The sequence below is a fragment of the Pseudophryne corroboree genome, chromosome 2, assembly GCF_028390025.1.
Source record: "Pseudophryne corroboree isolate aPseCor3 chromosome 2, aPseCor3.hap2, whole genome shotgun sequence".
Lineage (NCBI taxonomy): Eukaryota > Metazoa > Chordata > Amphibia > Anura > Myobatrachidae > Pseudophryne > Pseudophryne corroboree.
This window is the reverse complement of record NC_086445.1, coordinates 684,296,758-684,440,936: the sequence shown is the minus strand read 5'-3', so window position 1 is coordinate 684,440,936 and position 144,179 is coordinate 684,296,758. Positions and strand designations below refer to the sequence as shown.

Below are 144,179 nucleotides of genomic sequence, written 5' to 3'. Positions count from 1 at the left end.
AATGAAAAGAAAATATTTTAAACATATTCTTTGTATTTTTCATATACTTTATGCAGTCAAAACTCTGGCACAAATGTTAGTATGACAGGAAAGGCTCTGCCTCACCTGCCTCACCCCACCGCACGTCACTTAGATAGACAGACAGACAGACAGACAGACAGACAGACAGACAGATAGATAGATAGATAGATAGATAGATAGATAGATAGATAGATAGAGTATATACTGTATGAAACTGCACTAGTGCATGTTACCTTATGTAATTTTTTTAATTATAAGGGGTCATACTTTTATATATCTATCTTTGTGTCATTGTTGCTCCCCCACCCCCATCCTCATATTTATCAACTATTCTATACATTTATATTAATCTTATCTAATACTGTATGTACTACATCAATATAATCAAGCTTAAGACCTAGCTGAAACGAAAATATTCCATATATATATATATATATATATATATATATATATATATATATAAAATGACTTTACTGCATAGAGTATAAATTAGTCAGTTATGCAAAATCAAGTGGCAAGTAAATACTTTTTCATATTTTCTCTATTTCAAATCTCTGTGTGTATCATCCAGACAAGTGTTACTTAATATTTTCTAGTATCTTGTGTCAAACAAAATGCAGACATAATAGAACTGCTTGTCATGTGCTTTTGAGTTAGGGATCATTGACATGACCTTAGATGTGCTTCCTATGGTATACAGGCATGTTGTTTTGTGTGCCTGGCTAGTGCCTCCATTGCAGCATCAGCTGTTCTCTTGTAAGGCAGGATTAAAGTACCTTTGCTGAGCTATACAAAACTCTGGGAGAGCCAGCCTAATGAGCAGCTCCCTAGCTACTATGATGGTTTGTTCTCTTATATGAACTTTTATGCTTTCTTGAACACAGAAGTATTCGGGTTAAAATAAAAACTCAGAATGAGTAATATATTTCTGCATGTTGGTAGTTATGAGGTAATATTACCAAATACATTTGCGCTCAATTTTCTAAAATTGTTTGTAAAGAAAGTTAACCTCTGATGAATTGATTTACACCATCTTTGTTCTGTGCAAAAATGTCTTTAATTGCTTTCTAGGGCCTGCTCACATTTATCAAATTGACAGAAAACTGAGTGAGTGTAAAGGTCCATAAACACGGAGCGATATACGTGAGCGATTTTGACTATATAGTCAAAATCGCTCAGAAAGTTAGTGCATATCGCTCTGTGTGTACACAGCCAGCGATAGCGATGCGCGGCCCCGTCAGGTTACTATCGCTGCTAAAAAGCGCCTTGAGTCCTGTTGGAGAAAGAGCACTATATAAATAAAATTATTATTATTATTATTATTATTATTATTATTATTATTATTATTATAATAAAAATAGACTGCGCAGGCAAGTAAATTTTGGCTAGGTCGCTGGAAAAGAAAAGCATCCCCTTGCTTAAATGAGTTAGCCAAAATCGCCCATAGCCAAAATCGCTGGTAAAGTTAGTCAAAATAGCTGGAAAAGTTAGTCAAAATCTCCTACTGCCAGTTCAAGGGAAAACGCTCAGTCAAATTCTCTCATAGTTAAAATCTCTCCGTGTGTATGCACCTTTAGTGCGTTTTTAATCTGCCTAGAAGTAGGCAAATTCAGATGTATATTAGAGATGTGCGTGACCATTTTTGCTGGTTTTGGTTCTAATTCACCGTCCGGTTTTGGCTTTGCAAAAATGCTGTGACTGGTTTTTGTTTTGTATTATTTTCAAATAATTTGGGCCTTTTTTGTTCATATAGTATTATTAACCTCAATAACATTAATTTGTAGTAATTTCCAATCAATTTGACCATCTCACAGTTTACAATATTGTTTTCATTTAGTTTAGGCCAAATGCTGAAGTGAGTTGGCTGGTTGCTAAGAGACAGAGCACTGGCACAAACACACGGCAGTTTATACAGTAGCACATCTATGAAACGTTGCCACACAGAAGTGGCAGAAATAAAAAGTAGTGCAAAATGGAATTGTCCTTGGGCCCTCCTGCACTCCCAACCACCTTTATATTAAAAAGGATATGCACACAGAAGTGGCAGAAATAAAAAGTAGTGCAAAATGGAATTGTCCTTGGGCCCTCCTGCACTCCCAACCACCCTTATATTAAAAAGGATATGCACACAGAAGTGGCAGAAATAAAAAGTAGTGCAAAATGGAATTGTCCTTGGGCCCTCCTGCACTCCCAACCACCCTTATATTAAAAAAGATATGCACAGTTTAACAAACCAAGCACTTCAACAACAAGGACTGCCACTTTTGTGGCTGAAGTGCTTGGTTTGAAAGAGCCCCCACAAAACAAGCTTTTGGCAGCTACGCTAACAGCTCTGCAGTGGCAAGATGTCATTGACACTACCATCCACATCCACATCCTCACCCTAATCCATGTGTACATCCTCCTCACACAATCACAATTCATCCCCGCTGGAATCCACTATTACAGAAGTCTCTGTACTTTTAGGGAATTGTAGCTGCGGTGGCTTTTTGATGTTCCTCCATCTGCTGAAGCATGTCAATTTGGAATTACACCTTGCCACTACCTCCTGCTTAAGTTGGTGGCAGGGCAAATGAACTTTTCTTGGAGCCGCTCCTGTATAGAGCTGCTGAATGTCCCCAAATTTTTTGGGCCACAGACACCATCTCCTACATGCCCCTGTCATTTAAAAAAAATCTTTGACCATCAGTTGATTAGTGAGCAAAACATTGGACATGTTGGAATTTACCCAACTGTATTGCTTTCACAATATTTGTGGCATTATCAGAAAACACATATCCTGAGGTGAGTCCAAGTGGGTTAAGCCATTTTGCTATGACATCTCTTCATTTTTCTAAGAGGTTGTCAGTGGTATGCCTCTTAATGGAGATACACAGAGTAGCCTGCCTCTGAATGAGCTGGTGTTGTTTGTTAGATACTGCTGCTGAAGCTGATTCACCCACCCAGTGGGCTGTCAGTCACGTAAACCCACTGCATTAATGGCAGATATTGGCCGCAGATCTAATACCAGCATAGCCATCAACGCGTGAGTGATCCGCTGTGCAACTTGGTGAAAGCTGTCATACTTGCTTCCACTTTCAAAGTATTGTTTAACAGTAAAAAAAAAATTAATAATAGTCTTCTTGATCCCTTTCTGGGATGAACACCCATTCCCAGTGCAGCAGGTCAATTGCTGAAGGATTCTTAAGAGAAATCCTAGATAGGGGAGGAGTCATCTAGCCTTATCAAATTTGAGGTAGGACTACCTCCGATCATAACTGAGGATATTGAGGATGAAGGTGTTGGTGGTGGTGATTGCAGGTGCTTGGCTCTAGTTGAAAGAAGAGAGCTGGCTGATACAGGATTGCTTGTTTGTATTTTTTTAGCAGGTTTCTGACGTTGACAAAATCTTTTCATGAGCTCACTGCAAATTATGTCACAAGGAAGAGGCTAGATTGTTAATGTCCCTACCTCTTCTTACTGTGGTTTTACACATGCTACAGATGGCTTTACAATTGTTGCCAGGATTTTGATAAAAGTAAATTTACACATAAGAGGTCGATTTTTTGGTCCTATGTTTAAGTATGACAATGGCCTTTTTCTTATCAAGAACTGCTTCCACTGGTGCCTAACTTACCCAAACAACTTCCTCATCCTCAACATCCTCATTAGCGCCGACGTCAGCTACACAAATATACCCCTCATCCTCATCAGCTATACTTCTGCTGTTCATCCCCACAGTTGCAGTGGGAGCAGAAATGGTGGCAGGCAGCTTCTCTACGAGTACAGCATCAGAAAGGTCAGGGTCACACATAGGACTCATGGACACACTTAGAATCCTAAGGGATTGGTTATATTTTTGTTTCTGAACACACAGTATGTCCTACTGCCTTAGTGGCTTCCATTGTTTTCACACCTATTCTAGACTCGAAGTGAAAAGGTCTTGCATCGTCATAAGAGGCAGAAGAAGATACCTCATGACAGTTTCAGAATCACGACTCATAAATAAAGGCCAAGGCCTGAGCCTTTCCTTGTCACTGCATGGGATGAATGGCATGTTGCCAATTTAATGTTTTTCTCCACTAAACTTTAAACCTTTATTAGAGGTGTTTTTTCTTTACCACTGTATTTTTAATTTTCAGTTTAGATGCCCTGACTTAAACCCTCTATGCCCTTCAGCATTGGCTTTAGTAAGGACTAGTATTGTCATCATGACTGGTGGCAGCAGCTGCAGCGATAGTATTTGGTTGCTTTTCTCTAAATTGATCTTTATCCATTTTTTTAATGTGCAGATCACTGCAGTGATTTAAAGGGCTTTTACCTTTTATATGTACATGAATAATAAACGCACAGGGTTAACAATAGGAAAAATAGGATTTTAATTACCTACCGGTAAATCCTTTTCTCGTAGTCCATAGGGGATACTGGGAATCCATTTAGTACCATGGTGGTATAGACAGGTCCACTAGGAGCCATGGGCACTAAAGAAGTTTGATTACATGTGCTGGTTCCTCCCTCTATGCCCCTCCTACCAGACTCAGTCTAGGAAACTGTGCCTGAGGAGACAGACATACTTTGAGAGAAGGATATAGAAAAGTGAAGTGGTGAGATTTCGAACCAGCACAACCAGGACAAGAGGAAAGCCATGCTAACCAAACTTGCAACAGGGACAGCAACAGCTGAACCAAACAACATTACTGAACCAAGTAACGGTGCAGGAAGAAGGAAGCACCGGGCGGGCACCCAGTATTCCCTACGGACTACGAGAAAAGGATTTACCAGTAGGTAATTAAAATCCTATTTTCTCTTATGTCCTAGGGGATACTGGGAATCCATTTAGTACCATGGGGAAGTACCAAAGCTCCCAAACCGGGTGGGAGAGTGCTAAAGTTCCTGCAGAACCGACTGACCAAACTGAAAGTCCTCAGAGGCCAAGGTATTGAACATGTAAAAATTGGCAAACGTGTTCAAACCCGACCAAGTAGCTGCTCAGCAGAGCTGTAAAGCCGAGACACCCCGGGCAGCCGCCCAAGAGGAACCCACCGACCTAGTAGAGTGGGCTTGTACAGATTTTGGAATCGACAAACCCGCCGTGGAATAAGCATGCGGGATAGTGAGCCTGATCCAGCGTGCAATTGACTGCTTCGAACCAGGACACCCAATCTCATTGGGATCATAAAAAACGAACAGTGAGTCCGTTTTCCTGTGACGAGCTGTTCTCTTTACATAGACCTTCAAAGCCCTCACAACATTCAAAGACTTTGAAGTAGCAGCGGTGTCCATAACAACCGGGACCACAATAGGTTGGTTGATGTGAAAAGCGGACACCACCTTAAGAAGAAATTGCTGACGAGTCCTGAGTACAGCTCTGTCCTCATTGAAATACAAGTAGGGGCTCTTGTAAGAGAACGCCCTCAGCTCCGACACACATCTTGCTGAAGCCAAGGCCAATAGTGTGACGGTCTTCCACATAAGGTACTTTACGTCCACCTCCAGTAATGGTTCAAACCAGTCCTATTGGAGGAAGTTCAGCACCAAATTGAGATCCCAAGGTGACGTGGAAGGCACAAAGGGAAGTTGGATGTGAGGAACACCTTTCAAGAACGTCTGGACCTCAGGGAGAGAAGCCAATTGTTTCTGAAAGAAAATAGACAAGGCCAAAATCTGAACTTTAATGGAGCCTAGGTGTAGGCCCAAATCTATTCCCGACTGCAGAAAAAGCAGGAAACGTCCCAGATGAAACTCCACCACAGAATATTGTCTGCTCTCATACCAAGAGACATATTTCTTCCAGATACGATGGTAATGTTTAGACGTTACCCCGTTTCTGGCTTGGATCATAGTCAGGATGACCTTGTCAGGAATCCCTCTCCTGGCTAGAATCAGCGGTTCAACTTCGATGCCGTTAAACGTAGCTGTGGTAAGTCTTGATAGACGAATGGTCCCTGTTGTAGAAGAACCTCTCGAAGAGGCAGAGGCCACGGATATTCGATTAGCATCTCTAGAAGATCCACATACCAGGCCCTTCGCGGCCAGTCTGGAGCAATGAGGATTGCTTGAACCTTTTCCCTTTATATTCTTTTTAGAATTCTTGGGATCAGAGGAATGGGAGGAGACAAGTACACCAGCTGGTAGACCCATGGAGTTGTCAGGGTGTCTACCGCTACTGCCTGTGTGTCCCTCGACCTGTAACAATACTGCTTGAGCTTCTTGTTGAATCGAGAGGCCATCATGTCGATTTGTGAATACCCCCACCGACGTGTTAACCACCGGACCACCTCCAGGTGGAGGCCCCATTCCCCTGGATGCAGGTCATGTCTGCTGAGAAAGTCTGCTTCCCAGTTGTCTACACCCAGAATGAAAGTTCGCCGACAACGCCACATCATGTTTTTCTGCCCAGAGGAGAATTCTTGACACCTCTGACAAAGCGGCTCTACTTTTCATTCCGCCCTGTCGGTTTATGTACGTTACTGCTGTCACATTGTCCAACTGGACCTAAATGCCCTGATTCTTGTCGAAGTTGAAAATATTACAGCCATACACAGCACGTGCAAACACCACACAGATTGCCTCCGTGCGCGTACTCGTTCTGCCGTGCGTGTGCATACTCGCAGGTTGTGTATAACCGCTCACGCGGTAGTGCATATTAGCGCGTGGTATGAGTAATTACGGTAGCACTTGTAATCGTATGGAAAAGCCACAAAGACATATTTCATATTTATTCCACATAGTGCACAATTTACACATAGCCTGCATGCACCACACCAGCGAGTTACACTTGCTTAAAGGGTACTACAACTAAGGGATTCACCTTTACAGGATATGAGGGGACAGTATTAGGTTAGGAGGTGGTGTTTGGTATCCAGCTGTAAGGTATTTTAAGAACAATATTCCGGTAGCAGTTTGCAGAAGATAGCACACTCCTGCGCATATCTATACGCAGGAGCAGAATATGAATATTAACTGTATTTACTGTACTCCTGATATTCGGCGGGAACCCAGTGGTTACCAACTGCAAGTGCACCTGGACCAGGCATTGCCCACCTATTCAAACCAACCTATGACCCCTCCTGTACTGTAAATGACCAGCCCTTTGACCTATGGGTGAAGGGATTACAGTTTCTATTGTATTATGTTTTGACCAAATGTATAAAAGTCAAGCTGCCTAGCCAGTCATTCATTCTCACTCTGAAGGTCATCTTGCTTGATTGACTGAGCACCGGGACCGTGTGGCGCTGGCGAAACAAAATGTATGTACCATTGATTGTAGCCTCTATTCTCTTATTGTGATTGTATATCTGTTGTAACCCCCTTTTAGCAAATATATGTTGGTGGGTCGGATCCCAGCATTTTAAATACAATTGGTGTCGTGTCTCTTTCCTGCTAAGGTTAAAGTGTATTTCAGCCACACGTGTAGCTGCATTGTGCTCACAGCGTGTCGGTGTGTGTGTATGCACAGCGTGTACTTTGTACGTCCGTTGAGGCGGGTGTACGCAAAGTGCGTATACGGTACGGGCCTTTGTATGCTAATTGAGTAAACAGTACGTAGGTTGAGGATTACATACAGCGGCCGCAGCGGCCTGAATTTTAATGTATAAGGTATTGCTTTGTAGTCCTGTAAGTTAATCAGCATTAACATTCTGAAGAAGAAATGAGGCCTGCAGAAGGGCATTGAAGATAGCCCTGAGTTCCAGGATATTTATTGGAAGGATGACTTCCTGAATTGACCATCTTCCCTGAAACTGTACCCCCTGAGTGACCGCGCCTCAACCTCTGAGGCTTGCGTCTGTAGTTCGCAGAATCCAACTCTGAACCTCGAACCTCCGACCCTCGACTAGGTGAGAAGTCTGTAGCCTCCACAGAAGGGAGATCCTGGCTTTTGGCGACAGACGAATCCTCTGGTGCATGTGAAGATGCGATCCGGACCATTTGTCCCAACAGATGCAGCTGGAAGGGAGATCCATTTGTCAACTTCATCTCCAAATAAGGCCTCACCTGTGAAAGGCAGGCCTTCCACGCCTTTCCTGAAGTCTGCAAAAGCAGTCCCCTGCATGCAGACAGTGCCATAGTTGTAGTACGTGCATTAAGCAAAGCTATCTACTTTATGGCTTCCACCATACAATTTGCAGAGTCTTGTATATGTTGCAGGAACAAAACAATTTCCTCTTAAGGTAAGGTGTCTAACCCCTGAATTAAATTACCTGACCATTTAGCAATGGTTTCTTGTAATCCACCCAAATGCTTTAGTGGGTCTCTGGGCCACCCCAGCAGCTGTGTACAAAGGTTTGAGTGTAGTCTCAATCTTGGGATCAGCCGCATCTTTTAGGGAGGCTGCACCAGGGACAGGCAATACAATTTTACGTGAGAGCCTGGAGACTGATGCATCCACTATTGGTGGATTTTCCCATCTTTTCCTATCCTCAGGAGGAAAAGGAAAGATGATAACAACCATCTATGAATTTGAAATTTCTTATCTGGATTAACCCACGGTTCTTCAAACAGGGTATTTAGTTCCTTAGACACAGACAAAGTGGCTGAGGATTTTTTCTTTAAAGTAAGATTCCTCACTCTCCTCTGTCACCTTATCAGGGATATTTAGAATTTCTCTGATAGCATTTATTAGAGCCTCTACACCCTGCGACAGAGTACCCTCCCCTACCTCTATGTCCACCTCATCTTCCTCCTTTTCTGACCCTTCATTATCAGAGTCAGAACACAGGATATGGGCCAAGATACGTTTTTGCAGACAAATGGTAGAGGACTGAGACGCTGGTCTGGGTACTGAGTCCTTTTTCATAAACTCAGCCATAGACTGCCTTAAGTATTGCATCTCTTTCTCGTTACAAGATAATTTTATAGAAATGGTGGAGATCATTCCCTTAATGGAGTCCAGCCATACTGGTTCTGCCCCATTAGCCTGGGAAGGGATACTACACTAAGTACACACTAGTGAACCCCTTGGAGAAGAGGAACACTGTGTCTTACATGAAATACACTCATTGCCTGACATACTGCAGCAGTGACAGCACACACACAGGAAAAGGTTAAATGCACAATTAACTCACACAGCACCCTTATCGCTATTGCCAAGCTTTGCTGGGTCGCAGACTAAGTACCTAGATTAGGTACTTAGTACACTAGAAATCGCTACCCCCTGCTATGACCCCCTGGTACCGTTGAGGTAAACTGGAGGCTTTCCGGAGGAGCTGCGCTTCCCTGTCAGTCAGCATCTGTGTCAGCTGCAGTAGGGAATATGGCGCTTGTGAGCTGCTGGATCCACTCATAGTGAAACCCCACCCCTTCAATGGCGTGCGGTCTTCCCGCTCTTCATTATACTGGCTTTATGTGTCTGTGTGCATAAAATATAGTAAGCCCCCTTTTATGGCTGTATTGCCAGTCTGGGTACTGTGTACACTATAGTGTACTTAGTCAGGAGACTCAGTCCGACCCGTTTAGAAGCAGCATCTCTGTACTCTCATGCCGCCATAATAGCCAGGGACCGGCTAACCGAGACGCTGGCTTAGTACTCACCACTCTTCATTCTTCTGGCTCTGTTAGGGATGGCGGCGTGCTGCGGGAATGTACGCTCGCCATGGTGGCACTTGCAAATATTTCCCTCAGGAGCTAGCATCCTGTCAGCGGTGAATGGGGCCATTAACCCTTAGTGGGGTTGGCCCATTTTCCCCCCTAAGTCCCACGAAGCAGGCAGGCTGGTGCCATCCAGCCCTGCCTGAAAATAACAAACTTTTTAAATAAATGTAGAAAACTCTTCAGGAACTTCCAGAGACGTGGCCAGCTCCTCCAGCATTTTCTAAACTGAGTCTGGTAGGAGGGGCATAGAGGGAGGAGCCAGCACACGTAATCAAACTTCTATAGTGCCCATGGCTCCTAGTGGACCCGTCTATACCCCCATGGTACTAATATATTTATTTTTAACTTTATATATATTTATTTTTTACTTTGCAGCTCAACTCACACTGCGGGAATTCACAGGGCTTTTATATGTACATGCATAAGAAATGCACAGGGGTACAGTGTACCAGAACAGTACAAACAATAGAAAATATAATTTTTATATTTATTTTTGTACTCTCAGTTCGGCTCACACTGCTTGGAGTCAAACTGCTTTTATATGCATGTGAATGAATGCACTGGGGTACAGCACACACAGGTTGTATAAAATTATACATTTTCTAATTTTTTTTATTATTTTGAAACTTATTTTTGTTAAACATTTTTCGCAACTGACAATGCACTTGGTAGTGCATATATTTGACTGCAGTGGTGGGGTATGGTCTGCAGAGACAGTGCAGCACTGCTTGTGACGGAATAGACTGGGGACTGGACACAGCTTGTGGATGGACACAGCACAGTGCTTGTGGATGGACCCAGCACAGCAACTTGTATGGAGTCTGAACACAGCACAGCCACTTGTCTGGATTCTGGACATAGCACAGCCACTTGAACCAGCAAAGCACAGTGCAGCACACAGCAGCAAGATTGATGGTGCCCTTATAGAATACAAAACCTGCGAGAATCTGACGCGAAAAGAGGATAATGTTTTGCCTTGATTTGGAATCCGAGTCTGCCTGGAAAACCCTAACTGCATCGCGGATTTACTCAGATCACAGAAGTTCAGTCAGTTTCGGATTTCCTAAAATCCGAACCGCTCATCTCTAATGGATGTGCACATATAAGTGAATGAGTTTTGAGTGTTCATTTATAGATGATACATTGCTATAAATAAGAAATGCTAACCACTGTGCCATCTGATATGAACATTTAATATAATTTTATTGACAGACATCTAGTAGCTTCTATAAAAATAGGTTTCTAAACTTGTTTTTAGCATTTACCATTCTCCAGGAAGGCACTGTTTTAATCACGAGAGCATCCAGCATCAATAGGAATACAGAAAAGCCCCTAAGTTTACTTATCCAATTGTACAGCCTAAAACAGCATTATGTATATCATAAAATGTCACACATAGTAGGTACAGTGAGGTAGAGGAATTAGTTGCAGTAAGTGTCGAAGTCAGAAAATATTACAGTACACACATCACGTACAAACACCACATAGATGGCCTCCGTGTGCGTACTTATTCGGCCGTGCGTGCACATATTTGCAATTTGCGTATGGTCGCTCCCGCAGTCCTGCGTATTAGCGCGTGGTATGAGTAACTACTGTGGAATTTGTACTCGCATGGAAAAGCCACAAAGACATATCATATATCTAAATCCATATATTGCATAAATCACCCACTGTCTGCTTTCTCTTCTAATAGCATGAAGATGGGTCGCACATAAATTATACTCCCAGAGACTCAAATACAATGGCCTTATTTACACAAAGCTTTGAAATCCTATGAAGAAGGCAAATACCTTTGTTTACCACTATTATTCTAGAGTAGCCCAGTATCTGTCGAAGACAATAAATACTGGATTGTCATTGTCTTATCTGAAGACAAGACAAACAAGAAAGACAATATCCAGGAACCTAGGTTGACTGAAGAGAAACTCAATTAGCAATAGCCAACAAAATTACAAACCAGACATTTAGAAATCTGAGGTAATAACATTCACAGTCTAAACTCTTGGAGATATATATAATATGATATATATATATATATATATATATATATATATATATGATTTCTAACAAATTATTATAGCAGGAGCGTGTATGTGTATACATGTATATATATATATATATATATATACATGTGTATATATATATATATATATATATATATATGTGTGTGTGTATATATATATATATATATATATATGGATATATGGATATCTTGAGGATGGAAATAGATAATCATATCATGTGTGGGATCATATTGTTCAGAGTCACGTAAACATAAACTGGTGGGAATAAGAATATTATCATATATTACAGCATTAAGTTATTAATAATACCAGATTTATGTATGATTAATGTGATGGGTTTAACTGGTCATGGGGCGGGAACTCAGATGCAAACAACAGAAATCACATCTCAATTCTTAGCCATCACCCGCCTCTTGAGCTGACCAATGATCCCCGGTGCACAGGATATGCCCCACCCCCGAACCAATGGAAGAAGACCACACAGTGTCTATTGTATTGTGTTTTGATCCACTGTATAAAAAGCCAGCTGCATGCCAGGTCACTATCACAGGCTCTGAAGGTCATCTACCTTGATGACTGAGGACCAGACTGGGAAGCGCAGGCGAAACTAAAACGTATGTACCATTGACTGTAGCCATTTTTCTATTGTATTGCATTGTATTGTTTATATTGTAACCCCCTGCAAGTAAAGAACCGTTGGTGGGTTAGACCCCAACATAGTTTTGAATTACAATTGGTGTCGAGTCCCATTTCCTTGCTAAGGTTAAAAGTGTATTTACAGCCACTTGGGCTGCTGCATTGTGCTAACAGCGTATAGGCCGGTGTACGCAAACTGTGTAGTCACTACGCCCTTTCGACGTACATACGCAGAGTGCGTACACTGTACGATCTTGTGTACATAAGGTTTGTGAACAAAATAAGGGTGAAAGGTTAATTACAGCGGCCACAGCGGCTCAATATTAAAGTGTATTAAGTGTGTTTAAAGTATAGCTTTTAGTCCTGTATGTAAACCAACATTTACAATTGGGGGCTCCTCCGGTTTTTTCACATGCTCACAGCCTAGCAGGTCATAGCAGACTTAATCTATCAGCAAAGGGTGGAAAGTTATCTTACGTAACCTTTTCCTGGTTGGTGGATGTTCTAAAAACCCTATTTGTGTGTTGTTAGATTGCGTGTGCTCTGTCTGGGCTGCAGAGGTGCTGATAGAACCCATAAACAGGAAAAAAGCTATTTAAAAATCTGTGAATTTTTTGGGGGGCCGCCAAAAGCGTACACAAAGGGCACACTATACTTTGCATACCCTCTCACATTGTTGCCGCAAGGTTTAGATTGCTAGATTTGTTTAGATCTGTGTGAAATCGGATGAATTTGTTGCTATATAGGTAAATTTGAAATAAAAGTATTCAAGGAAGTAAGTGTAAAGACACACGCAGATCTGGCCCAGTCATAAAGGGTTACACAGAACACGTTGTGTCTAGTGGGCAATAGTAGTTAGTATTGCTCATATTTATAGAGTTGTGTGATTTGTTTTATTGCATACGCACATTGGTACACATGGTACAGAACGTGAAGACAGCATACAAAAACATGCACGGGGCGCAAGGCCGCACACGTGGCATAGGGGTACGCACAGTTGCGTAATTACGCAAGCTTGCATAGGGTTGTGTGCGCATAATAAAACCACATGATAGTTGTTCAATTAATGTGGAATAGTAGCCATGCTACAATAGCACATAACTATCCGGTTTCAAAAGCAGATTAGTAGAAAACTTTTGTTTACACTGTATTGCCTCTGGGGGTAAAGCTGCCGACCAGAACGAGTGGAAATTTTCTGTACAGAAAAACAAAGTGTATTTGAGTGAGTGAAAGTAGGAGTGAATGTATTGAACCCCGGGAATTCGGGATCCCGTCATTGATACACCAAGTGAGTGGAGGCTTGGCGGCGTGAGGTGGCTGACTCACGTTAGTATAGATTGGAATACGTAAGTCGTGAGGAGACTTACACAGGAGCGTGGTAGGGAATTGTGTTGTGACCCATATAGTTTTTTATATGCTCCGGTTGAGGTTTCGAAGCTTGTGATTCGATTCCAGTGGCCGTAGGGCGGATAGGTAACAAGTACCTATACGCTGTGCGATTGGAGCGCATGTTTGTGGGTGCGATACATAGCGCAACTTGATACCCCTTTACGATCTTTTGCTTAAAATCGAGGTATCATTATCGCTGTATAGAGCATACGCAAGCGTGATTTGTGTACAAGTGCATAAAGGGAGTTTTCGCTGGTCTGTCTCAGGAAATCTCCAACGACAGATATTTACTGGAAAAGGTAAGTCACTCCTAAAAACTTCCAGTAAATATAGGTCAAAGTAGGGGCCCTAAGTTGGGTACATCACCTTCGCTATCGACAGTGTATCGCAGTACTGGCCAATGTGGGCGGGAGTGGGTGAAAGCACTCTAAGAACTTTCACCGTCTGCTTATATTGAGTATTTTGGTGTTTGTGGGAAAAGGCCCATAATTATGGGAGCCAGTTGCTCAACTAAGAGACGTATGGTAGCCAGGGTTCAGGCAGAAGAGTCACGACCCAAGGGGTCCACGAGGTTTATAATGTGTGAGGAATATGGTCCACACGCTGAAGTTTATTGTGACGAATGGGTACGTATGACTGACAACGATAGGGTATCATTCCCTAGGGTGGGCAGCTTTGAACCAGAGGTACTGCAGAATGTAGGCAGTAAAATATGTCAGATTAAATCCAAAAAACAAAGGATTAGACATAACGAGTGTTTAAACCTGTGGCAACAAGAGGGGGAGGTGCAAAGGGAACAAACTCGCAAAGCAAGTTCCAAACTTAGCAGGAATGAGGGCAAGGACACACCATTATCGGCACAGGTCGAAAGGGAAGAGATGGCTACAGTCAATGGTATATCTGTAAATGATAGTAGAATGCAAGAGAAATGTATTAACCCTAATTTTTCCACGTTTGTATCCTGTTTTGAAGTCTCTCCAAGGTTATAGGTCACAGGAAGATGAAGGACCCAGCCAAATCGCAGCTCTCATTCAAGCAGTCACCTTGCAGGAAACTCAGGTGGGGCCTGTCCAACCAGTAAGAGCAGTAACAGTATTCCCCACTGAAAGAACTGGTGAGGTCACAGCTACTGGTAAGTGTGAGACGGGTCATTGCACAGAGACAACAACACCTTACAGCAAACAGATTAGGAATGGAATGGTAGGATTACATCCTGTCTTGGAAATAGTAACTCCCAATGGGGGAACCGATAGGGAGAAATCCTCACTAGGAATAATGCAATGTATTGCCCGTGGTCCAGAGCTGAGCTGCGGTCAATCATTTCAGAATTCCCCGATCCCCGGAAGCATTTAGCCAGATGTCAGAAGTTTATCAGAGATCTGGGTAATGCTCATGAACCAGCTAACAAAGATTGGCGGATACTTTTGAAAGCGTGCCTACCCCCTAATATTGACACCACAAAATTCATAACAGATTGTAAATTAGATGCAGAGGTACCTCTCACTGATGAATACAATCAGGAGAATGTATGGCAAATCAATCTGCAATTAGGAGTATATTTCCCTACTGTTGTCAAATGGATTAAAATCTTCTCCATAAGACAAAAGGAAGGTGAAACGGCATCCGAATATTTCCGGATATAGGGAACGATGCGAATTACAGGGAAGTGGCTGTCTCTGTGCTAATGGACGGGCTCAATAAGACAGTAAGGGACAGAGTACAAACATCTTTGCCTAATTGGAGAGGGGTCACAGTAGCTTGTCTTAGAGAGTGCGCAATTAAACAGCACAAGAATATTGCTAGGCGCAGGGAACAACAGGAGGATAAACTGATGACAATAAGTATACAGGCTCTTACAGCAAAGCCCCATCAGCCAAAACCCCAGACCCCTGGTGGTACATCACGAACAAGAATATGTTACATTTGTAGACATAAAGGACATTTTGCCAAAGATTGTAAGAGTAGTAGAACACATAGTCAATACAGACCCCTAGACAGAGAAAACAAGCCACATTATTAAACACATAGACGGGATCAAGGGACATATAGTAAGGAATCACGAGCCATATAGAAAACACAGATTCGGTTAATGGGAAGAACGGAACAAATGCAACTTTACCCTTTTGACAAAACTTGCGGGGGTTAAGATGAGGCCTCTAAACTTTTGCTTCTTTCTCTAGCAGAAATGCTAAACACAACACAAGGATGAGTATCTACTGCGCCCACAGATAGCTGCAGCGAGGGCGTCCAAGGAGATGTCACTCTATCTCCGAAAAATAGTCACAAACAATACAAGAACCAACTCCAGAACCAAGGAAGAACAGCTACCAACAGTTCAGATAATTCAGGGAAAGTGGTGTACGGAAATCTGAAAAGACGATAGTTGATAGATGTGAAATGTAAGCGTATAGTTGGAGGACTCCTTATAGGTACGCACTGTACTCACATGTAGACTGTGCGCAAAGTGTTCATAAAGGTATCTTTCTCCTCCATATGTGTAGTGGGTTCCCTCAATCTTCTTCCCCTTTTTAGTCACCACTCATAGAACAGAGAAGAGCAGAAGGGTATAGAGACCCCAATAGTGTAATACGTTCGATATGTGGTTATCAGAAAGGTATATGAGAAATGAGGAGGCGACGTTAATCAGGAACGTACCAAACTTACATAAATATAGATAAAATACTCCTATAAAGGTATCTTTCAAACGTACTAATAATAAAGGGGTGGTGCGTACCCCAAACTCACGTTCTGCAGATGTTATATAGGCTCATCAAGGTTTCTTTAATGGATCACTTCCTGTTCCCCCTCTTCCAAGCTCTCGCCGATACCACAGGATACATAAACCCTCACAAAGGAGAAGGTTTTATGATAATGTGTCCATTTATTGCAAAATTATTTTAAAATCTTAAAAAATTCATATAAAAATTTCTAAACATGAGTCACCATACATACAATGGAGAGAAACATCCCAATACTGGGAGGTAGTTGTGAAAAAACACAGACCTGGGGTGCGGTAAATCTGGACTCCCACACTCCTAAGGGCTGATCTCCTGGGTATCGGGGTGCACCTCCTTAAGCAGAAATGGCACCTGATTAACTTAACAGGAGATTTGTTAGATATGTTACACATATAGCGTGCACCCGCCCAGGAAGTACAAAGTATGTTAGTCACCCACAAAGACTAATGTTGCATTTCACTGTTCTAGATGCATGTCCATCACAGGTAGAGAAAATTATCTCACAGATAGTCCCAGTAGAGATACGACACACATAGACATTTTTTAAGGGTATAGACCTACTAGAGAATCACCTACCCGTAGTGCCCAAAATCCTTTTTGCCGCTACAAACTTATCTGTTACTAACCTCTATGTGTTTTTTCTTCAAAGTTTCCTCCTCATCTCTTATGTTCACCAACAGGAGGGTACAATACATGGACCCGATTACAGTTCAAATGCCACATGCCTACTTGGTCCTTCAGAGTTCTGCCCAAATTCAGTATATCTCACCAGCATAAGGAAACCAGTATTAATGCAGTGTGTCTGGTCATGCACAAAGGGTGGAGAATGAGAATACTGGTGAAGGGAGACTGTATACAGACACCGATATGCATGATCGTGTGACAGCCTGTTGGTGAATGCCAAACCTGACATTTTCTTTTTTATTTACTATTTTTCCCCTCTCTCCTCTCACCCAGAGACGGTTTACTTCACACAACTGATAACACACGATAGTAAATTAAAATGCAAAATTTGTGTTCCCTACAGGAAAAGGCAGTCTGGAGGTCAAAGGGGTATGGCCAGGAGTCCTCAGGACTTTGGACAGGTGGACACGGTAAGCCGGTGGCCCCCAGAGCATATCTTCCAAGTCTAGCTGAGGCGGCACATGGTCTGACTCATCTGGGCAAAGAGGGTATGTGCAAGTTGGTAAGAGCCTACTGGTGTGCGCCAGGATTCTCATCTCATGCAGGTAAGAGAGCAATGACATGTCTTATTTGCTTGAGGAAGAATATTGGTAAGACAATTCCAACAGAGCCATCCCATATCCCTCCGACAGATGGACCTTTTCAGGTAATACAAATCGACTTCATACAGTTACCACCCTGTAGGAATTTGAAATATGTGTTAGTATGTATTGATGTATTTTCCAACTGGGTAGAAGCGTTCCCTGCTGCCACAAATACTGCTACGTTCACTGCAAAGAAAATTGTGCAGGAATTTGTGTGTAGATATGGTATCCCTAGAATGACTGAAAGTGATAGGGGTACCCAGGACCGGCTCCAGGCCTACTAGCACCCTGTGTGAGAAAATGTAAAAGCGCCCCCCCTTCCCGGAAAAGTGGGTGTGGCCTCTGGAAAAGTGGGCGTGGCCTCGTAACTTCATATCATCAAACTATAAATATATTTTCACACAATTAGCAGCCTTACACATAGCCACAGTAGTGTTCCTTACACACAATGTCTCCAGTATAGTGCCAGATACACATAATGTGCAGTGCCAGATAGACATGACATGCCCCCCAGCAGTGCCAGCTACACATGACATGCCCCGCAGCAGTGCCAGCTACACATGACATGCCCCCAGCAGTGCCAGCTACACATGATAGTGTTCACTTTTTAGGGCATGGTGCTGATCACAGGGAGGGCACATTTTTAAGTTAGGAGGGCAAAATGATGTACATACTACTTGTTGTTCCCATACCTACATGCCAAAGCATGGACAGTGCGCGCCGAAGGCGCGCAGCAAAAATTAATAGGAGTTACTTCGTGGGGAAGGTATGTGTCCACATAATAGTGGCAATTTGCATTACACCACACAGTAGTGCAGCTAATACACACTGCACCAGGTAGAACCTCCTATACACTTTGCGCCAGGCACAGCACTGAGACACATTGCACCAGGGAGAGCACTGAGACATTGCCTAGCCACAGACGCCTAGCGGAAACACTACATGACATGCTCCCCAGCAGTGCCAGCTACACGTGACATGCCCCCCAGCAGTGCCAGCTACACGTGACATGCCCCCCAGCAGTGCCAGCTACACGTGACATGCCCCCCAGCAGTGCCAGCTACATGTGACATGCCCCCCAGCAGTGCCAGCTACACGTGACATGCCCCCCCAGCAGTGCCAGCTACATAAATAGCCACACAGTGCCAGATATGCACCCACAGTTCAGATACATAAATGCCCCCAAAGTGCCAGATACATAAATGCCCCCACAGTGCAGATATGCCCCCCACAGTGCCAGATACATAAGTGCCCCCACAGTGCCAGATATGTCCCCACAGTGCCAGATATGAAAATGCCCACACAGTGCCAGATATGTCCCCACAGTGCCAGATATAAAAATGCCCCCACAGTGCCAGATATGTCCCCACAGTGCCAGATAAATAAATGCCCCCCACAGTGCCAGATAAATAAATGCCCCCCACAGTGCCAGATAAATAAATGCCCCCCACAGTGCCAGATAAATAAATGCCCCCACAGTGCCAGATAAATAAGTGCCCCCACAGTGCAGATATACCCCCACAGTGCCAACTACATAAATGCCCCCACAGTGCCGATATGCCCCCACAGTGCCAGATACAGAAATGCCCCCACAGTGCCAGATACATAAATGCCCCCACAGTGCAGATACATAAATGCCCCCACAGTGCAGATACATAAATGCCCCCACAGCGCAGATATGCCCACACAGTGCCAGATACATAAATGCCCCCCACTAGTGCAGCTGACCCGACAGTGCCAGATATGCCCCCACAGTGACAGATCCGTAAATGCCCCCACAGTGACAGATCCATAAATGCCCCCACAGTGCAGATGACCCCACATTGCCAGATATGCCCCCACAGTGCCAGATACATAAATGCCTCCCACAGTGCAGCTGACCCCACAGTGCCAGATATGCCCCCACAGTGACAGATCCATAAATGCCCCCACAGTGCAGATGACCCCACAGTGCCAGATACATAAATGCCCCCCACAGTGCAGCTGACCCCACAGTGCCAGATATGCCCCCAGTGACAGATCCATAAATGCCCCCACAGTGACAGATCCATAAATGCCCCCCACAGTGCAGCTGACCCCACAGTGCCAGATATGCCCCCAGTGACAGATCCATAAACGCCCCCACAGTGACAGATCCATAAATGCCCGCCACAATACCTGCGGCGTGGGAGGGAGGCACTGCTGCTGTCAGAGGGCGCGGGCCGGGACCGGAGGACTCTTCCAACGGTGGTGTGATCTGCGGGGAGGGGGAGTGTGGCTGTCTGCAGGCTTGCCTGGATGACTTCAACGGTGGTGTGCTGTATGCGCGCTACGCGGCGCCGGCATCTGACGTCAGACGCCGGCGCAGCGCGCATATCGCGCACCACAGTTAAAGGCCGGGGAGAGCTGAACAGCAGGGTCGGCTCCAGGTACGAATATGGCGGCGCCCATTAAGGGTGGCGCCCTGCGCGGCCGCTCTATTCGAACATGCCTGGAGCCGGCCCTGGGGGTACCCATTTGACAGGTAAAATATTTCAGGTCATGTGCAAACTGATGGGAATTAATAGCAAGCTGCATACTCCGTACCGGCCACAGGCGAGTGCAAAGGTAGAGAAAGTGAACAGCACTATTAAGAACAAGCTGAGCAGAGAGATGGCTGAAACTGGATTGTTGTGGCCAGAAGCTTTACCACTAGTGTTGTACAGCATCAGAACCACTCCCAGGTCTCCACTTAACTTATCACCCTTTGAAATTCTTTTTGGTCGACAACCTCATGTAATGATAGACCTCCAGGATGATTTGAAATGCAATAATGAAGTGACTGTGATATATTTGGTTGGGATGAGCCAGCAGCTGAGAAATCAACAAAGAAATCTAAAGCTGGTTATTCCTGACCTACCGGACAGTAATTGTCATGACATTGAGCCTGGGGATTATGTGATGATTCAAAATTTCTTATGCTCAGGTTGCCTCATTGACAGGTGGGAAGGACCATACCAAGTCTTGTTAACCAGCACGACACCACTAAAGGTTGCCGAAAGAGAGACTTGGGTCCACTCGTCCCACTGCAAGAAGGTCGCTGACCCGGAGAGAACTCGTGACAAAGTAGTTTGGTAACTGTGTGCTCAAAGTGAACTGTGTGTTCAAAGAGCAAGGCAAAGAGAACCTCGTATCAAAAGAGTGTTTGTTCTGGGAAAGTTGAGAGGCAGGACTGTTTAAAGGCACCTGAGCACGGAGAGCAACAAGATCTAGGACGGTTGTCGCACCACTTTCTTTTTTTCACCCCACACACACACACACACACACACACACACGCGCGCAAGGGACTGCGTTTCGGGTTTTACTAGTAATTCTGTTTTTGATCAGGACAATTTGTTTTGGTGAGGGTCCAAGACAGGTCGAGCAGGGATCTGGAATGGGTTCTGATGGCGAGTACAAATTTGTAGGATCTCAGGAGCAGCACATCACTCAAGTAAAGGCTGGTATCAGTAAGCGCTCTGGTAGTCATGGAGCTCGGAGGCACTGTGAAGGGTTATTGTCTGATGAATATTGTATTTGTAGGAATTGTGAGAATATAGTAGAGGATGGGTGCATCCACTGATGTCAGTCCAACCTTAATATCGACATGGAACACCATCCATTGAGTGATTTACCAATCACTAGTGGGTAAGGTCTTAAACCTGACAGAATGCTGGGAGTGCTCACAGGTACCTCAAGGTCAGAGTAAGTCAGGATTAGTACCATACCTTTTAGCAATAGATGAGGTACTCGAATTACGGGGTGGGAGACCGGTGGACAAGAAATTCAATATCTCTAGGCCCCCTAGCTTGAAGCTCCACCAGTATCATGTAGACAGGTCCTTATTGTGTTTTAATATTTCCAATTACCGAAAACCAGGAAATTGGAAAGTGACGTGGAATAACCAGACAATGACCTTTTCACACAGAGCTGATAGGATACCCATAGACTCTGAACTTGTACGCCAAATAGCCAACAGTGGGAGGTATTTTTGGCATAGGTATACCCGTGGAAGCAAGACCATGTGGGTTGGAAAAGTATCGTCAGGGTATTGTGCCCATATCATCCAGCCCGATACTTGTACTGAACAAATGGGAGAACTAGGGATTGGTTTCTTTATTTGGAAAGTTTGCAATATGGTGATGTTACATTTTGTCCCCTATGTTCTCCCAGATAATGCCTATTTCATATGTGGGAGGAAAGCGTACAAGTGGCTTGCCCTGAGCTCTGAGGGATTGTTTTATATTGGGAGAGTACTACCGGAGGTCATGACCATAACCCACGATAAAATGAAAGACGTTCACTGCAGTGCTCAGACTCCTTATACTCATACTCACTATGAACACGTCGTCAAGAGACACCTCATAGATAGGGCAGAGCACGCAGCCTCTGATTTGATTCACGAATCCACCGGGATTCAGTTCCTTCTCGCATTAGACATCAGGGGTAATTCCAAGTTGATCGCAGCAGGAAATTTTTTAGCAGTTGGGCAAAACCATTTGCACTGCAGGGGAGGCAGATTTAACACGTGCAGAGAGAGTTAGATTTGGGTGTGGTGTGTTCAATCTGCAATCTAATTTGCAGTGTAACAATAAAGCAGCCAGTATTTACCCTACACAGAAACACTATAACCCACCCAAATCTAACTCTTTCTGCAAATGTTATATCTGCCCCCCCTGCAGTGCACATGGTTTTGCCCAACTGCTAAAAAATTTCCTGCTGCGATCAACTTGGAATTACCCCCATCACCCGTATTGCCAGAGGAACTATAAATTATAGGTATATCCATGCGCTAGCGAACTTGATAGATAATATCATTGAGATGTATGATGACACCTTCAGGTTGTTAGGGTCTCCTGCTCTGTGCTGCCACGTCGTCATGGCAACCGGGAGACAAGTGCTAGCGGAGTAACCTGAGCATAGCTGATACTTCGATTCGGGTCTTTTGCTGTGCAGTGGTTACAGGCTCTGTGCACGGCAGGGGATCCGGTGCTGGTTTTTGTGCTCACAGTCTGTGAGGTCTGAGTGGGGCGTGGACAGCACCTGCTATATAAACCCTCTTCTCAGGTTAGGCAGATGCTGCTGAATCTTTGTTGGTTAGTCAGTTCCTGAAAGCTAGCTAGTACTGTGTAAAATTTGTATTTGTTTGTTGCTTACTGCAAATAGGCCTTGGGATTTGGTATTACACTCTGCCAATCCAGACCTAGCAGTAAGACTGGAGTCAGACGTTTAACCTGCTGGGGTTCTTTTGCTACTCTTTGAACCTAGCAAGTTTGCGGCTGTATTCTCAGACTTGCCTGCCAAAATCCTTTCTCACTGTGCAAGGTGTTCAGGTGTCAGTTTAGTGGCAGTAAGCTGAACCAGTGCACTGCACGTGAGGACTAGGATTGTGGAGACTCTCCTTGTGTCTATTATTCCATCTCTGACCAAGGAGTTTACTGCCACACCCGTTGGTAACCCTTTAGGGTTTTGCTGTTGCCCTTAGCAACAGCATTTCGGGTTCTCTACGTATTAAATCACTACATCTTGCTTCTTTCCATCTGAGCATTCCTAATATTAGGGAGACACCCAGTTTCTTAGCCTTTGGGCTTCTCTGTTCACTTTGTGTTTATTTTGTTACCCTATCACCTTCTGTGTATGTAATGTCATATTCCCCAGTCTGTCTGTGACTTCATTTGTTTTGCATCCCTCACCGTTCAGACACCAGTACATTCCTGCTTGCACTGGTGTGCATAACATATTCAGCAGCCTAATACTCCTGTTGAAATTTTGTGGGAATATGGAGCATACCCCTCAAAATACTTTGCAACAGGTGGTCGATCAGGTGCAGGTCCTGACTCGACAATTTAATGATTTGTCCATTAAAATGCACACCTCGCAGGCCGCTGGCGGAGCTCCCGCAGCAGCAGTACCTTCAGGGGTTAAGGAGCCGAAAGTAAATCTCCCGGATCGTTTTTCTGGAGATCGCTCGCAGTTCTTTTGTTTCAAGGAGAGCTGCAAGCTATATTTCCAGCTTAGGCCTCAGTCTTCTGGGTCGGAGATTCAGCGGGTGGGCATAGTGATTTCCCTGCTACAAGGAGACCCACAGGTCTGGGCATATGGGTTGCAGCCTGACTGTCCGTCGCTTAAAAGTATTGATGCTTTTTTTACGGCACTGGGCATGTTGTATGATGACCCTGACAAGACGGCCTCAGCTGAGGCTCAGATTTCGATCCTTAAGCAAGGGCAAAGGCCAGTTGAGGTTTATTGTATGGAGTTTTGGAGGTTGGCCCATGATACCCAGTGGAATGACCCAGCCCTGAGACACCAGTACCGAAGAGGTCTTTCTAACCAGTTAAAAGACCAACTGGTACAATATCCCTTGCCTGATAGCTTGGATCAGCTCATGCAGTTATCCATTCGGGTGGATAGACGGCTGAGAGAACGCAGGCTTGAAAGGGAGACCGAGGTTTCCTTCTTTCCCAAGGGAACCTCAGACTCTGAGGAATTTTCCGAGGAGCCTATGCAGATTGGGGCTACCCGCCTCTCCTCGCGTGAGAAGACGCGGAGGAGACAGCAGGGGTTATGTTTGTACTGTGGGAATAAAGGTCATGTGGTAGTATCATGCCCAGAAAAGCCGGAAAACTTCAGGGCCTGAGGGTGATGGGAAATATCCTGTCAGGCCAGAAGTCAGAATTTCCCAAGAAGACTTTTATCATTCCAGTGACCATGAAGATCCTCGGTCAAACTGTCAAGACTGAGGCCTTTGTGGACAGTGGGGCCGACGGGGTTTTTATGGACCGCCAATTCGCCCTGAAACACTCTGTTCCCTTAGTACCCTTGGCATCGGAAATTGAGATTTGTGGGTTAAACGGGGAACCATTATCCCAGGGTAAAATTACCTCTTGCACTAGCCAGATTTCTTTGTCTATTGGAGCCACACACTCTGAAAAAATTTACCTTTTATGTGACTGTCTGTACTTTTGCCCCATTGGTGTTGGGGTTACCCTGGTTAAGGGCCCACAATCCTCAATTTGACTGGGTCTCTGGGGAGATTCTTAGTTGAGGTACTGATTGTTTCAGGAGTTGCTTGAGCCTTCCAGTCAGGTTTTCGCAGCTAAGTTTGCCAGGATTGCCAGGATGTTATGCAGATTTTGCGGACGTGTTCTCCAAAAGAGTTGCAGAGGTACTACCTCCCCATCGCCCCTATGACTGTGCCATTGATTTGTTGCCGAATGTTAAGCTTCCCAAGAGCAGGTTGGACTCCCTGTCACGTCCTGAGACTCAGGCTATGGCAGAGTACATTCAGGAGAACTTGGCTAAGGGATTTATCAGACCTTCACAGTCTCCAGTTGGGTCGGGGTTCTTCTTCGTGGGTAAAAAGGACGGTTCGTTGCGACCCTGCATCGACTTCAGGGAATTGAACCGTATCACGATTAAAAACTCATACCCACTGCCTCTCATTTCGGTCTTGTTTGACCAGCTTCGTACTGCCACCATTTTTTCTAAGATTGACCTACGCGGTGCGTACAATCTAATCCGAATAAGAGAGGGGGATGAATGGAAGACTGCCTTTAATACCCACTCAGGGCATTATGAATATTTGGTGATGCCTTTTGGGCTCTGTAATGCCCCGGCAGTCTTCCAGGACTTCATGAACGATGTGCTCAGGGAATATTTGGATAGATTCTTAGTTGTATACTTAGATGACATCCTAATCTTCTCCCATTCCCTGGAGGAACATCGGAAGCATGTACGCTTAGTCCTCCAGAAATTCAGAGACCACCGGCTTGGGGCGAAGCTGGAGAAGTGCAAATTTGAAGTTCAGCAAATCGCATTTCTAGGATATATTATCTCCCCAGAAGGTTTCCAAATGGAGGGTTCCAAGGTACAGGCAGTCCTGGATTGGGTGCAGCCCACTAGTTTGAAGGCGCTTCAGCGTTTTCTGGGCTATGCGAATTTTTATAGACGATTTATCGCTGGATTTTCGTCTATAGTGGCGCCCTTGGTAGCACTCACTAAGAAAGGGGCGGATGTTGCTCACTGGTCTTGTGAGGCCAAAGCGGCTTTTGCCCGTCTCAAAAGGGCATTTGTCTCGGCCAAGGTGCTGCGACACCCAGATCCAGAGCGTCCTTTTGTGGTGGAGGTGGATGCCTCTGAGATGGGTATTGGGGCAGTGCTCTCTCAGATGGGGGTGTCTGATAATCGCCTTCATCCCTGTGCTTACTTTTCCCGTAAATTTTCGCCTGCCGAGATGAATTATGACGTGGGTAACCGGGAATTGTTGGCTATTAAGGATGCACTCGAGGAGTGGAGACACTGGCTTGAGGGGGCTAAGTTTGTGGTCTCAATTCTCACCGACCATAAGAATTTGGCATATTTAGAGTCAGCGAAGCGCCTCAATGCCAGGCAGGCACGATGGGCTTTGTTTTTTGCTCGCTTTAATTTTTTTATAACATATCGCCCTGGGTCAAAAAACATCAAGGCTGATGCGCTCTCGCAGAGTTTTGCTCCAATCCAGGAGACCACCGAGGAGCCATTTCCCATTGTGTCCCCATCATGTATTAAAGTGGGCATTACCCAGGACCTCTTGTCATTAGTCCTTAGAGCACAGGAGCAGGCTCCTCCAGACCTTCCGGTAGGTCTTTTGTTTGTGCCTCCTAGGTTAAGACAGCGAGTGTTCCTGGAATTCCATGCCAAGAAGTCGGCAGGTCACCCGGGTATTGCCAGAACTCGGGAGTTGCTATCTAGGGCGGTGTGGTGGCCCTCGGTGGCTAGGGATGTGGATCAGTGGGTTTGGGCATGTGACATCTGTGCCCGAAATAAGACTCCTAGAGGGGTTCCTGTTGGCCCATTACATCCACTCTCTATTCCATCTAAGCCATGGACCCACATTTCAATGGATTTTGTGGTGGACTTGCCCAAATCCTCGGGGATGACAGCCATCTGGGTTTTCATGACAGGTTTTCGAAGATGGCGCACTTCGTTCCATTGGTTGGGCTGCCATCGGCCAGACGCCTGTCTGAATTATTTATGCTGCATGTTGTGCGCCTCCACGGGTTGCCACTTGATGTGGTCTCTGACCGCGGATCCCAGTTTGTGGCCAAATTCTGGAGGGCATTTTGTTCCGATCTCCAGATTTCTGTCAGCTTGTCGTCAGGCTACCATCCGCAGTCCAATGGGCAGACTGAAAGGGTGAACCAGTCCTTGGAGCAGTTCCTCAGGTGTTATGTCTCCAAGTGTCAGACTGACTGGGTTGCTCATCTGTCCATGGCGGAGTTTGCCTATAACAACGCGTCTCACTCTGCTACAGGGATCGCTCCCTTCCTTTGTGTGTATGGGCATCATCCTAAGGCCAATTCTTTTGACCCCCTGGACTCCACGCCTGGTGGTTCCTCTGTGGTTTCGGTCCTTAGAGGTATTTGGAGGAAAGTGAAGAAAGCCCTTGTGTCTGTGTCATTAGTGACCAAAAGGGTTTTTGATAAGCGGAAAAGACCCTGCAGCTTCAAATTAGGGGACTTCGTCTGGTTGTCTACCAAGAATTTGAAGTTGAGACAGCCATCTCATAAGTTAGGCCCCCGGTTCATCGGTCCTTATAAGATCACTAGGGTTATCAATCCGGTGGCATTTCAGTTAGATCTACCCTGTTCTTTGGGTATCAATAAAACATTTCATTGTTCCCTTTTAAAACGGGCAATTAGTAATCCTTCTTCCAGTGGAAGACCTTCCCCTCTTCTGATATGTGGCCAGAGGGAGTTTGTTGTTGAAAGGATTCTTGACTCCAAGATGGTTCGGGGTCGGCTGTCATTTTTGGTGCACTGGAAGGGGTATGGCCTGGAGGAGCGGTCTTTCTTCTTGCAGTTCCCCGATAAACCCGGTGGTAGGGGTTCTTTGACCCCTCGTCAGAGGGGGGGTACTGTTAGGGTCTCCTGCTCTGTGCTGCCACGTCGTCATGGCAACCGGGAGACAAGTGCTAGCGGAGTAACCTGAGCGTAGCTGATACTCCGGTTCGGGTCTTTTGCTGTGCAGTGGTTACAGGCTCTGTGCACGGCAGGGGATCCGGTGCTGGTTTTTGTGCTCACAGTCTGTGAGGTCTGAGTGGGGCGTGGACAGCACCTGCTATATAAACCCTCTTCTCAGGTTAGGCAGATGCTGATGCTGCTGAATCTTTGTTGGTTAGTCAGTTCCTGAAAGCTAGCTAGTACTGTGTAAACTTTGTATTTGTTTGTTGCTTACTGCAAATAGGCCTTGGGATTTGGTATTACACTCTGCCAATCCAGACCTAGCAGTAAGACTGGAGTCAGTCGTTTAACCTGCTGGGGTTCTTTTGCTACTTTGTGAACCTAGCAAGTTTGCGGCTGTATTCTCAGACTTGCCTGCCAAAATCCTTTCTCACTGTGCAAGGTGTTCAGGTGTCAGTTTCGTGGCAGTAAGCTGAACCAGTGCACTGCAAGTGAGGACTAGGATTGTAGAGACTCTCCTTGTGTCTAGTATTCCATCTCTGACCAAGGAGTTTACTGCCACACCCGTTGGTAACCCTTTAGGGTTTTGCTGTTGCCCTTAGCAACAGCATTTCGGGTTCTCTACGTATTAAATCACTACATCTTGCTTCTTTCCATCTGAGCATTCCTAATATTAGGGAGACACCCAGTTTCTTAGCCTTTGGGCTTCTCTGTTCACTTTGTGTTTATTTTGTTACCCTATCACCTTCTGTGTATGTAATGTCATATTCCCCAGTCTGTCTGTGAGTTCATTTGTTTTGCATCCCTCACCGTTCAGACACCAGTACATTCCTGCTGGCACTGGTGTGCATAACACAGGTATACTGGAAGGGAGTTACAAGCCTACAAGAAGGAACTGATCCAGCTGTGACAGGTGGGTACTGTGTTACTCTGGCAACTCAATATGGTGTGAAGTGCTGTACGTATATTACAAACAGCACTGACGACCCCATGGAGATCATCGATCAAAAGATGGACGAGATCTTGCAGTTGAAGTGGGAGTTCAGGAGGAAGCACAACCTTACCTTAGCGACTGTGGGTAATGAACTGACCGGCTGGGTCTCATGGTTGAACCCATGCAAATGGTTCTCAGGTTTAGGAGAGTGGGCTCAAAATGTCATTATGAGTGTGGAGAAGTTTCTCCTTTGTATCCTGGGAGTCATCATAATTATTGGTTTGATATTTAGGTGTGTTCAAATTCTAACGCGGCGCAAGCGCAGCACAAATTTGATCAGTCTAAGGAGTGAGGGCGCTGTTATAGCAGCAGATTTAATTTATGATCCATCCATAGAGACAGCGTTATGATAAGGATTGCAAATGAATTTCATGGCCTGTTTCTTTCACCCGTTTTTCTTCGTCTCCCCCTCTGCCCAGATACATCCAACCGGAAAAGACGTCAGCCCTACCCAAAATGTTTATGTGAATGTATTTTTATATGTGTCTTATCTTCCTCTCTGCAACCTCCAGTTAATGGCACACATAGTCGACAGGTGATATCCACATTGTCACTGACCTGGGTTGGGAGTGTTGAGAACTCGGGGGTTCTTCCGATGATCGGGAAGAGGAACCACAGCTGGGCCGGAGCAGGGATGGCCGGATGTAGGTTTTCCTCATGCAGAACTTAGCCGTTGTAACCGACGTGTAATGCTAAAGAATTAGTTGTGGCCAAGGCTTGGGGACGATGCTGAAGTACACAGAAGAATGAAGAACTTGTGAGCGATGTTGAAGAAATGAATGAAGATTTGAGAACGATGTTGAAGCACACAGAAGAATGAAGAACTTGTGAGCGATGCTGAAGAGATGAATGAAGATTTGAGAACGATGTTGAAGCACACAGAAGAATGAAGAACTTGTGAGCGATGCTGAAGAGATGAATGAAGATTTGAGATTCAGTGTAACTCTGGAAGTTTGGGAGGCGTTCCACTTAGGGATACCCTGTAATACTGGAAGCACAGGAGGTGTCCCTCTGAGAGATATACTGTAACGCTGGTAACGCAGAGAATGTCCCACTGAGTGATACACTATAACACTGGTAGCACAGGGAAGGTTCCACTGAGTGATACACTGTAACGCTGGTAGCACAGGAAAGGTTCCACTGAGTGATACACTGTAACGCTGGTAGCACAAGGAATGTCCCACTGAAAGATACTCTGTAACGCTGGAACACAGGAGACGTTCAGCTTGAGAAGACACTGAATACTGCTAGCACTGGTGATCATTGGAAAGACGATACTCAGGCGCCGGGGCTCTGTACGGCATCTGCCTCTGAACTTCCCGCCCTCTCCCGATTGGCGGAAGGGGCCGATGACGTCACCCGCTCACAACGCTCTCGTGGATGCCGGGCACAATGGCGGCGCCCACACCCCGGGAACCCGCCGGAGGCAGCTCCAGCAAGACGCGACGACCCGGAGCCCACCGGGGGCGACGACCGCCAGGAGACCCAGCGCACCCGGAGTGGTAAGTGCGGCAGCCGCAGCGCCGCGAGTGTGACAGTACCCCCTCCTCTAGGAGTGGCCCCTGGACACTTTCCTGGTTTCGTTGGATGTTTAGAATGAAAGTTCCGGACTAGTCGGGAAGCAGTGACTTCAGAAGCTTTGACCCAGCTCCTCTCCTCAGGATCATAACCTTTCCATTCTACCAGATACTGTAAATTCTTGTGAAGATAACGAGAGTCAAGAATAGTTTTGATTTCAAATTCTGTTCCAGCTTCAGTCTCTACCGAGGTTGGGCTGGGAGACTCCGAATTAAACCGATTTAAAATGAGTGGACGAAGGAGAGAAACATGGAAAGAATTTGGTACCCGAAAATGGGAAGGCAATCCCAATTTGCAGACAACAGGGTTCAGGACTTGCAAAACGGGGTAAGGACCGATGAACCTCAGAGCAAACTTCATAGCGGTTACTCTTAAACGAAGATTGCGGGTAGAGAGCCATACCCTGTCACCAACTTTGTATTGAGGAGCTGCTCGCCGTTTTCTATCCGCAAAGAATTTGTAGCGGCCAGAGATTTTCTTGAGATTAGCATGAACCCTACTCCAGATTTGACTGAAGTGCTGGAGAGTGGAGGCTGCAGCAGGAACATCCTCCGAAGGAAAAAATGGTAATTCTGGGACTGAAGAATGGGGACTCACCAGTGGAAGAGTGGTACAGATGAATATGGGCAAACTCGGCCCAGGGTAACAGTTCCACCCAATCGTCCTGTGAAGGAGAGAGATAAACGCGGAGAAAAGTCTTTAAATCTTGATTGACACTTTCAGTTTGCCCATTGGTTTGTGGATGGTAAGCAGATGAGAACTTGAGTTTTATCTGTAAGGCTGAGCAGAGGGCCCTCCAAACTCTTGCAGTGAACTGTACCCCTCGATCAGAGACTATCTCCCGAGGTAACCCGTGCAGGCAGAAGTGTTCACGAATAAATAGTAAAGCCATCTTGGGAGCCATTGGTAAACCGGTCAACAGAACAAAATGTGCCATTTTTGAAAAGCGGTCAATAATCACCCAGATGGTATTGTAACCCTTGGAAAGGGGTAATTCGGTAATAAAGTCCATAAAAATATGGGTCCAGGGTTTCTTAGGAATGGACAGTGGACGAAGCAACCCCGCAGGAGGCAGACAAAGAGTTTTGTGCTGAGCACATTGAGGACATGAATTGACATAATCTTGTATATCCTTCGTCATGGTGTCCCACCAATATGACCTTCGTAGAAATTCACACATTTTTTGAACTCCAGGATGACCGGAAAACTTGGAGATATGAGCCCACTGCAGTAACTTTGGTCGAAATTCAACTGGTACAAACATTCTCCCAGGAAGAGGACCAAGAGAAGTGGGAGCTGCTGAAATAGAGACTGGACTGAGAATTAAACTCTTTTCAAAGGAATTCTCCTCATCCGAGGCCGTTAAAGAACGAGACAGAGCATCAGCCTTAGCGTTAAGAGTCCCGGCCCGGTACTTAATAACGAACGAGAACCGAGTGAAGAAGAGCGCCCATCTAGCTTGACGGGGATTCAAGCACTGGGCCGTCTTGATATACAACAAGTTCTTGTGAGCGGTGTAAATAATAATTAGGTGTTTAGCACCTTCTAATAAGTACCTCCATTCTTCTAGGGCAGATTTTATTGCTAAAAGTTCCTGAACTCCAATGGTGTCGTTTCGTTCAGCAGGAGAGAACTTACGAGAATGGAAACCACATGGATGTAACTTCCCATCAGAAGAGTACTGTGAAAGGACGGCACCGATGCTTACTGAGGAAGCATCGACTTCCAAGAAAAATGGTTTTGAGAAATTCGGTTGTTGGAGTACCGGAGCAGACATAAAGGCTGATTTCAACCGGGCAAACGCTTCTACAGCTTCGGAAGACCAAAGACTTGGGTCAGACCCCTTTTTGATTAGGGCAGTAATGGGTGCAACGATGGTAGAAAATCCCTTAATGAATTTCCGGTAGTAATTTGCAAAGCCCAGGAATCTTTGAACCACTTTCAAGGAGAGAGGCTGAGTCCAGTCCCGAATGGCAGTGAGTTTTTCCGGATCCATGCGAAGCTCCGCACCCGAGATGACATAACTGAGGAACGGAATTGAAGGGACCTCAAAGATACATTTGGAAATCTTGCCGTAGAGACGATTCCTTCGTAAGCAAAGAAGTACTTCTTTGACCTGTACTCTGTGCTCTGCAAGATTCTTAGAAAATATCAGAATGTCATCCAAGTACACCACTACGCTTTGGTATAACATATCTCGGAAGATTTCATTTACAAATCCCTGAAAAACGGCAGGGGCATTGCTGAGGCCAAACGGCATTACCAAATATTCGTAATGCCCGTCCCTGGTATTGAAGGCCGTCTTCCATTCGTCCCCCTGTCGGATACGTATCAGATTATAGGCTCCTCTTAAGTCGAGCTTAGTGAAGACGTGGGCTCCACGAACCCTATCAAATAGCTCTGTGATTAGCGGCAAAGGGTATTTGTTCTAAACGGTGATATCGTTTAAGCCATGATAATCAATACATGGTCTAAACCCCCCGTCCTTCTTCTTCACAAAAAATAAACCTGCTCCAGCCGGGGAGGTAGAGGGGCGAATGAATCCTTTCAGTAGATTAGATTTGATATAGTCCGACATAGCTTGGGTCTCGGGTAATGACAAGGGATATGTGCGTCCCCGGGGTGGCATTTTCCCTGGGATAAGCTCAATGGGATAGTCCCAGGGTCTATGGGGTGGTAACTGATCGGCCGCCTGTTCTGAGAACACATCTGTGAACTCCCGATAGGCCTCCGGAATGAGCTCCTCATCCGACTTGGAAGATGCACGGAGCGGGTAAACAAGAGTGAGACAACTAGAGTGACAAAACAAACTCCAGGACAATATTTGTGACGACTTCCAGTCGACGTGAGGGTTGTGAATTTTAAGCCAAGGTAGACCAAGAACAAGATCGTGAGGCATCTCCGGAATTACTAGAAACTCCAAATGTTCTTGATGCAGAGCTCCGACCTGCAGCTTGATTGGCTCTGTGTGACTTGAAATAATACCATTAGATATTTTGGTACCATTGATGGCAGTCAACGTAATAGGTCGTTTGACAGACTGTAACTGTAAACCCAGACTCTGAACACAAGAAAGAGAAACAAAATTCCCTGCAGCCCCAGAGTCCAGCAGGGCCTTAACCGGTTTGGCTATAGACTCAGAAAACAGAGACACGGAGATTAAACAATCCACTGTCGGAGAAGATTTAGATGTAACCCCTAACTTGTCTCCTCCGGAACAAGCTAGGCCTGCCCGTTTCCTGGACGGGACTTGCAGAACTTGATAAAGTGATCCGTGGCTCCACAGTAGAGGCAGAGTTTACCCTCACGACGGTGCTGTCGTTCCTCTGGGGACAGCCGGGATCGGTTGATTTGCATGGGTTCGTCCGGACTCGGGGTAACTGTTTGCTTAGGCGGGAGAAGCCGGAATCTGGATCGATCCGACCGACTACGTTCACCACCTCGTTCCTGCATGCAAAGATCCACCTTGACACAGAGTGAGATCAACTCTTCTAAAGGATCCGGCAGATCCCTAGTGACCAGCTCATCCTTCAGACGGTCAGAGAGCCCGTTCCAGAAAGCGGCCCTGAGAGCATCATTATTCCAGCGTAGTTCTGAGGCTATGGTCTGGAAGTGAACAACATACTGTCCCACAGAACGGGAGCCTTGACGGACTCGGAGCAGGTCCGAGGAAGCAGCGGTCGTTCTACCGGGCTCATCAAAAATCCTTCGGAATGACGCGATGAAATTAGTGTAACTGGAAACCAATGGGTCAGATCGTTCCCAAACGGAGACACCCAATCCAACGCTGAGCCTTCAAGCAGGGAAATAATGTATGCCACTTTGGACCGATCCGTGGGGAAATTGTGTGAGAGAAGTTCAAAATGCACCTCGCATTGGTTGAGAAAACCACGGCAATTCTTTGGATTCCCATTATAACGAGAGGGAGTGGGAAGCTGAAGGCGTGACCTGGTTCCAGACGAGGATTGAACATTACTGGAGACGACTACTGGAGTGGGTACTGGAGCAGGAGCCGGAACTACTGAAGCCAGGGAAGCCTGAATTTTATCCAGCCGGACAGATAATTCCTGGAGATACTGCATCACCTGGCTCTGTGCCGCCTCCTGACTCTGAACTCGGGAAGCCAAGTTTTGGATGGCGCTTGACTCTGGGTTCCGATCCCCCGGGTCCATGTAGCCTGAGTATACTGTCACTGACCTGGGTTGGGAGTGTTGAGAACTCGGGGGTTCTTCCGATGATCGGGAAGAGGAACCACAGCTGGGCCGGAGCAGGGATGGCCGGATGTAGGTTTTCCTCATGCAGAACTTAGCCGTTGTAACCGACGTGTAATGCTAAAGAATTAGTTGTGGCCAAGGCTTGGGGGTGATGCTGAAGTACACAGAAGAATGAAGAACTTGTGAGCGATGTTGAAGAAATGAATGAAGATTTGAGAACGATGTTGAAGCACACAGAAGAATGAAGAACTTGTGAGCGATGCTGAAGAGATGAATGAACATTTGAGAACGATGTTGAAGCACACAGAAGAATGAAGAACTTGTGAGCGATGCTGAAGAGATGAATGAAGATTTGGGAGGCGTTCCACTTAGGGATACCCTGTAATACTGGAAGCACAGGAGGTGTCACTCTGAGAGATACACTGTTACGCTGGTAACGCAGAGAATGTCCCACTGAGTGATACACTATAACGCTGGTAGCACAGGGAAGGTTCCACTGAGTGATACACTGTAACGCTGGTAGCACAGGAAAGGTTCCACTGAGTGATACACTGTAACGCTGGTAGCACAGGGAAGGTTCCACTGAGTGATACACTGTAACGCTGGTAGCACAAGGAATGTCCCACTGAAAGATACTCTGTAACGCTGGTAGCACAGGGAATGTCCCACTGAAAGATACTCTGTAACGCTGGAACACAGGAGACGTTCAGCTTGAGAACACGCTGAACGCTGCTAGCACTGGTGATCATTGGAAAGACGATACTCAGGCGCCGGGGCTCTGTACGGCATCTGCCTTTGAACTTCCCGCCCTCTCCCGATTGGCGGAAGGGGCCGATGACGTCACCCGCTCACCACACTCTCGTGGATGCCGGGCGCAATGGCGGCGCCCATACCCCGGGAACCCGCCAGAGGCAGCGCCAACAAGACGCGTCGACCCGGAGCCCACCGGGGGGCGACGACCGCCAGGAGACCCAGCGCACCCTGAGCGGTAAGCGCGGCAGCCGCAGTGCCACGAGTGTGACACACATATACTAGCACTAACGTATGTTCCCCCTCCATGTATCATCAACTAAATGTGCACCCCATTTGTTGAAACAAGAAGCCGAAAAGAGTTTGGTAGTGTTTGTTGGCCCATTTACAGACCCTTAATACGGGATGAAAAGGATTTAATGTATACTTCGCAATACCTCAAAGCTTATTTAGAACATATACGGCACGATGATACATGCCCCTCAGACATTGATTCATACATACATGCTTTTTACTATCCCACTAGGCTATACATTTCCCACCTACAACTCTCCCCGATCATCCAAGCTTTTGTATATATGGTATAGGTAATATTTTTTTTTCCTGTTTATTGATTAGTTAGTGGCAGTTATTGATGACTGCCAAAGGGTGGACTGTCGAAGTCGGAAAATATTACAGTACACACATCACGTACAAACACCACATAGATGGCCTCCGTGTGCGTACTTATTTGGCCGTGCGTGCACATATTTGCAATTTGCATATGGTCGGTCCTACGTATTAGCGCGTGGTATGAGTAATTACTGTGGAATTTGTACTCGCATGGAAAAGCCACAAAGACATATCATATATCTAAATCCATATATTGCATAAATCACCCGCTGTCTGCTTTCTCTTCTAATAGCATGAAGATGGGTCGCACATAAATTATACTCCCAGAGACTCAAATACAATGGCCTTATTTACACAAAGCTTTGAAATCCTATGAAGAAGGCAAATACCTTTGTTTACCCCTATTATTCTAGAGTAGCCCAGTATCTGTCGAAGACAATAAATACTGGATTGTCATTGTCTTATCTGAAGACAAGACAAACAAGAAAGACAATATCCCGGAACCTAGGTTGACTGAAGATAAACTCAATTAGCAATAGCTAACAAAATTACAAACCAGACATATATATATATATATATGATTCCTAACAAATTATAATAGTAGAAGTGTGTGTATATATGTGTGTGTATATATATGTGTGTGTGTGTGTGTGTGTGTGTGTGTGTGTGTGTGTGTGTGTGTGTGTGTGTGTGTGTGTGTGTATAGATATATATGGATATATGTATATCTTGAGGATGGAAATAGATAATCATATCATGTGTGGGATCATATTGTTCAGAGTTACGTAAACATTAATCCGGTGGGAATAAGAATGTTATCATATATTACAACATTAAGTTATTAATAATACCACATTTATGTATGATTAATGTGATGGGTTTAACTGGTCATGGGGCGGGATGCAAACAGAAATCACATCTCAAGTCTTAGCCATCGCCCACCTCTTGAGCTGACCAATGATCCCCGGTGCACAGGATATGTCCCACCCCCGAACCAATGGAAGAAGACCACACAGTGTCTATTGTATTATGTTTTGATCCACTGTATAAAAAGCCAGCTGCATGCCAGGTCACTATCAGAGACTCTGAAGGTCACCTACCTTGATGACTGAGGACCAGACTGGGAAGCTCAAGTGAAACTAAAACATATGTACCATTGACTGTAGCCATTTTTCTATTCTATTTTATTGTTTATATTGTAACCCCCTGCAAGTAAAGAACAGTTGGTGGGTTAGACCCCAACATAGTTTTGAATTACAATTGGTGTCATGTCCCATTTCCTTGCTAAGGTTTAAATTGTATTTACAGCCACTTGGGCTGCTGCATTGCGCTAACAGCGTATAGGCCGGTGTATGCAAACTGTGTAGTCACTACGCCCTTTCGGCGTACGTACACAGAGTGCGTACACTGTACGATCTTGTGTACGTAAGGTTTGTGAACAAAATAAGGGTGAAAGGTTAATTACAGCGGCCGCAGCAGCTCAATATTATAGTGTATTAAGTGTGTTTAAAGTATAGCTTTTAGTCCTGTATGTAAACCAACGTTTACATAAGAGTACCTTTAAAGTTATCTATTAAGCAGGCTGTGTATGTAGTAATTTAATTGTAGAGTGCAGAAATATGGGAAACATGGGCCCTTATTCAAATGTGGTTGGAGGTGGTATCGCTGCTGCTTACAGTACATAGAAGCAGAAGCAACAGCACTAATATGGTATTGCTGGGCTGTAACCAGGTGTGTGCAGTGTGTGCTTTGCTCAAACATACTACACCTTGCTTATAGGGCTCTTACTAGGGAGGCCAATCCCGGGACTGGGATCGGCGGGTTCCCAGAATTTAGGGCCAAAAACAGCCGGGATTCAATCCCGGGATTGGAAACTCCAATCCCGGCAATTGAGGGATCATCGTTGAGCTTTCACAGAACGATCAGCATTGAGCGTCCACAGGACGATCAGACGCTGCCCGGCTTCCTCCTTCCTGCTCCCCTGGCACAGCGTGAGGTCACGCTGTGCCGTCAGCCGCTGCTGTGGAGAGAATGTGGAGATTCCCGCCCGCGGTATACGGTTAGTTATGCGTGCAGGGCAGGGTGGGACTAGAGGGGCGGACACATAGTTAAAAGCCAATCCCGGGTATCCTGGATTGAAAAAATGGCCCAGGATTGGCTTCCCTAGCTCTTACTGTGCGGTGTAATGTGTATAAGGGGCTCTTACTATAAGGGGTACTTCGGTTTAGTATAATTTGAATAACAGACATTACTGTGCGGTGTAATGTGAATTGGGACTATTCAGTGGCCATGCTTCTTATCTATGATGCCACGCCCATATATTTTTGGTGTGTGCCTTTGGTGTGCGTTGCGCTGTCCCTATTTTAACTGTGAAAGGAAGGGGGGCACCAATTATTTTTCTGGTACAGGGCACCAAAGTGTCTAGTTACGGCTCTGTGCTATTGTTCTGTTGTAATAATAGTAGCACACAACACTATCACTATCTTCTCACCTTGTGTTAATAACACAGATGCAGGCATAGACTTCTCTCTGGTTTGTGTGTGCACAGTAATAACTGATGTGTTTGCATGAAGTGAATTAAGACTGCACATATAATGGTGCTATTTATACCTATAAGTCTTATAGTCTGCATGTTTTCAGCTCGGGAGACTATTCTTTGAAGCGTGAATCTTTCAGATAAGTGCTGGATGTAAACACTTGCTAGATGGTCACTGAAACTCCTCCAGCAATGACATCTGCTTCCCATTATAGTCACTTGTTGCACACTCAGAAATGCTGACTATGTAAGAAATATCAACAGGAACTAGAAATAGAAGCGAGCTACAGGAGCCAAATTATAAATAAACCAGGCCTGGGTAGTTACTATTAATTCTTACTTTTTCCTGCCTAGATACAGTTCTCTGCTGTTCATGGATAGAGAGCATGGTGTGTGAATGAATCCACTTGTTGGTATGTACTTTGCATGTGGTGCATTTAAGTCCCTGTTGTAAGCAACAGTGCTGAGGGTGGGAGCAGGTACTGCTTACCCGGACACAGGCTTCTTGAAGGGGCCCGGCAGGAGTCTGGGTCCTTAATATTGTGTGCGGCCATGCCTCCATAATTTGGTCACGCTCCCTCACTAGTACCCTTGCCTCTCCTCATCCTTGATGGTCTTGCCTTTAAGGAAAGCTATCACAAGCAATTTAGTATGTTATTTCTGCCTACCAGGAAAAGCTCCTTTGCTACAAAAAATGCTAAAATATAGAGATTTCTTCCACAGAGAACCGGGAGTCTCCAGTAGGATGCGAGAGGGTAGGCAAGTCTGCTTCAATGTGTAAAAACTAGAATTTATATAATAATCGAGAATCCCATTTCTTATGTGCAGTCAGGCAGGCAGGCTGGGGCTGAGATGCCCCAATCCTCACGTCACAGAGGGAAGATGAGGGAGAGAGAATAAAAACAAAGAAATCCTCCTTAGCCGGTCACAGTAGCTAGTGACCAAGTGAGCGAAATGTCCACATATTTGAACAATATAATAAAATAATAATACAAATTTAAAAAATGAATAAATGTTAAAATAACAAAAATTGTGGATATTTGTAAAGTACATAAAGGTGAAAATTACTTGAAAAACTCAAAGCAAGTGTAAACCATGTGTGTAATCGTTAAGACTGAAAGGACGCAAAATGTTAAATATCTGAAGATGAGTCTAGGTATAAGTTATCTGTGTATAGTAAGGATTCATTGCCAACGTTTGCCTGCATGACAGTTATTACAGTAGGTAAAAATCAAAACAACATATAAAGATAAACAGGAAACTATAAATGTTTATTGCAATATAGACGTTATGGTGAGAAATTACCGTTGATAACGTAATTTCTCTTATGTCCACAGGTATCCACAGGATAACATTGGAATATGCTGGAGCGACAGCGGAAATGGCACCAAACGGTCATGAGCTTTCTGGCCTCCCAGGATGCATCGGGGCTTCACCATATTATCCCGCCCACTGACTCAGTCAAATTAGTTTTTTCCACAGCAATTAGGCAGGAGCATCAGGTAGAAACCTATTGAGGCGATAAGAACACACATGCACACCCTTCCATACAAGAGGGAAGAGGTTTAGTGATTGTCAAGATCCTCAAATCAGGTGCGTCAGGGTGGGACCCCTGTGGATACCTGTGGACATAAGAGAAATTATGTTATCAACGGTAAGTTCTTACCATAACGTCTATTTCTCTGGCTGGGTCCACAGGTTATCCACAGGATAACATTGGGATTCCCAAAGCCAGTTTTAGTGGTGGGCACGCTCCTGATTACACAGGAGGACCTTTCGCCCGAAGTCTGCGTCATGAGAGGCAAAAGTATCCAAGGCATAATGTCTGATGAATGTGTTTATGGAAGACCATGTGGCCTCCTTACAAATCTGTTCTGCTGAAGCACCCTGTTGTGCTGCCCATGAAGGACCTACCTTACGTGTAGAGTGAGCAGAGACATTAGCCGGAGTAGGGAGATCTGCATGAGAATAAGCTTCTGATATTACCATTCGGAGCCATCTTGCCAGCGTCTGTTTACTAGCAGGCCATCCTCTTCTATGAAATCCGTAGAGGATGAAGAGAGAATCTGTTTTTCTGATGGTACTAGTACGATCTATGTAGATTCTTAATGCTCGGACTACGTCCAGCGACGCTTCTCCCGCAGAAAGTCCCGATACCTGAAAAGCTGGGACTACAATCTCTTCATTAAGGTGAAACTTTGAAACCACCTTCGGAAGATAACCAGATCTAGTTCTGAGAACTGCTCTATCTGGAAAAAAACTTAGGAAAGGAGACTTACACGACAGCGCTCCTAAATCTAATACTCTTCTAGCTGAGGCCATTGCCAGTAGAAAGGGTACTTTAGCCGTTAACCATTTAAGATCTGCTTTCTTAAGTGGTTCGAACGGAGGTCCCTGAAGGAATTTAAAAACTAGATTCAAATCCCAGGGAGCTGCAGGAGGAACAAATGGAGGTTGAATGTGTACAACTCCCTGAAAGAAAGTATGTACATCCTGTAAATCAGCAATCTTTCGCTGAAACCATACAATTAACGCTGGTACTTGAACTCTCAAGGAAGCTACTTTTAAACCTTTATCCAATCCTGCTTGAAGGAAATCCAAAATCCTGGATACTTTAAAAGATCCTGGATTTAAACTTTTGTCACTACATCAATGAATATAGGCCTGCCATATTCGATGATAAATACGAGCTGAAGAAGGCTTTCTTGCTCTAAGCATAGATGGAATTACTTGTTTTGAAAATCCTCTAGCTTCTAAGATAGAGGTTTCAACAGCCACACCGTCAAAGACAGACGATCCAGATGGCTGTGACAACAAGGACCCTGAATTAGCAGATCTGGACATTGAGGGAGCAGTATCGGTGCTTCCACGGACATTCTCAGTAGATCTGTGTACCAATGTCTTCTTGGCCAAGCTGGAGCTACTAGAATTATGGCTCCCTTTGCTTGCTTTATTTTTCTCACTACTCTGGGTAACAGAGATATTGGAGGGAACAGATACGCCAGATGAAATTTCCAATTCACTGACAGAGCGTCTACGAGGACCGCTCCGGGATCCTTTGTTCTTGATCCGTACCTCGGAACTTTGTTGTTTAGACGAGACGCCATGAGATCTATCTCTGGTAGACCCTATCTGTTCACTATCATCTGAAACACCTCTGGGTGTAATGCCCATTCGGTTTCCTGAATGGTGTGTCAACTGAGAAAATCCGCTTCCCAGTTCAGTACACCTAGGACAAACACTGCTGACAATGCTGGAAGATGACGTTCTGCCCATCTTAGTATGGGAGCTACTTCCTCCATCAGTCTCTTGCTGTGAGTTCCTCCCTGATGATTGAAGTACGCTACTGCCGTCACATTGTCTGAGCGAGTCTGGACCGGTCTTCCTTGCAGACTGTCCTTTGCCTGAACTAGAGCCATAAAAATGGCCCTTATTTCCAACAGATTTATTGGCAGGCGACTTTCCCTTACGGTCCATTTTACCTGGAACCAAAGGCTTCCGAGTACCGCACCCCAGCCTTGAAGACTGGCATCTGTTGTCAGGACTTGCCATTCTTTTATCCAAAAGGGTCTCCCCTTGTTTAAATCGTCTGTCTGTAGCCACTACGCTAGAGACCTTTTTCCGTTTACTGGAAACTTTATCATCTGCTTTTTTATCGTCTGATGATTTCCGTTCCATTTGGTCTGGAGTGGAATTGCGCATTGCTGCATGGACTGACATTGTCTGAGTGTGCAACGCTTCCTGAGTCATGACCTGCACCTTGACTATCTTTTTCTCTGGTAAGAAAACTTTCTGTAGACCTGAATCCAATATGGCTCCCAAATGAACCATCCGCTGTTACGGATTCAGAGACGACTTTTCCCAATTTATGAGCCACCCGTGTCTCTGTAAACAAACTACTGTCTGTTGAAGATGGCTCAAAAGTAACTCCTGCGAATTTGCTAGGATTAACAGGTCGTCGAGGTATGGGAATATTCTTATCCCCTGCTTGCGGAGATAAACTACCATCACCGCTATAATTTTGGTAAACACCCTGGGTGCTGTTGCTAGCCCGAAGGGCAAGGCTTGGAACTGAAAATGTTCCTGGAGGATGGCAAACCTGAGGTAACATTGATGAGACCGTGCTATAGGCACATGTAGGTAAGCCTCCTGTATATCCAGAGATACCATGTAAGCTCCCGGTTCCATAGCCAACATTATGGACCGTAATGTCTCCATGTGGAACGTTGGAATCCAAATGTATTTGTTTAACATTTTGAGATTGAGAATTGGTCAACATTACCCATTTGGCTTCTGAATCAAAAATAGGTTGGAGTAAAACCCCTGTCCCCTTTGTGATGGAGGTACTGGGTCAATCACACCTGACTGCAGTAATTTTTGGACTGCTTCTTGCAGGGCATTGGCCTTCGACTCTATACAAGAAGGGCTGGTGCAAAAAAAATCTTTGAGGAGGTTGTCTCCTGAATGGGAACCCATACCCCTGAGATACCACCTTCTGCACCCAAGCATCTGTTGTCGACTGTTGCCATATGTGTGCAAAATGAAGGAGTCGGCCCCCAACCCTGGAGTCCTCCAGGCAGAGGCCCGTCTCTTCAGGCTGATGGTTTCTGTTCAGGCTTGGAAGCTGGCTTTCTACTAGCCCATTGCTTCCTACCCCTGGCCGATTTATTGGACTGGGGTTGCTTAGACTCCTCTTTAGCTTTCCTTGCCATCGAAATGGCTGAAACTTTGATCACTTAGTCTTAGGGTTGTAACTAGCCGGAAATCTGACCTTCTTCGATTCAGCTTCCGATTCTAGAATATCAGACAATTGTTTTCCAAACAATATATTACCAATGAAAGGCAATGCTTCCAATTCTTTCTTGGATTCAGCATCTGCTTTCCAAGTACGTAGCCAAACTGCTCTACGAGCGGCTACTGTCAAGGCTGATGCTTTAGAAGCAATTGTACCCATATCAATTGCTGCTTCTTCCAAATATTGGGTGGCTTGTCTTAAACGGCTCAAATTATACTCTTGCTCCCTATTAGGAGGAGAGAGGCCATTCTCTAGTTCCTCTAACCATTCGCCCATTGCCGAAGCCATAGCAGGTCTTACCACTGCTCCTGAGAGAGAAAATATATTTTTCAAGAAGCTATCTACCCTTCTGTCTGTGACATCATTTAATGAGGTAGATGACAGTGGTAAAGCAGATTTATGCACAAGTCGCAGTACATGTGCATCTACTTTCGGAGGAACTTCTCTTTTCGAACAATCCACAGCTGGAAATGGATAATAAGAATCCCATTTTTTTCGGGATTTTATACTTTTTACTGGGCGTCGCCCAGGATTCATCCATCATTTCCGTCAGATCCTCGGACGCTGGGAATTCAGTTTTAACTGTCTTTGTTCATTTAAACACAAGTGCTTTAGATTTTGACACTGTTTTGGCTGATTCCTCCAAAGAGAGAACAGCCTTCATAGCATCAATAAGTTCAGCTACATCCTCTGAACTAAAACTCTGCGACTGATCATCATACGGAGTATTTGAATATACTGTATCATCATCTGTTGTATCATCTTGTGTAGTCTGCCACATAGACGCATCTGTCTTAGTCTTACCTGTCCCTTGGTTACTTGTAGAGGCTACTGGAACCAACCCGTAGGGAGGGGGCTGCATGTATGGGTTAATAGTGTAACCTAACCCCTGGGGTGGTGCTGCCGGAGTTAACCTGTCCGCTATTGAAGACAAAGTCTGTGCGAACATACTCCATGGTGGCTCTGCTGGTTGTTGAACCAATTCCTGTTTTTTACTTTGCTGAAAAGCAAAACAGTTCGCACACAACCCCTCATAAGTGACCAACTGGCCTATATCAATTAACCCTGTTTTACAAGATAAACATGTTAGGGATGTAGGAGTGCCTGATAAATTCTCCTCGTCACTTTTGCCGCTCACAGACATGGTAATATTCTGTTTATGACTACACAATTTGTGACTGAAAATCACCTATATATAGATATATAGAAGTGAGATCAATCTGACCACAACCGTGCACCTGAATTGAGGTTCAGAACAGGACTGATGACATAAAAAAGTCAGCACACATACTCGCAGTCAGTCACATGTTAAGGCATTAAACATTGTCATATGAGAATACAACCACCATAACAACTTACAAGTAAGTAGGAAAATTGTATTTCTGTTTTTAACTGTTTTTTTTTCAAACATAACATGCAGAAACAACAGTAATATACAGGTCTCATATGCAATATGTACTAAAATTAACAATTCATACTAATAAGTAGAGAGAATTTTGAGTACTGTATACCCTTCCTCCATAGAGCGGGATACAGGGAGACTCATCACACTTCCATATCCAACAAATACGCTCGCAAGATGCTGAGTGGATTCAGACGCTACTGGTGTACACTGCCGTTCTGATAACTGATGCAAGACACGGACGCTCACTAACGGACACGGACGCTCAGTGAAATGCCACATGTATGCAGATGCTAAGGCCTGCGACTCGGTCCGGCAATCTCTAGTGTACACAACCGCGGCGTCTAAGCTGCGACCGAGTACCCTCTTGGTAGCATCTGAGACGGAAGTGAGGTCATTCAGTTCATGGACGGGAGACGCGCGGAAACTGGTCATGAACTTGGAGGAGGGGCGGCCAGGAGAGCGTCTGATTCCCCCCATTGACTTAAACTTTAAGGATCGCGGCCTCAACCTAGTCCCGGCGCCTATGATCCCTAGAGCGTAGCGCTGTCGCACCTGAGAGTGTTCGGCACATCAACCCACTGTTTGTAGTCTCCACCAATACAGTGTAGCTGTGTCCGGACCCCCCTAGTAAGAGGAAATCCATGCTCCGGCCACAGCGTAGTTACGTCTGCTGGACCTGCTAGAACATCCGACACAGACGCCTGTCGAGATAGCACTGTACCGCGAAGGTAAGCATTGTTGCGACCCGGTGGGGAGTTGTTGGAGCGACTCTTTCTAATATGCCTTTAAGACGCTGTTAAGAAAAGTCACTCAAAAAACATAGTAAGACTATAAAAATAAAATAATAAAAGCTTCAGGCTGCTTTATTAACAGCAGCCCTGTGACCATGGTCCGGCTCCTGCCGCACTAAACAAAAATCTAATTTGACTGAGTCAGTGGGCGGGTTTATATGGTGAAGCCCCGATGCATCCTGAGAGGCCAGAAAGCTTGTGACCGTTTGGTGCCATTTCCGCTGTCGCTCCGGCATATCCCAATGTTATCCTGTGGATAACCTGTGGACCCAGACAGAGAAACATTTAAGTTAACTATGTTTCTTTATGCAATCAAAAGAATCTTAATTGGCAGTTTGCTAATAAGAAAGGTCACTAACTGCGCATTATTAAAACAGACATATCACTCCATCTCAGCTTCAGTAACAGATAAAGAATTAGCTGAAGACACAGCAGGGTACGGTAATACTGTAGCACACACAATGGGATAGGGTAATGCAGTATGCCACACAGCAGGATGGGGTAATACTGTAGCACAGACAATGTGATAGAGTAATACAGTAGCATACACAGCGGGATAGGGAAAAGCAGTAGACAACACATCTGGATAGGGTAATGCAGTAGCAAACAGCAGGACAGGGTAATACAGTAGCACACACAGCAGGATGGGGTAACATAGTAGCAGACACAGCAAGATAGGGTAATGCAGTAGCACACACACACCAGGATGGGGTAATACAGTAGCACACACAGCAGGATAGGGTAATATAGTAGCACACACACACATACCTCCCAACTGTCCCGATTTTCGCGGGACAGTTCTGTTTCTTTGGGACTGTCCCGCTGTCCCACCCGCGGGCCGCAGTGTCCCGTGGTGGGGGGTGGGGGAGTTGGGAGGCTCCTGTCACTGCTGCTCTGAGCAGCAGTGAATAGACGCTGTGCGCATGCGCACAGCAACTATTCTCGCATGACAGAGAGAGAGGGGGCATGCCAGCAGCTCAGAGAGCACTGGGCATGCCCCCTCAGCTACAATAATGGGGGCGTGGCTAATTATTGTGGCCATGCCCCCTTTTCCATAGACCATGCCCCCTTTTGGGGGGGCATGCACAAAGATGTCCCTTTCTCTGGTGAGTAAATGTTTGGAGGTATGCACACAGCAGGATAGGGTAATACAGTAGCACACACAGCGGGATAGGTAAAAGCAGTAGAACACACATCTGGATACGATAATACAGTAGTACACACACACACCAGGATGGGGTAATACAGTAGCACTCACACCAGGATGGGGTGATACAGTAGCACACACAGCAGGATAGGGTAATATAGTAGCACTCACACCAGGATGGGGTAATACAGTAGCACACACAGCGGGATAGGTAAAAGCAGTAGAACACACATCTGGATACGGTAATACAGTAGCGCGCGCGCACACGCACACACACGCACACGCACACACACACACACCAGGATGGGGTAATACAGTAGCACACACAGCATGATGGGGTAATATAGTAGCACACACAGCTGGATAGGGTCATATAGAAGCACTCACACCAGGATGGGGTAATACAGTAGCACACACACCAGGATGGGGTAATATAGTAGCACACACAGCTGGATAGGGTAATATAGAAGCACTCACACCAGGATGGGGTAATACAGTAGCACACACACCAGGATGGGGTAATATAGTAGCACACACAGCTGGATAGGGTAATATAGAAGCACTCACACCAGGATGGGGTAATACAGTAGCACACACACCAGGATGGGGTAATATAGTAGCACACACAGCTGGATAGGGTAATATAGAAGCACTCACACCAGGATGGGGTAATACAGTAGCACACACACACATACCTCCCAACTGTCCCGATTTTCGCGGGACAGTTCTGCTTTTTTTGGGACTGTCCCACCCGCGGGCCGCAGTGTCCCGCGGTGGGGGGTGGGGCAGTTGGGAGGCTTCTGTCACTGCTGCTCTGAGCAGCGGTGAATAGACGCTGTGTGCATGCGCACAGCAACTATTCTCGCATGACAGAGAGAGAGGGGGCATGCCAGCAGTTAAGAGAGCACTGGGCATGCCCCCTCAGTGACAATAATGGGGGCGTGGCTCATTATTGCGGCCCTCCCATAAAGCCATGCCCCCTTTTCCATAGACCATGCCCCCTTTTGGGGGGGCATGCGCAAAGATGTCCCTCTCTCTGGTGAGTAAATGTTGGGAGGTATGCACACAGCAGGATAAGGTAATACAGTAGCACACACTGCGGGATAGGTAAAAACAGTAGAACACCCATCTGGATACGGTAATACAGTAGTGCACACACACACGCACACCAAGATGGGGTAATACAGTAGCACACACAGCATGATGGGGTAATATAGTAGCACACACAGCTGGATAGGGTAATATAATAGCACTCACAGCAGGATAGGGTAATACTGTAGCACACAGCGGGATAGGGAAAAGCAGTAGCACACACATCTGGATAGGGTAATGCAGTAGCACACACAGCGGAATAGGGTAATGCAGTAGCACATACAGCGGGATAGGGTAATACAGTAACACACAGCAGGATGGGGTAATGCAGTAGCACACACAGCGGGATAGGGTAATACAGTAACACACAGCGGGATGGGGTAATGCAGTAGCACACACAGCAGGATAGGGTAATACAGTAACACACACAGCAGGATAGGGTAATACAGTAACACACAGCAGGATGGGGTAATGCAGTAGCACTCACAGCGGGATAGGGTAATACAGTAACACACAGCGGGATGGGGTAATGCAGTACCACACACAGCAGGATAGGGTAATACAGTAACACACACAGCAGGATAGGGTAATACAGTAACACACAGCGGGATGGGGTAATGCGGCAGCACGCACAGCATGATAGGGTAATACAGTAACAGACAGCAGGATGGGGTAATGCAGCAGCACACACAGTAGGATAGGGTAATACAGTAGCACACACATCTTGATAGGGCACTACAGTAGCACACACAGAAGGATAGGGTAATATAGTAGCACACACAGCAAGATAGGCTAATACAGTAGCACACACACAGTGAGATAGGGAAAAGCAGTAGAACACACATCTGGATAGGGGAATGCAGTAGCACACACAGCAGGATGTGGTAATGCAGTAGTACAGACAGCAGGATAGGGTAATGCAGTAGCACACACAGCAGGATGGGGTAATGCAGTAACACACACAGCGGGATAGGGCAATGCAGTAGCACATAACAGCGGGATAGGGAAAAGCAGTAAAACACACATCTGCAGAGCGGGCCCTAACCAATATGATGCCCTAGGCAAGATTTTGTCTGGTGCCCCTTAGCCCCGCCGCTTGTTCCACCTCTGACCCTGCACCCCTTTCCCAGCACCATCACTCCTCACCCATAGCAGTCCTCATTTTGGTGTTCCTAGCCCCAGTAGCACATACAGCGGGATAGGGTAATACAGTAACACACAGCAGGATGGGGTAATGCAGTAGCACACACAGCGGGATAGGGTAATACAGTAACACAGCGGGATGGGGTAATGCAGTAGCACACACAGCAGGATAGGGTAATACAGTAACACACACAGCAGGATAGGGTAATACAGTAACACACAGCGGGATGGTGTAATGCGGCAGCACGCACAGCATGATAGGGTAATACAGTAACAGACAGCAGGATGGGGTAATGCAGCAGCACACACAGCAGGATAGGGTAATACAGTAGCACACACATCTGGATAGGGCACTACAGTAGCACACACAGAAGGATAGGGTAATATAGTAGCACACACAGCAAGATAGGATAATACAGTAGCACACACACAGTGAGATAGGGAAAAGCAGTAGAACACACATCTGGATAGGGGAATGCAGAAGCACACACAGCGGGATAGGGTAATGCAGAAGCACACACAGCAGGATAGGGTAATGCAGAAGCACACACAGCAGGATAGGGTAATGCAGAAGCACACACAGCAGGATAGGGCAATGCAATAGCACACACAGCAGAAGAGGGAAAAGCAGTAACACACAAGGGGATAGGGAAAAGCAGTAGAACACACATCTGGATAGGGTACACATCAGGTGGTCTGCCGCATTTTTTTTCTGGAGCAGCCCCCCCACTCACTGAAACAGTGGCTATGATCGCCTTTTTTTTCCGGAGCAGCCCTCCCACTCACTGAAACAGTGGCTATGATCCACCTATAATGGTTTCTTTACACGCATCCATGGGTTCACATCCGGTATGGGGTAAAATCATTTTATTCTAAAATGAGTTAAGGCACTGTAGCAGGGGTCATAGAGAGAGGCAGACAAATGCACAAATACAGTGGGGCAAATAGCGTTATGAAGTCAGTACACCTCAGGGAGAGATAGACTTTCCAAAACAGGATAAAGTAAGGCAGGGCTTATGGTTTAGATGTAGTATTGTGGAGTATAGGCTTCAACAAGTGGAGTGCAGAGTGCAGATATGCAAGCGGTAGAGATGTGCGCCGACCTCTGTGTTCAAATTTTACAAAACCACCCTCACATGTTTTGGTTTTGGATCTGTATTTTATCTTTATTTTTTAAAGGAATGCTAAAAAACAGCTACAATCATGTAATTTGGGCCTGTTTTTGTTCTTACAGTATTATGAACTTCAATAACATTCATTTCCCATACATTTTGACCACCTCACAGCTCGTAATACTGTTTTCACCAATATTGGCCAAAGGCTGCAGCAAGCTGGCTGTTTACTAAGCAACAGAGCAGCACAAACACACAGCAGTTTATAGCACATCTATAAAACACTGCCCCACAGCAGTGGCAGAAATAAAAGTGGTGCAAAATGCAATTGTCCTTGGGCCCTCTCACCCACTGTTATGTTGGATATTAAAAAGGACATGTAATTTAGCAAACCAAACACTTCAGTGACAGGGACTGCTACTTTTATGGCTGAAGTGCTTGATTTGTTTGGGCACGCATAAAACAAGATACCAAAGGGATTAAGGCAGCTAACAGTGTTGTTTTGTTAATGATCTCTTCTCTCAGTTCTGTACATTATAAGCTACATACGCACCCTCCTCAGTGTTAACATTATCACACAATATTAACTGATCCCCGCAGGAATCCACCATTACAGAAGTCACCGTACTTTGACTTAATTGGCAAGGAAGGTCTTACTCATGGAATTTGTAGTTCATTTTTACGAACATCATCTTTTCCACATTTTGAGGGAGTAGCCAAAAAACTCTTTCTGAGCACACACTGGAGGGTTGGCAGCTTAAGTAAAACATAGCGAGTTTATACAATGGGTTCCAAAAAGCCTTTTTTCCACTCAATAGTCAAAGTGGATTGTCTGGAATGCTAATTTGTACACTGTTATTAAAATAATTATCCGCCATTATATGGTTACCATATCAGATGGAGTCATGGTAGAGGTGTCACTAATGTTGGGCAATTCTGTGAGTCATGTGGTGTCACTCTGGTGTACTAAGTTGACTCATCCTCATCATCAGTGGGTCTCTTGGGAAACCTCTGTTTTTTTCATGGCAGCAGCAGTTGTAGGAGAAACTGTAGGAGACGTTGTCATGTCATGTACCACTTGAGCTGCCATCTTGCTCAAAAGAAGCTCTATGCATCTCTTAAGAATGAGTCAGCAGGAAAGAAAGACATTACATATGACAAACCTAGGATCACGTATGGTTGTCAAAATGTAGTGATCCTATTTCCAGATGTTGACAAACCTTTGGCTCTGGTGAAGTAAATAAAGAACTTTATCTACTGATGGTGTAATGGTTAGCATTACTGCCCCACAGCACTGAGGTCATGAGTTCAATTTCCACCATGGCCCTGACTATGTGCAGTTTGTATATTCTCCCTGTATGTGCATGAATTTCCTCCCATAATCCAAAAATATACTGGAAGATTAATTGGCTCAGGACAAAAATTAACCCGTGTGTGTGTGTGTGTGTGTGTGTGTGTGTGTGTGTGTGTGTGTGTGTGTGTGTGTGTGTGTACACATGTGTTTAGGGCAGACTAGATTGGCCAAGTGGTTCTGCTTTCAGAGTCTATGTTTCTATCTACAAGTCCAACATGCTGAATTGAATAACGTTGTTTTATCTCCTCCTTCAGTATCTCAAGCTGCCTTTCCTTTAGTCTAATTAAGGGAATCACCCGACTCAAGCTGGCAGTATCTGAACTGACTTCATAGGTTACTACTTTGAATGGTTTCAGTCTCCTATGTCATGGCTTGTTTCTGTTCCTCCATTCACTGAAGCATATAAAGGATGGAATTTCACCATGTTACTATCTCTTGCTTCAAGTTGGTGGCATGGCAGATTAAACTGTTCTCGCAGCTGCTGTAATCTCCAACATGCTGTTTCTGAATGCCAAATATGTCCTAAAACTTTTCAGGCCACAGACAGCATCTCCTGCAAGCCCCTGTCATTTAAAAAAAAAATAATAATAATTCTGTACCACCAAGCTAAGTGTGTGTGCAAAATATGGTATGTGTTCAAATTCACTGAAATGCTCTCACATTATCACTGGTGTTATCAGAAATGGCAAATCCTGGGAAGAGCCCTAGTAAGGTAAGCCATTGTACTATGACATCCCTTAGCTTTTCTAACAGGTTGACGCTGGTATGCATCTTAATGAAGCCGGTGATACAGAAAGGTAGCATGTCTGTGAATGAGCTGGTGTTTTGTATTACATACTGCTGCTACTGAAGGAGACACACCCACCCAGTGGGCTGTCACAGTCATGTAGTCTTTATTTTAACCAGTAATGTTTGTCCACATATCTGTTAAGTGGACAGTGGGTATGATGACATTTTGTAGTCCAATAATTATTTTTTTCTTTTAACATCCTGGTACAGACAAGGAATTGTTTTTCGGTTTAAATGAAACAGAGATAGAGGGGCAGATTTATTAAGCTAAGTGAAGTGATAAATTGGAAGGAGATAAAGGATCAGCCAGTCAGCTCCTAACTGTCATTTTTCAAACCCAGCCTGTGACATGGTAGTTAGGTTCTGATTGGCTGGTGCTTTATCACCTTTCACTTTATCACTTCACCGAGCTTAATAAATCTGCCCCAGTATTTGATAGAGTTGAAACATGACCTCAATTAACGGTCTAAAACCAGGATGTATTAATGGCAGATATTGGGCCTTACTCAGGTTTGTAAGGTTTGTAAATAAGCAATTGAGCAATGTTACACTGCAGGTGGGGCAGATGTAACATAGCAGAAAGGATTAGATTTGGGTGGGGTGTGTTCAACTGAAATCTTAATTGAAGTTGAAATTAAGTAGCCAGGATTTACTATGCACAGAAACAATATAACCCACCCAAATGTAAATATCCCTGCACGTTACATCAGCCCCACCTGCAGTGCACATGGTTTTACCCAATTGCTTACTTTTTTGGTTTGCTAACAAACCTGAATAACCCCTATTGGCCATAGATCTAATACTAGCATAGCCATCATGGCTTCAGTGATTATCTGTGCAACTGGATGGCAGCTTTCATACTTACTTCCTCTTGCAAAGGATTGTTTTACAGTCAATAGTTATTTGAAACTACTGTTAAGGCCCGTACACACTGGTCGATATATCGGCCGTTCTTTTGAACGGCCGATATATCGCGGGACCGTCGGCCAGTCTGTATGGCCGATACGTCTGTGAACTCCGTCGTTCACAGACTTATCGCGTCGGCCGCGCAGCACAGCCGACGGCCAATATATCTACTGATATATTGGCGCGTCACTGTGTGTGTACGGGGCGGTCGGCCGACCGCCCGTACACATGCTGCGGCGGCCGGCGGTGTACACGCCCGCCCAGTTCATGACGTCAGTCCCCGACGGATCGAGCAGTGTGTATGCTGAACACACTGCTCGATCCATCCATAGATATATCTGCAGATCAATTGATCTGCAGATATATCTATTAGTGTGTACCCACCTTTAGTCTTCTTGGTCCCCTTCTTGGATGAAGATTCACCCCAGCAGCAGAAGGCGGCCTAGCACTCAAGGATTCTTCTGAGGAATCCAAGATAGGGGAAGAGTCAGTTAGCTTTATCAAATTTAATACAAGAGGACGACTTACGATCATTAATGATGATGATGATGATGATGAAGGTGTTGGCAATAGAGATTGCATGTGCTGAGAGATAGGAGCTACCTTATTTTGGACTGCATGGTACTCTTTTAAGAGATTTTTTACAGGTTCCTATATAGTTAACATCATTACAACTACTTACTTTGGCTTTACAAATGCTAAAGATGGCTTGACAATTGTCAGGATTTGGGTAAACATAATAACACACAAGATTTTTTTTTCTTATGCCTAGGAATGCCAAATGGCCACCTTCTTATCATGGGCAAGAAATGCTGCCACTTGTGCCTAACTTATATAAACAGCATCCTCATTATCAACATCCTCATTAAAACCGCATCGGCTACACAAATATCCCCCTCATCTTGTTGCACAGTGGCATCCTTTTATTTATTAATGTCTTTTTCAACAAATAACTTCACATTGCGACTCACAGCACTTATGTTATTAATGCGGTGGCATGTCCTTGTCCTGAATGCATACATTTTTTCTTTTTATACTGTATAAATGTATTATTTTATACACTGCTGCAATCACTGCGCTCATATGAAAGTAATGGTGGCACATAAAACCTTTTCTGGGCACTAGTGTACACCAATACTGCTGGCCTGTATTCCTATTTGGAGCTATGGGCTGCACCGAGGGCAGTTACAGCACCAGTGTACAGCAGTAAAGGGTTAATACTGCCCTGTATTAGTAGCTCTGGGCTACATTGTATGCAGTAACAAAATGCAATACCAGTGTGCAGCAATAGTTAATACTGCCCAAGTATTAGGAGCTCTGGGCTGTATTGCCGACAGTTTCAGCATCAGTGTGACTGTGCAGTGCCCCAATAAAGAGTTGATGCCAATGAATGCAGCCCTGTATATTAGGAGGACATCTGGGGGCTTTACGCACCAGTAAAAAAGAAAATAATGCAGACTAGTGTGCTTTCCCTCCAGCGGTCCTGTGTGAAATGGTGCCCAAATCACCATGGGAGGGACTTAAGAATCCAAAACACCCAAGATACAACGCCCGGAATATGATGTTTTGCCTCATTTTGGAATACGTGACTGGTGGGAAAACCCGAGCCACGGCTTGGATTCTCTCTGAAACCAGAACTTCGGGTGGCCTCAGTTTGAAGGAAACCAAGCCTGCACATACGTAGCATAAGGTAGGCAAGTGCAGAAAGGCCAAAGGAGGCATGTGCTAAAGAAATTTCCTTCACCTCTTAGGTATTGCATGCTGCAGTAGCCTGGCATAGGCTGAAGACCAATCTAGCCAGGAACGCGTCTGAGTAAGGTGCCATAGTGGGAAGGGCGCCAGGCAACTATGGACACAGATAGCGCCTGCGTGGCTGCATGCTGGGCCCCAGAGATTATAAGCATATACAGCCAGCACGGTGCAGTCAGTTGCGTGAGCAGCCCTGGGGTCCTCCTTACACTCATGCGGGAAGCACTATACTATCAGCCAGCTGGAAGCTTCATGAGTCCCGGCAGTGTAAAGGAAATAGCAGCCAGCATTCTCTCCCCCCTGCCTACTCCCTGTGGTGTCCGATTTCATCCTAGGACACAGGGGCACAGTGTGAGTATTGACACGCTGAGAGGCAGCATACACTGTTAACTACCTGGCTCTTATCTATTACTAGCAGCTCCATTCACACAAGCTGTAACTCCCTATTAATTGACTCATAGCTACATTGCCTTCCCAGTCACCAACTACTCCCTGTCATCCCTGCCTCCCCAAACCCCACTATCTCCCTGTTATTTACTATTTCCCTGTCACTGCTGCCTCCCCAGTCACCCATTATCTCCGTCATCCCTGCCTCTCCAGTCACCCACAATCTGTCACCCCAGCCTCCACAGTCATCCACCATCTCCCTGAACCCTTGGGGTACTATTGGGTGGCCACACCCCTTCCGTGTGAGGCCCTACCCCTTTTTGCTTTGGCATGCTCTGTCACTTCAAAATGTTTATAGCATCAAGGGCGCCAAAATCTATATTCACTTACAAAAAACAATTAAGCTTGAGACAGAGCTACAGGGGATCAGCGAGCTGTGGAGGGCAGATGCAGGTTGGTCTTGCTGCCAGAAGAGGTATCCCTGCAGGATATGAGGAGAAATGGAGGGCTGAATATCTCATGAGTGCGGGCCGAAGTGGATGGTGATGGCAAACATGCGGGAGCCCCATAACTGTAGCCCATGGCTCTCATGACCTAAGTAAGCCAAACTCATTATGGTAGTTGCAGGAAGTCCAGAAGGTCACAATTCGCACCAAGAGATGCTCCAGGACTGCACACTAGATGGAAGGAGTGGGAGCAGAGAGGACCTCTGAAGGAGTGGAAATGTGCCCTGTATGCACAGACCTCTGTAAATGAACGGCTGCTCAATCTAATACACCTATTTATTAATACCATCATTACTACTAAGCTGCAAAATAATCCTACCACTATCCTTTGTGTTGGAGCTGTTACAATTAGAGCTCTACTATTAGCTACTGGCAAAGACATAGCTATAGTAGGTGCAGGGGCAGCGACTGTTATTGTCATGCTGCCAACAGGCAGGCCCTCATCTTCTGAGGGCAATGGTCAGCTTTTCATTTCTTAGCAGTGTGCTTCAGCACAGCAGCACAACCTCTGTACTGACTGGCTCATCTCTCCTTACTAGTAAAGGAATTCTGCTTACAAAATATACAATACTGTGCAAATGTCTTAAGAAAGTGTGGATAAAGTGCTGCAAAGTAAGAATGCTTTCAAAAATAGAAATGTTAAGAGTTTATTTTTATCAATTAACAAAATGGAAAGTGAATGAACAGAAGAGAAATCTAAATCAAATCAATATTTGGTGTGACCACCCTTTGCCTTCAAAAATGCATAAATTATGCTAGGTACACTTGCAAAGTCAGGGACTTTGTAGAATTATATAACATTAATTTCCACTCATTTCCAGTCTATTCTGAACACCTCACATGTCACAATATTGTTTTTAGGCCAAAAGGTTACACTGAGGTAGCTGGATGACTTTGCTAAGCGACGCAAGTGCAAGACACACAAACACCTGACCCATCTAGGAGTGGCACTGCAGTCTCAGACAGGATGGTAGATTTAAATAATAGGCCCCAAACAGTACATCATGCAAAGAAGAAAAAAAGAGGTCCAATGAGGTAGCTGGATGGCTATGCTAAGCGACACAAGTCTGCGGCACAAACACCTGGCCCATCTAGGAGTGGCACGCAGTGGCTGAATGTCAAAAGTGGCCCGCAATTTTTCGGGCCACCAACAGCATCTCCTGCACGCCCGTCCTTTTAAAAAAATTCTGCACCACCAAATTAATTGTAAGTGCAAAACATGGGACGTGCTGGAATTTGCCCAGATGTAATGCACGCACAATATTGGTGGACTTAAATGGCTGCACCCCTGGACTGGACTTATACGGCAGTACCCCTGGACTTATACGGCTGCACCACTGGACTGGACTTATACGGCAGTACCCCTGGATTTATGGCAGCACAGGACACCACCACTGGACTGATGCAGCACAACACAGCACCACTGCACTGGATTTATACAGCAGCACCACTGGATTTATGGCAGCACAGGACACCACCACTGCACTGGACTGGACTTATACAGCAGCACTGGACTTATGGCAGCACAGGACACCACCACTGTGACTGGACTGATGCAGCACAAGACACCACCACTGGACTGATGCAGCACAAGACAGCACTGGAATGACAAATAAGAGCAGGTCACCACCCCACGCGCCACACCACTTTCCCGCACAGACACTGAGGAGACACGTCCTCTTGCTACACTCTCCAGGACTGGAGTAAAAATGGCGGTGAGGCACGGCTCCTTATATGGAATCCAAAACCCGCGAGGATCTGACAGCGGGACGATGACACTTTGTCTCGTTCTGGTTTCAGAGTCTGGCGGGAAGTCCCAAGCCGGGCTCGAGACGTGAAGTTTGGGGGAGTTCGGTTCTCAGGGAACCGAACTCGCTCATCCCTAGTTAAAACAGTCATTAACTGAAACAGAAACAGCTGGGTGAGGAACAGCCAAATTCTGCTACAAAAAGGTGAGGTTTCATGTCACAGGTCATACTCCATGGTAAGAATGAGCAAAGCAACAAGACACAAAGTGGTCTTTCCCAGGCAAAGATTTCAAAGCAGTGTGTAGTTTCAAGATGTTCTGACCATAGAGGCAGTGGTTAGCCAAGTAAACTGATCAGATTAAAGACACATCATGCTTACTTCCTTTTGAAAATGGAAGATGTCCAGCAGTGCCATCAGTTCAGAACTAGCAGAAACCAGTGGGACCCAGGTACACCCATCTATTGCTCAGAGAAGTCTGGCCAGAAGTCGTCTTCATGGAAGAACTGCCTTCAATGTAGAAACAAGGCTAAACGACTAAACTATGCACAAAAACATAGGAACTGGGTTGCACAAAAATGGCAGCAGGTGTTCTGGACAGATGAGTTAAAAATGTGATATTTGGCTGTACCACTCAAGCCTTGTTCACTGAAGAGAGTGGTACAATGAGTGTCTGCAAGCAACAGTGAAGCATGGTAGAGGTTCCTTGCAAGTTTAGGGCTGCATTTCAGTTGGTGATTTGGTCAGGATTAACGGTGTCCTCAATGCTGAGAAATACAGACAGGTACTTATCCATCATATAATACCATCAGGCAGGCGTTGGATTGGCTCAGTTTATTCTGCAGCAGGACAACAACCCCAAACATACAAATGTCATTAAGAACAATTTTCAGCGTAAAGAATAATAAGGAGTCATGTAAGTGATGATATGGCCCCCAGATCTCAACATCATCGAGTCTGTCTTGGATTAAATGAAGAGACAGAAGAATATGAGCTAGCCAACATCCACAGATCATCTACGGTTAGTACTCCAAGATGTTTGGAACATCCCTCCCTGCCGAGTGCCTTCAAAAGCTGTGTGCAAGTGTACCTAGAAGAATTGATGCTGTTTTAAAGGCAAAGGGTGATCACACCAAATATGAATTTGATTTAGATTCCTCTTTTGTTCATTCACTTTGCTAATTGATAAAAATATATTAACATTTCTATTTTTCAAAGCATTCTTACTTTGCAGCATTTTTCCCACACCTGCCTAAAACTTATGCACAGTACTGTGTGCGTATGTATATATATATTATATATATAGTGGCAGGAGAGGTACTTTGCCACCTGGTAACAACCATAGAGTGGCTGGTGGAAGCTACTTACAGGGTCCTGGGGGTAGGTGGGAAGTGTGGATGGACCGGGTTCCCATCCCTTGGGCCCAGACCAGGTCTTATAGGCTTCTTGGCCCAAAAAGCTGCTTCATCAGCCAGCACCTGGCTGCTGGATTTAAAGCAGAGTCTCTCCCTTTAGTCAGGGCTCCTGAAGGCAGTTAGTGTCCAGGTGATAGGCCTGCTAGAGACAGTGGGATCCGGAAGACTGGGGCACTAGCGTTAGGATGCCGGGACCTGAAGGGTTCCATATTAAGAGTGATTGAGGCAGGGCCTAACCTCCCTGGTTGTTTACACTAAAGACAGTGATCTTTTTGTTTTATGTGTTTCTCTGTATTTGAGCAACCTGAATCAAAGGTATTTGTTGTTTTTGCACAAGCCTGGAGTCGGTCGCTGGAATTTGTAGCAGAGCACATTCTAGCAAGATTCCTGTTACAAATGGCGCCCAACGTGGGGCCCTTCTGCTAGTCGTATCACACGTGGCAGAGGACCCAACAGCTGCAAGGTAGCGGCACACATACCATCGAACTCCAGACCAAGCTGAACTCGTGGGCATCAGTACCAGACCAAGGGTGTTGTGAGTAGTGGTTAAAACCAACCCCATGGGGTAAAAATAATGATATGTTTTGTTTAAACTGAATGTGTTTGATTTTGTTGCAAACGTTTGTATTGGCAGCAAAGCGGTTAAACAGTGTGCCTGGACTGTTCTGTCTTTCCTGCTTTGCACCATTCATTGAAAGTAGCTGTGTTGATTTGCTCTAAGGGGTTGCAAGCATCTGATAATTTATGACTGAATTTATTTTCCAAGCTTATGTTTACCTGTGCCTCCAAAATCTAGTAGAGGGAGCCTGGTGTCCCTGTTAATTAGCTCATTAAGACCAATCAAGCAAAGTTGAAACCTTTTATAAATGTGGTTCTATTTAAATCGAGAAATTTTGTGGCACTGTGTGTCCCAGCAATCCCTGAGTTCTAGTTTTAAGAGCCTGAATGGAGAAGTTGTTTATTTGTACTACCAGTGTAAGGTATTTGTGACCACTATGTACATGCTACCTTTCAGTGCTTTGCTAAAAGCTTAATCTGTGCTTTAAATAATAATAATAATAATAATAATATATATATATATATATATATATATATATATATATATATATATACACATATTTATTTGAAAAAAAATTCCCTTCACTTACAGTTTTCATAGGTAACAGGGTGAATAAAGATTTTCAGATATACAGCATATTCTGAAGTGTCTCTTCAAATGGGTAACTAAATGAGGATTCATGCTAAAAAAACAAAATGGGTGACAGCTCTAGCACCTCAGGTCAGGAACTTATGTGACCCTATTAAATCCCCACATTTGGAGACTGAAGTAGAGAGCTTATTGGGGAGTAATCCAGATCTTGGGAAAGATCTTAGCATTAAACCTTTTTTTTTGGTGTCACACGATAAGTGACCTTTAAAATAATGTCCAATTAAAGGACCAGAAGTTACAGGAGCTTAGGGAAAAATTTGATTTTCTTCAAAAGCAGGTGAACACCTTAACGCAAAAGCTGGAGAAGAAGGAATCTCTTTTGTCTTTCTCTCTGACCAAATTGGTAAAGAGTAGAAAAGAGAATGCCAAACTCTCACGTGTTAGAGTTGCCGAAAACCTTGGCAAAGGCTAAACCCAGATCTGAAAACTTTGTAGTACATAGCCAAGGACTATTAGAGGAAATGTCCTGTGACCAGACACGACATGGGAGTCTGGTGCTGGCCAATGAGGCTCAGTCGCAAGACTTGGTGGAGCTTCAGGAGGAGGTTTCTAAGCTAAAACCGTTGGCTATGCCTAGTTTCAGTTCAGAGACAGGTGTAGCTACACCAATTGCTGAAGACGTTATGCCGAGTGTTGGGTCAGAGACATTATCAGCTGAAATGGAGATGCAATCTTCGGGGAAAATGACGCCAACAGTGGTGCAGTCTGCGGAAGAATGGTACCATACTGTAGTGGAACCCGGCTATACTGGATTCCCTGTTCCAGCCAGAAGGAACAGGAAAGTTGAGCCAGAGCTGCCAGTGCCTAAGGCCCGGAAGGCTCCCTGTTATGCCACTAGTAAGGCCATCTGCCTGGAAAGTGGAAATGAGAGCCCTTCCTCAGAGGTAGAGCATTTACAGGCACTAATGTCCATTCAGTTGGTATTGCCATTCCAGAGCATGGAGGACCTGCAAGAGCCCATCGGAGAACTGGAAGTCTTATCTGAGCCGGAGGTTGCTTCTGTTGAGGTCTTGGAAACCCAGGATCCTTCTCCTGTTGAAGCAATGTACGTTCAGAAGTCAATCCCTGATGGGACATCACAGGTTCAGAAGCCCCCGGTTCTGGATATCCAGTACACATGTGAGACTTTCTCTGATGAATCACAGACAAAGACCGTACCTTTGGAGGTGTCCCGCCTACGTGAGCTAGTCATGGCTAAGCGAGTTGCAATACAGGAGTCCACTTCCGAAGTCATCCAAGTACCTGCTTCTGAAGGGGTTCCCCTCGTGTATGAGGAGGATAAGGTGCAAGATTTCGATCTTGGGGTTGTTGCACCCCGGCATGATCTACCACGAGATGCTCAAGATCCAATTGCTGAACTATGACAGTTCATAAAGGACACACTTTGTAAGGAGCAAGAACCTGTCTCAGAGGAATTGGTGCAGAGTCCCATTTCTGAGGTTGCTCTACCCAGGGAGTTCTCTATATGAGACACGAGAGCTGGAAAATTTGAGGGGAGAGTTCCAAAAGCTGTCCCTAAGTAGTAGCCAGCTAAAAGAAGTAGTGAAGGAGATTCCTGAACTACGGAGTCGAATAAGAGACCTGGACAAGAGAATCAAAATGGGTTATGTGCCGGTCACAGAACAGCAGGAGTCGTGACTAGGGTCAAAGATGGGAGATCGGAGGACGAAGCAGTCACGTTAATGAAGAAAATGTTGTTATTAAAGCTGGAAAGACTGGAGGAAGAACTAAAAGTTAAACAAATTAAAGGACTTTCTGTGACTCAGGACCAATGCCTCACTGAGAGAAAGAGTGGGGGTGAAGTTGGACCATGACCTCAGAACAATTAAAGTAGGGCAGAGACTAGGTGTTACCGGAGCCAAGAGCTTGGCCATAAAAGTTGGAATTGTCCATATAGGCCAAGATCAGTGAGGGCCGGGGTGACTGCTAGGGCCAGAGTGAACTTAAAAACCTTCTCCAGTCCAGAGTTGGTTAAGGTCAGGTGTCACAAACACCCAGACAAGAATGATGCGACTTCCTCAGTAACCAGTAAATACGAGCCAGATAAGGGAAACATCCCTAAAGGTAAAAAGGTGAAGAGGAGGGGAAGTTTAGTGGGCAATGGGAAGTTGTCCATTGAAACAACCACTTCGGCCACTATGCCAAAGTGGAGGGAAAGGGAAAGTGGCACAGTGGAGTCGGTACCACCAACCTTTAATGGAAATAGATTCCAAGGCCAGTTAAAAGGAACTTGGGCGTTTACTTGGGAGAGGAACTTGGGACCCAGGTGTATGGGCCCACGTTATGTCCCAAAGATTTGTCAGGCCAAAATAATTGGCAAATGTGAAACCTTGCCAATGTCACATGCCACTTTTCTGAGCCAGGAAAAGCTGAGGGAAAGGGTATATGGCAGGAGAGGTACTTTGCCACCTGGAAACAACCACAGAGTGGCTGGTGGAAGCTACTCACAGGGTCCTGGGGGTAGGTGGGAAGTGTGAATGGACTGGGTTCCCATCCCTCGGGCCCAGACCAGGTCTTATAGGCTTCTTAGCCCAAGAAGCTGCTTCATCAGCCAGCACCTGGCTGCTGGGTTTAAAGCAGTGTCTGTCCCATTAGTCAGGGCTCCTGAAGGCAGTTAGTGTCCAGGTGATAGGCCTGCTAGGGACAGTTGGATCCGGAAGACTGGGGCACTAGTGTCAGGATGCCGGGACCTGAAGCCGGTTCCTTATTAAGTAAGAGGGAGTGAGGCAGGGCCTAACCTCCCAGGTTGTTTACACTAAAGACAGTGATCTTTTTTTTATGTGTTTCTCTGTATTTGAGCAACCTGAATAAAAGGTATTTGTTGTTTTTGCACAAGCCTGGAGTCGGTCGCTGGATTTGTAGCAGAACACATTCTAGCAAGACTCCTGTTACAATATATATATTTTAATATATATATATATATATACACATACATACATACACACACACACACACACACACACATACATACCCCCATCCACAAGTCTGGCACTCCAAACAACAATAGTAGCACATGTGTAACTTGATGATAGTGCATTAAAGCACTGAAACATTGCTGCTACATTGTCTGGCTGATTGATTACCTGAAGTGGCACACCAGTGACACACATATATATATATTTTTTTTATATATACTCACACTTCTTATAGAATTATATAGATAGATAGCTCCGGTCAGCGCTATTTATTAAATAAAATGTATGTATGTATATGTATTTTATATATATATATATATATATATATATATATATATATATATATATATATATATATATATATATATATATATATATATTGAGTCTCCCTTATCCAAAATGCTTGGGACCAGAGGTATTTTGGATATGGGATTTTTCCGTATTTTGGAATAATTGCATACCATAATGAGATATCATGGTGATGGGACCTAAATCTAAGCACAGAATGCATTTATGTTACATATACACCTTATACACACAGCCTGAAGGTCATTTTAGCCAATATTTTTTATAACTTTGTGCATTAAACAAAGTGTGTATACATTCACACAATTCATTTATGTTTCATATACACCTTATACACACAGCCTGAAGGTCATTTAATACAATATTTTTAATAACTTTGTGTATTAAACAAAGTTTGTGTACATTGAGCCATCAGAAAACAAAGGTTTCACTATCTCAATCTCCCTCAAAAAAGTCCGTATTTCGGAATATTCCGTATTTCGGAATATTTGGATATGGGATACTCAACCTGTATATGTATAATAGATATATATATATATATATATATATATATATATATTATTATTATTACATTTTATTTATAAGGCGCCACATGTGTTTCGCAGCGCCGTACAAAGGACAGTACAGGGGACAAAACATTGCATTACAGTAAATAAATAACAGAAATAGAGTACAGGTAACATAGAGCACCACACATTCTCAAGACATAATACAGCTAAGATGTAAGTATCGAGGGAGTGATCATCGTACTACTGGAGGCTGGTGGCCATAGATGGAGATGAGCCTTTGCTAGCAGGATAAAGATGGTCGTTGAGTAGGGGAGAGCTGTGAGTGAAATGTGTTGAGACGAGGGCTTAGATAACAAGAGGAAAGAGGGCCCTGCTCTGAAGAGCTAACAATCTAATGGGGAGGGGCGACAGACAGATGACAAGAGGTGCAGGCAAGTGGGAGGTAGCCTGATGGCAGTATGCAAGCAAAGCTGAGATGTTCACGGCATGAGGCAGGAGGGTGGAGGCACGGCTTCAGCACTGGGTTATGCATCGGGAGGGTATGCTTTGATGAATAGGTGGGTTTTTAGTGCCCGTTTGAAGCTTTGCAAGGTTGGGGAGAGTCTAATGGAGCGGGGGAGTGCGTTCCACTGAAGGGGTGCAGCACGGGCAAAATCCTGAACTCGTGCATGGGAAGCAGTGACCAGGGCGGTGGAGAGGTGACGGTCATTAGTCGACCGTAGGGGGCGGGAGGGAGTATGAAGGGAAAGGAGGTTGGAGATGTAGGGAGCAGTGGAATTAGAGATGGCCTTGTATGTCAGGGTGAGGAGTTTGAAGAGGATTCTGTAGGGGAATGGGAGCCAGTGTAGATTTTGTTGAAGGGGAGTGGCAGATGTGGTGCGGCGGGAGAGGAAGATAAGCCTAGCTGCGGAGTTCAGGACAGATTGAAGGGGAGCAAGATGGAAGCAAGTGAGGCCAGTGAGGAGGACATTACAGTAGTCAAGTCGTGAGATGACCAGTGAGTGGATGATGAGTTTAGTTGCACTCTGGGAGCGATATGGCCTGATACGAGCAATGTTGCGTAGCTGGAAACGACAGGATTGTGCCAGAGCTTGGATGTGGGGTGCAAAGGAGAGGGAGGAGTCAAGAGTGACACCCAGGCAGCGGAGTTGGGGAACGGGGGAGATGGTGGTGTTGTCAACAATGATGGAGATATTGGTCGGGGGTGTTGCTCTGGATGGGGGGAAGATGATGAGTTCCGTTTTGTCCATGTTGAGCTTTAGAGAGCGTTCAGACATCCAGGAGGAGATTGCAGAGAGGCAGCTGGAAACCTGAGAGAGGACAGAGGGGGACAGATCAGGAGATGAGAGGTAGAGTTGTGTGTCATCAGCCTAGAGGTGGTATTGAAGGCCAAATGAGTTAATGAGCGCACCCAGGGAAGAGGTATACAGGGAAAACAGAAGGGGTCCAAGGACAGACCCCTGAGGGACACCAACAGGAAGGATGGAAGGGTGTGAGGTGGTGCTGGAGGCAGACACAGAGAAGGAGCGGTTAGTGAGGTAAGAAGAAAACCAGTCAAGGACAGTGCTAGAGAGGCCAGCGTTTTGGAGTGTGCCGAGGAGAGGATGATCTACAGTGTCAAAGGCAGCAGAGAGGTCCAGAAGGATGAGCAGAGAGAAGTGGCCCCTGGATTTGGCCGAAAGCAGGTCATTGGTGACTTTCACCAGGGCAGTCTCAGTTGAGTGGAGTGGGCGAAAGCCAGATTGTAGTGGATCGAGGATGGAGTTGTCAGAGAGGTAGCTTGTGAGACGGCTGTAGACTAGTCGTTCAAGTAATTTGGAGGCGAAAGGGAGAAGAGAGATGGGGCGGTAGTTAGTGGGTGATGAGGGGTCGAGGTTGGGTTTCTTGAGAATAGGCGAGACCAGAGCATGTTTGAATGGTGAGGGGTAGATGCCGGTGGAGAGGGACAGGTTAAAGAGGTGAGCAAGGTGGGAGCAGGCAGTGGGGAAAAGGGAGCGGAGAAGACTGGAGGGAAGGGGGTCCAGGGGGCAGGTGGGGGGGTGGGGTGGAGGATAAGATGAGGGAGTGGACTTCCTTTTCTGAAGTGGGATGGAAGGAGGACAGGGTGGGATAGATGGAGGGGAGGGATAAAGGGGGCAGGGGGGTAGCAGAGGGGTGACGGCGGGAGATGTCGTGTCGGATATCCTCAATTTTGGAGATGAAGAAGGAGGCAAAGTCAGTGGCAGTGAGGGAGGATGGGAGGGGAGAAGGAGGGGGCGAAGGAGAGTGTTGAAAGTTTCAAAGAGACGGCGTGGACAGGAGGACTGAGAGGAGATGAGTGCTTGGAAAAAGGATTGCTTGGCGAGGGAAAGAGCAGAGCTGTAGAAGGAGAGAATAAACTTGAAATGGAGGAAGTCCGGCAGAGTGAGATTTCCTCCAGGAGCATTCAGCGGAGCGTGAGCATTTTTGTAAGAAACGTGTTAGTTTGGTGTGCCAGGGTTGTGGTTTAGAGCGGCGGAGGGGGACAGAGGAGAGGGGGGCCACAGAGTCGAGAGCAGCGGTTAGGGAAGAGTTATAGAAGGTGGCTGCCTGGTTGGGACAAGTCATAGTGGAAAGAGGAGAGAGGAAAGTCTCGAGGGAGGACATGAAAGTGGGGTTGAGAGACCCGAGATTGCGTCTGGTGGTGGTGGGTCTGGGCGTGGAGAGGAGGAGGGAGGATGAGAGGGTGAAAGAAAGCAGATAGTGGTCAGAGAGAGGGAAGGAATAGTTTCAGAAATCAGAGAGTTCACATCGGTGGGTGAAGACAAGGTCGAGGGAGTGGCCGAGATTGTGAGTAGGGGTGGAGGTCCATTGAGAAAGTCCAAAGGAGGTGGAAAGGGCGAGAAGATTAGTTGAAGCGGCATTAGTGATGTCAATAGGGATGTTAAAGTCTCCGAGGATGACAGAGGGGAGGTCGGAGGAGAGAAAGTGGGGAAGCCAGGCAGCAAAGTTGTCAAGGAAAGGTGAACAGTGGCCAGGGGGGCGGTAGATCACTGCCACAAGGAGGTGAATGGGGTAGAAGAGGCGGATAGTGTGGACCTCGAAGGTGGAGAAGGTGAGAGAGGGCTCAGGTGGGATGACACGAAAAGTGCAGTTAGGGGAGAGAAGGACGCCCACGCCTCCACCCTGGCGACCATCAGTTCTGACTGTGTGGCTGAAGGAGAGGCCTCTGTAGGAGAGGGCAGCAGGGGAGGTGGTGTCAGAGGAGGAGAGCCAGGTTTCAGTGATGGCGAGAAGGTGAAAAGAGTGGGAGATGAAGAGGTCGTGGATAGTTGGCAGCTTGATCTAGCATTCCAGAGTGCACAGGAGAAAGGAAGGGAGGGGACAGGGGAGATAGGGATAAGGTTGGCTGAGTTCTGAGTGTTTGTGGGTGATTTTGAATTTGGGGGGTGAGACCTGGCAGTGAGGATTGGTATGTGACAGGATCGAGGAGCCAACATTTGGTTCAGTAGTGTTCAGGGGAATAGAATGGTGTAGGTGTAACATAGAATGAACAAGGAGAATGTGGGGTGTAATGTAAGCAAAAGACAGTGCAAACAGAATTTTAAGAAATAATGTTAGGAACGCAAAGGCTGAGATGGATACACAGTGGTTGTAGAATGTGTAAATGAGAGTGTGAGTAATGTGTGAAAGCAGTAGGGCTGCTACTTAATCAGACAGGTAGTTCAGTGTCCAGGCTGTGCAGGCTGCAGTCGTTGCTGGTAGTGGTATAGGTAACTCACTGTAGTCTGTTGTTTGCAGTTCTTTTGTGGAGGTGGGGGAGATTGTCTGCTGTCCTTCTGTTTCTCTCCTGTTTATCTCCGTATATCCCCAAATATTATATCATACTTTGCACTAACATACTTAGCAACTAAAATGCTTGCAGCCTTGATCTATACTAGTTAAATAACCATGCAGACATGGATACAGGGTTAATTGATAGCAGCCCCCACCCTCTGAAAACTCCACCCACAACAAAAGGTGGCCTCAAGGTGTGAACAAACCACTATACCCCCACTAATACACAGTGAGAACAGACTATAGTCTGGCCTAGAAATAACTAGTTAAAGATAAAATTGTCAATACCTAGCATAGTATAAAACGCATGTAATGCGTGGATGTCAAAGTTGCAGCAGTGAGAGATTGTCAATACCTAGCATAGTATAAAAAGCATGTAATGCGTGGATGTCAAAGTTGCAGCAGTGAGAGATTGTCAATACCTGAGGAAGACAAAGAGAGGGCAGAGGTCACATCAGCTGAGGCATCTCCGTATGTCTCCAAATATTATATCATACTTTGCACTAACATACTTAGCAACTAAAATGCTTGCAGCCTAAGAGCATATATATATATATACACATACACACATACAAATAGAAAATTCAGCACTCACCATATATAATACAGTCTGTGCGGACCGGCACTCCCCCTCCACGCTTCACTGCTTAGGTGCCATCTCAGGAGTAGATGAGAAAATAGGACAAGAAGCAAGCGGCACTCTAAGTCTGATAAACAGTCAAATATATTTCACACACATAGTGATCCGACGTTTCGGGGACCAAGCGCCCCTTTGTCAAGGTGAACAACAGTGTACATAATAAAATTCATACCTTTATAAAGAAGTAGAAAACCCGCCAAGTGCTCCACACCACGCCCGCCCGGCCGCTCGTGGTCCGTTCCCTGCTCCGGCTCTCCTGGCTGACGTCATGTTCAGTGCGCCGTACGAGCGCATCGTTGTCTTGGTTACTAGACGCATCGTTGCCTTGGTTACTGGACGCTGAACTCGGCCGGGCTGCGGCGCTGATCGGGAAAAACATAAACAGTGCATAACAGCGTAATTTACAGAGCCAACCACCACTAAAATAAACCCACTGTTCCAAAATCAGTTGCTACGACTGAGTGATACTTGGGAGTATATGTTATATACATAATCCCTCAAATATGATAAAACCGTGTAGATAGAGCGTGGTGAGTTTAAAAAGGTCACCCATATGGCTTGCTAGATCTCTGTCCTCTATATGACAGACTGATGCAGAGTGCAATGCACACATGATCACTTGTTCCATGTGTGCAAAAAGTGTCTATCACTCTATGGAAAGATTTGAGACAGTAAATGAGGGGACTGTTTAAACTTATATAGTCGCCCCTCCTAGATCCGCTTAAGGGACCCCAAGTATCACCTTTGTCACTGCCAGGCTAGAAATATTCCTAAAAAGAAATCCCACATATGATGGTCCCCTGGTTCATTGGTACAGTTATAACGGCTATAACCCCTATATTGTTATTAATTCTAAGGTACTACTATTTATTTAAAGATGTTCCAGTTCAGTCTCTCGTTCAACCCATGGGGATTAGTTGTGTTCAGTTCAAAAATCCATTTGGTTTCTAGACGTAAAAGTTTGCCATCCCTGTCTCCCCCTCTAATGTGTTTGGGAACGTGATCAATGATCATATGTTTCAAATCATTCATGGTGTGGTTGGCCGCCACAAAGTGTCTTGCCACTGGTTGCTCCGATTCTTTGCCTGCCAGTGCTTGCTTGATGGCCGAACGGTGGAGGGCCATCCTCTCTCTAAGCGTCCTTACTGATTTTCCCACGTAGTGGAGACCACATGGGCATTTTATGAGGTAGACTATGTGGGTGGTGGTGCAGGTAAGAACATAGTTGATCTTGTATGTTTTATCTCGATGAGGGTTGTTGAACTTGGAGCCAATTATCAAATTATCATGTTCTCACACGTAGTGCATTTGATGCACTTATAGCATCCAGGCTGTCTGGTCAGGAAGGTTGATGAAGTCTGTTCCTGCTGTTGGAATCCCGTGACATCGGTATGGACCACTACGTCCTTGACGTTCCTGCCTCTTGAAAAACACATCATTGGTCGTGTCCCCCTGAAAACCGATAACGATTGATCAGAAGCGATGATGGGCCACAAGGCTCTAGTCGCTCTCTGTATTACCGGGCTCGTGGTGTTGAATCTGGAGATAAAAGGAATGGCCGGACTTCTGGAACGATTACTAGGTAGAAGAAGGGATTCTCTGGACAACTGCATCACCTCCTGTTTGTGTTTGGCAAGGAGTTGGTGGTCATATCCCCGTTCTCAAAAATGGTCTGCCACGCTCCCAGATGATCAGGGTATCTCGCCTGATCAGTGACCGAGATAAGCTGGAAGAAGAGCTTGACAAGATGACTCTGAAATTTAGAGAACGGGGATATGACCGCCAACTCCTTGCCAAACACAAACAGGAGGTGATGCAGTTGTCCAGAGAATCCCTTCTTCTACCTAGTAATCGTTCCAGAAGTCCGGCCATTCCTTTTATCTCCAGATTCAACACCACGAGCCCGGTAATACAGAGAGCGACTAGAGCCTTGTGGCCCATCATCGCTTCTGATCAATCGTTATCGGTTTTCAGGGGGACACGACCAATGATGTGTTTTTCAAGAGGCAGGAACGTCAAGGACGTAGTGGTCCATACCGATGTCACGGGATTCCAACAGCAGGAACAGACTTCATCAACCTTCCTGACCAGACAGCCTGGATGCTATAAGTGCATCAAATGCACTACGTGTGAGAACATGATAATTGGCTCCAAGTTCAACAACCCTCATCGAGATAAAACATACAAGATCAACTATGTTCTTACCTGCACCACCACCCACATAGTCTACCTCATAAAATGCCCATGTGGTCTCCACTACGTGGGAAAATCAGTAAGGACGCTTAGAGAGAGGATGGCCCTCCACCGTTCGGCCATCAAGCAAGCACTGGCAGGCAAAGAATCGGAGCAACCAGTGGCAAGACACTTTGTGGCGGCCAACCACACCATGAATGATTTGAAACATATGATCATTGATCACGTTCCCAAACACATTAGAGGGGGAGACAGGGATGGCAAACTTTTACGTCTAGAAACCAAATGGATTTTTGAACTGAACACAACTAATCCCCATGGGTTGAACGAGAGACTGAACTGGAACATCTTTAAATAAATAGTAGTACCTTAGAATTAATAACAATATAGGGGTTATAGCCGTTATAACTGTACCAATGAACCAGGGGACCATCATATGTGGGATTTCTTTTTAGGAATATTTCTAGCCTGGCAGTGACAAAGGTGATACTTGGGGTCCCTTAAGCGGATCTAGGAGGGGCGACTATATAAGTTTAAACAGTCCCCTCATTTACTGTCTCAAATCTTTCCATAGAGTGATAGACACTTTTTGCACACATGGAACAAGTGATCATGTGTGCATTGCACTCTGCATCAGTCTGTCATATAGAGGACAGAGATCTAGCAAGCCATATGGGTGACCTTTTTAAACTCACCACGCTCTATCTACACGGTTTTATCATATTTGAGGGATTATGTATATAACATATACTCCCAAGTATCACTCAGTCGTAGCAACTGATTTTGGAACAGTGGGTTTATTTTAGTGGTGGTTGGCTCTGTAAATTACGCTGTTATGCACTGTTTATGTTTTTCTCGATCAGCGCCGCAGCCCGGCCGAGTTCAGCGTCCAGTAACCAAGGCAACGATGCGTCTAGTAACCAAGACAACGATGCGCTCGTACGGCGCACTGAACATGACGTCAGCCAGGAGAGCCGGAGCAGGGAACGGACCACGAGCGGCCGGGCGGGCGTGGTGTGGAGCACTTGGCGGGTTTTCTACTTCTTTATAAAGGTATGAATTTTATTATGTACACTGTTGTTCACCTTGACAAAGGGGCGCTTGGTCCCCGAAACGTCGGATCACTATGTGTGTGAAATATATTTGACTGTTTATCAGACTTAGAGTGCCGCTTGCTTCTTGTCCTATTTATATATATATATATATATATATATATATATATACACACACACACACACACACACACACACACACACACACATGCACACAGATACATATACGTACACACACACCCCTTTATGCATCTATAAGCATATACACACTTTTTTCTTTCCGTGCAAAATTCCTTGATAAAACAATACTTTATTAGAGAGCTGTAAAAAAAAAAATGTAAGAAATCAAAAAATTAAAAAACAAGCACCACTTTGGAAAAAAAAACTGTTTTATTTCAATATGGACAGATAATACAATTGGACCCCAATTAACAAATGTAAAAATTATTTGCATATTTCATTTTACATTTTATTTGGTAGAAATATTATGCTGGATCCAAAGGATTGCAAATCCTACAAGTCACATTAAAAAAGAAGAAGAAAAAAAACATTCAAGGTCTAAAAACCACACATTTCATAGTGCCATATATACAAAACACACCTCACAGTAGGTACAAGAAATTAAAATGTTTAAGATGTGTATTTAAAAGGAGCACATGGCCTTAGAAAAATGTATGATGGGACTATTTCTTTGAGACATAAACATTGGCATTTCTGGAGTCGGCAATGAGAGAAATTCAGTGTTTGACGTAACAAGTGAGTGTGACATGGAAACATGAGGATGAATAACATACCCGTTGGAGCCATCTGCAACACATTACTGGATTTTTATAATCCATCATAAGGTCAATGACGAACATTTTGCAAAGGTTTACAACAAAATAAATGTATTCTCACAAAATGTTCTTAATATACTGTACGTACGTCCTATTCTCCAACAAGCTTATAAGCAAGCATTACCACACAAACAAAATGTGGAAGAACATTCACACACATTGGATTTGCAGGTGACCGTCTAGGTTACAGACTGCAACATTAGGAAAAACATATTTGGATACTGGAGACCTCTCACATTATGATTCTTCACAGCATGTCATTATGGCATGCATTTTTAGACTCAGAAATGCAACCTCTGTATGGTAATATAACAGCAACAGAATGCAACTTAACAAGACATGGGGCCTAATGCAGCATGTATCGCTAATTAGAGAAATTGCAAATTGAGCGATTATAGAACAGCAGAGCATGTGTAGGGGTAGTAGTGACAGAAATTGCATACAGATCATAAATCGCAATGTAGTCGCTGTTTAACTGACAGGAAGCCAGGGTTGCTGGGCGGAAACCTGCCAATTTCTGGGTGTGTAAAAAAAACAAAACAAAAAAAAGGCGTACCCAGGCATTTTTGGGAAGGGTCTCTAACATCAGCGCAGACCACTTCCAGGTCGCTTTAGTCACAGATTAGTGACAGACTCAGACCTACTTACATTTGCTCAGACGGCAAAACATCTTCTATGTTCCAGAAATTGCGTATGCATCTGCAAATGGATAGGGATCTGTGATGCATTCGCAAACTTGCATGGGCCGTTTTTTCCTTCATGTCGGGCGGCGCCTTTCTACTCGCAGACAACTGCAATTTCAAAGAATAATGATCCATGCTGAATTAGGCCCATGGAGAATTAACCCACCCCACATTTTTATGATGGATGAGTAGCAAAAAAGAAAATGGGAGTTACATATGCAATTCTCATTGTTCATGAGGTAAGATGACGGAAAAAGTGTGATTACAAAGTACTAATGAGAAAGCCCTTTTTGTAATTAACCCAAAACATTGCAGTTCTTACCAGAAAACTACTCAAAAGTCATTATACCAAAAGGTATATATACATACACACTTCTCACCTTGACAAAGGGGTTAATAACCCTGAAACGTCAGAGTCAATGTTACGATGTCTTTCAGTACAACTTACTCTTTTTAAAAGTCTCCGAGTGCGACAGCCTTTTTCTGATTTTATATATATATATATATATATATATATATATATATATATATATATATATATATACATATATATATATATATATATATATATATATATATACATACATACACACACACACACACACACACACACACCCACGGTTGTGTGCGTCATGCTCCTAAACACCACTGTGCTTGACCAATAATAAAATCTGCACTGCATAGATAAGGGATGAAATAGGGAATTCTAATTCCGATCTGCGTAGCAAGCGCTCGAACATTGTCACCCAATCAGAAGTCTATGAAATGTTTTTTAATAAATAAGTGACAAATTTTCCATTTCTTAAGTACTAACAATTTTCTTTTACATTTCCAACTGCACTACATACAAAAACACAACTTACAAGGTTTACTCCATGCATAAAACATTGCTTCCCTCTCCACCAAGTAGCAGTAACACAGGGGTTGCCTCATGCCTGGACTTGTAGAAAACAAAGATGGGGAGATGGAACACGTGGAGTAGCTACAGTATGTTAGCTATTACAGTCCCCCGGCTCACACACTGAAGGCATTATACATATAGTAAATGATGGAGCAGGGGTGTAGGGGTAGCTACAGCCCATTCATTCGCATCAATAAAGTTAGTAGTAGATCTCGGTATTTGAACTCCTATAGGCTATGGAAGTCCTGGTGGGGTGATACCTGCAGGTCTGATACTTGGTGAAGAGGGAGTCCAGAAGTAGAATACATATTTTCCATATACAATTTCTCCTCTGAACATCTTCCTAATATAGAAAAAATGACCTCACTGTTATCAGTACACTGCCTTTCCTGCACATTATTTTTCAGCAGACATATCTAGGCCAGGTTACTTACATACGTGACTGTTTCATTTCAGTAACTTACAAATGTCCTATCAAAGCATGCAGGATTTCCTGTACGCATTCTATTTACAGGAAACCATCTCTGACCTAAGAAAATGTATGTGGCACATAGCAGAAAAAAGGGCTTTCTAACACGAGGGGCGACTGCATCCGCTTTTCCCCAGGGGATTGACAGAGCTCAGAGTTTTTCAACCGTGGGATGGGATGAAGCTCAGCAACAAAAGTGCTTGTTACTGCTGTGCTTTGTGGTTACACTATGCATTGTGAATTTTTCATATGTGCACCCTCCCTAAGAGGCCCAATAGTTTCAGAAAAGAGGGAAGTATAGCCAGGGTGTGTCACTCTTTCATTGATGTTTATCCTGCTCTTTGTCACTGTTGCCTCTGATCTAGAATGTCATCTGCCTTAATTATTCCTGTCATCTCTCTGCCATTGTCCCTAGAAACACCTGTGATGTGTGCACGTGACCATTGCAGAGTCTCATCCAGCACTTTCATGGACACAACAAAAGGATAAAACCACCTTCTATCAGATGCTCTCATAAACCTGCATCATTCTGTCATAGAATATAACCCTTCTAAACCTGATCTGCTACACAATAAAGACTGCCAGCAGTTAAAGGGTTAGACCTGTCCTTGAAACAAAACTAATATACTTCCATAACATTCTATTCACTTTCCTTCTAGTCTCTCTTCACATGCTCTTAATCATCTGTAAACCCTACATTGTTTTAGCTATATGTCATTCATTTGTATATTTTAAAAAATGGAGTAAGGTTGTAAACCAGCAATCCACCTATAGATGATGGTTTCTGGCTTGCACAGGTTCTGCTGCTTTTACCATTCTGATGCTGAGTCGCAAGCAACTATGCAATGTGTCACATACCGCACATGCATTGCGGGCTGCATATGCATCTCTGTGAACGTACGGCTGAATCAGACAACTATGCTGCTGCACTGCAGTTGCTAAAAGGGAATTTCTGTGTTGTAACTGGGTGGTAACAATGCCAGCACACGACAATACTCACTTGGGCGAGTCGTGGGTGAGCACATGCATTGCAAAGGCACATTTCAGATAGATCTCCTGCACCTAGCATGGGATAAGTAAGTGCTGATGGCTGCCATTGCAGAGAATAGTGGGGCAGTGCGATCACGTAAACATGAGGACATGCGTATAGACCAGGGATGGGCAATAAGCTGCCTTCCAGCTGCTGTTTAACTACATATCCCAGAATATTCTGCAAAGGTTTTAGCATGCCCTGATAGCAAAACTGTAGCAGGGCATACTGGGAATTGTAGTCCCACAGCAGCTAGAGGGCTACTTATCGCCTACCCCTGGTGTAGACCAATTAGCATTCCATTTGAAACTCACATTCTATTCGCAGCAGGCAGCGCATTATGCGCCCATTATTATTACTTTTTAGCTTTATTCTCAGTTCTGATATTTTTACCCTTTTAATTATATCTTCATGTTTCTTTATATCAATTAAAGAGATCAGTATTTTACATTAGATTTAAGGTAAATTGCTGAATCTATTATATAAATGTAACTTATAATTTATGTTAATATCATAATTGAGTCCTCAAACATAGGTTATAGTGATAACCTAAATAAATGGGCATAGGAAATATTGGCTGACAATACAAACACTTTTACGGCTAGGGCTAAATATAGTAATAGGAACTCAAAGAGATCAATCACTTACTGCGTCTGTACAAGGTCAACTAAATCTGTATCAGACATGAGGGGCATCTATAAACGCTGTTCTACAATAAGCAACATTATTCATGGGCTAAATTATCTGTATGTATCAATTTCTTTGGTCTAAAGACGCCCACAAAATTTGTACTCCTAAAGCAACGCTGTTCTAGATCTTACAATTGCAGCTACATGTGGCACACAAAATAAAAATCGTTCAGAAATATGATCACACAAGACAGAACATTTTGACAACCCAAATTAAAACAATGATCATAATTATACCATGTGGCCATGTTCACCTGTTTATCAGGATTAGTTAACTAAAAAGTGATTTTCATTAAAATCCATAAAAAAGGTTACAAGTGTGTACCTTAAAGCTTTACACAAAGCAGAGTACATCAGACTGACATAAATAAATTCTGATAACAACTGCAATGTTTATCACAATACTAGCATCATCATATATCATCTTATAGGCCCAGGGATTTTACAGACCATCCACTTTTGGGGATATACTTGCTAAAGGGCGATTTGCATAGATTTTAAAATCAATGAAAATTTGTATGGCGTTTCAGGGGCTATAACACACATGTACAAACAGATGATTATTTTTCATATTATCTTTATAAATGTTAGCACATGTTTTAGCCTCAGAACCACAACATCAATTTAGATAAATTTTCAGCAGTTTCAAACTGTCAAAAATGTATACAAATCGACCTTTAGTAAATATACCCCTTGTAATAAAAAGGATAAACTGTGCCTGGAAAGGACATCTTACCATGTATCAAAAAGTCCAACAGAGTCCTTGGGAGAATATACAGTAAAACAGATTATCAAACTGATGGCGCTGCAGCAGCGTGGGTCACAAACAAGTCATAAACTTGCACAAACGAACAAATATTAAAACAATGGGGGTTATCCAGTGATGGATGCAGCTGCTGCGTTCACAAGCAGCATCCACGTCCATTGGGTCTTAGCACACTGAATGGTTATAGTGCGTGTGTGTGACCCTTCACTATGGGGCCACATTCAGGCCATTTACAGCGGCAGCCATGGGGAGGGGTTGGGGCATCGATGCAGTGTTTTGCGGGTGTGGTCCGGACAACGCAGGCGTGTCAAAACCATTTTTGGGGTGGCTGTGTGGTGCAACACGCAGACGTTACGAGGAAAAAGAAAGTGGCGCCGGACTGCCTTCCAGAGCGGCCAGGATGCGTGGGCAGGAGTCAACCTCAAATCAATGCATTCCCAATTAAATCGCATCATGGGGCGGCGCCACACACATGGTGGGCGGCCTTGCCCTGTGCTGGGCGGGCCCCAGCATGTGAGTAGATGGGACGCGAACCTTGTTTTGGTAGCAAGACCTGCGTCCATCGCTGAATAACCCCCAATGACCGCAAGTTATGTCACTGTTTTCAAATTTGTTCCTTGGAAGAATAAACCATAAAAACCCAAATTTTTAACAAAATATTTTTGCCCATATGCCAGTAGATAACAACTGACAGGAATGCCTTCAAATACTTAAAATTTGCCATTTAAAAAAAAAGCAACAGGCCACTCATTCTGCATTAGCACTCTATCCCACACACGTCATTATATCAAATGTGACTTTGAATAAAAACATTGTAGGAATATGGCGGATTACTCATTTGATCCACAAATTGAGCACTACACCCCAATGACAACTGAACTCTTAATGGACATAGCACCAAGTTAAATAAATCTGCAAGTAAATTGTTGGCAATCAGAAAATGTGACAACATTGAAGCTGGAATGATCATCATTAGCTAGAGGTCATTTGTTTTAGCAATTAACTCATTCGGTAATATCTACTATGCCTCCAGCTTGTACTATATTAAAAACCATCATAGGAAAGGGACCCATAAAATACCAAATGGGGTATTCAATTGTTTGAAAAGTTGGTCGGGTGTCTATTAGACAGGAAAAAGCAGACACCCAACTGACTTTTCAAACTATTTATTACCCCCCCCCCCCCTCCAAATATTTGGGATACATGTACTATAATGTTGTTAAGAAAGAAGACAAAGTGGTAAGCCTTGTCTTAACCACCTCAAAGAAAATGTTATAGCCTTAGTGGCAGTGGATCTAAATTTTAAGAGTACTTTATAGGTGGTTTTCTTGCAATGGAGAAGTACACAACTTTCTAGTTGGAAAGAATAAGGATAAACATCCTGCCGATGGCAGAAGTAAATGATTTGCTAGCTGTACACTGCAGCTTTACTGTGGGCTCCTGGCAGCACACAACCAACATTCTCTTAGCTTAACACATACATTAACCAAATGTTAAAGATGCAATGCACTTTTGTTCTTGCTCAATTCCAAATATTTTCCTGTAGATATTTTAGGAGTATGAAGGAGACTATTAAAATGCTGTTTACCCTTTAACCTTGTATAAATATTAAAATAATATTAGAAACCAATAGTAAACCTCTTATTATTTGTTATTACAATGTTATATACACTAATGTTATTCTATTGGGAATTTCTCAGAAACTGCAGATTTTATGGGTTAACGGACTTTAAATTCAGTAACAAAAATGGAACTACAGATGTCATGTGTGCCCATGAGAGTATCAGTAATGAGTACACATATACATCCTAAAGTAAAGATGTTGAAAAGTTGGCGTTCCCAAATAACCTTCTCCGTGAAGGTAGCATACTTCATAGCTCTCCCTCATGGCCAATAGTCCTCTCAGCTCTTCACTTTTGTCAAAAGATGAGGCAGCAAATGTGGGCAAAATTGGTACCTCATTATATTCTCTGACGACTTATTTGACAGCATAACAAGTAAAACAGAGGTCATTACTTTTACTCCTTCATTCTGTTATTATTGCTTTTGCATATTCATGAGAGTAACATACTGAATTATAAGATAAAGAATCAAGTTTGTACCAGATGGCGATTGAAATGCTTAGCCCTTGACACACAATTAATCCTGATCATGCATAGCTAAAATCGGTCAGGATTTATTTTTCATTTCTGCTTTTCTTTCTTAAAATGTAATAATTAAAATGCTAAATCTTTTCAGTTATAGTGGCTAAGTAGTGGGCAGCAAAATATTTTTCATTGCTGTGCTTAACACCAGTTAATATTAGCTGACTAGTTTGGGCAAAACAGTTCGCAGTGGTATGCTCCCATTAGAGTCATTCATTAAATTGGCTCGTAATTTATTGGCCACACCCACTACAGGGGGTAATTTGGAGACAATCCCTGGGAAGGAGCTGGTATGGCTTGTAATCCTTTTTCCTGAGGACTTGTCTGTTATTGGGGGCTTAGGCAATCGCTTGCAGATCCACTGGTGTCTTAGTGCCTGACTGGGGGTCATGCGTGCAGTCGGATCCCAGTTCAGACATCCTTTTAAGAAGTCGATGAAAAGAGCATCTTCACAACCCTTTAATGCTGCCAACCAGTCCTTGCTACCGGGAGCACCACGCATCTTGCCCCTGCGTGACCTGCTTCCGTTTAGGACTACGGACCCATTAGGAAGTGTGTTGACAGTGCAATAGCGAGGATAGCCCTTGGAGTTGAAAAAATTCTTTGCTCTCTTGGCTTGCTCTAATATCTTTGGAGGTGGAGCTCCAAGGAGTTCCATCATGCATGCTAACTGATCTCCCTCATCCTCACCTGGGAACAGTGGGTAGCCAGTCAACAGCTCCACCAAAATGCACCCAAAGCTCCACATATCGATGGGCATGCCATAACGACTTCCAAGAATTACCTCTGGTGCCCTATAGAAACGAGACTGAATGTATGTATAGACGCGTTGGTGCTCAAAACAACTGGATCCAAAGTCAATCACTTTGATTCCACTGCGTCCTTGTTGTTTAAGCAATATGTTTTCTGGCTTAAGGTCACAGTGGATGATTTTATTCCTGTGTAGAGCCTCCAGGCATTGTAGGATTGAGTGGGCAAACTTCCGAACTAGCTGCAGACTAAAACCCTGGAATTTGTTTCTCTTAATTAGCTCATACAAGTTCATGTTCAGTAGCTCAAAGGTCATGCAGATGTGACTGCGAAAAGTAAAACTTTCCAGCATGTGAATTACATTCATGCTCCCAGTCTTATCTTGCTTCTTTAGATGTTCCAGGATCCGGATCTCTTCTGCTGCCTGACGGTGGAATCTTTTCTCATTGCGGACAATCTTTAGGGCCAAATGCTGGTGGAGTTTGTGGTCATACACCTTTGCCACCTGACCAAAGCTACCTTTCCCAATTAATTTCAACACCTCATAACGATAAGCCACATGGTCATGGGGCACCAATGTATATCCACCTTGGTCATCATCATACCCGCCATTGTTCGGACCCCCTACAACACCTTGCCTTTTCTTTGCATTTGGACCCACAAAGTGGATCTCAGGGAAGTTACTGATTTCTTGCACTTCAAAAGAGGTCAGTTGGTGCTTGTTTTGTTTAAGCGATTGCTCAGGACTTAAATATGTGGCCTTGGAGGACTTGGTCGAGCCATCACTGGATTTTGAGGTGCCGGAACTGTCCGAGCTCTTCTCTTTGGTCAGCACTGGTAATGTGTAGTCTGCTCCTAGGATGACAGCACTACCTCTGCGATTGCCGGAGTCATCAAATAATTGCTGAACCTTGACCTGCTGGTGATCTTTCATGGCAAATTTATTTCCACTTATCTAAGGAGAAAATGAAACCAAAATAAAATAATTAGGGTGAAAGAAATGGAATAGCAATAGATAAACAATTGTATACAAAGTAGAAAAGATAAAATAAAACCTTTAAAATATATAGATTTATTTCTGTAATTTTGAGCAGAATACTAATATACTAACACACATTTTAAAATAAGCAATTTTATTTCCACAAAGCCAAGTTTACATTCTTTATTGCGACTGTAAGAGAAAGCACTTACTAATCAGTCCTGCTATGACTAAGATTAATAAGGAACAGAAATTGTTTACTTCCTAAGGGGTGTATTCAATTAGCTGCAGAGTTTACTCCGCGACTAATTACTGGTAAAAAATCTCTGCGGCAAGGGGAAAGGCTATTCGATGAAACAGCCTTTTTCCTGCGCTGAATAATTGTGATTCTGGCGCAAAAACCCGCTAATTCCACGTAAACTGCTGAATCAATGGGTTTTTTTTACGCATGCGACCAGATTTTGTGTTTCTTTTATGCGGACTTCACATTACACCTCAGCTCAGCCTGACTGCGGTGACTCGCTTGCAGGGTATTTACCACTAAGTGAATTCCTCCGGGGTGGCAATTAGCCACGGCTAATTGAATTCCCGCTTTAGTGTTTGACATAACTATGAATAACAGGAGTGTGGAGAATAAGACCCTGTGGAATATATGCAATAAGATGTGATTTCTTGGCAATAGTTGGGAGATATTGGCAAATAAGGATGTAAATGTAACGCACCAATAATTTAAAGAGACAAACTAACATGGTGTTCAAATATGACTTGCTACAACGGTGATTAAACAGAGCATGATACTGCAATTCGAGCAGTGACTGAGCATCTGGATCCAGCATCATGCTCATTAAGTGAGCAGACATGCAACTGTAATAGGCCTAGATCTGTTGTGTTGTGAAGATTCAATTCCTTAAAATGCGGCCAAACCTCCGTAAAGACAGTTTTAGGAGGTTTGGCAGCATACAGCATATGCACTGAGCTCAGGAATGCAATATATTCAAGAGCTTGGATGCAGTGGGTGCTACCCTACAGAAGCCTATGGGCTTCTATCGCACTGCCTCGAGAAAGATCAAATTGGATCCCTCCTAGCACCACCCATGGCACGTGCGTAATTCAACGCATGCACAGACGTACTACTGGGTCCTTAACCCCGGAAGTCCCCACGTGCAAAGGACAGCTCTCATGCTGCTATGCATGCATGAGTGTTGGGATGCAACGCCTGTCATGCATCCCACCCAAAATCAGTATTACCAGTATATATCAACTGAGGATTTTGCCTTAAAAGGTTTAGGTCTTTTGAAATGTAGGCTGTGAAGTTAAAAAGCAGGCATTTATAGGCTTAATAAAATTAGGATAATGTCTTCACATGCCATCTGAAACATATTTTTAACTTGCCAACCTGCAGCTACGTCAAAATCCTCAGACTGGTTACAAATAACAGTTATTGAGAGAAACTACAAACCTTAAGTATTAGCATAGCTTGGTGCGCAAAAACATCAGCATAAGAAGTCAATCTAAGTTCATGAGATCTGCGACAATAATATAGAGTAACTGGTTTGACTATTTTTGACCTCCCAATGCTGTTCCAAACAGCACAAATCTGTATAAACCAATGGACAGCCTTATCATAGGGAAACCTAATAAATAAGATTCATACAATTTATGCATTCATGTATCCCCTTCTGACTGGCAATGTGAATAATGCAAAAGGATAAGGCTTTGGGTGTGCACAGAAAGGCTCACAGTATAAATATCACAGCCAGTGACCCTTTATCCAGTAGAACTTGAAACATGGACTCTGTCAGGCAAACATGGTGCCTAGTTATAATAACTTGTAATTCCCTAACTTCTCTGCTGGATTTCTTTCCAAGGAGTTACAGACAAAAACTTTGCTACAACAGTTATCTACATTTAAGTTAAAAGCTATATAAACCATTTTTATTTTTCTATTAGTAAATGTGTTCTTTGTATTGCATGATAACATTCCACACAGAGGAGTGGTAGGCAACCGAATACAGTTCAATAGCTGCATTGGACGGCCCTCTAACCTTCAAATGGCTGCACGTCACCCTTTATCGCAGTAATAGGTTATATTAATACATTACAAGATACAATGTGCAACAACATATCAGTAGGTATTTCAAAGACTCATTACAAGGTATAACAAAAGGAAAAACTTGGGGTTGCAAGTGAAGGCTCGAGGCTGCCCATTTCCTACCGCTGAATATACCCCAATCAGTGTAGGAAACGTGAACACTTAATAATAATAATTTTATTTATATAGTGCTCTTTCTCCAATAGGACTCAAGGCGCTTACACTGCCATAAATAATCTTACCACAATGTTTTCTACTAATGTATATGAAGATCCACTGGGGAATTTTCCCTTTCTTTTATAATGTGCTTTGCTCATGTCAATTAAATGTAATCACTCCACCCAGCAGTCACACACATCCAGAGTGATCATTAAAAGAATGAACCATGTTAAGTCTGAGTGTTACGCCCGTCAGGAGATGCAGGCCTGCACAGTCACTGGTTTGTGTGTGCACAGTAATAACTGATGTGTTTGCATGAAGTGAATTCAGGCTGCACATATAATGGTGCTATTTATACCTATAAGCCTTATAGTCTGCATGTTTTCAGCTCAGGAGACTATTCTTTGAAGCGTGAATCTTTCAGTTAAGTGCTGGATGTAAACACTTGCTAGATGGTCACTGAAACTCTCCAGCAATGACATCTGCTTCCCATTATAGTCACTGGTGGCACACTCAGAAATGCTGACTATGTAAGAAACATCAACAGGAACTAGAAATAGAAACAAGCTACAGGAGCCAGTTTATAAATAAACCAGGTCTAGGTAGAACATAGCAGGATACAGTAATTCCTACTGCTTTCCTGCCTAGATACAGTCACTGGATAGACATCATGGTGGAGTATGATGTATGAATGGATGCTCTTGCCAATTTGTACTTTGCATAGGGTGCATCATCATTTTAATGTCCCTGTGAGGCAAGACACGTATCAACAGCAAATTACAATTACAGCTGCCTGACAGGGGATGAAGCTGCTCTGCTACCAGGAAAGGCCTAAAATGTATCAAACCTAGAATACATAATAATATAAAGAAAACATATAAAAAGACTAAATATATTAAAATAAAACGATCTGAGCATATTTTGAGAAGCACTTGGGATAAAATAAATAATAACAGAAAGAAAGTATGGAACAAGCAAATCGACCTATCAGTATTTGTATAGAATGACTGACATACTGGTTGTCCAATCATGGGATCTGAAGACCACATATAAATTATGCATGTAGAGATCTGGATTAGGTCAACTGAACCATAGGATTACTGACTGACGATGTTGCAGCCTGTCCTTTCAGAATAAAATGGTAACCTGCAGATATTTCTGACATCCACAGATCCTTAATGTGAATAAGGGTTAATTCAGCCCCTTTAGTTTCCAAGACTACAGACAGCAAAGAAGCTAATTTGTGAGAAATTAGAAAATAGTTAATATCCAGGCATGCTATATAGGAAAAATGGGAGCCAGGTCTGCTAAACTAGTGCGAGCATTGTGTGATAAAATGAAAAGTTTCACTAGAATGAGACAAGCCCTACTGATGGCTTAAAGGAGGGTGACATTTGAGGCCACTAAAGACTCCATTGAACAGAGTCTCCTTCCCTCTCAGGCTTATCAGATACACATAATGACAGCCCTGCTGTATCTGAAATCTTATACAAGTTGAGTAACCCTTAACCAAAATGCTTGGGACCAGAGGTATTTTGGATATGGGATTTTTCCGTATTTTGGAATAGTTGCATACCATAATGAGATATCATGGTGATGGGACCTAAGTCTAGCACAGAATGCATTTATGTTTCATATACACCTTGTACACACAGCGTGACGGTAATTTTAGCCAATATTTTGAATAACTTTGTGCATTAAACAAAATGTGTGCACATTCACACAATTCATTTATGTTTCATATACACCTTATACACAGCCTGATGGTCATTTAATACAATATTTTAATAACTGTGTATTAAACAAAGTTTGTGTACATTGAGCCATCAGAAAACAAAAGGTTTCACTATCTCATTCTCACTCTAAAAATTCCGTATTTCGGAATATTTGGATATGTGATACTCTACCTGTATTCCTCATCTGTCAGATCCATGATATCACTTTGCTATTTCCCACTGACTAGTGAGGCTAAAGGTGGATCAATATCAGGGCTGGTACACCATGGAGCCCTGTGTAGCCATCTTTTCTAATGTTTGAGTAAAAGACCAGGGCCAGGATGTAATGAAGTCCCAGTTCGGTGGCAATGCTGGATGCAGGCCGAACTCTGACCTTTTTAAAAAGGTCAAATCTTTTACATGAGGACGAGGTATTTGTTGCCTACTCTGACTCCCAACATGCTGAGGAGTTTCATTATGCCATCAGCTTGAGCAGAAACGTTTTGCCAGTTACAGGCAGGGCAAGACTAGGGTGCCTGCTGAACTATATTGATGCCACTACTGGCCAATATCAGGGAATGTGGTAGAATTATAGTTTTTGTTTCTCTTTTTTTAGTGAACTAAAGTCCCCTGAAACGCGCTGTCACATGTAACTTTTACCTCGGAAGTGGAGGTACTGTAGATGAATTCAATTTCAACTGAAGACTCCCCAATATGAAAAACAAATGCTTTTGTTTGTCTCCTGTGTTTTTAGTGGCAAATGGGGATAGCAACAGAGAATGGGCCACAGATACATACACAGAATCTTCCATTGCTAAGGTTTAAAATATCTGCCTGCTGGAAGCATGCATGTGTGCTCATGTCACACTCGGTGTGCTTCTACAGTGAGGACGGGCACTTCAGGAGGCTTGCTGCTCCTGGCAGCTGCTAAGTGGCTAGCCCAAAGAATTTAAATACTAGACAGGGTATCCATCTCCGCTTCTCTTACAAAGTACTCAATGATAGAATGAGTAAGAATTTTAACAGCGATACACCCATTAGTGACATTACCTCTGCCTGTAGTCTTCTAAAGGGCCCCATACACTAGAACGATTTTGCTCAATTTCAGCTCAATTTGGTCACTCGGGACTATATATTGGGTGAAATCGTGCATTTTTAGCTGTGTATCCGATCCGATGCGCGGCCCCGTGAGCATCGGGTCGACTCCTCCAGGTTGTTGGTGCTGCACTCGTTATTTGTCGTGATCAAATGGAATTGTATGGAATCGAACGGTGGTTTTTGTGCTCGCGATATATCGCTTGTGATCTATAGTAGGAAGTTTGAAGCACCCTAATCCAGCCCATCAGATGTATCGGATGGTACCTGTGAATGCATGCTATACATCCCATGCAATATGTAGGCGCTTGACATATCCTGTTTTAAGTGTACTGACTCAACCTGGATTTTAGATTCTTTAGAGATGGCTTGAATTCTTCCAGCCCTGATCATCTGCTTTTATGTACCCAGTCTTCAAATATCTGTCACTTTGGCTGACCTTATAGGCCCTACACACAGGCCGATTTTTTGAAAGATATGAACGATCTCGTTCATAAATGAACGAGAACTCATTCATATCTTTCAGTGTGGAGACTCCAGCGATGAACGATGCGCGGCCCCGCGCTCGTTCATCGCTGGTCTCCCGTCGGCTGTGCATGCAGGCCAATATGGACGATCTCGTCCATATTTGCCTGCACTTCAATGCAGCCGCGTGACGGGGGGAGTGAAGAAACTTCACTCCCCCCGTCACTGCCCCCCCGCCGCCGGGTCGCTCGTCGGCCGTATCCGCCGTCGGGCAGCTCGGCGGCGGGTCGGCCAGTGAGTAGGACCCCTTAGTCATACAGAATTAGCGTGTTAGCCATGGGAGCAAACAATCATTGAAAAAGTGTGAGCAGACCTGCAAACTAAATAAAAAAGTCACAACAGACCATAAATTAGCTCAGCGATTCGCTCGGACTCTGCTTGAAGAGACAGAATAATGAGTGCCAATTCAGGATAATCCCACCTAGACCCCACTCCTCTGTTCCTCTAGCTACATACAGTTAATGGTTGCTAGCACATAAAGCAGAGCTCAGAAAGACTAAAACACCTCTTCCACTGCCGCAATAACTCGTATTATTGCCAAGTTAACCTGGGCCACCGCTCAGTGGAAAAGGGTCCCAAAAAAAATAGCCCAGGTCGAGTGACCCGGGAAGTCAACAGAGTAGGGTTGGACCTGGGAACGCCTGTGTAACAGGGCAGTGTAAAGTATAGGGAGAGCCAAATCCTCAGTGCTTGGAGAGGATGTCATCTCCAAGCGCCGGCAGAACAGTTAACACTGCACCTATGTGCAATGTACACAGTGCCGACCCGGGCATTACCCGGTTTGAAAGCGGTGGTGTAAATGGGGTCTGATCACTAGAAGGGGGCAACATGGTTGTTTGCATTTAGTTAAGCAGAAAGGTGGTACCTGTAACAATTTCTTAACATATATGTACAGTGTAGGAATTCATATAGATTTCAGTAACTACTGCTAGTAGTTACCGTGTTTCCCAGATAATAAGACACTGTCTTATTTTTTTTTTTTTCAACAAAAAACACCATAGGGCTTATTTTCGGGGTAGGGCTTATTTTACAGTCACCATGACCCCAGTCCTCCTTTTACAGCCACAATGCCCCCAGTCCTGCTCCTCACCTACAGCACTCTCCAGTTCCAGTTTTTCATCTTGCTTTCCGCCGGCGCCGCTGCTACTCCACTCCCACCGTGTACAGAATCCGCGTGATGTGCACGGTGAAATCATGCGCAGGGCGCAATGCATCCCTGGGACTGGGAGCTGGAGTCTTCAACGGCTGATACAGTACTGTATAGCATCCCTCAAGCAGGGCGGCGGTGAAGGGTGTTAGTAGGGGTGGAGCTGGGGGCATTGAATTTAGTGCACGGACTCGAGTAATGGGAATTTTGATAGGGCTTATTTTCGGGGTAGGGCTTATTTTGGACCAGTTTCTAAAAGCAAGGGTAGGGCTTATTATCGGGGAAACACGGTAGTTGAAAGATAACTGGAAAATACTACAGAGTGACTAACAAAGCAGACTTTGTGCTGAGAATTACAGGTGCATGTTGGATATGACAAGGTTAAGGTATCAGACACTCCTGCTAATACAGTGAACGCGTGTTTGGCTCTGCTGACAGAAACTGGCTTTTGTGGATACCCACTGGGCAAACCCAGCCTTAAAAGAATACTCCAAAGACAATAAATGGCTGCTCTTTAGAAAAACCTTCAATTGAAAGCGAGCAGATTCCTCAATCGATAATGCTACTACTGGAAGTGATAGTGATGCCCTAGGACCCAACACCTCCGCTAATAAGAATGGTTTCACTTTAGAAGTGCGAACCAGGGCACAGCGGGCCAACATAGAAGCAAATACACATGGAGAGGTGGCCAGACTGCGAGGCAAGGGAAGGCTTCACAAAAAACCCACCAACGCAGCGCAAGACTTAATATTCAATCTATCTGCTCAGACAGCCTATGAGAAAAGGGTACTACAGTGTGGACTCGCCTTGGTCCCAACTACCTCTTTTAACCAACTACAACGGAAGGTGGAGTCATATAAACTTAATAGAAGTATTCAATTGGAGGAATATTTTGATTTACATCCTAAGGTTACATCAGAGTCATTTTAAGCCAAAGTCTACATTTGACCCTAATAGCAATATCAAAAGTTTCTGTAGGTGTTTAAGTCAATCATTCCTGAACCATACAGAAGTGACTACTTATTTAAAGGATACCAATTCACTACTGAAGGCTTTATCATCTATCCCTGATTTACAAGCACACTGCTTATTATACACGGTGGAGGTATGTAGCTTATATACTTGCATACCACACAACCTAGGCTTATATGCTGCTGAAATGCTACTTACAAACAACCCTCACTACAAGGGTCCTGAGATCAAGTTTTTTAGGTCATTACCAGAATTGGTATTAACAAAAAATTATTTCTATTATGATGGTGTATTTTACCTTCAAATTGCTGGCTGTGCGAGGGTGTCCAATGTGGCCCCATCGTAAGCTAATGCATTCCTGTTTTCTCTAGAACATGACATATTTTTGACAGATTCAGCCATTTTTAACAGCATACTGGCATTCTCCCATTACATTAGTGACCTATTAAATTTGTGGTCAGGGAGTGAACATTATTTCAGATCAGTGCTTGATACCCATAATAGTACTGACAGCCTAGTTAGTTTTAGTCTATCAACCTGGTAGGTAAACTTAACTATTTAGATGTATCAAACAGACTGAATTAATGTTCAACAAATTCCTTGAAAGGGGATTTGATCCAGTTCATTTGACTTAATTGAGGAATAAAGCACTTGCTTTGCCACCTGTAAAATTATTTACCACTGTTAAATGTAGATCACCAGAGAATAGATTGATTTGGGTTAATTCATATAATCATTTTAGCCCATTCATAGTTAAGACCGCTTAAAAACACATGGCCTTTCAGAAAAACAAATTCAGCACTGAAATCTTTGAATAAGACAAAGTTAATGCTAATTAGTAGAATTTGTAATCCTTTGGATCACATGCTGGGGTCCGCCCATTGCTGGGCAAGGTCGCCCAGCATGCTGACCGGCGCTTCCCCCAGTTCAACAAGCAGAAATTGCAAACGATCGCAATTTTTGCTTGTTAGCAGAGACTAAGGATGGCTCTTGCTCACAGGAGTCCTGCCGCCATGTTCTTTATAGCAGCGACTGTGCGTGACATCACACAGCCGCCATGATAACGCCCCCGTTTGGCTGCCTCTGCCCCCCATTCGCGCCACACTGCGGAAATGGAGCGCCCCCCCTTCCCCGTGCAGAAAGTGTGGATGCATGCGCAGGACTGGGGCTGCGCATGCGCCCGCCGGGCGATCGTATAAAATCCGGTTGGGTCACGATTTGCCATCCAACCTGAATTAGCCCCTAAGAGAGGTAATAGAGGGAGATTACTGTTACAACTGGAATCTAAATGGATTGATAGACTTGACACATTGTCCCTGAGAGGTTTGAATGAGACTTTGGGCCTCCATAGCTTTGTTTAATGCTATGATTGCTTTACATATAAAATATTAACAACAGCTACAGTTTATGTTCAAACTCGTGTGTATAGTTTAGTGAATAGTATCTTTAATTTTAAGCCTCATCCATTAGCTAATAATATACCATAAGTTTTTCATATCATGCTAAACGGACTTTAATATGTTTGTTCTTTTTTACTATTTGTTGATGTGCAGATATCCGTTATGTAGTCTAGCGGTACTGTTTTTAAAACTGCATGTATCTGTGATACTATGGGCTATATGCAATTGCGGTCGAATTCCGGGTGGAATTCGACCGTTTTTAAATTCGACACAATTCGACAGTCGAATTTCCGGCCGGGGGGTGCCAGGATTCGACATATTCAATACAAAACGGATTCGACAGTCCTGCTGTCGAATAACGGAGGAATTGACGGAAAAGTGCGTCCTGGATTCGACTTTTCCGACGGTGCCGAAATGGTTAAAAAACACGGGGGAAAAATGCGTGGGGTCCCCCCTCCTAAGCATAACCAGCATCGGGCTCTTTGAGCCAGTCCTGGTTGCAAAAATACGTGGAAAAAAAATGTCAGGGGATCCCCCGTATTTTAACAACCAGCACCGGGCTCTGCGCCTGATCCTAGTGCAAAAAATACGGGGGACAAAGAGAGTAGGGGTCCACCGTATTTTTTGTACCAGCACCGGGCTCCACTAGCTGGACAGATAATGCCACAGCCGGGGGGACACTTTTATACCGCTCCCTGCGGCCATGGCATTAAATACCCAACTAGTCACCCCTGGCCGGGGTACCCTGGAGGAGTGGGGACCCCTTCAATCAAGGGGTCCCCCCCCCAGCCACCCAAGGGCCAGGGGTGAAGCCCGAGGCTGTCCCCCCCATCCAAGGGCTGCGGATGGGGGGCTGATAGCCTTGTTGAAAATGAAAGAATATTGTTTTTTGCAGAAGAACTACAAGTTCCAGCAAGCCTCCCCCGCAAGCTGGTACTTGGAGAACCACAAGTACCAGCATGCGGGGGGGGGGGGGGGGAAACGGGCCCGCTGGTACCTGTAGTTCTTCTGCAAAAAAAATACCCAAATAAAAACAGGACACGCACACCTTGACAAGTACAACTTTATTACATACATGCCGACACATACATACTTACCTATGTTGACACGATGCTCAGTCCACTTCTCCAAGTAGAATCCATGGGGTGCCTGAAAAGAAAAGATAATTATACTCACCTAAATCTAGTGTCCAGTGATATTTGTAATCCACGTACTTGGCAAAAAAAAAAAAACGCATACCCGATCCACACGGACTGAAAGGGGTCCCATGTTTACACATGGGACCCCTTTCCCCGAATGCAGAGACCCCCGTGACTGCTGTCACAGAGGGTCCCTTCAGCCAATCAGGGAGCGCCACGTCGTGGCACTCTCCCGATTGGCTATGCGCGTCTGAGCTGTCAGACGCGCATCGCACAGCCCCCTCCATTATCTTCAATGGTGGGAACTTTGCGGTCAGCGGTGAGGTCACCCGCGGTCAGCGGCTGACCGCGGGTAACCCCACCGCTGACTGCAAAGTTCCCACTATTGAAACTAATGGAGGTGCTGTGCGATGCGCTGTCTGCCAGCTCAGACGCGCACAGGGAATCAGGAGAGTGCCAGGACGTGGCGCTCCCTGATTGCCTGAAGGGACCCTCTGTGACAGGAGCCACAGGGGGTCTCAGCATTCGGGGAAAGGGGTCCCATGTGTAAACATGGGACCCCTTCCAGTCCGTGTGGATCGGGTATGCGTTTTTTTTTTTTGCCAAGTACGTGGATTACAAATAAAAGACCAGGACACTGGATTTAGGCGAGTATATTTTATTTTCAGGTACCCCGGACGTCGACAGAAAAAGACGTGGCCAGAGTCGGCGTGTCCACATAGGTAAGTATGTGTGTGTCGGCATGTATGTAATAAAGTTTTACTTTCACGGTGTCTGTGTCCTGTTTTTATTTGGGTATTTTTTTTGCAGTAGAACTACAGGTACCAGCGGGCCCATTTTACCCCCGTATGCTGGTACTTGTGGTTTTCCAAGTACCAGCTTGCGGGGGAGGCTTGCTGGGACTTGCAGTTCTCCTGCAAAAAACAATATTCTTTCATTTTACACTCTGGCTATCAGCCCCCCATCCGCAGCCCTTGGATGGGGGGGGACAGCCTCGGGCTTCACCCCTGGCCCTTGGGTGGCTGGAGGGGGGGGACCCCTTGATTGAAGGGGTCCCCACTCCTCCAGAGTACCACGGCCAGGGGTGACTAGTTGGGGTTTTAATGCCACGGCCGCAGGGACCGATATAAAAGTGTCCCCCGGCCGTGGCATTATCACCCCAGCTAGTGGAGCCCGGTGCTGGTTCCAAAAATACGGGGGACCCCTACGTCTTTTGTCCCCCGTATTTTTGGCACCAGAACTGGACGCAGAGCCCGGTGCTGGTTCTAAAAATACGGGGGATCCCCTGTCATTTCCCCCCCCCCCCCCGTATTTTTACAACCAGGACCGGCTCAAAGTGCCCGAGGCTGGTTATGCTTAGGAGGGGGGACCCCACGCATTTTTTTTTTCAGGTTTTTAACCCATTCCATAAAAAAAAAATATTTAAAAAATATATATAAATAATACTTGTGCCTCCTAAATAGACAAGCCAAATACCTAATCCCTTCTAATATAAATAGATATGCTATTAGCAATAAAAAAAAAACACAAAAAAAAAACATGTTTTTAAATTTTTTATTACATTCCGCCAGCAAAGTGAGGCGGATTGAAAATGACGAATTTACTGTCGAAAAGCACTGTTGTCGAATTTACATTCTTCAATTGAATATACTTTTGTCGAAAAGCCGCATTTGTACCATTGCAGAAATGTCGAATTTGTCAAATGTCGAAATTCAAAAAGTCGAATTTGAAAAATCCGTTTTTTTGACAAAAAGTACTGTATTGCACGGTCGATTTTTTATTGGGGCGAAAAAGTCCAGTTTTTCGACATTTTCGGGAATTCGACCGCAATTGCATATATCCCTATGTATTGAGATTTTTGTCACAATGTTTTTTTTCGTCTGACCAAGCAACTTTGTTTATATGTTGCTAGGACAAGGGGTAATTAGTTGCTGACGTCTCTTCCATGAGACGTTCTACTGCTTTGGAGGCAGGAAGCGACGCAGAGTAACTCAGTGGGCACTTGTCAATATATTGGTGAGTAGTCACTATCTTTGTTTTATCTTACTATCTTGAAAATAGCTCATCTGAAACGTTGATTGCACACATACAGTATGTGTGACCTTTGGAATAAAGAAATCTTACATCTTTGGTGACCTCCCTTTTCTGAGCTCTCCAGAATTGTGAAATAAGTAACAAAGAAAAAATATCTCTATATAGTTCCTGATCTGGTCTCAGTGATTCAGAATCTGATAATAAATTAATATGTGAAAAAATTATTGTGACAGAATTATATACCAGCATCAGTACAACATACATCGTAGGTTAGCAACCTGCAATTAGGTTTGTGCATTACAACACTAGCGAGATTAACAAAAGCAAACTTCTCATTGTTGCTATGTCGCTGCACATTTGCATTGGTTAGTACAAATTCCTACGGCTCCCCAAAGAACATGGTATGGTTTCCATAATGCTGGGTATACACTAGACGATATTCTGAATGACATGACCAATTCCAATACGTATTTCGGTACGATATATCGTTCATATCGTCCAACTGTCCTCCTTACATGCAAGTCAATCAGGGGATATAGTTGACAACACCATGCAGGATGCCCCCCCTCACCACCAGCCATTTATTTATGGCATAGTCAAGTGGGTATGCACTTGCCAATGCCGCCAGCCACACATGATAACGCTGGGTACACACTATCGTCTAGTGCAGGGACGGGCAATTATTTCAGCTGGGGGGGCCACCAAACACTTTCCAGTGAATATCGAAGGGCCGCACCCCCCCTTACTCATTATGGAAGAGATGTACTAATTCTTTCGCATATTTATAATGGGGACAGGTTAAAAAAAAAAAATATTATATATATATATATATATATATATATATATATAATACAGCACAAACGACCGGCACTCTCTCATCAAATGTTGCAGCTTGGCCGGGTGCCATACAAACACTGGAAGGTGTAATGCAGAGACGGCAGATAGTCGGCACTCCAGGCGTATAAATGAAAAGGCTGACACGTAGTATACTCGTCAACGTTTCAAAGGCTGTGACCTCTTTTATCAAGACGTATATATATATATATATATATATATATATATATATATAAATGTATAAAAACCACTATAAGCTAGTAATTTAAAAATACCAAAAACCAAAACATACCAAAAACCAAAACAGTGCTGAAAACAAAGAACCAGCATCCAGTATTAATAAGAATTTACTCACCGGTAATTCTATTTCTCGTAGTTCGTAGTGGATGCTGGGAACTCCGTAAGGACCATGGGGAATAGACGGGCTCCGCAGGAGACTGGGCACTCTAAAGAAAAGATTAGGTACTATCTGGTGTGCACTGGCTCCTCCCTCTATGCCCCTCCTCCAGACCTCAGTTAGGGAAACTGTGCCCGGAAGAGCTGACATTACAAGGAAAGGATATTTGGAATCCAGGGTAAGACTCATACTAGCCACACCAATCACACCGTACAACTTGTGATAACCTTACCCAGTTAACAGTATGAACAACAACTGAGACTCACTCAACGGATGGCTCATAACAATAACCCTTATTTAAGCAATAACTATATACACGTATTGCAGAAAGTCCGCACTTGGGACGGGCGCCCAGCATCCACTACGGATTACGAGAAATAGAATTACCGGTGAGTAAATTCTTATTTTCTCTGACGTCCTAGTGGATGCTGGGTACTCCGTAAGGACCATGGGGATTATACCAAATCTCCCAAACGGGCGGGAGAGTGCGGATGACTCTGCAGCACCGAATGAGCAAACACAAGGTCCTCCTCAGCCAGGGTATCAAACTTGTAGAACTTTGCAAAGGTGTTTGAACCCGACCAAGTAGCCGCTCGGCAAAGCTGTAAAGCAGAGACCCCTCGGGCAGCCGCCCAAGAAGAGCCCACCTTCCTTGTGGAATGGGCTTTTACTGATTTTGGATGCGGCAATCCAGCCGCAGAATGAGCCAGCTGAATCGTGCTACAGATCCAGCGAGCAATAGTTTGCTTTGAAGCAGGAGCACCCAGCTTGTTGGGTGCATGCAGGATAAACAGCGAGTCAGTCTTCCTGACTCCAGCCGTCCTGGAAACATATATTTTCAAAGCCCTGACTACGTCCAGCAACTTGGAGTCCTCCAAGTCCCGAGTAGCCGCAGGCACCACAATAGGTTGGTTCAAATGAAACGATGATACCACCTTTGGGAGAAATTGGGGACGAGTCCTCAATTCTGCCCTGTCCATATGGAAGATCAGATATGGGCTTTTACATGACAAAGCCGCCAATTCCGACACACGCCTAGCCGATGCTAAGGCCAACAGCATGACCACTTTCCACGTGAGATACTTTAGTTCCACGGTCTTAAGTGGCTCAAACCAGTGGGATTTCAGGAAATCCAACACAACGTTAAGATCCCAGGGTGCCACTGGTGGCACAAAAGGGGGCTGAATATGCAGCACTCCCTTAACAAACGTCTGAACCTCAGGCAGTGAAGCCAGTTCTTTTTGAAAGAAAATGGATAGGGCCGAAATCTGGACCTTTATGGACCCCAATTTTAGGCCCATAGTCACCCCTGACTGTAGGAAGTGCAGGAATCGACCCCGCTGGAATTCCTCTGTAGGGGCCGTCCTGGCCTCACACCAAGCAACATATTTTTGCCATATCTGGTGAAAATGCTTTGCTGTCACGTCCTTCCTAGCCTTTATCAGCGTAGGAATAACTTCATCCGGAATGTCTTTTTCCGCTAGGATCCAGCGTTCAACCGCCATGCCATCAAACGCAGCCGCGGTAAGTCTTGGAACAGACAGGGCCCTTGTTGCAGCAGGTCCTGTCTGAGAGGCAGAGGCCATGGGTCCTCTGAGCGCATTTCTTGCAGTTCCGGGTACCAAGTACTTCTTGGCCAATCCGGAACAATGAGTATTGTTCTTATTCCTCTCTTTCTTACTATTCTCAGTACCTTGGGTATGAGAGGAAGAGGAGGAAACACATATACCGACTGGTACACCCACGGTGTCACTAGGGCGTCCCTTGACCTGGCGCAATATCTTTTTAGCTTTTTGTTGAGACGGGACGCCATCATGTCCACCTGTGGCAGTTCCCATCGCTTTGCAATCTGTGTGAAGACTTCTTGATGAAGTCCCCACTCTCCCGGGTGGAGGTCGTGTCTGCTGAGGAAGTCTGCTTCCCAGTTGTCCACTCCCGGAATGAACACTGCTGACAGTGCTTGCACGTGATTCTCCGCCCACCGAAGAATCTTTGTGGCTTCCGCCATTGCCATCCTGCTTCTTGTGCCGCCCTGGCGGTTTACATGGGCGACCGCCGTGATGTTGTCTGACTGAATCAGCACTGGCCGGTTTCGAAGCAGGGGCTCTGCTTGACTCAGGGCGTTGTAAATGGCCCTTAGTTCCAGTATATTTATGTGTAGAGAAGTCTCCAGACTTGACCACAGCCCTTGGAAGTTTCTTCCCTGAGTGACTGCCCCCATCCTCGGAGGCTTGCATCCGTGGTCACCAGGACCCAGTCCTGTATGCCGAACCTGCGGCCCTCGAGAAGGTGAGCACTCTGCAGCCACCACAGAAGAGACACCCTGGCCCTTGGGGACAGGGTGATCAGCCGATGCATCTGAAGATGCGATCCGGACCACTTGTCCAACAGATCCCACTGAAAGGGAAGCCATTCCCTGCCGAAGGGAATGGCTTCGTATGAAGCCACCATCTTTCCCAGGACTCGCGTGCAGTGATACACCGACACCTGTTTTGGTTTCAGGAGGTCCCTGACCAGAGATGCTAATTCCTGGGCCTTCTCCACCGGGAGAAACACCTTCTTCTGTTCTGTGTCCAGAATCATGCCCAGGAAAAGCAGACGCGTCGTAGGAATCAGCTGCGACTTTGGAACATTCAGAATCCAGCCGTGCTGTTGCAACACTTCCTGAGAGAGTGCTACGCTGATCAACAACTGCTCTCTGGACCTCGCCTTTATGAGGAGATCGTCCAAGTACGGGATAACTATAACTCCCTTCCCTTCTCCCGAAGGAGTATCATCATTTCGGCCATTACCTTGGCAAATATCCTCGGTGCCGTAGACAGGCCAAACGGCAACGTCTGGAACTGGTAATGACAGTCCTGTACCACAAACCTGAGGTACTCCTGGTGAAGTGGGTAAATGGGGACATGCAAGTAAGCATCCTTGATGTCCAGCGACACCATAAAATCCCCTTCTTCCAGGCTTGCAATAACCGCTCTGAGCGATTCCATTTTGAACTTGAATTTCTTTATATAAAAGTGTTAAAGGACTTTAAATTCAGAATGGGTCTCACCGAACCGTCCGGTTTCGGTACCACAAACATTGTGGAATAGTAACCCCTTCCCTGTTGAAGGAGGGGGACCCCGATAATCACTTGCTGGAGGTACAGCTTGTGAATTGCCGCCAGTACTACCTCCCTTTCCATGGGGGAAGCCGGCAAGGCTGATTTGAGGTAACGGCGGGGGGGAGTCGCTTCGAATTCCAGCTTGTATCCCTGAGATACAATTTGTACAGCCCAGAGATCCACCTGTGAGCGAACCCACTGGTTGCTGAAGTTTCGGAGACGCGCCCCCACCGCACCTGGCTCCGCCTGTGGTGCCCCAACATCATGCGGTGGACTTAGTGGAAGCAGGGGAGGACTTTTGATCCTGGGAACTAGCTGCATGGTGCAGCTTCTTACCTCTACCCCTGCCTCTGGCAAGAAAGGATGCACCCCTGACCCTCTTGCCTTTCTGAGAACGAAAGGACTGCATTTGATAATACGGTGCTTTCTTAGGCTGTGAGGAAACCTGAGGCAAGAAAGTCGACTTTCCAGCTGTCGCTGTGGACACGAGGTCCGATAGACCGTCCCCAAACAATTCCTCACCCTTATAAGGCAAAACCTCCATGTGTTTTTTAGAATCAGCATCTCCTGTCCATTGCCGAGTCCATAAGACCCTCCTGGCAGAAATGGACATAGCATTAATTCTAGAGCCCAGCAGGCAAATGTCCCTCTGAGCATCCCGCATATATAAGACAACGTCTTTTATATGGCCCAGGGTTAGCAAAACAGTATCCCTGTCGAGGGAATCTATGTCGTCTGACAGAGTATCTGTCCATGCTGCTTCAGCACTACACATCCAGGCTGAAGCAATAGCAGGTCTCAGTAGAGTACCAGAGTGTGTATACACTGACTTCAGGATAGCTTCCTGCTTTCTATCCGCAGGCTCCTTTAGGGCGGCCGTATCCTGAGACGGCAGGGCCACCTTTTTAGATAAGCGTGTCAGCGCCTTGTCCACCCTAGGGGATGTCTCCCAACGTAACCTGTCCGTTGGCGGGAAAGGGTACGCCATCAGTAACCTCTTAGAAATCACTAGTTTCTTATCAGGGGAACTCCACGCTTCTTCACATAATTCATTTAATTCATCAGATGGGGGAAAAGTCACTGGCTGCTTTTTCTCCCCAAACATATAAACCCTCTTGGTATTTACAGGGTTAATCTCAGAAATGTGTAATACATCTTTCATTGCAATAATCATGTATCGGATGGCCTTGGTCATTTTAGACTGTAAATGTGCCTCATCATCGTCGACACTGGAGTCGGACTCCATGTCGACATCTGTGTCAACCATCTGAGATAGAGGGCGTTTATGAGCCCCTGACGGTTTCTGAGTCGCCTGGGCTGGCGCGGGTTGAGACCCCGGCTGTCCCAAGGCTGTAGCGTCATCAAACCTTTTATGTAAGGAGCTTACATTGTCGTTTAAGACCTTCCACATATCCATCCACACTTATCTGGCCTTGCTCCGCCTCCAAGTAACCCTCCTCATCAAACATGTCGACACAGCCGTACCGACACACCGCACACACACAGGGAATGCTCAGACTGAGGACAGGACCCCACAAAGTCCTTTGGGGAGACAGAGAGAGAGTATGCCAGCACACACCACAGCGCTATATAACACAGGGATTTTCACTTAGAATAAGTGATTACCTAATAGCTGCCTTATATGTTTTATTTGCGCCTAAATTTATGTGCCCCCCCTCTCTTTTTTACCCTTCTTGTACCTGGATACTGCAGGGGAGAGCCTGGGGAGCTGCTTCCAGCGGAGCTGTGAAGAGAAAATGGCGCTGGTGTGCTGAGGAAGAAGGCCCCGCCCCCTCAGTGGCGGGCTTCTGTCCCGCTTTCTGTGTAAAAAAATGGCGGGGGTTTTTACATATATACAGTGCCAGACTGTATATATGTATTTTTATTGCCAAAAGGTACTTCAATTGCTGCCCAGGGCGCCCCCCCCCCCCCCCAGCGCCCTGCACCCTACAGTGACCGGAGTGTGTAAGTGTGCTGGGAGCAATGGCGCACAGCTGCGGTGCTGTGCGCTACCTTAAATGAAGACAAGAGTCTTCTGCCGCCGATTTCGTCGTCTTCAAGCTTCTGTTCTTCTGGCTCTGCGAGGGGACGGCGGCGCGGCTCCGGGAACGGACGATCGAGGACAGGTGCCTGTGTTCGAACCCTCTGGAGCTAATGGTGTCCAGTAGCCTTAGAAGCACAAGCTAGCTGCAAGCAGGTAGGTTTGCTTCTCTCCCCTTAGTCCCACGTAGCAGTGAGTCTGTTGCCAGCAGAAGCTCACTGAAATTAAAAAATCTAATAAATACTTTCTTTACTAGTAAGCTCAGGAGAGCCCACTAGGAGCACCCAGCTCTGGCCGGGCACAGATTCTAACTGGAGGAGGGGCATAGAGGGAGGAGCCAGTGCACACCAGATAGTACCTAATCTTTTCTTTAGAGTGCCCAGTCTCCTGCGGAGCCCGTCTATTCCCCATGGTCCTTACGGAGTTCCTAGCATCCACTAGGACGTCAGAGAAATACTGTTATCAATAATAGCATCAGCTCCTCTCTCTCCCTGGATAATTCCCATGCTCCCTGGACTAAGTTACCAGCCACCCCTTTCCTCCCCCCTTGGACTAAATTACCAGACTAGGGTGCCGTTTAAAAATGTATACAGCATGACCGTGCATTAAAAGTAGATCTAGTTCTACCTTACAGGAGATTCAGGCGCTGTGTATTAAAACTTTCCCTCCTTCTTGCTGTGTGCTGTGATACCCGCATCCACAATCTGGCCCACCCCCAACACCATCCACCGCCTGTTGTAATGACGTGATGCATCACGTGACGCGACCGCGAGACCCGTGACCAGGATTTCCTCAGGGGAGTCGGCAGCTTCATGGTTACTGCAGTGCAATGACAGCTCAGCCTGTCGGGTTGCTTGCCATTGCACGCTGCTGGAAGGCAGTGGGCCGGGCAGGATCAGTTCGCGGCCCGTATTTTGCCCACCCCTAGTCTAGGGTGTACCCAGCTTAAGTGTTTGGTGTTTCTGAGAAGAAGAAAGCAAACACAGATAAAAAAAGGTAGATAGGCATTATTTTGGTAAACAGCTGCAGATGTGAGAGGCTCATTTTGTAGACATTAATAATTTTCTAGACGATATATTTGCAGATCAGATAGATCTCTCATTTCTGTGACACAAATGTCTAAATATACATGCATTTAAATGCTCATGAGCATGTCTCCTTAGAGCATGTAGAGGCAACACATGATCCTACCACAGCTGGTATGATCATGCCAAACTAGATAGCCAAAAGCACACACTAATGACATCCCATGTAAAGAAAACACATGAATTTAGCAGTAAGAAAATAAACAAGTCAAAAAATAAAATAAAAAAATTGAACAAAAAAAAGGATATAAAGGAGTGAAAACAAATATTACAACATATACCTATTAATAAAGGTGTCTGTAACCTTCTGTACCTTTGCAAAAAGTAAATCAGCGAGATGTCTACGAATTAGCATCCTTCCTCATGGTTCATCTGCTGCTCTCTCTTCTAGCAATGAAGGAGCATGTGTTCTCTTATGTACTACTTTATTAGGCTCAGGGGGAAAAGCTCTTCCCAGAACAGTGATGCAATAAGGAACTAACCGGCAATAACAACAAGGATGCAGGGAAAGAGTTCATTGGGGTCAGGAAAGGGACTGCCTTTCTGAATGGTGTGCTAATAAAACGCATTGCACAGTGCCTTTGCCTGGGAAGAAGCTGTTCCTGACCAAGACATCAGATTGACAGTGCTAAAGTGTTAAAATATATTTCCTGGAAGGGCTTGAAGGTAAATACAGTTGTAGCTGACTTTCATGACATACGGGAGAAAGGTCTTCCCCAAAGCATCAACAGCTACATAATGGATTATATATGAGTTTTTTTGTTTTGCAAAATCTGTGTCAAGGCACATTAATAGCCTTTAAGCATTACATTAATTCTATATGGTTAAAACCTGACAATTTACATTCAAAATTAGCACAGTGGTCCTGGTCTACATGCAGCAAAAAAGTAAACTTCTTAAACAATCGACTGGAATTTAAGTTTCCTAATATAGCTCATGCACTAGCCATAACAAAAAGCTAGGGTGCAAACTTAAAGTCAACAAAGCATTGGAAACGCCATTGTCGTCATTTTTATAGTTCAACTATTATTTAAACCAGCAGAGATTGTAATTGCACCACCTTGCCTAGCATCCTCCTTTCAGCTTCTGCAGCGGCTAGAAAAGAAAACAAAAAAGAACAAAACACAAAATCACCAAGCACACGGAAATGGGTCAGCAAAAGAAACTTGCACCCTACATGATAATAAAATGCAGAGGACTCCTTAACATACATTAGAAAATACATGATAAGCATCCAGCCTTTTGCTGACCTATTGTTTTTGTGATGGGCCAATAAATTGATTGAGCAACATCCATTCTGTGTATCACTGTTCTGAGAGGCAGGTATGGGATCAGTAGTGGGAGAGTATGCTGACCCTTGTAGTGTCATATTGGAGGAGCCTTCAGGTGAGATGGCTCTCAATTTAGAAAGAAGTGAATATATGTCCCAAAGTGGGGCTATTATTATGTAGTGCAAAACCACATGAGCAGAGACGCCTTGGAGTGGCCGGTGTCTTATCATGTATCTGCAAATTTACGTACAGTAACTGAATCCTCTGTATCTTAACATCCAGCCCTCCGAACAGCTTAGCCTCTGACTCCCATAATCTTTAATAATTAATAAGGCCAGCCCTTTCTATTTCTGACTCCTTCTACTTCTTAGTCTATACTATTCTAAAACAAATATAATAAACTTTAACAAAACATAAAGAATGTACATTATTCCCTTTATTAAAATACATCACATCTCATCCTGCAGGGGATTCAAATTCAAAACCACATGTGCCACAGTCAGACATTTAACAGGAGAGCTATTTGTAATTGTGTAGTATGTGCTAGCATTATGGTAATGATAATAGGATTTTGGTACTTACCAGGTAAATCCTTTTCTTTGAATCCATAGGGGGCACTGGAGTACTCTTGGATATGGACGGCTTCCGTAGGAAACAGGGCACTGAATATTTAAATTTAGAACACTCCACCCCTCCATATCCCAGAGTACCTCAGTGTTTTTTAGTGAGCCGAACAGGAGCTATAGAGAGGTTGACAATGGAGTATTACATATAACATAACAGACAACAATGAAGTTGACACATAACGTTACTGACAACTAAACAGTTGACACCATAACCAGCACTTGATAATTTGAACCAGTCGGTGAGAGTGTGTTACCATAAGATCCCCTGAACTTACCACAAACCAGGTAAAACTGCTCTGGGTGGGCGTCCAGTGCCCCCTATGGATTCAAAGAAAAGGATTTACCTGGTAAGTACCAAAATCCTATTTTCTTTTTCATCCACTAGGGGTCACTGGAGTACTCTTGGGACGTACCAAAGCTTCCCCCGTGGGCGGGAGAGCTGTTTGGCACCTGTAACAAAAGGCGGCCAAAGCTAGATGCTGATGCCGCAAACGTATCAAACTTGTAAAAGCGCACAAACGTGTGCACTGAAGACCATGTAGCCGCACGGCAAAGCTGCGTCGTAGAGGCTCCACGACCAGCTGCCCATGAAGTTCCCACAGAACGTGTGGAATGAGCTGTTACGGATGTAGGCGGCTGTAACCTAGCATTAAGGTAAGCCTGACGGGTATAGTCAGTTTTATCCATCTGGATAAGGTCTGCTTAGACGCTGGCCAGGCCATCTTGGCAGCATCATAGAGAACAAACAACGTATCAGTCTTACGAACTGTAGACGTCCGGGATACATAAACGCGTAAAGCGCGTACCACATCCAGAGTTCAAGAATGTGCTGTTAACACAGGAACTACTATTGGTTGATTGATGTGAAAAGATGACACTACCTTTGGTAAGAAAGCGGGATTCGTCCGAAGTTCCGCTCTGTCATCATGAAACACCAAATACGGTGGCTTGCATGACAAGGCACCCAAATCTGAAACACGCCTTGCTGAAGCTAAGGCTAGAAGAAAAATTGTTTTCCAAGTGAGAAACTTTATATCCACTTGCTGTAAGGGTTCAAAATATGAAGACTAAGAAATCTAAAACCAGATTCAAGTCCCATGGCGCTGTAGGTGGAATACTCTGAGGACACCCTGCAGAAAAGTGTGTACCGACGGCAATAGAGCCAATCGTCTTTGAAAGTAAATTGACAACGCAGATACCTGCACCTTTAGTGTAGATAAACGCAGTCCTCCATCTAACCCCATCTGTAGAAATAACAAAAGACGGGATAACTTGAAAGCTGATGTCGGAAACTTCAGAGCTTCACACCAAGCTATATAGGCACGCCAAATTCTGTAATAATGCGCTGCCGTAACTGGCTTCCTAGCACGTAACATGGTTGGTATAACAGATTCCGGAATGCCATCTTTTCTCAAGAGTGCGGTCTCAACAGCAACCCCATCAAACGCAGCCGCGCTAAATCGGAGTAAAAGGAACGGACCCTGTTGTAACAAGTCCGGACGTAGAGGGAGCGGCCAAGGATCGTCTGCGAGTAGTCCGTGGAGATCCAGGAACCAAGCTCTTCGAGGCCAATGAGGCGCCACTAGTATGACTGTGATGGACTCTCTTTTGATCCGTTTTAGCACTAGAGGGAGCAGCGGAAACGGTGGAAACCGATACACTAGGCTGTATGGCCACGCGATTGTGAGAGCATCCACCGCCACTGCCTTTGGATCTCTCGTTCTGGACACATACTGGAGTGTTTGGTGATTGTGGCGAGACGCCATCAGGTCCACCTGAGGGTAACCCCACCTCTGAACCAACATGTGAAACACCTCTGGATTTAATGCCCATTCTCCTGGATGAAAATCCCGACGGCTGAGATAATCCGCCTCCCAGTTGTCCACTCCCGGAATGAACACTGCCGACAATATCACCTGGTGATATTCTGCCCAATTGAGGATTCGAGCTACTTCCCGCATTGCCATGCGGCTTCTTGTTCCTCCTTGTTTGTTGATGTATGCGACTGCCGTTGCGTTGTCTGACTGCACTTGGACAGTCAGAGCGAAGCATGTGTACTGCTTGTCGTAGTGCAATGTAAATTGCCCGGATTTCCAGGACATTTATAGACAGCAATCTTTTGTGATCCGCCCAGAGACCCTGGAGTTGACAATTTTGAAATACAGCTCCCCAACCTCTGAGACTCGCGTCCGTCGTTAGAATTATCCAATTCCAGCTGCCGAATAGTTTCCCTGCGGTTAAATTGTGTTACTTGAGCCACCAGAGTAGAGACACCCTTGCCCTTGGCGACAACCTCACCCTGTGGTGAATCTGCAGAAGCGAGCCCGACCACTGTGCGAGCACATCCAGTTGAAAAGGACGTGAGTGAAATCTTCCGAACTGAAGTGCTTCGAAAGCAGCCACCATTGTTCCTAAGAGGCGAATGCACAAATGTACCGAGACTGTGCGTGGCTTGAGCACTAATTGTACTAGATGACGAATAATCTGTACTTTCTATTGTGGTAGGTAAATTCTTTGATTTACCGTATCGAGAATCATACCTAGGAATTGAAGGCGTTGAGACGGAATGAGATGTGATTTTTTGAAGTTGACAATCCAACCGTGGTGAACTAGTACATTGTACGTTAGCAGCGCATGTTGGAGAAGCATTTGTTGAGACGGGGCTTTGATGAGCAGATGAGCAGATCGTCTAAATACGGAACTATTGTCACTCCCAGGGATCTGAGATGAGCTATCATCACAGACATCACTTTGGTGAATACCCGAGGTGCTGACGATAGGCCAAACGGTAGAGCCTGAAACTGGTAATGGTTTTGGCGTATTGCAAACCGCAAGAACCTCTGATGAGGCTGCCAAATCGGAATGTGTAAGTACGCATCCTTGAGATCTAGCGCAATCATGAATTCCTTTGGCTCTAAACTTGCAATCACTGAGCGCAGAGATTCCATCTTGAATCTGTAGTAAGTTACGTACCGATTGAGACCCTTTAAGTTCAATATTGGCCATCCGGCTTCGGTACCACAAACAGACTGGAATAATAACCCTGACCCTGTTGGTGTACAGGGACCGGAATCAAAACTGCTGAATCCAGTAGGAACTGAATGGCAATTTGCAGAACCGCCTTCTTGTCGTCCGACAGAGGCAGTCCTGTCTTGAAAAACCGCAGTGGCGGAAGACAGTCGAACTCTATTTTGTAACCTCTTAACACTAAATTACGGATCCACCCATCCGCAGATGTCTGGAACCACGTCAAATGGAACGTCTGAAGGTGTGCTCCCACAATCGGAGAACCGAGATGGGCTGGTAGCCCGTCATGCCACTGGCTTGTCGGTAACCTTAGCGTCCTGACGACTTGTGTTGGTTTGTTGGAAACCACGTCCAAGTCTACCAGGCGTGGCTGTTCCTCTGCCACGTCCACGAAAGGACTGAGGTCTAAAGGATTTGAACGAAGGTCCAGAGTACCTCCTTCTTGGTACCAGTGGAGGCAATGGTAAGAAAACCGACTTTCCTCCCGTAGCCTCAGAAATCCATGTGTCCAATTCAGGACCAAACAACTTCTTGCCATCGTAAGGCAACGCCTCTATACCTCGTTTGACCTCTGCCTCCGCTTGCCAAGAACGGAGCCAGAGTGCTCGTCGTGCCGTAACTAGCGACGATGAAATACGAGAAGTGAGCTGACAGACGTCAGTAGAAGCTGCACAGAGATACTCCGCAGCCTCACACATTTGATCAGCAAGAAGTATAAGGTGTTCGTCATGTAGGGCAGACTTGAGTTCTGTTATCCATACTATGAGCGCCTTAGTGACCCAGATACCAACCAAGCCAGGTCTCAGCAGCACTCCTGCTGCTAAATACATGGACTTTAGCATAGTTTCTATTTTGCGATCTGAAGGGTCTTTAAGCGTAGTAGCCGCTGGCACTGGTATGGTTAATTTCTTTGTAAGCTTCGACACTGACAAATCAACTATTGGTGGATTCTCCCATGTACATGTCACAGAGTCTGGAAACGGGTAACTAGACTTAAATCTGCGAGGTATAGAAAATAAGAATTTACTTACCGATAATTCTATTTCTCGTAGTCCGTAGTGGATGCTGGGAACTCCGTAAGGACCATGGGGATTAGCGGCTCCGCAGGAGACTGGGCACAAAAGTAAAGCTTTAGGACTACCTGGTGTGCACTGGCTCCTCCCCCTATGACCCTCCTCCAAGCCTCAGTTAGGATACTGTGCCCGGACGAGCGTACACCATAAGGAAGGATTTTGAATCCCGGGTAAGACTCATACCAGCCACACCAATCACACCGTACAACCTGTGATCTGAACCCAGTTAACAGCATGATAACAGAGGAGCCTCTGAAAAGATGGCTCACAACAATAATAACCCGATTTTTGTAACAATAACTATGTACAAGTATTGCAGACAATCCGCACTTGGGATGGGCGCCCAGCATCCACTACGGACTACGAGAAATAGAATTATCGGTAAGTAAATTCTTATTTTCTCTGACGTCCTAGTGGATGCTGGGAACTCCGTAAGGACCATGGGGATTATACCAAAGCTCCCAAACGGGCGGGAGAGTGCGGATGACTCTGCAGCACCGAATGAGAGAACTCCAGGTCCTCCTCAGCCAGGGCATCAAATTTGTAGAATTTAGCAAACGTGTTTGCCCCTGACCAAGTAGCTGCTCGGCAAAGTTGTAACGCCGAGACCCCTCGGGCAGCCGCCCAAGATGAGCCCACCTTCCTTGTGGAATGGGCTTTTACAGATTTTGGCTGTGGCAGGCCTGCCACAGAATGTGTAAGCTGAATTGTACTACAAATCCAACAAGCAATAATCTGCTTAGAAGCAGGAGCACCCAGCTTGTTGGGTGCATACAGGCTAAACAGCGAGTCAGATTTTCTGACTCCAGCCGTCCTGGAAACATATTTTCAAGGCCCTGACTACGTCCAACAACTTGGAGTCCTCCAAGTCACTAGTAGCCGCAGGTACCACAATAGGCTGGTTCAGATGAAACACTGAAACCACCTTAGGGAGAAAATGAGGACGAGTCCTCAATTCCGCCCTGTCTGAATGGAAGATCAGATAAGGGCTTTTACAGGATAAAGCCCGCCAATCCTGACACGCGCCTGGCCGAGGCCAGGGCCAACAACATGACCACTTTCCCTGTGAGATATTTTAACTCCACAGATTCAAGTGGTTCAAACCAATGTGACTTTAGGAACCCCAAAACTACATTGAGATCCCAAGGTGCCACTGGAGGCACAAAAGGAGGCTGTATATGCAGTACCCCTTTTACAAACGTCTGAACTTCAGGAACTGAAGCTAGTTCTTTCTGGAAGAAAATTGACAGGGCCGAAATTTGAACCTTAATGGACCCCAATTTTAGGCCCATAGACACTCCTGTTTACAGGAAATGCAGGAATTGACCTAGTTGAAAATTCCTCCATCGGGGCCTTACTGGCCTCGCAACATATTTTCGCCAAATGCGGTGATAATGCTTTGCGGTTACATCCTTCCTGGCTTGATCAGGGTAGGGATGACTTCATCCGGAATGCCTTTTTCCTTCAGGATCCGGCGTTCCACCGCCCTGCCGTCAAACGCAGCCGCGGTAAGTCTTGGAATAGACAGGATCCTTGCTGGAGCAGGTCCCTTCTTAGAGGTAGAGGCCACGGGTCCTCCGTGAGTATCTCTTGAAGTTCCGGGTACCAAGTCCTTCTTGGCCAATCCGGAGTCACGAGTACAGTTCTTACTCCCCTCCGTCTTATAATTCTCAGTACTTTTGGTATGAGAGGAAGAGGAGGGAACACATACACTGACTGGTACACCCACGATGTTACCAGAGCGTCCACAGCTATTGCCTGAGGGTCCCTTGACCTGGCGCAATACCTGTCCAATTTTTTGTTTAGGCGGGACGCCATCATGTCCACCTTTGGTTTTTCCCAATGGTTTACAATCATGTGGAAGACTTCTGGGTGAAGTCCCCACTCTCCCGGGTGGAGGTCGTGCCTGCTGAGGAAGTTTGCTTCCCAGTTGTCCACTCCCGGAATGAACACTGCTGACAGTGCTATCACATGATTTTCCGCCCAGCGAAAAATCCTTGCAGCTTCTGCCATTGCCCTCCTGCTTCTTGTGCCGCCCTGTCTGTTTACGTGGGCGACTGCCGTGATGTTGTCCGACTGGATCAGCACCGGCTGACCTTGAAGCAGAGGTCTTGCTTGGCTTAGGGCATTGTAAATGGCCCTTAGCTCCAAAATATTTATGTGAAGTGATGTCTCCAGGCTTGACCACAAGCCCTGGAAATTTCTTCCCTGTGTGACTGCTCTCCAGCCTCGCAGGCTGGCATCCGTGGTCACCAGGACCCAGTCCTGAATGCTGAATCTGCGGCTCTCTAGAAGATGAGCACTCTGCAACCACCACAGGAGAGACACCCTTGTCTTTGGTGACAGGGTTATCCGCTGATGCATCTGAAGAAGCGATACGGACCATTTGTCCAGCAGGTCCCACTGGAAAGTTCTTGCGTGGAATCTGCCGAATGGAATTGCTTCGTAGGAAGCCACCATTTTTCCCAGGACCCTTGTGCACTGATGCACTAACACTTGGCCTGGTTTTGGGAGGTTTCTGACTAGTTCGGATAACTCCCTGGCTTTCTCCTCCGGGAGAAAACACCTTTTTCTGGACTGTGTCCAGGATCATCCCTAGGAATAGAAGGCGTGTCGTCCGGATCAGCTGCGATTTTGGAATATTGAGAATCCAACCGTGCTACCACAGCACTATCTGAGATAGTGCTACCCCGACTTCCAACTGTTCCCTGGATCTTGCCCTTATCAGGAGATCGTCCAAGTAAGGGATAACTAAAAACTCCCTTCTTTCGAAGGAGTGTCATCATTTCGGCCATTACCTTGGTAAAGACCCGTGGTGCCGTGGACAATCCAAACGGCAGCGTTTGAAACTGATAGTGACAGTTCTGTACCACAAACCTGAGGTACCCTTGGAGAAGGGTAAATTGGGACATGTAGGTCCAGATTTGCAATCACTGCTCTGAGTGACTCCATCTTGAATTTGAACCTTTGTATGTAAGTGTTCAAGGATTTCAGATTTAAAATTGGTCGCACCGAGCCGTCCGGCTTCGGTACCACAAATAGTGTGGAATAGTACCCCTTTCCCTGTTGCAGGAGGGGTACCTTGATTATCACCTGCTGGGAATACAGCCTGTGAATGGCTTGCAACACTGTCTCCCTGTCTGAGGGAGACGTCGGTAAAGCAGACTTCATGAAACGGCGAGGGGAAGACGTCTCGAATTTCTTGAGACGGGCCCCCACCGTGCCTGAGACCGCTTGTAAAGCCCCAGCGTCATGCTGAGGACTTTGCGGAGGCGGGAGAGGGCTTTTTTGGGAATTGGCTGTTTGTTGCAGCCTTTTTCCTCTCCCTCTGCCACGGGGCAGAAATGAGGCGCCTTTTGCCCGCTTTATGGGGCCGAAAGGACTGCGCCTGATAATACGGCGTCTTCTTAGGTTGAGAAGCTACCTGGGGTAAAAATGTGGATTTTCCAGCCGTTGCCGTGGCCACCAGGTCTGTTAGACCTACCCCAAATAACTCCTCCCTTTTATAAGGCGATACTTCCATATGCCTTTTGGAATCAGCATCACCTGACCACTGTCTTGTCCATAACCTTCTTCTGGCAGAAATGGACAGCGCACTTACTCTTGATGCCAGTCGGCAAATATCCCTCTGTGCATCACGCATATATAGAAATGCATCTTTTAAATGCTCTATAGTTAGTAATATACTGTCCCTATCTAGGGTATCAATATTGTCAGTCAGGGAATCCGACCAAGCCACCCCAGCACTGCACATCCAGGCTGAGGCGATTGCTGGTCGCAGTATCACACCCGTGTGAGTGTATATACATTTTAGGATATTTTACTGCTTTCTGTCAGTAGGTTCCTTAAGGGCGGCCGTATCCAGGGACGGTAGTGCCACCTGTTTAGACAAGCGTGTGAGCGCTTTATTCACCCTAAGGGGTGTTTCCCAACGTGCCCTATCCTCTGGCGGGAAGGGGTATGATGCCAATAACTTTTTAGGAATTATCAGTTTTTTATCAGGGGAAACCCACGCATCATCACACACTTATTTAATTCCTCAGATGCAGGAAAAACTACAGGCAGTTTTTTCTCACCCAACATAATACCCTTTTTAGTGGTACTGGTATCAAACTTGTAGACCCTTGCAAAAGTGTTTGAACCCGACCAAGTAACAGCTCGGCAAATTTGTAAAGCCGAGACCCCTCGGGCAACCGCCCAAGAAGAGCCCACTTTCCTCGTGGAATGGGCTTTTACAGATTTAGGGTGCGGCAGTCCAGCCGCAGAATGTGCAAGTTGAATCGTGCTACAGATCCAGCGAGCAATAGTCTGTTTAGAAGCAGGAGCACCCAGCTTGTTGGGTGCATACAGGATAAATAGCGAGTCAGTTTTCCTGACTCCAGCCGTCCTGGAAACATATATTTTTCAGGGCCCTGACTACGTCCAGTAACTTAGAATCCTCCAAGTCCCAAGTAGCCGCAGGCACCACAATAGGTTGGTTCACATGAAAAACGGATACCACCTTAGGAAGGAATTGGGAACGAGTCCTCAATTCCGCCCTATCCATATAAAAAAATTAGATAAGGGCTTTTGCATGATAAAGCCGCCAAGTCTGATACACGCCTGGCCGACGCCAAGGCCAACAGCATGACCACTTTCCACGTGAGGTATTTTAGCTCCACGGATTTAAGTGGCTCAACCCAATGCGACTTCAGGAAATCCAACACCACGTTGAGATCCCACTGTGCCACTGGAGGCACAAACGGGGGCTGACTATGCAGCACTCCCTTAACAAAAGTCTGAACTTCAGGCAGTGAAGTCAGTTCTATTTTTGGAAGAAAATCGATAGAGCCGAAATCTGGACCTTAATGGAACCCAATTTTAGGCCCCTAGTCACCCCTGACTGTAGGAAGAGCAGAACTCGACCTAGCTGAAATTCCTCCGTTGGGCCTTTCTGGCCTCACAGCACGCAACATATTTCCGCCATATGCGGTGATAATGGTTTGCGTTCACTTCTTTCCTAGCTTTAATTAGCGTAGGGATAACTTCCTCCGGAATGCCCTTTTCCTTCAGGATCCGGCGTTCAACCGCCATGCCGTCAAACGCAGCCGCGGTACGTCTTGGAACAGACAGGCCCCCTGCTGCAGCAGGTCCTGTCTGAGCGGCAGAGGCCATGGGTCCTCTGAGATCATTTCTTGAAGTTCTGGGTACCAAGCTCTTCTTGGCCAATCCGGAACAATGAGTATAGTTCTTACTCCTCTCATTATTCTCATTACCCTGGGTATGAGAGGCAGAGAAGGGAACACATACACCGACTGGTACACCCACGGTGTTACCAGAGCGTCCACAGCTATCGCCTGAGGGTCCCTTGACCTGGCGCAATATCTTTTTAGCTTTTTGTTGAGGCGGGACGCCATCATGTCCACCTGTGGCCTTTCCCAACGGTGTACCATCATTTGGAAGACTTCTGGATGAAGTCCCCACTCTCCCGGGTGGAGGTCGTGTCTGCTGAGAAAGTCTGCTTCCCAGTTGTCCACTCCGGGAATGAACACTGCTGACAGTGCTAACACATGATTTTCCACCCATCTGAGAATCCTGGTGGCTTCTGCCATGGCCATCCTGCTTCTTGTGCCGCCCTGTCGGTTTACATGAGCGACCGCCGTGATGTTGTCTGACTGGATCAGCACCGGCCGGTGTTGAAGCAGGGGTCTAGCCTGACTTAGGGCATTGTAAATGGCCCTTAGTTCCAGAATATTTTTGTGTAGGGAAGTCTCCTGACTTGACCATAGTCCTTGGAAGTTTCTTCCCTGTGTGACTGCCCCCCAGCCTCGAAGGCTGGCATCCGTGGTCACCAGGACCCAGTCCTGTATGCCGAATCAGCGGCCCTCTAGAAGATGAGCACTCTGCAGCCACCACAACAGCGACACCCTGGCCCTTGGTGACAGGGTTATCCGCCGATGCATATGAAGATGCGACCCAGACCACTTGTCCAACAGATCCCACTGGAAGATCCTTGCATGGGACATGGCGAATGGAATTTCTTCGTAAGAAGCTACCATCTTTCCCAGGGCTCGCGTGCATTGATGCACCGACACCTGTATTTGTATTAGGAGGTCTCTGTCTAGAGACGACAACTCCTTGGATTTCTCCTCCGGGAGAAACCCTTTTATCCTGTTCTGTGTCCAGAACCATACCCAGGAACAGTAGACGCGTCGTAGGAACCAGCTGCGACTTTGGAATATTCAGAATCCAGCCCTGCTGTTGTAGCACTTCCCGAGATAGTGCTACTCCGACGAACAACTGCTCCCTGGACCTCGCCTTTATAAGGAGATCGTCCAAGTACGGGATAATTATTTCGGCCATTACCTTGGTAAATACCCTCGGTGCCGGGGACAGACCAACGGCAACGTCTGGAATTGGTAATGACAATCCTGTACCACAATTTTGAGGTACTCCTGGTGAGGAGGGTAAATAGGGACATGCAGGTAAGCATCCTTGATGTCCAGTGATACCCTGAAATTCTCCAGGCTTGCAATAATCGCCCTGAGCGATTCCATTTTGAACTTGAACCTTCGTATATAATTGTTCAAGGATTTCAATTTTAGAATGGGTCTCACCGAACCGTCTGGTTTCGGTACCACAAACATTTTGGAATAGTAACCCCAGCCTTGTTGAAGGAGGGGTACCTTGGTTTCACCTGCTGGAAGTACAGCTTGTGAATTGCCGCCAGTACTACCTCCCTTTCTCCGAGGGCAGCAGGCAAGGCTGATGTGAGGTAACGGCGAGGGGGAGTCGCCTCGAACTCCAGCTTGTATCCCTGTGATACCATGAAAATACGGTGCTTTCTTAGGCTGTGAGGAAACCTGAGGTAATTTTTTTTTCTTCCCAGCTGTTGCTGTGGATACGAGGTCCCAGAGACCATCCCCAAACAATTCCTCACCCTTATAAGGCAGAATCTCCATGTGCCTTTTACAGGCAGCATCACCCGTCCACTGCCGGGTCTCTAATACCCTCCTGGCAGAATGGACATTGCATTAATTCTGGATGCCAGCCGGCAAATATCCCTCTGTGCATCCCTCATATATAAGACGACGTCTTTAATATGCTCTATGTTAGCAAAATATTATCCCTGTCTAGGGTATTAATATTATCTGACAGGGTATCAGACCATGTTGCAGCAGCACTATTTATGCTGAGGCAATTGCAGGTCTCAGTATAGTACCTGAGTGTGTATATACAGACTTCAGGATAGCCTCCTGCTTTTTATCAGCAGGCTCCTTCAAAGTGGCCGTATCCTAAGACGGCAGTGCCACCTTTTTTGACAAACGTGTGAGCGCCTTATCCACCCTAGGGGATATCTCCCAACGTGACCTATCCTCTGGCGGGAAAGGGTACGCCAGCAGTAACTTTTTAGAAATTACCAGTTTCTCATCGGGGGAACCCACGCTCTTTACACACTTCATTCACTCATCTGATGGGGTAACAAAACACTGGCTGCTTTTTCTCCCCAAACATAAAACCCCTTTTATGTGGTACTTGGGTTCAGGTCAGAAATGTGTAACACATTTTTCATTGCCGAGATCATGCAACGGATGTTCCTAGTGGATTGTGTATAAGTCTCAACCTCGTCGACACTGGAATCAGACTCCGTGTCGACATCTGTGTCTGCCATCTGAGGTAACGGGCGTTTTTTGAGCCCCTGATGGCCTTTGAGACGCCTGGGCAGGCACGGGCTGAGAAGCCGGCTGTCCCACAGCTGTTACGTCATCCAGCCTTTTATGTAAGGAGTTGACCTTGTCGGTTAATACCTTCCACCTATCCATCCACTCTGGTGTCGGCCCCACAGGGGGCGACATCCCATTTATCGGCCTCTGCTCCGCCTCCACGTAACCTTCCTCATCCAACATGTCGACACAGCCGTACCGACACACCGCACACACACAGGGAATGCTCTGACTGAGGACAGGACCCCACAAAGTCCTTTGGGGAGACAGAGAGAGAGTATGCCAGCACACACCGGAGCGCTATATAATGCAGGGATTAACACTATAACTGAGTGATTTTTCCCCCAATAGCTGCTTGTATACACATATTTCGCCTAAATTTAGTGCCCCCCCTCTCTTTTTAACCCTTTGAGCCTGAAAACTACAGGGGAGAGCCTGGGGAGCTGTCTTCCAGCTGCACTGTGAAGAAATAATGGCGCCAGTGTGCTGAGGGAGATAGCCCCGCCCCTTTTTCGGCTGACTTTTCTCCCGCTTTTTTCATGGATTCTGGCAGGGGTAATTTATCACATATATAGCCCTGGGACTATATATTGTGATGATTTGCCAGCCAAGGTGTATTATATTGCCCTCAGGGCGCCCCCCCCCCAGCGCCCTGCACCCATCAGTGACCGGAGTGTGAGGTGTGCATGAGGAGCAATGGCGCACAGCTGCAGTGCTGTGCGCTACCTTGTTGAAGACAGAAGTCTTCTGCCGCCGATTTTCCGGAACACTTCTTGCTTCTGGCTCTGTAAGGGGGCCGGCGGCGCGGCTCCGGGACCGAACGATCGAGGTCGGGTCCTGTGTTCGATCCCTCTGGAGCTAATGGTGTCCAGTAGCCTAAGAAGCCCAAGCTACCACCAGTTAGGTAGGTTCGCTTCTTCTCCCCTTAGTCCCTCGCTGCAGTGAGTCTGTTGCCAGCAGATCTCACTGTAAAATAAAAAACCTAAAATGTACTTTCTTTCTAGGAGCTCAGGAGAGCCCCTAGTGTGCATCCAGCTCAGCCGGGCACAAGATTCTAACTGAGGTCTGGAGGAGGGTCATAGTGGGAGGAGCCAGTGCACACCAGGTAGTCCTAAAGCTTTCTTTAGTTGTGCCCAGTCTCCTGCGGAGCCGCTATTCCCCATGGTCCTTACGGAGTCCCAGCATCCACTTAGGACGTCAGAGAAAACACTGAGGTACTCTGGGATATGGAGGGGTGGAGTGTTCTAAATTTAAATATTCAGTGCCCTGTTTCCTACGGAAGCCGTCCATATCCAAGAGTACTCCAGTGACCCCTAGTGGATGAAAAAGAAAATCTTTACTTTATCCCCTGTATTAAAACTTTTCACGCAGGGGACTTGAACACCAAACCGCCTATACTATACTCAGACACTTAACTTGTGAGCTATCAGTAATAGTGAAATATATGTGCACCTAGGGCCTGATTCTGATGTGTCTGGAATTGCACAGCCACAATGAATCAGCTGTGCAATACCATACAACTAAAAGTCAAATCCAGCAGGAGGAGTCTGTTGGAAATGGATGACTCCTGCATGCATTTGTGATCACCAGTTGTGAATGTAGCTGCCCTCGGTCAGTCTGCTTAAGCCGAAGCTTAGTCAAGCTAGCCATCGAACCCCTCTGCCAGATCCAGGAAGTATGCATCAGATGAAGCAGACCCTGGGCTCGACACCCTTGTTTTTGTGACTGCCCCTAAAAATGCCCCAGCATTTCATTTATACTACAGCTAAGGGGGAACTGCGATCAAACACGCATGACCTGTTCTGCACAAGCGCAGACCTCAAAGCATCGGATTTGTATATAAACCATTGGGTTTGCGTATACATCTGAATCAGGTCCATGGTCAATAATAACGCATTTACATACCCCCTTTATTTAAGACACACAGTGTCAGCAGACAATGCAGAGGACTTGAACTTGCAACCTCACAGCCAGACACTGAACACATTCGCTATTTGCTCCTGTGTGGCAAGCCTATTAATTCTGATTATATGACTGTAATTCTTAGCGTAGACCACTGCAGCTTAGCAGATCTATGAAGTGAGTGGCTGTAGGCTAGTAGAGTCATTGATGTGTTAAGAAACTGTATACAATACATGAGGTTGTGAGTTCAAGTCCTTGGTATTAAATGTTGAGCAATGTGCATTTTTGGGGCTAAGCTAACAAGGGTAGAGAGTCTGGGCCATTTGGCAATTGCCAGAAAAGTCAAATAGCCAGTCCGGCTCTGCAGCCATCTTTCCATTTAAAGCAGGGCTCGACAAATCCCGGGGGCCAAGTCACCATGGTGACCAGATTCTGTTTCCTGGCGACACCCCCCCCCCCCCCCCCTCCTGCCAGAGCTTACATTGACATAGCGTGGAACAGAGGTTAAACCAGTGAGATAGTAGCAAGCAATAGAGGGGGAACTGCAGCAGGGGTAAATTGTGATTTCATTTCTTAAATTTATTCCTGTGAATGGGTTGGTAGGGGCCCCAGTGCATTGCTTTGCCCAGGGCCTACAATGCTGTTAAGATGGCAGTGATGTTCGACCCTCCTTCTCCCCCTTCCTGACAATAGTTGGTCTGGCTCCTACACTTTCATCGGGTGGTCTTCTGTTTGCCGGCGGTCGGGCTCCCGGCGCTCAGTATACCGGCGCCGGGAGCCCGACCGCCGGCTTACCGACACTTATTTTCCCTCGTGGGGGTCCACGACCCCCATAGAGGGAGAATAAAATTAGTGTGGCGCGCGTAGCGCGCCACCGTGCCCGTAGCGTGGCGAGCGCAGCGAGCCCGCAAGGGGCTCATTTGCGCTCGCCAAGCTGTCGGTAAGCCGGCGGTCGGGCTCCCGGCGCCGGGATGCTGGTCGCCGGGAGCCCGACCGCCGGCCACCCGTAGTGAACCCCTTTCATCCTGGCTCCTAAATTTTAGAAAGATTTGTCAAGCCCTGATTTAAAGTCATACATTCTGGATAAAAAATATAGATCGCAACAGGCCATGGATTGTACAATAGTTGGTTAATTTAGTTAAACTGTCTAAGCTAATAAGTCAAAAGATAACAGAGTACAGAGGAGCATAATTAACTGGTACACTTCGAATAGGTAAGCAAGATGGTGGAGCCCATTAACGTAAAAGTGAAAGGTAAGCAGTTAACCCTACTGGACCTGACAAACCAGTTATTTCCTTTCTCAGATAGTACGGACTGATCCCGTTCCCTTTCATAACCGGACTGTGAGAATCTTGGGAATCCCTTTCTATTGGGCACAATGTACTTTCTTCAGCAATATTCATTAGTGTTATTGTTGGACATTATGTACCTAGATTAAGAAACATTTGCAATATGAAGTCTGAGGAATAATGTAAAGAGAATTACATCTAAAGTAAAACCTTTCAACAGCTACAAAAGAAACTGAAACAAGTGCAGACAGTAAAAGCACCACGAGAGATTACAGAACAGAAGACAGTACTTTGTTATAACAAACATAGTCCATTATAGTACAAACAATTACAGACTTAGAACTGCTTGGGCTATCACAAGGTCAGTGCTGCTTTAACAGCTCCACCTGAAAATGTGCAGTACTGGGAAGGACACCTAATACATTAATGCATAGGTACAGCACCGGATATAATTCAAGCGGTACAAGTTAAGAATAAGTAGGATGTACAAGCATATTACCATTAGATACATTTAAACTTTTCTTTCCATTTAAGAAAACCCGTCTCTCTAGTCTAGGATATCCATAGCAAACACAAAAGCCACATCCAAAACACAGCTCACATACAGAACAACAACACACGGAAAACTTGTGTCTTGTAATTTCTGAGGACAACCCTATTTCCATCACCCAACTAGTACAACACAGAAACATGGGGCAGGATTCAAATGTGTCGCCCCCCGCCCGCGATCACACCCGCCAGCAGCTATTCTAATGTTGCTGCTGAGGTGCACAACAAGTTCATTACCTCCGGGGGTAGCAAACTGAAGTGCGCGTAAAGAGATCCGTTTGGGCGCCCAAGCAGGTCTTTTCACACTTGCGCCCTTTACTTTACTCGGGTTTAGGTGTTTAGCGCACCTAAACCAGAGAGTGTAATGGGCGCGATCAGCACGATAACTAGGGGCATTTGAATATCGCCACTCAATTTCCCATCACTTAAGACGGGAGATCAGGGGTGGGATAACATTTGAATTCCCCTAATAGAATTTGATGGCAGATAAGAACTACTTGGCCCATCTAATCTACACTAAACATGTACATGCACACACTTAAATACACTACTGTTCATTTTTTGTCAATTAACCTACCAGCATATTTTTGGATTGTGCGATAGCAAACCGGAGTACCCAGAGGAAACCCAAGCAAGCACGGGAAGTATATACAAACTCCACACAGTTAGGACCATTGTGGGAAACAAACCCATAACCTCAATGCAGTGAGGAAGTAATAGTAACCATTACACCATCTGTACTACGCATAGCTGCATAGACACTCTTAATACTATTTCTGGTTACTGAAGTTAAGAAATGAAAGAGGTACAGTATGCGCTTGCTGGATTATCCAACAGTTTACACACAGGTGCCAATTCAAATACAAATCAAATGTTACTTTTAATGCTAAAAAATAAACACAATGAAAACAATTGGTAGAGACTAAAGTTAATCAAAATCATCAATGCACAAAAGCTTCACTCATGCCAAGGTTGGGAGCAATAAAAACACCAACGCTAACCTCACCTCCCTCCATTTGCAAAACCGTTATCTGTTAAAATGGTCTCTCTAGGGTGAGAGATGTTCCTGAAACATTCAGCTTGCCAATCTCTCTTTCCGGGTCAATTTTCAGTTATAATGCTCAAATTGTTAGCCATTGAAAATATTTGGTTTTAACGAAGGCCAATTTACATGCTACCTCAATCAGTATAATTTATAAAAGCATACTAAAAACAGTCTATGAATATTCAGTAAATGGCTGAGCCGTTACTTATTCCAGAAAAATAATATAACATAACCTGTATAATAAAATGTGACAGTGCTAAAATCCTCACGGAATATAAGTACCAACTAATAAAATTTGCAAAGTAAAAATAATAAAACACATAAATCTAAATCAGAGCATATATAATGTGAGATAACCATTGTTCACACTTCCACCAAACCCCCCCCCAACAATGTATAAGTAATTTCTCTAACGTCCTAAGTGGATGCTGGGGACTCCGTCAGGACCATGGGGAAAAGCGGCTCCGCAGTAGACAGGGCACAAAAGTAAAAGCTTTAGGATCAGGTGGTGTGCACTGGCTCCTCCCCCTATGACCCTCCTCCAAGCCTCAGTTAAGATTTTGTGCCCGGCCGAGAAGGGTGCAATCTAGGTGGCTCTCCTAAAGAGCTGCTTAGAGTAAAAGTTTTGTTAGGTTTTTTATTTTCAGTGAGTCCTGCTGGCAACAGGCTCACTGCTACGAGGGACTTAGGGGAGAGAAGTGAACTCACCTGCGTGCAGAATGGATTGGCTTCTTAGGCTACTGGACACCATTAGCTCCAGAGGGAGTCGGAACACAGGTCTCACCCTGGGGTTCGTCCCGGAGCCGCGCCGCCGACCCCCTTGCAGATGCCGAAAAGTGAAGAGGTCCAGAAACCGGCGGCAGAAGACTCTTCAGTCTTCATAAGGTAGCGCACAGCACTGCAGCTGTGCGCCATTGTTGTCAGCACACTTCATAGCAGCGGTCACTGAGGGTGCAGGGCGCTGGGGGGGGGCGCCCTGGGCAGCAATGATAGTACCTTATTCTGGCTAAAAATACATCACATATAGCCCCTGGGGGCTATATGGATGTATTTAACCCCTGCCAGGTCTCAGAAAAATGGGAGAAGAAGCCCACCGAAAAGGGGGCGGGGCCTATTCTCCTCAGCACACAGCGCCATTTTCCCTCACAGAAATGCTGGTGGGAAGGCTCCCAGGCTCTCCCCTGCACTGCACTACAGAAACAGGGTTAAAACAGAGAGGGAGGGCACTTATTTGGCGATATGTATATATATATTAAAATGCTATAAGGGAAAAACACTTATATAAAGGTTGTCCCTGTATAATTATAGCGTTTTTGGTGTGTGCTGGCAAACTCTCCCTCTGTCTCCCCAAAGGGCTAGTGGGGTCCTGTCCTCTATCAGAGCATTCCCTGTGTGTGTGCTGTGTGTCGGTACGTGTGTGTCGACATGTATGAGGACGATGTTGGTGAGGAGGCGGAGCAATTGCCTGAAATGGTGATGTCACTCTCTAGGGAGTCGACACCGGAATGGATGGCTTATTTAAGGAATTACGTAATAATGTCAACACGCTGCAAGGTCGGTTGACGACATGAGACGGCCGGCAAACAAATTAGTACCTGTCCAGGCGTCTCAAACACCGTCAGGGGCTGTAAAACGCTCATTTACCTCAGTCGGTCGACACAGACACTGACTCCAGTGTCGACGGTGAAGAAACAAACGTATTTTCCTTTAGGGCCACACGTTACATGTTAAGGGCAATGAAGGAGGTGTTACATATTTCTGATACTACAAGTACCACAAAGAAGGGTATTATGTGGGGTGTGAAAAAACTACCTGTAGTTTTTCCTGAATCAGATAAATTAAATGAAGTGTGTGATGATGAGTGGATTTCCCCCGATAGAAAATTATTGGCGGTATACCCTTTCCCGCCAGAAACACCCTTTAGGGTGGATAAGGCGCTCACACGCTTATCAAAACAAGTGGCGGTACCGTCTCCAGATAGGGCCGCCCTCAAGGAGCCAGCTGAGAGGCTGGAAAATATCCTAAAAAGGTATATACACACATACTGGTGTTATACTGCGACCAGCGATCGCCTCAACCTGGATGTGCAGCGCTGGGGTGGCTTGGTCGGATTCCCTGACTGAAAATATTGATACCCTTGACAGGGACAGTATTTTATTGACTATAGAGCATTTAAAGGATGCATTTCTATATATGCGAGATGCACAGAGGGATATTTGCACTCTGGCATCAAGAGTAAGTGCGATGTCCATATCTGCCAGAAGATGTTTATGGACACGACAGTGGTCAGGTGATGCAGATTCCAAACGGCACATGGAAGTATTGCCGTATAAAGGGGAGGAGTTATTTGGGGTCGGTCCATCGGACCTGGTGGCCACGGCAACAGCTGGAAAATCCACCTTTTTTACCCCAAGTCACATCTCAGCAGAAAAAGACACCGTCTTTTCAGCCTCAGTCCTTTCGTCCCCATAAGGGCAAGCGGGCAAAAGGCCAGTCATATCTGCCCAGGGATAGAGGAAAGGGAAGAAGACTGCAGCAGGCAGCCCATTCCCAGGAACAGAGCCCTCCACCGCTTCTACTAAGTCCTCAGCATGACGCTGGGGCCGTACAAGCGGACTCAGGTGCGGTGGGGGGTCGTCTCAAGAGTTTCAGCGCGTAGTGGGCTCACTCGCAAGTGGACCCCTGGATCCTACAAGTAGTATCCCAGAGGTACAGATTGGAAATTCGAGACGTCTCCCCCTCGCAGGCTCCTGATGTCTGTTTTACCAACGTCTTCCTCCGACAGGGAGGCAGTATTGGAAACAATTCACAAGCTGTATTCCCAGCAGGTGATAATCAAAGTACCCCTCCTACAACAAGGAAAGGGGTATTATTCCACACTATATTGTGGTACTGAAGCCGGACGGCTCGGTGAGACCTATTCTAAATGGATAATCTTTGAACACTTACATACAAAGGTTCAAATCAAGATGGAGTCACTCAGAGCAGTGATAGCGAACCAATAGGGTGTCCCTGGACATCAAGGTTGCTTACCTCCATGTCCCAAATTGCCTTTCTCACCAAGGGTACCTCAGGTTCGTGGTACGGAACTGTCACTATCAGTTTCAGACGCTGCCGTTTGGATTGTCCACGGCACCCCGGGTCTTTACCAAAGTAATGGCCGAAATGATGATTCTTCTTCAAAGAAAAGGCGTCTTAATTATCCCTTACTTGGACGATCTCCTGATAAGGGCAGGGTCCAGAGAACAGTTGGAAGTCGGAGTAGCACTATCTCAAGTAGTTCTACGACAGCACGGGTGGATTTTAAATATCCAAAATCGCAGCCGTTTCCGACGACACGTCTACTGTTCCTAGGGATGGTTCTGGACACAGTCCAGAAAAAGGTGTTTCTCCCGGAGGAGAAAGCCAGGGAGTTATCCGAGCTAGTCAGGAACCTCCTAAAACCAGGAAAAGTGTCAGTGCATCATTGCACAAGAGTCCTGGGAAAAATGGTGGCTTATTACGAAGCGATTCCATTCGGCAGATTCCACGCAAGAACTTTTCAGTGGGATCTGCTGGACAAATGGTCCGGATCGCATCTTCAGATGCATCAGCGGATAACCCTATCTCCAAGGACAAGGGTGTCTCTCCTGTGGTGGTTACAGAGTGCTCATCTTCTAGAAGGCCGCAGATTCGGCATTCAGGATTGGATGCTGGTGACCACGGAGGCCAGCCTGAGAGGCTGGGGAGCAGTCACACAAGGAAAAAATTTCCAGGGAGTGTGATCAAGTCTGGAGACTTTTCTCCACATAAATATACTGGAGCTAAGGGCAATTTACAATGCTCTAAGCTTAGCAAGACCTCTGCTTCAAGGTCAGCCGGTATTGATCCAGTGGGACAACAACACGGCAGTCGCCCACGTAAACAGACAGGGCGGCACAAGAAGCAGGAGGGCAATGGCAGAAACTGCAAGGATTTTTCGCTGGGCGGAAAATCATGTGATAGCACTGTCAGCAGTGTTCATTCCGGGAGTGGACAACTGGGAAGCAGACTTCCTCAGCACAACTTCCACCCGGGAGAGTGGGGACTTCATCGGGAAGTCTTCCACATGATTGTGAACCGTTGGGAAAGACCAAAGGTGGACATGATGGCGTCCCGCCTGAACAAAAAACTGGACAAGTATTGCGCCAGGTCAAAAGACCCTCAGGCAATAGCTGTGGACGTTCTGGTAACACCGTGGGTGTACCAGTCGGTGTATGTCTTACCTCCTCTGCTTCTCATACCCAAGGTATTGAGAATTATAAGACGTAGAGGAGTAAGAACTATACTCGTGGCTCCGGATTGGCCAAGAAGGACTTGGTACCCGGAACTTCAAGAGATGCTCACAGAGGACTCATGGCCTCTGCCGCTAAGAAGGGACTTGTTTCAGCAAGTACCATGTCTGTTCCAAGACTTACCGCGGCTGCGTTTGACGGCATGGCGGTTGAACGCCGGATCCTAAGGGAAAAAGGCATTCCGGAAGAGGTCATTCCTACCCTGGTCAAAGCCAGGAAGGAGGTGACCGCACAACATTATCACCATTATCATGTGGCGAAAATATGTTGCGTGGTGTGAGGCCAGGAAGGCCCCACGAAGAAATTTCAACTCGGTCGTTTCCTGCATTCCTGCAAACAGGAGTGTCTATGGGCCTCAAATTGGGGTACATTAAGGTTCCAATTTCGGCCCTGTCGATTTTCTTCCAAAAAAGAATTGGCTTCAGTTCCTGAAGTCCAGAAGTTTGTCAAGGGAGTGCTGCATATACAACCCCCATTTGTGCCTCCAGTGGCACTGTGGGATCTCAACGTAGTTCTGGGATTCCTAAAATCACATTGGTTTAAACCGCTCAAATCTGTGGATTTGAAATAGTTCACAGGGAAAGTGACCATGCGGTTGGCCCTGGCCTCGGCCAGGCGAGTGTCAGAATTGGCGGCGTTTGTCTCACAAAAGCCCATATCTGATTGTCCATTCGGACAGGGCAGAGCTGCGGACTCGTCCCCAGTTTCTCCCTAAGGTGGTGTCAGTGTTTCACCTGAACCAGCTTATTGTGGTACCTGCGGCTACTAGGGACTTGGAGGACTCCAAGTTGCTAGATGTTGTCAGGGCCCTGAAATTATAGTTTCCAGGACGACTGGAGTCAGGAAAACTGACTTGCTGTTATCCTGTATGCACCCAACAAACTGGGTGCTCTTGCTTCTAAGCAGACGATTGCTAGTTGGATGTGTAGTACAATTCAGCTTGCACATTCTGTGGCAGGCCTGCCACAGCCAAAATATGTAAATGCCCATTTCACTAGGAAGGTGGGCTCATCTTGGGCGGCTGCCCGAGGGCTCTCGGCTTTACAACTTTGCCGAGCCGATACTTGGTCAGGGGCACACCCTGACTGAGGAGGACCTGGAGTTCTCTCATTCGGTGCTGCAGAGTCATCCGCACTCTCCCGCCCGTTTGGGAGCTTTGGTATAATCCCCATGGTCCTGACGGAGTCCCCAGCATCCACTTAGGACGTCAGAGAAAATAAGAATTTACTTACCGATAATTCTATTTCTCGTAGTCCGTAGTGGATGCTGGGCGCCCATCCCAAGTGCGGATTGTCTGCAATACTTGTACATAGTTATTGTTACAAAAATCGGGTTATTGTTGTGAGCCATCTTTTCAGAGGCTCCGCTGTTATCATGCTGTTACCTGGGTTCAGATCACAGGTTGTACAGTGTGATTGGTGTGGCTGGTATGAGTCTTACCCGGGATTCAAAATCCTTCCTTATTGTGTACGCTCGACCGGGCACAGTATCCTAACTGAGGCTTGGAGGAGGGTCATAGGGGGAGGAGCCAGTGCACACCACCTGATCCTAAAGCTTTTACTTTTGTGCCCTGTCTCCTGCGGAGCCGCTTTTCCCCATGGTCCTGACGGAGTCCCCAGCATCCACTACGGACTACGAGAAATAGAATTATCGGTAAGTAAATTCTTATTTTTTCAAAGGTGATAATTGAACACAAACCTCTTACTCATCAAATATTGGATGATGGAAATAAGAGTCTGAAAATGTTCTATAAATTCTATGGCACACCAATACTAATTTAGCAACAGAAGTCTCCTTTATGGTAACACCGCACCTTCCTCCCCTGGGACACACTCTAGCACGATGCAAGCGTTATCCACCTTTCCTCCAGGTTACAGAATTTAGAGCATTTTGAACAGGTGTGGGTTTATGTGACTATTGGGACAAGCTGACAACCAACCCAGTATGGTCAATGCAATATAGACTATGGGGTCTATTCAATTGATGTCAGATCCTTTCCGACGGAAAGGATCCGACATTTCAGTATTCAATATGCTGCAAAATCAGACAGGTTTTGGCCGTTCCCAACAATGCCAATCTGACTTTTTTAAATTTGTCGGATTTGGCCACAAATCAGACAAAACACGTGGATCCGCAGCTAAACCGCCGATCCACACGTTTTCTGACAAGTTGGAATTTCTGACTTGTCGGATAAATGGCAGTTTGATTGAATATGTCAAATCTGGATTTGACCTTAAATCGTCGGAAACTGCCGTTATTCCGAATTGAATACACCACTCAATAATAAAAGAACACTAGTAAATAAACAACTTTATAGCGCTACTTAAATAAAAGATAACTTTGCTTAAAGATGCTTATTTCATTTTGCCAACTTAAAAACAACACAAAGCCATACTGCTGTGACAAAAGCAGAGAGCACAGAAAACAAAGGTTAGTAGAAAGTGCAGTAGTGCATGTACAAAATATATTAAGTCAATATGAAGGTGAAAAAAATCCTTTGTTTTTCGTAATGCCCTAATGACTGCTAAAAGCAGGTGGCCACCACATAAAACAACAATTGAATAGTAAATACTCTAGGCATGGAGGCACTAGGAAAATAATCCCGTCATTTATAAATATTTAAATATCAGTTAGAACCAGAAAACCTAGGATAGAAGTTTGATGATATAAAATAACCAAAATAGCCAACATTGATAGATACGGGATGCAGTCAATATACCGGCTGTCAGGTTCCCGGCGCTCAGGAGACAGACGCCGGAATGCTGACAGCAGATTAAATACAAACAAACGATCGGTATTCCCACTTGGTTGGTGGGTCCACGCCACCAACCGAGTGGGAATAGAACCTGAGGCGAGCGAAGTAAGAGCAGCGAGCCTGCGAAGGGAATCGCTGCCAGTATTCCGGCAGACGGGATGTTGCTGTTGGTATAGTGACAGCCAGCATCCCGTCTGCCGGGATATATTATGTGATACAAGCTTCAACATCACAATTTGTATATCAAGCAATTAGCCAGTTACTGACAAAGTCTTCTACAATATTTGATAAGCATTATACAGATTACAACAGAATGGTAATTAATCCTACTGTTACATGTGGTAGAGAATTATTACTATCAGCCTATGTGCCATCATCATCGTCAACAGGCTCTAGTGATGCTTGATGTATATGACCAAATAAGAGATTATGGGGTCTATTTACTAAGCCTTGGATGGAGATAAAGTGCCAGCCAATCGGCTCCTAACTGTCATGTCACATGCTGTATTTGAAAAATGACAGTTAGGCGCTGATTTGTTGGTACTTTATTTCCATCCAAGGCTTAGTATATTGACCCCTATATCAGGCAGCTCTCAGGGTAAGCATAACAGTATCACAATGTATGTGGCAATCTTATGTTATGCTCAGAGAGATTTTAAAACTTCTGTCAGCAATTTCAGTAAATATAACTACCATCAACTTCTCTCTAGTCCAGTGTTTCCCAAACTTTTTTGAATCACGGCACCATCAGAATTGTTTTCACAGCACCCCGAGGCCAAAAGATTTTTTATTTTTTTAATTGAGAAATTTGGAAAAAATATATGAAATTAAGTAAATTGTGTTGAGATGTCATCCTTAGGTTCAGTTATGTGGTTAAAGACAGGATTCTGTTTGTGCACATTTTATGATTGGAAGCCACCAGCACTGGTTTTGCCTATTACATTGACCATAAATAATTTTAATTGGTCCTGGACCACCAATATAAAGCACCCCTGCAAGTGTCCCAAGGCACCCCAGGGTGCCTAGGCATACAGTTTGGGAACCACTGCTCTATTTTGAACTAGGTGATAACAGATAGCAACAGCTTACACTCACACACATACAGATGTAATACACTGGTTTAGAATTAAAATCCCTCAATATCACTGTTATACACAGCTGGTTGTCTCTCAGGGGTTACTTAAGGACATTTAACTGAGAGAACTGAAGATTTGTGGGTAATTACAAAACAGACAGTATTCGGATGATTAATATACACAGAAAAACAAGAAGAGGAAGAGACCAGGCAACATTAAGTTCCACTGTGTTCTCTTGGGGGATTATGTGGAACTATTGCACTCACATACACAAAAATAACACTTAGCATATCACTATTAAAATACTAATACTTACAATACACCACTAACCAATGTTTAACAGATTAGATGTAACTAGGAAAACTATAAATCAAGCAGATAAAAATACCACATCAATGAAAATTAACACTCAACACAAAAACTGTTGTGAGAGCATGGGGCCTAATTCTGAGTTGATCGCAGCAGCAAATTTGTTAGCAGATGGGCAAAACCATGTGCACTGCAGGGGGGACCGATATTACAAGCGCAGAGAGAGTTAGATTTGGGTGGGGTGTGTTCAAACTGAGATCTAAACAAAATTACCCACCCAAATCTAACTCTCTCTGCAAATGTTATATCTGCCACACCTGCAGTGCACATGGGGGGGGTCATACCGAGTTGATCACTCGCTATCCACTTTTAGCAGCCGTGCAAATGCATAGTCGCTGCACACGGGGGAGTGTATTTTCGCTTTGCAAGTGTGCGAAGGCCTGTGCAGCCAAGCTGGTGAGAACACATTTTCTGCAGAACAAGACCAGCCATGTAGTTACTTATTCTGTGCGATGATTGCAGCAACGAAGGTCCCGGAATTGACGTCAGGCGCCTGGACACGCCTGCGTTTTCCCAAACACTCCCAGAAAACGGTCAGTTGACACTCATAAACTCCCACTTCCTGTCAATCTCCTTGCGATCGGCTGTGCGAATGGAATCGTCGCTAGAAACAGTGCAAAACAACGATGCTCTTTGTACTCGTACGCCGCACGTGCGCATTGCGCCCCATACGCATGCGGTTTTGCCGGGTTTGAAAAAATTATCGCTACGCAGCGAACATCGGCAGCTAGCGATCAATTCGGAATAACCCCCACGGTTTTGCCCAACTGCTAACAAATTTGCTGCTGCGATCAACTCTGAATTACCCCCAATGCATTCAACTTTAGCACAATGCTTTGAATACAAAGTTTAAGGCTGTGCTTTATTGTAACAACAGCTCCTAATACCAGCGGCCAACCCTTATCTAGATTATTGCCAAATCATATTCTGAATCATAGCACACAGCTCTTTCAGACAGCAAAACGCCCATGAATGACCACATCGATTCTCTGGTGCTGTAATTTGTGATCTTGGTACATGGATTCGGATGCAAAAGAAAATATTTAATGTACAGGAGTTTACATCCATACAAATGTAAATAAAGGGAACCACACAATGCCTTGTTGAGATCTTCAGTTTTAAATAATTCAGGTACAGTGCAGACTGTCACAGAAGAGGGCAGTATACTCTACTACAGACTGAAGTCACACACATTTGGAACGTGATTAGCAGTAAGCTTCTGTCCCCTCTGGCAGCAGAGGAATTAAAAACACTTCTTACGGCTGGATTTGCACAAATGGCACGCTAAGATACTCATGACTTAAAAAAAAAAAAAAGCAGCTGTGAAAGTAATGGATTGCGACAGTTGAAAGATACAGGAGAACTTGCATTAAAGGAACCATTGTACAATGCTGTCTAGTGTCAGACCAATTTGATGCGTTTTACTATAATTAAATATTGCCGAAAACACACGGTGCGATGGACGATACTGATTATATTGTGCCCGGAGGCATGAACCTCCGATATATAGTCAATATTGACCCTGCCTGCACACACTATATTTCCTTGCGATGCTGATCCCGCGGTGCGATATGTAGTGTTTTCTACCGATACAGACTCTATAGACCATAAGAACAGTAATACTGCACCCTGTGTAGGCCCCTTAAGAGTATTACATAGATTTGCCTGACTGGGCCCTGAATTCTGCATGGCTTTCTCCACCCCTTAACTTAATGCAACTGGGATGTAGTTATGTGACCGGCTGTCTCCTGACTGCCGGGATCACGCATACCACTCCCGATGCATCTATAGTAGCACACTAGATTACAGTGGTATTGTGAACATTCAATACTGGTATTTTGAAAGAAAGCAGTTTTGCTACAATATGACATTGCTAAAACCAGATGGTGACAAACTGTAATGCAGTAAATTGACTGGAGGACTAAATACACAAAGAGTTGCCTTGGAACACATGCTGAACAGAAGTTCATGACAATGTGGCTTCTGGCACAAAACAATCTCTCCATGGGCACACAGATACACATTGTGGTGTCAGTTACAGCTCCATAGTTCTATTGTCAATGGCCTGTGAAATAGCTAACATTGCTGCATATTTAACCATCTAGAAACGTCAAGAGACCATGGAGAGGCTAAATACAAGTACGTTTATCTCTATGCACACATTCAGGTGCACATGCCAGGCACAACTTCGTAGTAGAGACTGAAAGGTGTAAGTGACTGGGCATGGCAACCTGGTCTGACTCATCAATATTAATGGGAGCAGCTGTTCACTGCTCTACAAAACATCAAATAAAATAGACAAAGTAAAGATGTGTACACACGGTGAGATTTTTTTCTTATGATTTTGACTACATAGTCAAAACCGTAAGGAAAGTTAGTGCAGATCGCAAGGTGAAAGTCACCTTGCGATGATGATGCACGGTCGGCATCGCAAGCCTAGATAGACTGTGCAGGCCAGTCAATTTTGACTATCTCGTAGAAAAGATAGTCAAAATTGACACTTAGCCAAAATCGGACATAGCCAGTATCGCAAGCACAGTCATTATTATATGATTGCGATACCGACCTAGTCCCTATCACACAGTGAGAATCAGGGTTAGCCGTACCGTGTGTATGCACCTTTACTGTAATTATTTATATTACATATGAATGTACATACACAGTCAGTCAAAGTAAAAATACATAGAATGTATTCTTTATTCTGCAGATACACTGCAATGTGTTACATGAACACAAACATGCTCCAAGATCTCCATTGTGCTTTCTGGAAGACCTGTTTATATTGGAAGCAAGTATGGCCTCTGGGACGATTACCAGGTTTCTTACATATTTTATTTTGGCTCATAAAAACCAGATGTCCCAACCATAGTTATGTAACTAAAGCAAAAGACATAAGAAGCATACCATTGTGTTCTGTAACAACCTCTCAGGATATTGGAACTAGCATTATACAGCACCCCCACCCCAAAAAAAAAATGCAAGTCCTAAGATGAACCAATAAAGTTCTGCTGATCAAAATCCTCCATACAGCAAAGATTGATGTAACATAGGGACCTTATCCTGCCATTAAATAAAGAGGAAAGAAAAAAAATACTTTCTCCTGGATGTGTACGATGTGGAATCCATGAATCAGCAAGAGAATGCTATTTCTGTAACTGGAACAAAGATTGGTTTGGAGCGGAGACCACGCCAAAACTCACACTACATAAAAATGTACATGTTCTGATCCTATTGGATGGAAGAGCTATTGTGAGGTCATAGCAGGGGACAGAAAGTAAAATGTTTAGCTGGTAGCTATCCATCTGTAAAGTATGTGAATGAGATAGTGCCACCTTTGCTTTCTGGTAGTTCAATGTACACAAACTTTGTTTCATGCACAAAACTATTAAGGCTAAATAGCAAAACTGTAGCTGGGCATGCTAGGATATGTAATTCAACAACAGCTGGAGTGTCAAGGTTAGCCATCACTGGTATAAAATGACATTCAGGCTATTGGGGGAATTCAATTAGCCGTGGTAAATTACCCTGACTAATTGCTCCCCTGGGGTTAATCAACTGTCCCTGATAGCCAACACTATCAGGGATTTTTTTTTTCCACGTGTCCAGAGGCAAGAGAAAATAAATCCCTGATAAATGACCTGTTTTCACTGCCACAAAAACACATAGGGCCGGGAACTTATGCCCAATCCTATGAGCTTTCACCCGAAAATTGCTCATTTTCATGCTGTAAAAATGGGCTCTAATTGGACAGTCCGAAAAAAAAAAAATTTGCAGTGTAGTTTTTACTGCATGAAAAATAAATGTGTGCAATTGAATTCCCCCAATGTTTATAAGGTGTATTTGACACATATGTATTCTGTGTTCAGACTTTGGTCCCATTCCCAAGATCTCTTATTATGGGCTGCAAATATTCCAATATACAGAAAAATCCTATATCCAAAATACTCCTGGTCTCAAGCATTTTGGATATGGAAGATGCAATCTGTATCATGTCTGACAAGTTTCTCAAGTGCGTAAGGAACAGAAAATGATTTATAATTATATATTTTTTCTTACACTTGTTACAAAATTAAAGCTGTACGATAATTTGATTTTCACTTGACATTTGTTTTGAGCCGACAATCCCAATAGATTCCGTAGGTCACTGTAAGGTCAGATGCCAGCCTGTAATGTTAGAGCTTTAACGCCACCAAACAAGCTGGAGTGACAACATAAATAAATCAGGCGGTGATGATAGGACAGCAAGGGTAAAGCAAAGCGACAGGTTACTTACAGCAAGTTTCCCAATTGAAGGCAGTGTGGAGGGGCTCTCTTTTTCTGCTGCAGCATCCTGCGCTGCCGCTTGGTCGAGCCTCATGTAGGAATCGTACAATCCATCTCCGTATCTCACTGCAAACAGCAAACACACAGGTGATCAGAGAAGCCATTTCTCTCCTTATTTTAACTCCAAAAACAAATCCAGTTAAGAAAAAATAAGATTTTACTCACCGGTAAATCTATTTCTCGTAGTCCGTAGTGGATGCTGGGAACTCCGAAAGGACCATGGGGAATAGCGGCTCCGCAGGAGACTGGGCACAACTAAAGAAAGCTTTTAGGTCACCTGGTGTGCACTGGCTCCTCCCACTATGACCCTCCTCCAAGCCTCAGTTAGGACACTGTGCCCGGACGAGCTGACATAATAAGGAAGGATTTTGAATCCCGGGTAAGACTCCTACCAGCCACACCAATCACACCGTATAACTCGTGATACTATACCCAGTTTAACAGTATGGAAACAACTGAGCCTCTCAACAGATGGCTCAACAATAACCCTTTAGTTAACAACAACTATGTACAATTATTGCAGACAATCCGCACTTGGGATGGGCGCCCAGCATCCACTACGGACTACGAGAAATAGATTTACCGGTGAGTAAAATCTTATTTTCTCTGAAGTCCTAGTGGATGCTGGGAACTCCGAAAGGACCATGGGGATTATACCAAAGCTCCCAAACGGGCGGGAGAGTACGGATGACTCTGCAGCACCGAATGAGAGAACTCAAGGTCCTCCTCAGCCAGGGTATCAAATTTGTAGAATTTTGCAAACGTGTTTGCCCCTGACCAAGTAGCAGCTCGGCAAAGTTGTAAAGCCGAGACCCCTCGGGCAGCCGCCCAAGATGAGCCCACCTTCCTTGTGGAATGGGCTTTTACTGATTTAGGATGTGGCAGTCCAGCCGCAGAATGCGCCAGCTGAATTGTGCTACAAATCCAGCGAGCAATAGTCTGCTTAGAAGCAGGAGCACCCAGTGTGTTGGGTGCATACAGGATAAATAGCGAGTCAGTTTTCCTGACTCTAGCCGTCCTGGAAACATAAATTTTCAAGGCCCTGACTACGTCCAGTAACTTGGAATCCTCCAAGTCCCTAGTAGCCGCAGGCACCACAATAGGTTGGTTCAAGTGAAAAGCTGATACCACCTTAGGGAGAAACTGAGGACGAGTCCTCAATTCCGCCCTATCCATATGGAAAATCAGATAAGGGCTTTTACATGACAAAGCTGCCAATTCTGACACACGCCTGGCTGAAGCCAAGGCCAATAACATGACCACTTTCCACGTGAGATATTTTAGATCCACGGTTTTAAGTGGCTCAAACCAATGTGATTTTAAGAAACTCAACACCACGTTGAGATCCCAAGGTGCCACTGGAGGCACAAACGGGTGCTGAATATGCAGCACTCCTTTCACAAACGTCTGAACTTCAGGTAGTGAAGCTAGTTCTTTCTGGAAGAAAATCGACAGAGCCGAGATCTGTACCTTAATGGAGCCTAATTTCAGGCCCATAGTCACTCCTGCTTGTAGGAAATGCAGAAATCGACCTAGTTGAAATTCCTCTGTTGGGGCCTTTTTGGCCTCACACCAAGCAACATATTTCCGCCATATGCGGTGATAATGCTTTGCAGTTACATCTTTCCTGGCTTTAATCAGCGTAGGAATGACTTCCTCCGGAATGCCCTTTTCCTTCAGGATCCGGCGTTCAACCGCCATGCCGTCAAACGCAGCCGCGGTAAGTCTTGGAACAGACAGGGCCCCTGCTGCAGCAGGTCCTGTCTGAGCGGCAGAGGCCATGGGTCCTCTGAGATCATCTCTTGAAGTTCCGGGTACCACGCTCGTCTTGGCCAATCCGGAACCACGAGTATTGTTCTTACTCCTCGTTTTCTTATTATTCTCAGTACCCTTGGTATGAGAGGCAGAGGAGGGAACACATAAACTGACTGGTACACCCACGGTGTCACTAGAGCGTCCACAGCTATCGCCTGAGGGTCCCTTGACCTGGCGCAATATCTCTCTAGTTTTTTGTTTAGGCGGGACGCCATCATGTCCACCTGTGGCCGTTCCCATCGATTTACAATCAGCGTGAAGACTTCTGGATGAAGTCCCCACTCTCCCGGGTGGAGGTCGTGCCTGCTGAGAAAGTCTGCTTCCCAGTTGTCCACTCCCGGAATGAACACTGCTGACAGTGCTAGTACGTGATTTTCCGCCCATCGGAGAATCCTTGTGGCTTGTGCCATCGCCATCCTGCTTCTTGTGCCATCCTGTCAATTTACATGGGCGACTGCCGTGATGTTGTCTGACTGGATCAGTACCGGCTGGTGTAGAAGCAGGGATTTTGCCTGACTTAGGGCATTGTAAATGGCCCTTAGTTCCAGAATATTTATGTGTAGGGAAGTCTCCTGACTCGACCATAGTCCTTGGAAGTTTCTTCCATGTGTGACTGCCCCCCAGCCTCGCAGGCTGGCATCCGTGGTCACCAGGACCCAGTCCTGTATGCCGAATCTGCGGCCCTCTAGAAGATGAGCACTCTGCAGCCACCACAGCAGAGACACCCTGGTTCTTGGAGACAGGGTTATTAGGCGATGCATCTGAAGATGCGATCCGGACCATTGGTCCAACAGGTCCCACTGAAAGATTCTGGCATGGAACCTGCCGAAAGGAATTGCTTCGTAAGAAGCCACCATCTTTCCCAGGACCCGCGTGCAGTGATGCACCGATACCTGTTTTGGTTTCAGGAGGTCTCTGACTAGAGATGACAGCTCCTTGGCTTTCTCCTCCGGGAGAAACCCTTTTTTTTCTGGACTGTATCCAGAATCATACCCAGGAACAGTAGACGTGTCGTCGGAACCAGCTGTGATTTTGGAATATTCAGAATCCAACCGTGCTGGTGTAGCACCTCCTGAGATAGTGCTACTCCCACCAATAACTGCTCCTTGGATCTCGCCTTTATTAGGAGATCGTCCAAGTACGGGATAATTCAAACTCCCTTTCTTCGAAGGAGTATCATCATTTCCGCCATTACCTTGGTAAACACCCTCGGTGCCGTGGAGAGTCCAAACGGCAGCGTCTGGAATTGGTAATGGCAATCCTGTACCACAAATCTGAGGTACTCCTGGTGAGGATAGTAAATGGGGACATGCAGGTAAGCATCCTTGATGTCCAGGGATACCATGTAATCCCCCTCGTCCAGGCTTGCAATAACCGCCCTGAGCGATTCCATCTTGAACTTGAATTTTTTTATGTATGTGTTCAAGGATTTCAAATTTAAAATGGGTCTGACCGAACCGTCCGGTTTCGGTACCACAAACAGTGTGGAATAGTAACCCCGTCCTTGTTGAAGTAGGGGCACCTTGATTATCACCTGCTGGGAATACAGCTTGTGAATTGCCGCTAGCACAGCCTCCCTGTCTGAGGGAGCAATCGGCAAGGCAGATTTTAGGAACCGGTGGGGTGGAGACGCCTCGAATTCCAGTTTGTACCCTTGAGATACTATTTGCAGGATCCAGGGATCCACCTGTGAGCGAGCCCACTGATCGCTGAAATTTTTGAGGCGGCCCCCCACCGTACCTGGCTCCGCCTGTGGAGCCCCACCGTCATGCGGGGACTTGGAAGAAGCGGGGGAGGACTTTTGCTCCTGGGAACCTGCTGTTTGTTGCAGCCTTTTTCCCCTACCTCTGCCTATGGACAGAAAGGACCCGCCTTTTCCACGCCTGTTTTTCTGAGTCCGAAAGGACTGTACCTGATAAAACGGCGCCTTTTTAGGCTGTGAGGGAACATGGGGTAAAAATGCTGACTTCCCAGCAGTTGCTGTGGAAACTAGGTCCGAGAGACCATCCCCAAATAACTCCTCACCCTTATAAGGCAAAACTTCCATGTGCCTTTTTGAATCTGCATCCCCTGTCCACTGGCGAGTCCATAAGCCTCTCCTAGCAGAAATGGACAATGCACTTATTTTAGATGCCAGCCGGCAGATCTCCCTCTGTGCATCTCTCATGTATAAGACTGAGTCTTTTATATGCTCTATGGTTAACAGAATAGTGTCCCTGTCTATGGTGTCAATATTTTCTGACAGGGAATCTGACCACGCAGCGGCAGCACTGCACATCCATGCTGACGCAATAGCTGGTCTAAGTATAATGCCTGAGTGTGTATATACAGACTTCAGGATCGCCTCCTGCTTTCTATCAGCAGGTTCCTTGAGGGCGGCCGTATCCGGAGACGGTAGTGCCACCTTTTTAGACAAACTTGTGAGCGCTTTATCCACCCTAGGGGGTGTCTCCCAACGTGACCTATCCTCTGGCGGGAAAGGGAACGCCATTAGTAACTTCTTAGAGATTACCAATCTTTTATCAGGGAAAGCCCACGCTTCTTCACACACTTCATTTAATTCTTCTGATGGGGGAAAAACTACGGGTAGTTTTTTCTCCCCAAACATAATACCCTTTTTAGTGGTACCTGGGTTTATATCAGAAATTTGTAACACCTCTTTCATTGCTTCAATCATGCAACGAATGGCCTTAGTGGACATTAGACTAGACTCATCGTCGTCGACACTGGTGTCAGTATCCATGTCGACATCCGCATCTGCCATCTGAGGTAGCGGGCGTTTTAGAGCCCCCGATGGCCTTTGAGACGCCTGGACAGGCACGAGCTGAGAAGCCGGCTGTCCAGCATTTGGCATGTCGTCAAATTTTTTGTGTAAGGAGTCGACACGTGCACGCAATTCCTTCCATAAGTCCATCCACTCAGGTGTCTGCCCCGCAGGGGGTGACATCCCTTCTATAGGCATCTGCTCCGCCTCCACATCATTATCCTCATCAAACATGTCGACACAGCCGTACCGACACCGCACACACACAGGGAATGCTCTAACAGAGGACAGGACCCACAAAAGCCCTTTGGGGAGACAGAGTGAGAGTATGCCAGCACACACCAGAGCGCTATATAATGCAGGGACTAACTGAATTATGTCCCCTGTAGCTGCTGTTATATATACTGCGCCTAAATTTAGTGCCCCCCCTCTCTTTTTTACCCTTTTCTGTAGTGTAGACTGAAGGTGAGAGCCAGGGAGCTTCCTTCCAGCGGAGCTGTGAGGGAGAAATGGCGCCAGTGTGCTGAAGGAGATAGCTCCGCCCCTTTTTCGCGGACTATTCTCCCGCTTTTTTATGGATTCTGGCAGGGGTAATTATCACATATATAGCCTCTGGGGCTATATATTGTGGTATTTTTGCCAGCCAAGGTGTTTTTATTGCTGCTCAGGGCGCCCCCCCCTAGCGCCCTGCACCCTCAGTGACCGGAGTGTGAAGTATGTATGAGGAGCAATGGCGCACAGCTGCAGTGCTGTGCGCTACCTTGGTGAAGACTGATGTCTTCTGCCGCCGATTTTCCGGACCTCTTCTTGCTTCTGGCTCTGTAAGGGGGACGGCGGCGCGGCTCCGGGACCGAACACCAAGGCCAGTTCCATGCAGTCGATCCCTCTGGAGCTAATGGTGTCCAGTAGCCTAAGAAGCCCAAGCTAGCTGCAAGCAGGTAGGTTCGCTTCTTCTCCCCTTAGTCCCTCGCTGCAGTGAGCCTGTTGCCAGCAGGTCTCACTGTAAAATAAAAAACCTAATTATATACTTTCTTTTTAGAAGCTCAGGAGAGCCCCTAGTGTGCATCCAACCTCGGCCGGGCACAAAATCTAACTGAGGCTTGGAGGAGGGTCATAGTGGGAGGAGCCAGTGCACACCAGGTGACCTAAAAGCTTACTTTAGTTGTGCCCAGTCTCCTGCGGAGCCGCTATTCCCCATGGTCCTTTCGGAGTTCCCAGCATCCACTAGGACGTCAGAGAAACTCTGAACAACGCAAACTGACTACAATTTGGAGGTACAGTACACGACAGAACAGTGTCATTTCTTAAAACTTGTAAATGCATGTATGGTGCAATCTTAACACATTTAAGGGGGTGATTTAAGTAAATGTGAAGTATTGGCTGATGTGCCATTATAACTTTGTTTGAATGCCAATAACAGCACCCATTATCACCCCTACATTATTCAATTTACCCTACAAGTTCATAATTCCATACAGGTGAAACTCAGAAAATTAGAATATTGTGCGAAAGTTAATTTATTTCAGTAATTCAACTTAAAAGGTGAAACTAATATTATATTAGACTCATATATAGACTTATTACATGTGAAGTGAGAGATTTCAAGTCTTTATTTTTTATAATTTTGATGATTGTGGCTCACAGTTTAAGATAACCCCAAATCCAAAATCTCAGAAAATTAAAATATCCTTTTATTATGCCTCCCCTTACTATCTTGCCTCAAGCTGAAGACATGCTGTAACGGATGTATGTGTAGTTATATTGTTTAAAATATGAAGCTTTTCATTGTATGATCTCTATCGTTATTCCCACGCATGTATTGTGTGTTCTTTTATTATGAAGGCTTCAATAAATACATATTGGAGAAAATTCAAATATTACATAAACTCAATAAAAAAAGGATTTTATATACAGAAATGTCGGCCCTCTAAAAAGTATAATCATGCATATGTACTCAGTACTTGGTTTGGGCCCCTTTTGCATGAATTACTGTCTCAATGCGGCGTGGCATGGATTCTATCGGCCTGTGGTACTATTGAGGTGTTATGAAAGACCAGGATGCTTCAATAGCGGCCTTCGGCTCTTCTGCATTGTTCGGTCTCATGTCTCTCATCTTTCTCTTGGCTATGCCCCATAGATTCTCTATGAGGTTCAGGTCAGTAGAGTTTGTAGGCCAATCCAGCACAGTAATCCCATGGTCATTGAACCAGGTTTTGTTACTTTTGGCAGTGTGGGCAGGTGCCAAGTCCTGCTGGAAAATGAAGTCAGCATCTCCATAAAGCTTGTCTGCTGAAGGAAGCATGAAGTGCTCTAAAATGTCCTGGTAGATGGCTGCGTTGACTCTGGACTTAATAAAGCACAGTGTACCAACACCAGCAGATGATATGGCTCCCCAAATCAACACAGACGGAGGAAACTTCACACTGGACTTCAAGCATTTTGCATTGTGTGCCTCTCCATTCTTCCTCCATACTCTTGGACATTGGTTTCCAACCGAGACCAGATCTTTTTTTCTTTAGCTCAGGTAAGACGCTTCTGACGTTGTTTGTTGTTCAGGAGCAGCTTGACAAGAGGAATCCGACATTTGAAGCCCATGTCCAGGATCCGTCTGTGTGTGGTTGCTCTTGATGCACTAACTCCAGCCTCAGTCCACTCCTTGTGAAGCTCCCCCACACTTTTGAATGGCCTTTTTCATGAAAATCCTCTCCAGGCTGCAGTCATCCCTGCTGCTTGTGCACCTTTTTCTTCCACACTTTTCCCTTCCACTTAACTTTCTATTAATGTGCTTTGATACAGCACTTTGAGAACATCCAACTTCTTTTGCAATTCCTTTTGAGGCTTTCCCCCCTTGTGGAGGGTGTCAATGATGGTTTTCTGCACAACTGCAGAATCAGTATTCCCCATGATTGTGATTTGTATTGAACCAAACTGAGAGACCATTTAAAGGCTCAGGAACCCTTTGCGGGTGGTTTGGATTAATTATCTGATTAGAGTGTGACACTTTGAGCCTACAATATTGAACCTCTTCACAATATACTAATTTTCTGAGATTTTGGATTTGGGGTTTTCTAAAGCTGTAAGCCACAATCATTAAAATTATAACAAATAAAAGGCTTGAAATATCTCACTTTGCATGTAATGAGTCGATATAATATATTAGTTTCAAATACTGAAATAAATGAATTTTTGCACGATATTCTAATTTTCTGAGTTTCACCTGTATGTACGCGTGATATGCTTTCTGTGAGACGCCCACATATTGTGCTGGCACATGCTCTGTTAAGATTGTATTTAATTGACTTAACCCCTATATAATCAATTAAAAAGCATTCCATACTTAAGCCATTTAAATTTGATTTCTGGTGTTGTGTATTAAATTCCGTGCAGAAACACACATACCCTTAAAGCAACAAAAGATAAATAAAGGATTTGTTATTTACGTGTCAAATGTCTATGCTGAAACACAAACTATTTATTTCCACGCATATCCCCCCGAGCAGTTATGTCATGTAATCTCGCTCTCCTCAACATGTTTATTTGTCTGTAAGTATAATATAATATGGAGGAGATATAGATATATATATATAGATATATATCTATATATATATATATATATATCTATATCTATCTATCTATCTATCTATCTATCTATCTATAGATAGATAGATAGATAGATAGATAGATAGATAGATAGATAGATAGATAGATAGATAGATATAGATAGATATAGATAGATATAGATAGATATAGATAGATATAGATAGATATAGATAGATATAGATAGATATAGATAGATATAGATAGATATAGATAGATATAGATAGATATAGATAGATATAGATAGATATAGATAGATATAGATAGATATAGATAGATATAGATAGATATAGATAGATATAGATAGATATAGATAGATAGATAGATATATATATATATATATATATAGATAGAGAGAGATATATAGATATAGATAGAGAGATATATATAGATATAGATAGAGAGAGATATATAGATATATATCGCCAACGACGGCACTCCGGAACCAATAATGCAACTCAGGCCATAGCTCTCATGACATATGTATCTTTGTCTTGTTGAAAACAAAGAATGAAGTCATAGACACACTAGTGCCCAGCCAGAAACTGATCCCCCAGGCTAGAATAGACTCATCCACAATACACACTAGCTGTCAAGGTAGCCGTAAGTCCTGATGACAAAACAAAACAGAAATTGTAAAAAAAAACAACCACGCCCCCCTCACACTCCTCCCCAATAATAAATGAAGAGTCTGGTGAACGATGTCATCCTAGACAGACGGTGAAACTGTTCATGTGTCTTACAACAGGGGTATTCAACATGCGGCACACCAGTTGCTGTGGAACTACAAATCCCAGCATGCCCTGCCCCCGTTTAAGCCTGGCCATATAGTAAAACTGTGGCAGGGCATGTTGGGATATGTAATTCCACAGCAGCTGGAGGGCTGTAGGTGCCCCAAACTTGAGGTTCTCTGCATGGGAGTTTGCCTTACTTGGGCCAGTCGTCCTTTTGACAACAGACTAATAATCTATCATTTAACCTTCTTACCAGGTTTTTCTAACCCACACAGGATAGCTTTAAATGTAGACTTGCAACAAGTCTAGCATGTGATGTGACCAACTCCCATCATGTACCATCATCTCCCATTTGATGACAACTCCCATCATGTCTCTCACAGTGCATGTCACGTGATATCGGCACTCCTCCCCCGGGGAGGAGACATTCCCTGTTCCTTCCGTCGGTTGGCCGCAGAAGGGCATACACTGCCCAATACGGCCAACTGGACATATGAAAATATTGCAGTGGAGTGACATGCTAGACGATCCAGCATGCCCAATCGATCGATATTTCTGAGTCAGTCAGCCACATACACGCTGTAATTATCTGGCTGATCCACTGATATCGGCCAGATCCTTGCAGCGTGTATGCCCTGCATTACAAACAAGAATCGGGCCCAAATTAAGTAAGAGCTTGCCTTTATCATCACAGCTTTATAAGTATTTTGGATAACAGAAATACTACAAGCAATTTGCCCATTTCCTGCGTTTTTTACTAAGTCATGGAGCAGATATTTTAGCTGGCTTAAAGCAAACACGGCTTTGTTCCCTCAGGACTTACATAAAAGTTGGCCCCAAGGTGCAGACATCTTTTGGAAGCATGTGACCAAAACTACAGTGATCCAGGAAATTAATGGGGTTATTGACAGCATTCTTCCACTTTCCATACACCATTTTCAGATGACCTTACTGCACCCAGTAATATAGATCGGTTTAATAAGAGAAAATAGAAAATACCAACAAATATGACTTTCAGATGATTTCCATAGCACAAAGATTTTTTTTTTATTTTCATTTCATGAAGTCATTCCCTCTGATCTAACACTTTTCCCATCACTAGTCGTCTACAAAAACACACAGGAAAAGGAAATGTCTTTGAGTCATGTGCTGTATTTAATGGCAATAATTACACTTCCTTATGGTTACCACATGGACTCTGATTCTCATAATATATTTACGTTCAAGGCTTAAGGAATACCAACCGTGACTTAATTAAATGAATTGGATTACACAACATTCTTGCTAGCGCAGTCACATTAATTAGGGGGGGGGGGGGGGGGGACAGCCAGACAAAACATAGGGAAGAACATACACTATTTATATTACACTAAAATTGTTACAGTACAATATAGTTTTACTATAGGGTGTTTGCTACTTTAATGTACAATGAATGTATAATAGCAGAAGGAAATGCATCTGTGTTGATTTGATAGGTGGGTGAATAAAACCCAGCAGATGTGTAACATTTCATGCTCATCACACTGTATCCTCGGTTTGACAATGCAGGTATTTGACAATACTCAAAACACATATAGTACCGATTGTTCAAGAGACCAACATGTACAACATTTGCAGTGTTCCTAGAACAACTGTACACACTTTGTAACGCAGAGTGAAAGCCTAGAATTCTTTTGCAAACGGTCCTTAAAAAAGAGAAACATTTATACACAAACATTTTCCATAAACAAAACCATCCAAGTACTGAATGATCCATGGAAAAATGACTAATGACTACGTGACGACAACAGAACATCTCAGTGGAGCGGATGAGACCAGATTAGTCTAAGACTTTGTTGACCTAGGAATATGAGGGGGCAAATGGCAACAAATGGGCAATATGCACAGGATTTACACGTCAAGGCACTTGCAGATGCCAAGTAAGTTAAAATGACAGCTCAATATCAAACCGTGGATGCTGTTAAATTGTTGGAAAATGTTTCCAACTACTGCAACACAATAGCACTAAAATATTAATGCTACAAAAGAGCAGCTTGTGTGGGTCAGCAGCAAAAGGAAGATAGTGATGACAGTATACAGTTTATATCTTCATATCACCACACTGAAGTATAATCTGAATAAACAGAAATCTTATCCCTATATTAGGGGTATACAAAACCAACTCATTTTTAAAGGAATCTCACAAAAACTTGTATACATGTAAAAAGAAAAACAGATGCATCTCCAACAAAGGAAGGAATTATATAGAACTACAATTACACACATTTCACTGCCTGAACTCAATCTATAACTATGGACAGAAATGTCAAGTTGTGTACATCTAATTAAATATGAAGAAAGAAAAAAAATTTTTTTTTCCTTTTTAGGATGTTTGTGGAAAATAATAATAATAAATTATATTTTTGGGAACAGATGTCAGTTAGCCAGTCATGCAGTCATTTAGAGAATTCAATGATTATTACACTTGTTATTACAAAGAATAATCCTATGGCAAACACAGGATTTTATAACATAACAGGATTATTTTACCTAAAACAAAGGATTACCATCTTTACTGTCCTCCCTTCCATGCACAGGAACCTTAACCCTCCAAGCACCAGGCAGAACCATTTGCCCAGTGTCATTGGCACAGGATGAAACGAGAAGATGTTCACCACCCCATGTGCCTGCTTGTATGTGTACAGTAACAGAGGATGCTGTGCTCAGGCAATAGCATGGCTGCTGTACATGGTATATAGGGGCTGGTTGGGACTATGGAACAGATCCTATGGCCAGGAAAGGGCACACGAACGATACACACAGAATGGTGTGCTGGCCACTGAAGGCAGGAAACCAGTAACATACACCCTAATGTGTAGCTTTATAACTGGTGCAACCAGCTGGGAAGCAGGGAAGATGGGCACAGGGGATGCACAACGATGTGAGAGAAGAAAGAGGCTCTGCTGCAGAGCACAGGACATACTATACTATACTATGCGCTGCATGCTATACCTGCTGTGATAGGGCCCTCAGGCTTCCTGGTCAGAAGCATCATGGCTGCTGCCCGCGGAAGGAGAGGATTGAGGGCTCGGTGCAATCCATCCCCGGGCGCGGCTCGGGATCATAAGCGGGACACGGTGCAGACCCCACCGGCAGCCAGCTCTGTATCTGGACACAAGGAGACTACAGAGCGATGCACAGCCCGAGAGGGAGGCCGGAGTGGGCGGTGCTAGCGGGGGAGGTCGGGGACCATGGTGGGGGCGGGGCTACGAGGGTAAGCTGATATAATAGATACATAGGAATGATCTGAACGCTATAGAAGAGGGGCGGGGGTATGTGGAAGGGGCGTGTCTGATTGCAAGGAGGAGCTAGAGGTTGAGGAGGAGCCTGATGGGGACATTGACGGGGAAGGCACGGGGCCGAGTGACGTCTGCGATGATCAGACGGATGCCGGGGGCCGGGGGCCGGGGACAATGGGAGGGGGGTAAGGCAGAAAAAGCCCCATGGAAATGCCGGAGCCAGGGGTAGCCCGGTTGCTGGGTAGGGTCACGCGCTGTGTTCAGGGGGTGTAGCGAGGGTGGCACCAGTGGAGCACGAGCTCCGGGCGCCAGAAAAGTTAAAGGGCGCACTGCCTCCTGTTGTCTTCTCCCTCCTCTATACCGTGGACTGCCGTACAGGCAGACACAGAGCTGGAGGAAGAGAAGCAGAGGGGCGCACGCTGACTCGGATGCTAGGTAGGGAACAGGGCTGGCTAGAGAT

At 45.1% G+C, this 144,179-nt stretch overlaps 1 protein-coding gene across 4 annotated transcripts; it reads right to left on the bottom strand.

Annotated features, from left to right (window-relative positions):
- Window positions 1–71,596: 71,596 nt before the first annotated feature.
- DYRK3 (dual specificity tyrosine phosphorylation regulated kinase 3) lies at window positions 71,597–143,685 on the bottom strand. 4 transcript variants are annotated; one of them, XM_063955171.1, is made up of 3 exons: window positions 143,433–143,685; window positions 131,482–131,597; window positions 71,597–80,448 (listed from the first exon to the last, which is right to left on the bottom strand). In XM_063955171.1, exons 1-3 carry the CDS (start codon window positions 143,473–143,475, stop codon window positions 78,901–78,903), a joined length of 1,707 nt encoding a protein of 568 aa, XP_063811241.1. In that variant the 5' UTR covers window positions 143,476–143,685; the 3' UTR covers window positions 71,597–78,900. The 4 variants fall into 4 exon arrangements, with proteins under 4 accessions (XP_063811241.1, XP_063811242.1, XP_063811244.1 ...); XM_063955172.1 differs by lacking the exon at window positions 143,433–143,685 and adding an exon at window positions 142,971–143,274; XM_063955174.1 differs by lacking the exon at window positions 131,482–131,597.
- Between the last annotated feature and the right edge of the window lie 494 nt (window positions 143,686–144,179).

Bases quoted from the DNA above. Each gene is read 5' to 3' on its own strand.
- DYRK3 (XM_063955171.1), bottom strand. From the start codon at position 143,475: ATGATGCTTCTGACCAGGAAGCCTGAGGGCCCTATCACAGCAG. The intron at 131,598-143,432 runs GTATAGCATGCA...TGCTGTTTGCAG, and splicing joins TGAGGGCCCTATCACAGCAG to TGAGATACGGAGATGGATTG. The intron at 80,449-131,481 runs GTAAGTAACCTG...TTTTCTCCTTAG, and splicing joins CTTCAATTGGGAAACTTGCT to ATAAGTGGAAATAAATTTGC.